This window comes from Microchirus variegatus, assembly GCF_963457635.1.
Source record: "Microchirus variegatus genome assembly, chromosome: 1".
NCBI classification, from domain to species: domain Eukaryota; kingdom Metazoa; phylum Chordata; class Actinopteri; order Pleuronectiformes; family Soleidae; genus Microchirus; species Microchirus variegatus.
The window spans coordinates 6,317,339-6,461,517 of NC_139802.1; the positions used below are offsets into that span (position 1 = coordinate 6,317,339).

Consider the following 144,179-nt stretch of genomic DNA (forward strand, 5'->3'; position numbering starts at 1 on the left):
TAACTATTAATTCATTCACCTTCTGCCACTTTTATCCTCCACTTGAGGGTCACAGAGGGCACTTTTGCTAATCCCAGCTGCCATAGGGAGCGAGAGGCAGTGTGCACCAGTATAATACTGTTATTTATTAAGCACCTGTCACACATAAAATGCAGCTCAAAGAGCTTAACAAAACATTAAAATGAGTGGTTTTAATAACATGCAGAAGTAAATAAAAATATCCAATAAAAAGCTCTATGTAGAAATGAAGTACAATGGGCATTGCATTGCATACCAGAAAGCGTGTCGCCGTCAACAACAGCTTCAAATTGATGAGATTCCCAAACTAGCAGCTGTTCTTTTTCTTTATGCAGTAAAAGGGTCAACTTTAAAGTGTGAAAACACATGCACACGCTGCCTGTCGTGTCCACTCCAGCTGCGAACGCGGCAGCTTCCGTAAAAACGAGGCCCTTGCTTTACCTTAAACGCATCGATAAAGGCGTATAGCGAGACTTTAAAACCTAACCATTTTCATTTCAAAACGTATATTTTCTCCCAATAAACCCCACAGAATCACCGGTGACGTGTAGGTTACCAGGGTTTCTAAAAATACAGGAATAAATAGACCCTGCTCTTGTACCCAGCGTGTTACACTGTGTTCGTGCACGTAACTGTGTCACTGTCTGTTTTATTTTTATAAACGGTGAACATTAATATTAGCGTCGTCGCAGCAACAGGAGGAGGATTTAAAGTGTTTGCTTTAGAAATTCAAAATGACGTCACTATTGCCATTCGTGTGTGTGTGGGGTTTGTCATTATATGCATATGCATATATACAATTCAGCTGTGGATAATTGTAGATATATGCAACTGAATTGTAGACACTAGTCATAATTCAAGTTCAAGATATCTTTAATTATCCTCAATTGTAAATATCTACATTGTCCTTTTTTAACACCATACACATGAATGGCAAATGTGATGCGTTTTGACTTTGTAACGCTAATTCGAGTCAAGCTTTCCATACGTGATGAGAAGAGATGACAGGGTGACAATAACGGGCTGTCACAACATGACCTCTGATACACATCCACTGGCGAAATGTAGGCGAGAGAACATAACATCATCTTGGCATCTTAACATCATCCACACCGGCCGGTGCGTCCGTCGTCAACTTCCTCTCAGCTTTCAGCCGTTTATATTTAACGACCTCTCTCCACTTTCTTCTGCTCTGGTTTTTGAGAGGGGTCGTGGTGCTTTTCAGGTTTCATGCGAAGCGTCTCGCTCTGCTGGCATCACGTGTGTTGCTGCTGTTGGGTGTTGGCGACGGGTGGCAGTGGATGGAGCAACAGCAGTGGCATGCGAAAACAAAAACACTATAAAACTAAAGTGACCTCTTGGGGCGGCCTCTAAAACAAGGGGGTGCTGGTGCCGGTGCCAATCTCAGCAGACATAGGGGCGATAGGCCACACCTACGGTCAATTCAGAGTGACCAATTCACCTAATATCGCCAGTCCATAGTTTATATAATTTTTAAAAAGCTATTTACAGTGTTTTATTTATTTATATTGTTTTATAATGTGGGTTCTTTACAGTGTAACGTGATTTTTTTACTCAGTTGATATAGTTTTTAAAAGCTATTTACAGTATTTTATTGTTCTTTACATTTATATGTTCACATACTTTTAAATTACAAGGTTTTTCCATGTTATTTCATTCATTTAAAGGGGAAGTAAGTAAGGCTGAAATTTACATCAAAGACCTGCTCCTCTGCTCACCCCCTCCCTTCCCTGAGCGCTACGGTATCCTCAGCCGGTCAAATGTCGTCCTCGTCGTCTTTCTCCGTGTCAGCAGATGAGGTTCGTGAGGCGAGGGAGAGGGCGAGCTACCGCGGCTGTAGCAGACGAAGCGGAGAGAGAGGAGGCGGGACTTCCGCTACAAGTAAAGAGACGCTTGATTTGTTCTCTCGTGTTTGTCCTTACAGGCTCCGGTAGAAACATGGCGTCTCGCTGCTAACAGTGGCTATGCGACCGCGACCATGTTATTTTACATGACTTTTTGAAACACTACGAAAATGAAACAAAAACCATTATACAGCGACTAGACAATGCAGGAGCACATAATATGTATAAAAAAGTGGATTTTGGGTTATATAAACCCATAAATACTACATATTGTACCTTTAAAAAAAAATATATATATATATATATTTTTAACTCATACATTTTTCATTGATGTCAGATTATTTGTAACATAATGGTGACGAACACTGGTTGGAAGGAAGGTGCCCCCTGTGAATTTTTAACTTAGGGCCCCTACAGACTCTAGAATCGCCTCTGTTCACACACTCTCAGTCCGTGTCGCGTGTGCTCAAACTTGGCTTTTACCCACGTACGTGTCTTGCTTGAACGTTGACGGATGAGAAGAATGAAGAAGAAGAATGAAGAAGAAGAAGAAGAAGAATAAAACAGAGGCTTGATTTGCTTCTGTTTTGGCAGCTGTGGAGCTCTGGGTGGAGTCAAGTATCAGAGTCACATTCTGACAACTGGGAAACCTCCCGCGACAGACGAACAGGTGTCCCCCCCCTCCTCTTCCTCCTCCTCCTCCTCCTCCTCTTTCTCCTCACTCGCAATACCGGTGGACTTCACACTCTCTCCACACTTCTTCTTCTTCTTCTCTCTGAACCGCACACGTCTCATTAGATTCCCTTCCCCTGCAAAACTCGCAGGAAAAAAAAAACAAAAAACCCAAGACTCAAGACGCACAAATGATGCACTCGGCGCAGAAAGACACCACCTACACCAAGATCTTCGTAGGAGGTCTTCCTTACCACACCACCGACTCCAGCCTCAGGAAGTACTTCGAAGTGTTTGGAGACATCGAGGAGGCTGTGGTCATCACTGACCGGCAGACGGGCAAATCCAGGGGCTATGGATTCGTACGTATCAAACACTTTGTTGTAAAAAGTTTTTGCACACGTGCACAGACACAGGGTTTTCAAATGGAACAGCTGAAGTAGTAGTTTTTTTATTGTGTATTGTGAGAAACAGGTGATGGTGTGAGTGTTAAGTTAGGGGTGTTTTTCTTTCTGTTGTGATTGAGACATCATTTTGTGCCAAAGTGTGGAGAAGATTTCATTGTTGTTTTGTCACAGGTGACCATGGGAGACCGGGCCTCAGCTGACCGAGCCTGTAAGGATCCCAACCCCATTATCGATGGGAGGAAAGCCAATGTGAACCTGGCCTACCTGGGGGCCAAGCCGAGGGTCATCCAGCCAGGTGAGCTGACCTCCATGATCATGTCACACAGGGTTGTTGTAAAAGAGTGTGCTCCTCCGAAAAGTCTAATAACCTGCTTGCATGTTCACCCATTCTTCATTTCAGCCTTAAACATCAGCTTCTTCAGACATATCCTCACTTTTATAGCTTTCTTTGCAAATGTAAGTCACTCCACTTTCTTAAACGACAACAATGTGGTTTCCATTCCAGGATTTGCATTCGGCATGCCTCAGATTCACCCAGCATTCATCCAGAGACCTTATGGGTAAGTTGAGAGCTGCAGAATCCCCTTCCCCAAAATGTCAAAACTTACATTGTGTGACATGATCTCTCCATAATCTGTCTCTTTTAATTGTCGTAAACATGTGTTCACATGTGTTGCCTCCACCTGTTTTTAGTCAGTGAATGAATGTGTGTGTCGGTATGCGTGCTCCTCTGCTTGGTCGTTGACTGAAGGAAGTGAACGTGTGTGTGTCCTCCTCAGCCCACTGCAGGACTTGACTCCATGTTGTGTGTGTGTGTGTGTGTCTCTCTCTGATCCGACAGGCTCGGTAACGGTTAAAATAGCAGATGAGGGGGAACATGATGATTTGAGGAATAGCTGAGAGTCTGCGTTGGGCAGAGCGCTAAAGTGTTACCTGTATACATACGCAAACGAACAGACAATGGTGACTAGATGCATGGAAGTCTTCTGTGGTTTTTTTTTTGTTTCAGTTTTCCTTAGTACATAGACTGGTGTGTGCCTTGTTTTTCAGTATGATGTGGTGTTCAGCTTAACTGTGTGCTTATTTTCTACTTGCGGTGGGGGAGTTGTGGTGGTGGGGGGTGGTGGGGGTTTGCAGGAGGTTTTTTTGTGCAGACTTTTGTGAGTTTTGATAGGATTTGGAGTTGTATTCTTTGTACCTTTTTTTAATGATTTGACTTGTGCTTTAGCTTTTCTCTCAAGCCCCCCCACCCCCCCCCCCCCCCCCCCTCGCCCCTGAGTTCTTATTTAACATTAAAGTTGATCATGTTTTGTTGTCAAACGGGGGCTGATGATCACTCACAGTGTGTTCATTTCAAAAATCGATCCCCTGCAACAAAACAAACACTGGCTTGCATGTGGGAGTTCGTTTTTTTCTGTTTTCTTACCCATGATGCTGTGTTTTCTTTTATTAACCCATTGCTTTCACGTGTTGCTTACATTGACAGGTTACATGATACTGGGCACAGTACACATTTTTTTTGGCCTTTTTTCCCCCCCATTAACCTAGCGGCTCATAATTCGGCAAATGATAAAATGGTAAATACCAATCCGTATTAAAGCTGGATCATTTTAAACAATTGTTAGTAACTAATGGTGAAAAAAAAAAAGAAGAAAAAAAAGGTCTGTCTTCTTTTATATTTATATATATATATAGACAAAGGTTGACTGCTCTGTATGTTGCAGACAGAGATCTAAGCTGCCCGGACTCTTGGGCAGCAGCTGTCAGCCACAGTGATCTCCATGGCCTCTCAAATTCACATGGAAAATAGGAGTCACTCAGCAGAGCTGTTAATAATGTATGGCACACAGACGGGGCCCGCGCGCTCGGCTGTGGACAACAGGTGGACTGAGCCATGTTTGCCCCCGTGAAGCCCTTTGGTTATATGCTGGGGGATTTACCCATGTGGTGCCGGCGAATTTTGCGAAAGCACCTTTATTTAGCCTCTGCCGCACTTTGTTTGTTGCCATCTCTTTCAGTGATGAGACGTGGCTCCAGTCAGATAAAATAATACATTAATGAAAGTACTACTACCTGGACTCCCCCCCCCTCCCCCCTCCAAAAAACCCCCCAAAAAACAGAGAGCGGCGTCAGGCAGTTGACGAGTTCCCTGCCATGTGTTGCTGAAGGAGAAGATCGGCTTGTCCTTTGGAGATGACAAGGGGAGCAAAAATAGCATGCTCTCCAGCCTCCCCTGTCAATCAAGCTGTTTGTGTGTGTGTGTGTGTGTGGTGGGGGGGGGGGGGTATATATATAACAGAGTCACACCTGCTCCTCAATATATTCACTGAGAGTTTTAGGTGGGGCTACAGTTACCCAGATACCAAAGCTCGTATTTATACCCTGATCTATATACAGAGCATTTGCTCATCCAGTTGAAGTATTGTAATGTAAACAAAGTACAAATACTTTGTTGCTCAACTCAACACAAATGTGTTGACCAAAGTGCTGTAGAGAATAATGTCAAATAAAAAACAGTCAAAGTAGACGGCATAAAAACATAAACATAAAACATTTTAAAATGACCGTACTTCAGTACAACTAGTAACTTTTACTCCACTACATTTCCTCTAACTATCTTTGTTACTTGTTACTACCAAATAAAATCAGAAGAAGAAGAAGCGTTGGTAATGGTCTGTGTTTGGATAGAGCTTTCCTAGTCTCGATTTAGCTTTTTTTTACAACTACAGTTTTGTTATTCACACGCTTCAACATGGGGTAACGTGTCTTGCTCAAGGACGCATACAGCTGAGCAGAGCCAGGAATTTATCCCACAACCTTCCAGTTGAAAGACAATTCGTTCTACCACTTCTCCTTTAAAAAAAAAAAAATACTTATCAGAAAATTACTTTTGATACTTAAGTACAGTACATGTCACATACTTTATAAAAAGTGACTTCAACTTCTATCGCACTCATTTCTTGGTAAGATACTTGTACTTTTACTCGAGTATCTCTTTTATACAGTACTTCTTTTTCTGGCAAAACTTTGAATGGATTTCTTTTTGAAACAGACTAAGTCTACTTCCAGTTGTCGAGCAACTGTAAGGTTAACTCAGCAACTCCGTCAACAGCCCTGCACTTAATGCTTCATTTGCTCCCCACACACACACAATAAGCCTATTTTAATTTTCCTTTGTTGCCATATTTGTGTGTGTAAGGACTAACATGTGTGGGCATGCCCGTATGTGTGTTGTTGGTGTTTATGGACAGAATAATGTCCACTTCTTATGTTGATATGTTGTTGTTGTGGTGGTGGTGTGCGATGAGCTCGCATTTTGTCGGTGAGACACTGGGTGCAGAGCTGGGCTGTGTCCTCTTTTAATGCCTTACTTCTATTTTCAGATTTCAGATTTTTTTTTTACTTATTTAATTTAAAGCTGTGCTTGAATTTCCTTGTTTTTTTTTGTGTTTTTTTTTGCTGCTTCCTTAACTTTTCATTTGTAGGTAGGGTTTTTCAGTTGTTAATGAATGCATTTGCTGTGTTCTGAGGACTGGATTGACGTATTTGTGGCGCCTGCTTTTTCAGTTTTTTCCAGAATTTAGTATCAGCGTCGGATGGATTACGGTCAGTGGCTTTGCTTTGACTCTGCCTGTCTTTGTGTCCTATACAGGATCCCTGCCCACCTTGTCTACCCTCAGGCCTTTATGCAGCCCAGTATGGTGATCCCTCACGTTCAACCCTCTGCTGCTTCGGCAACAGCTGCTGCTGCTGCTGCCGCCGCCACTTCCCCATACCTTGACTATACAGGAGCGACATATGCTCAGTACTCCGCGGCTGCCGCCACTGCAGCTGCCGCCGCAGCTGCTTACGAACAGTACCCGTACGCCGCCTCACCTGCACCGACGAGCTACATGACGACAGCGGGGTATGGATACGCTGTCCAACAGCCGCTGGCCGCTGCTGCCACCCCAGGAGCTGCTGCTGCTGCTGCAGCCTTCAGCCAGTACCAGCCTCAGCAGCTCCAGACAGACCGCATGCAGTGAAAAGCTACAACAACTACCTTTTTTTTTTTTTAAAGGAGGAAAGCAGGGGCAGTGACCTCCTCCCATGAGGCGGTCGTAAGTTGTGAGGATGCTGAATGATGGTTGTCACTCGCAGGTTTTATCTCAGCAGTCTTTCTACCAAAGAGCCTGAAAGAAAATCACCAGCAATTTAGAGGAAAAAAAAAAATGCTGTATATTTGTATTCGGGGGCAATACCAGTATTTTGTCAATATATATGAATATTTAATATTTATTCAGTGGAGTAATACGTCAGCAAAGTAATATTTAATGTTAACTGACGTTGGCTCACTGGACCACATGTTGACAAATGTCTTGTAAATATATATATTTCAGTGGAATTTGTATAAAATTCACAATAGCATTAATGTCTTATAATCAGATTTCTTCCCCACTATTTTGAAAACGAAACACTTGCATAGGAAAATGAGAGCGGTGCGTTACGCCGTCATGCTGTTTCCATTCTTTCATAGTCTTGGACCAGTACTGTTTGGTAAAAGCTATGCACACATTTAGAGAGACCTTTTGCTAGGGTTGTTTCTCTCTTTTTTTTTTTAAATAATCGTGTGGAGTGAGGTAGATTAGACGTCCTCGACTAGTTTCTTCTCAGATGGTACATACTGTAGGATGTAATGCTGAAGCGCTCAATTTTCTTCCCTTTAAATTGCACCTCAAGTAAACTCAGCAGAAGGGACAGAAACATCGTCTAATGTGAATCTTTCATTTTGAAGAAGAAAAAAAAAAAATCATAATGTGCCTTTTAAATTATGCTATTTATGTATTTATTATGGAGCCTTACAGTAAAAAAAAAAAAAAAAAAAAAAGAAACCCTTTATTTGTGTCCATGTGCTAGTATGTAGAAGCCCACTGTAGAACATTTGCTGCTGCATTTCTCATGATCAAGAGCACGTGTCGTTCAAGGGTGTTTAAAGTGGGCTCAGCAGTGTGCTGGACTGTGTATAAAGAACAAAATATGAGTGGAAAGGTAGCAACAAAACTCAGATGCTTTTTGTGGTTTTTTTGTAGCGTTAATGTCTAAAATAAATCCTTCCTTCTTTAATGTCACTTTTTATACTTGACCAGCCTGATAAAGGACAATGTTACAACTGTTTTAACTTTTTAGACTCTCTTCTTTTTCCTTTTCTTTCTACTTTTGATGTCAAGTGACATTGAATGTCTTCTAATGCAAGGGCATCACCCAATTCTCCTTTCAATTTATAATGCATGACTCCAAATAATGCAAACATTTAATTTGTGAAATAAAAGGATAATAAATCGCAACTTCTTTTTATTTTATTGTGTTTTCTATGCGATGGGTGAAATGTGACACATAATGATCACCGTGGGTAAGATAATGGAACATAACTGTTATCGATAATGAAATGATGCATAACCGCTTGAGATGTGCGATTAGGTTTGTTTTGACTGAAAGAAAAAGTGCTATAGAAATGAAGTTTATTGATATAAACCGCTTTCATGAAGAAGTAAGAGATGTTATTGAAGTGTTGGTTTACAATGCGGAACCAAATCAGTTGTTCGGGTAGTTCCACTGCAATTTAAACTTTCACTGCATGATTGTCACATAACCAGATTTTCCTGTCTCACGTTGCAAAACAAAAATAGACACTCAGCAGGCAAAGACGTGTGTCCTGAAAGAGAAAAGAGTCACCATGACTAACTAGTGACCTCTGCAACTCAGTGCTCTGGACTTTGATGCTTCTGCTTACATTAAAAGTCAATGCTGATGTTTGTATGAATCTTACCGTCTCTGTAGTTCCAGACTATGGAGTAAAGAATGTCCCTTTTCCTCCTGTTATATAATAATCCATGTCGATCCTTGTCAAATACATCTTGATAAATAAGAACATTCATTCAAAACTGGCAAAATTAAATTTGTGGCTGAGTAGATCTAAGCAGTTGAATTACCCACTCATTTCCAGGGACCACTGAAGACTCTGATGTCCAACTTCCTGTGTTCATCATCATCAGATGTTATGATCCACCTAATTTGATCATTTGACCGGAGCCAGGCAAAGGAAAAGATAAATACAATTGTATGCACCCCTGTAAATGTTCATGATTTCCCTTTATAAATCATTGGTTGTTTGGATAAGACATTTCAGTTATATAATATATCATATAGGAGACAAACGCAGTGATATTTGAGAAGTGAAGTAAAGTTTATATGATTTACAGGCAACAAAATTAGGCATGTGCATACATTTAGGCATTGACTCATTGTCATTGATTGATTTGAATAACTTTGGCACTAATTATTGGACCTCAAAATTGGTTTGGTAACTTCAGTGACCCTTGACCTCCATACACAGGTGAATCCAATCACGAGAAAGTGTATTTAAGGAGGCCAATTGTACGTGTTTCTCATCTTTCATCATCTTGCTGCAGTCACTGTGCATTGTTCAACTACTCGGCGCACTTTACACAAGGAGATGCTGTATGGAAGAGTAATGCAGAAAAAGCCTTTTCTCTGCACCCGCCACAAACAGAGTCGCTTGAAGCATGCACATTTAGACAAGCCAGCTTCATTTTGGAATTTTTGATTAAACTAAAATAGAGTTATTTGGGCAAAACAAGGGGTGAAAAAAGAACACAGCATTCCAAGAAAAACACTTGCTACCTACAGTAAAATTTGGTAGCGGTTCCATCATGCTGTGGGGCTGTGTGGCCAATGCAGGGACTGGGAATCTTGTTAAAGTTGAGGGTCGCATGGATTCCACTCAATATCAGCAGATTCTGGAAAACAATTTCCAGGAATCTGTGACAAAGTTGAAGTTGTGCCGGGGCTGGATCTTTCAACAAGACAACGACCCTAAACACTGCTCAGAATCTACTAAGGCATTCATGCAGAGGAACAAATACAATGTTCTGGAATGACCGTCTCAGTCCCCAGACCTGAATATTATTGAAAAATTGTGGTGTGATTTAAAGCGGACTGTCCATGCTCAGAAACCATCAAACCTGACTGAACTGGAGATGTTTTGTGAAGAAGAATGGTCCAAAATACCTTCTAACAGAATCCGGACTCTAATTGGAAGCTATAGGAAGTGTTTAGAGACTGTTATTTCTGCAAAAGGAGGATGAACAAAATGTTTATTTTATGCACATGCCTAATTAGGTTCAAATAATCCTTGCACACTTTCTGTAAATCATATAAACTTTATTTCACTTCTCAAATATCACTGTGTTTGTCTCCTATATGATATATTAGACTGAATTTCCTTATTCAAACAACCAATGATTTACGAAGGAATATCATGAAAATTTACAGGGGTGCCCAAACGTTTGCATACCACTGTATATACAATGAGTACATAATACAAAACTGTGTCACTTGTGAAGTGGCCTTGAGTACAACAAACAGGCAGTTACAGGACATGTTCTGCTTTATGTGTATACATAATATGCATTAAATGTTATTTATCAAACATACAGTATATCTCCTACATATGTCTGGTTTTCCTCTTCAAAAAAGTATTATGTGTCACAGAAATGGTAGTAAAATGGTCAGAAATGTTCTTCATACCGTGATTTATGTATGTTAATGGTTCGCAACCGTGTGTTCATTTGTACAAACTGGGTCCTCATTTACAAAGTTTGGTTGAACACTGGCTTATATTGTAACCACGATGGCTTGGTCTAGGTAAACAGCGGTGTCCCCCTGACACCTGCTGGCTCCTGAGGGTCACTCATTCATGCTAAAGACACTTTGTGCTTAGAGGAAGCCATTTTAAACATTTAATGACTGAACTGTAACAACGTTATTTCAAGACACATTTCTTTAATCAAAATGAATATGCAAATACCAATTATTTGACGATACACTATATGGACAAATGTATTTGGACACTTGACCATGGCACCAACAGCTTCCACACTTAATTTTTGAAGTGTTTTTATGGGTATTTGTGCACATTAAAGGTGTCATATGTAAGAATGTGGCCAAAAACAAATCAAATTCAAAATACAGAGATCTTTTAGGTCTGGTTCTCTGACTTAACTGGCAACCTGTGGTTGCTCGGCAGCTGAGACTCTACTGACTGCAATGGTTGGTAGATGGCGGTAGGTGGCGCCACATGCCAAAACATGATTTCAAAACATAAACATGATTTGCAGTCTGCAAATTTTGTTTTTTTTATTGCAAATATATTGTCTGTACTGTTGTTGTTGGTGAGTTCAGTTTGTTATATGAACATTATTCCTGAGTCTCTGTGACATATTAGGAGGATTTTATGGCCAGTTGCTTTAGATTTATTACATAATGCACCTTTAATTCTGTAGAGAATTTATGAGGTCAGACACTGATGCTGGATAAGAATCTCTGTTCCAGTTCATCCCAGGTGCTTGATTAGGGCTCAATCGATTACTTCACACGTGTGGCCAAATACTTTTGTCCATATTACTCCAGTTGGAAATAATGGTGTTTTGACAAGTTAAAACTTTTAGCCTAAAATCCCCCCCGTCAGCTTGTGAACAGGCAAGGCAGGCAACTGCTTGGGGCCCCGAGTTGATAGGGGGCCCCCGACACTCGGAGCCTGAGGGCTGTTTTTACTGAAATGTGCAGTGACCAGCCACATCCCCGTCCCCCTTAAACAACAAGGGGCAATTTGCAATGACATCTCAGTAGGAAACCTCCATAAAGGGGCCCCACCTCACTTTAACCTGTGTGAAGTTATCGTTCTGCAAGTTGGAAAATGAAGAGGATTATTTACAGTCTAATGCATATCTTTTTTACTCAGTTTATATATGTTTTTTTCAGTTATTTACAGTATTTTATTGTTGTATATATTTATATTTTTTTTATAATGTGAGTTCTTTACAGTGTAATGTATTTTTTTTACTAAGTTTATATAGTTTTTTAAAAGCTATTTACAGTATTTTATTGTTCTTTACATTTATATTTTCACATACTTTTTAATTACAAGGTTTTTCCATGTTATTTCATTCATTTCGAAAAAAAATATATATTTTGAACTCATACATTTTTCGTTGGTGTCAGATTATTTATAACATAATGGTGATGAACACTGGTTGGAAGGGCCCCCTGGGAATTTTTGCTTAGGGCCCCTACAGACTCTAGAATCGCCTCTGGTTTTCGTCAGTCGTTAACTTTCAATGATTTATTTATCTCGAGCCAACAATGGGTGCAATGAGTGGCAGTGATGCGTTCACGTACTACACATTGTTGTTGTAACTACAGCTTCCCTACGCCACTTCCCCCCACAAAAAAATATGTACTCGTTATATTATGCTTGTCGTAAAAACGTCTGCGAATGATGGACTCGTTGAAAACTTTAATACTGTCTACATTTATACTGACATCATTTAAGTGCCAATAACAAGCACCTTACACGGCGAGAGTGCGTCGTTCAGCGACATTTATTAATCACATTTGGTGGGTAAAGTGTTGCTATTGTTGATGTCGACTTGCTTCATCTCAGACGACACTAATGTATCGTCATAAAACGGCAAGTAGTGAGTAAATACACGTTAGTTCAGCGTGTGCAGCGTGACTAGGCCCGCGACCCTGAACGCAGCACCGCATTCCGCAGCCTGAGAGCGGACACAGCGGTGGAGGAGGAGAGAAGGAGGAAGAGGAGGAGGAAGAGGAGGTGAAGAGCAGTTTCCTGGCATTCGAACACACAAAAGACATTACCCGAGTGTGTGCGACAACCTGCCGAAACAGAAACACACACATTAAGAGGAATATCGCTGGTGGATTATAAACAACGTGAGTAACATTTAAAGACTTTAATTTATCCCAACGCTGCCGGCGTTTGTCACATTTGTATTGGGCTATTGTTATTGTTTAGCTAACGAACACAGGTGTCCTTACGATATGTAAAGAAGGTTTTGTACATGTGTTTTTACATATTTGTGAGTAGTAATTTGTGATTTAACACCAAATCCAATTGAAAATGTTAGTCTTTCGGCCTTAAATGGCTGTTTTCCTGGCTGAAAGTGACATTCGTGGCCTAAATGTATTGGCTGAATCTCGCGAGTTTAAGGGGACCTCTGGGATTTAAATCAATAACCAGTTTATGTTGACATTCGGGGGGTTGAGTGAAACAGCGACATTTTATTTAAATTGTTGTAATGTACTGTAAGGTCTGTTTGTGGAGGATAACACAGGACTAGTGAGAGTGTTCATGTTGTGGTGGAGATAAGAAAAGGGAACCAATGACGAAGAATTTCACTTCCTCTCAAACACACTCTTTCCAGTAGAAGACATTTTGACACGACATGATGCAACTGTTTACCGTAAACACTGCGGCCTGTGGTTCTGTTGATGTTGGGATTTATAAATTCTTTTAAAAAAAGCGATTTCCCCCCAATGTAACCTCACTGTTATTACTAGCCAAGGCTGGAATCAGAGTTTTATTTCTCTTAATGAAATCCATTCGATCGCCAATTTAAATACATTGATTTGAATTTAGTTGATTTTTGTTTTGGCTGTTGTTGCTTGTCTTAAACTATTAATGTTTAGGTATTGTATTATCCTACATACATACATATTAATTGAAATAAAGCTGTTGAAAGTCATTAATGTCATCGGGAAACCTGGAGGAGAAAAATGAAACGCATGAACATTTTTTTTTTTTTTACCAGTAGGGCTGAAGAATAATTTGCTTTCAAATCAAAATTGCATTTTGAAACAACATAGGTAATTCCTGCAATGTAAATGTAATTCTTCTATTTTTGATTGTTCCATCTTCTGTGAAAACGCATACTCGTCCTTGCAATAGGATACAGTAGTAAATCATTTGCTGATGTCATATGGTAATGAATGCTACATCACACTTTAAATCTGCTATAAAGTGAATATTGAACTGAATCATACAATTAATTATATTGCAAATGAATTCACCGTTGCAAAACCCCACATTTTCCCAAAATTGTTCAGAACTAATCAGATGGCAGCAGCGTCATGTGACCTCTTGGGGTGCATTCAATTAAATTTTATTTGTATCGCACCAAATCTCAACATACATCATCTCAAGTAGTACATAAACAATATCATGCATTGCAATTTGCAACTAAAATACGTTATTCAAAAGGTTTGGTTCGTTTCACGAAAGTGCGATAGTGTGAAAGCAATCTTGGAGCAGCTGAATGTTGCAACCCCCAATTGAACAAATTCCCCAGTCTTACCAAATCTAGTGGACTATGAGGTGTGTAAACGACCTTAGAGTATTTCACCATGGACATTGTGGAGGTCTTGCAGCCATCATCCTCTAATCACTATTGACTGATGACTTTTTATATTACTTTTTTCAGAACTGTTCCCATCATACTCTGATCTCTGTCAACTATCCAAGCCAGAGATGACCACAGAGAAGCCTGGATGGACCCCATTCCAAGGGGAACCTGCTCCTCCCTATCCCACAGGGCAGCCAGTGTTTCCTCCTGCGTATGACATGAACATGGCCGACTCTAACATGTTTGGAAGCCCTGCTGCTGGAGGCCTCCCTTTCCCTCCACCAACTGCATTTGGACCTGCTGTTGCTGGTGGATTTGGGATGGCCCCAAATTCTCAAGGTGGCATAGGCATAGGTGACATGAACATGGCCGACTCTAACATGTTTGGAAGCCCTGCTGCTGGAGGCCTCCCTTTCCCTCCACCAACTGCATTTGGACCTGCTGTTGCTGGTGGATTTGGGATGGCCCCAAATTCTCAAGGTGGCATAGGATATGGTGTCAATCCATCTCCTTTACCGTATTTACCTCCAGCTCATGGCTTGGGTGACAACTTAAATGGTCAGTATATCTAACATTGAGGCATTTTTTAAATGTGAAGATAGATTTGCTGAATAATTGAATCCCTTTTTTTGTTTATGGTTTGTATCATTTCAGATGATGTCTGCAGCCAGGAGGACCCACCCCCCTTCGACGAGAACCAAGACTTTGATTTTGGATTAGACAACAAGACCATAAGACGAGCGTTTATTCGTAAGGTGAGGTGACAGAGGTTTGAGGGGGAAGAGGTAGAATCATATATCCAGTATATATATATAACATTGCAGCAAGAAGACCCGGATTTGCGACTCAGTCGAACAAGGGTCTTTCTGCACGGATTTTGCATGTTCTCCCCATGTGTGCACGGGTTTTCTCTGGTTTCCTCAGTCCACAGTCCAAAAACATGCAGATTTTGGGATTAGGCAAATAACACACAGTGTGAGAGTGGATGGTTGTCAGCAGAAGATTGGCACCAGCGCCCCCCGCGACCCTCATGTAGAGGATACAGCGGTAGAAGATGAATGGATGGATAGATGGATATATAAAACATCACAGGGTTCTATCTATGGTCTTTTCAGACCTATTATTAACATCCACTCTGACTGAGGTACAAGTGTGACGGCACCAAATGTGTCCTAAATACATCCTCCTGAGATCTGATCTCAAAAACCTAATTCAGAAGCGGTTTGAGGACATGTGGCCCCGTTCCTGAGCATTCATAAATGCAATTCATCCTCTGGAGGATGGATGAGAGACTACCTTCTCAGCTGATGTCCTCAGTCTGACCTGCAGCATTTTCATAGTAAACTGATGCCCATAACGTCATTTATCTGTAGCCATCACTACAGTATTAAAAGTGATCGCCGCACGATTTCTTTTATGTAATGTAAAAATGTTGTTAACATTATCGTGAATGGTAATCCACTGTCACTCATACACGCAGAGCCATCTAACATAAGTCTTGATTAAAAACACAAAATAAATTCAACCCAGATGAAGCCAGATCTGTGGTCACAGGAAACATCCATAAATGCCAGATGTGAACAGTTGTATTCATGGCACTGTACACTTGATCTCTTAATAACAGGTCTGAATGGAGCCGTCTCTGACATAAAGATCAACTTATTCCATGTTTTAGTTTGCATCTAGATATAGATTCCCATCTCAAATGTATTTATTGAAATGAGCTCCAACTTTTATTGTAATAAAAAAATAATAATAATCATAATTCACCCTTTATTCCAGGTCTTCTTGTTGCTAACTGCTCAGCTGGCGGTGACGTTCGCTTTTGTGGCCGTTTTCACCTTTGTGGAAGAAGTCAAGAAGTTTGTCATGGTGAACATCTGGACCTACTTTGTGTCCTACGGTGTGTTCTTTGTGTCCGTCATTGCGATCAGTTGCTGTGGAAGCTTGAGCCGTAGACATCCTTGGAACCTGATTGCATTGGTAAGATTGCTCACACTTTGTTTTTCCAAAATGGAGAAAGGAGGATTGAAAGTTAAGGAACTGCAGTGCTATCTGACCTGGACTGTTTTTGTCATAGATACAATGCAAAGAGCCTCAAACGTCATTTATTATTCATGTCTTAAAATAACACTCACTCAAATGTGCTGATATATTTGTTTCTTCTATTCAGTCCATCCTGACTCTCAGTCTGTCCTACATGGTGGGAATGATTGCCAGCTTCCATGATACTGACTCCGTCATAATGGCAGTGGGCATCACGGCAGTCGTGTGCTTTACAGTGGTCATTTTCTCAATGCAGGTTTGTGTCTGTCAGTCCGTGCTTCTCATATTGATGTCATGCACATTACATGAACCACATTTTGATATTGAGGCACTCGTCTGTCTCTCTTTGCTTCCTCCCACAGACCAAGTACGACTTCACTTCCTGTTACGGCGTGCTGTTTGTCTGTTTGACTGTAATGTTCTTCTTCGGCATCCTCTGCATTTTCCTGCAGGACAGAATACTACACATCGTGTATGCTGGACTGGGAGCGTTGCTCTTCACCTGTGTAAGTTAAAAGTTCTCCCCACTGCTGAAACTGGTAATTAGCAGTGAGTGATTGATCGCAATGAGTTTGTGATTGTGACTGGTGATGTCACCGCTGCTGCATCTGTGGTTTTCATTTCTGTCTAAAAGACTATAATGTCTACTGTCACAAGAACAGTAAACATTATATTAATTGAAATGCATAGACAACAAGAAGAGATTTTTGTTTGCAAACAAAGCTGAGAAACCAGGATAGGACATAGCGGCTAAAGCTCACATTTTTCAAATGTCATGTGGCATCATGTAGCAAAAAATATAAATATTCCAGACAACAATTTTTATTTTTTTTTATCACAAAATATGCTTTTATTTTGTCACATGAAAACGATATTTGCAGGAAATGCCATTGGAATCAGACCTTTAGCAACAAAATATTGAAATGCTCAGGCGTTCTGTGTCCTAGTGCCCATAAATCCAAGAATCCATTAAAAAAAAGTTGAATAGTTTTAATTTCAGCTACTTTCTTCCCCAGAAATAACTCTGAGATTCACTTTTGCACCATTTAGAGAATAGCATTTACCAAAATACAAATTCTTGCCATACTTTTTACTATACCTGTTTTAATGCTTGAAATTGAGATTCTTTAAAACAGACCAAGTCAGACATCATTATTGTTTTCTCCATTTGTTGCGTGTAAACATGTTTGAGCCATTGTGAATTTCCTCTGTGTTTCAGTTCCTGGCCGTCGACACGCAGATGCTGCTTGGCAACAAGGAGTTGTCCCTGAGTCCAGAAGAATATGTCTTTGCTGCCCTTAGCCTGTACACAGATATTGTCTACATCTTCCTCTATATCCTTTCCATCATTGGAAAAGTAAGGGGCTGAGCATGAGAAGTATAAAAGTGTATTATTGTACGCTGGGTTTCTTTTTTTTCTTGTAGTGTTGATCACATAGATTTATTTGCTTCACTCTGTGGAAATGTTCATTTTTCTGATAGTATGGAGTTTTTATGTTGTAGGTTGAGGTTGTTTTTGTACCTGTGGTACAAGCATTTATCTTGGTTTGGAAAATTGTTTCTAATACCATTTGAAAATTGACCAAAATAGTCACTATTCACTCTCCACCTGAGCATTTATCTTTATCACAGTTTGTTAAGTTATGATGAGAATTTATCTTTCTGCTTGTAAGCAGTTATGTTTTCACTCATTCCAATTTAAAGGTCCCATATTATGCAAAATCACCTTTTTAATCATTTTAATACTAATAATAAGACTCTGGAGGCCCTACCAGTCTCCAAAGTGTGAAAAAAGATGAATAACTTATGTTTTTGTGGTCCTCCTCAGTCTAAGTACAGGAGATAAAACACACAATGTTGACTTCTGCGCTCATTGGGACGTCACAATGCGCTAAATTCCTGGAATTGTCTCGCAGAGCTGTGCTCTGTCCGGAAAACACGCGAGAGTCCTGGTGAGGGCAACGGTCTCCGAAAGTCCGCGAAAAGTCCTATTCTTGGCTCCACAGAGCAGCACAGAGTCCTACACAAACTTCCAGCCTCAGAGGATTTATCTGTCCAGTGGATCCATGTTATATGTAATAAGCAATGTGCCTGCTAGAGCCTGCAAATGATCCCTTTTCCAAATGCTAGCTGCTGTTAGCTCCCAGTAGCCTCTGTGGTGATGTCGTTTCCTGTCCCTTAAGTTTTGTTTTCCTTTTTTGTTTTTTGTTTTAAAGAGATACTACTAAACAGAGCGTTCTGAACAGGGCTGTTTTGGCAGGGTGATTGAACTGCTGTGGTGCTTCATCCTTATGGTATTTTGACCAAAGCATGTCACAGACATGTTCATTAGGACACCATGGAACTAGGTTCACTTGGGGAAATAGGGTATAATATGGGACCTTTATGAGACTTCTTCAGTGGATGAAGACCCAGGAATGTAGTTTAAATGTGAGAAAAAAAGGTAGTTAGTGACCCTTGAGTCTGGATTGTTTTTATCTCTTTTTTATATTCAGGGTCAAGAAATGTGCAGATTGTTGTCAAACAACTTTGTTCATTGTAAAGAATAAATTTTTATAACTACGGTTACTTGCAAAAGCCTGGTCTCTTTTGTATGAATTGAAATAACCTTGTTAGAATCACATCCTTCGAGAGAATTTTATTCTGATTTATGTTGCTAAAGAGGTCAGTTCTTGACAAATATGAGCCTCTCAATCATGAAAATGGGCAGAGGGTTGTTCTTTGCCAGTAGATGGCAGTAAGGATGCATTTCAGAGCTTTAAGAGTAGTGATAAAGAAACCAGAATAATTCTCTGACAAAGGTAAAGTTAAAGAAACATTTTAATAACTGAGCCTTATTTTGTTGGCCAGAGCCAAATGACCATTATTGTAAACACTGGGACAAGCAAATACACAATCTCAATTGTGGCAGCCGTTCTCTTCTGTGACTTAAATGATTAAAGCTTTCGAGCTTAAATTATTAAACTCATCTACTGCGTGCAACAGCCTTAAATTACAACCCTGATTAACACACTGTAGGATCAGGTGCAGAACCAAGCTCTTCATAAGTAGACCATAATAATCCATCCACATAACCCTTAAACATAACAATTGGCAAAAACATTTTTAAAAAATCTATTGAGTTTATTACAGTAACCAGAAGCTTAATTATGAAAAAAATAAAATAATTAATTGCTTAATTTTTTAATTCTGTTAGTTCACAGCACACCTGCAATACCTTTCTGTCCCACCAGGAGGCCACAACTCACTGAATGACAGGTTTGTCCCCCCCGCCCCAGCAATATAGTGGTAGAAGATGGGTAGAAGATCACTAATCTTTTTATCGCTGTAAATATGATAACATTTTAAGCTCATATCACCCCACCCCTACTGAACAGTTGTTTTTTCACAAAATGTTGGACTTTTTTTTCCACTTTAATGGCCCCCTCCTGACCAGACGTAACACTCATTGGCCCCCCAGGTCATTTGAGTTTGTGGTGTAGTATCCACTCTGTGAGAATGGCAAGATATGTGTGTATTTCTTAGACTAACACCCCCCCCCCCCCACTACTAAGGAGAACAGCATCAAAACTGTGCCAGATCACCTGCGATGAGAAACTGGTAACAAAACAGATTCCAACGTCCAAATTCAGGTCTCTCATTTCATTTTACTCTCATTCCATGTAGACACAACTGAGACAGCCAGACTGTCAAGCTGATTATACTCCTAAATTCAAAGGTAAGTGATATGCTGCACTGATGGTTGTTCCCAGAAGTTGATCAATTTTGATCATTTCTTTGCCGTTGTTGAGAGACGGCAAACAACTGGATATCATTTTCATACGGTCCAAGACGGCAAACAAGATCATAGAGGTCAGAGATATTCCATTGATTTGGGAATTTTAGTCAACCCTACGCCATCCTTAAAAGTAAACATGGATGAATGTCGTGATGTATTTTGTGATGACACACTTTGTGTGCAGAGAAACCACACATAAAGTCACATATTTGCTTATTGACGTCGTAAGTATGCCCGCTGAAACTGAACAGTCAACTTTCCTGTGTTTCTCACACTCTTTCACTGTATCATTTATAAATAAAACCGTACAAACTACATTTTTACCAACCAATATCTTAGGTGAAAATGTCGTTTAGAGAATCGAGTGTGCTGTGGATCATGACATGCGGCACCATAAAAGAGTTTCTCAAAGACATATCCTGTAATTAGAATAAACTGACCTTTAGTTTCAGTTAAGGCTTAACAAGATGTGGGTGTCACTTCAGACGTGCCTGGAACCAGCCTATTAATGGCCTTTAGTTAGGATCAATTCTGTCAAAGTTTCATTCAATAAGGGAACATTGGTAAATAACATTAGTTTAGCCTAGAGGTTTTCATTTTCTTCTCAGCAGAGGAGATCCTAAATCATTATTAAAAAAGAGGATTGCAAAATTAATTAACTATTTGTTATTTTGTCAAATATAGGTTTGCTTTTATGACAAACAATTGTGTTAATATGTCATAATCTAATCTTTAATGCTTGACTACACTAGTATTGATAGGTTGACTAGGTTACAAGGTATTAAGGAATAAATGGAGATTGATGTATTTCCACATGATGAGCCTCAGTGTTTACATGAATTGCTTGTATGATAATTTGATAGAAATAACAGAGCTATGTTTTGGGCTATGTTTTTAATTCTCAGTGCTAACAATATTGTCTTTGTTTCTAGAGTCTCCACAGGTCTCTGCTCATATAACATTCTGGCCATTCTGAGGCATTTCTATAAAGTGTTATGAAGTCCTCAGGAAATTAAACCACACGTGGGTGTGGTGACGCACAAGGAGCGCTTCATACTTTAAAGTCTGTCTCAAAACAAAGGACTTACCGACACAAACACATACTGCACCTCATTACCTTTCATCAGTGGTTCATAACGTCAGGAAGTTGTTACTGTGCTCACAACTCCCTGCTCTTTACTGTCAACTTGTTTGCACATTTAAACCACTGTTTTACTTGAATTTATTGTTTGTAATCAGTTTCTCGTATGTGTGATATTTATTAAGACGTGTGCTCCTGACCTCTTGGCCAGGTATATGAACTAAGTTTATATAGTTTTTTTGAAAGCTATTTACAGTATATTGTTTATTGTTCTTTACATTTATATTTACACATACTTTTTAATTACATGGTTTTTCCATGTTATTTCATTCATTTCGGGGGAAAACAATTATATTTTGAACTACATTTTTCGTTGGTGTCAGATTATTTATAACATAATGGTGATGAACGCTGGTTGGAAGGGCCCCTTGGGAATTTTAGGGCTTAGGGCCCCTACAGACTCTAGAATCGCCTCTGTGTACACTGGATACAATCTTTAGATTTATGTGTAATGCAACTGGGAATTAATAAGAAAGTAGTTTAACAATTCAGTGTGTTCAAAAACTAATGTCTGAGATAAATCAACAAGATATATAGTATGATTTCCAGTATGGTCAGATAAGATCTCATCTGGTGTCACAAGTGGCCCCCAGGTGAGGTCACGTGATAGGCGGAACTGAAACCATGACAACGCCATTTGGGCGTGGCTTAATAATTCCACTGTGATGAGCGGCAGACTAGAGCTAGGCGGACCCGCGTAATTGACCCTCTTTAATATTAACATTTTCAAGCCATGACTGTGTGTTTGGCGTTTAACGTGTGACAAATGTAATAAAACAAGGACATTAGCAGACATTAGTCCGCCGCATGTGCTCTTCAGACGGAATGTGCCGGCGGTTTCATCCAGAGGTAAGACCATTAAAGGCTGAGTGTTTTTTTAGCTAGCTAACAGAACTCGGCAGGTGACGGCTCTCATCTGTGAGAACACACGCGTACCGTTCGCAGACTCGTCAGTAACCCTGTGATGCTGTAAAGTGTCACTGTCACACACACACACCGTCGTTTCCAGTGCGGTTGAAAAGTGTCTAAGTGTTTGTTTATATGAAAGTGTTAGCGTTAGCTTACCTGCTCACGGGCGCTCAGAAAGCGACTCCTCCGCTAACATCTACCTGTATGAGTTTAGTGACCGCTGGACAAACACAGGGACACAGATGCTGCGTTTTCCTTTATCACTGTAAGACTGTGTAATAGTACAGGTTATAGAAGCCTGACGTGAATGGGGTCTTTGTGATGATTATGATAATACGTTTTTTGGTGGGCTTCCTGTTTGTGTTCAGTGACTCAGATTGATAATCAGGTTTATTGCCAGGCAAAGTTTACACATTACTACTACATTACTTGTATTTGCGCTGGTCAGTGGTGCGCATGTATAGAGAGACAGATAAATAATATGAAGAAAATAAACTAGCAAAGAGAAATAGATAATTTAAAACAAACGAGAAGTAGTTCAAAACTGTCAGAAAGAAGATGACAAACGTAGTGCTATATGAAATTTACAATCTGTCAAGCAGAGAGTAACAACTGCCAATCTCAGAAATTAGGACGCAGTTCAGTTTATGAGGTCAGAGGTGACAGAAAGAGGAGAGTTATGGCCAGAGCTGGAAAGTAATGGAGTACATTTACTTGAATACAGTACTTAAGTACAATTTTGAGGGATCTATACTTTACTCGAGTATCATTTTTGGGGAGTACTCATGACTTTTCTCGAGCTCATTTGAGAAGCAAATATTGTACTCTTTACTCCTCTACATTTCTATCCATGACAGTGAGTACCCGTTACTTCTTCTAAACCATAGACGAAGATGTCACGCATATATACAATTGTTAGCTGAATTTTCTTTTCTGATATTACACATTTCTGTAAGCTGAGCATTAGTGTAAATGTTCTTGAGTATATGCTGTGTGTTTAACACAGTCAGGTTCAAATGTGGATGGAAAAAATCCTATGAAAACTCTAACAGAGGTTTGTCAGAGCGTTGTCATTGTGCTATTGTCTTGTGGGCAAGTGAGAAATGTAAAAAATAAAACAACACAAAAGGTAAAAAGATGAAAATGACTTGATTTTACTTTTACATTCTTTCATAACTCCATGTAGTACGTTTCTATGCGTAAATGTAAGCACTGTGGCAGTAGTAATGCAATATTTAGAAAAGGTACTCTTGATACTCAAGTTCTTTTAAAAACAAGTACTTCAGTACTTTTACTTAAGTAGACATCTGACTGTAGTACTTTTACTTGTACTTGAGTCAAATTTAGCAAGGGGTATCTGTACTTTTACTCAAGTAATGAAGCTGTGTACTCTGTCCGCCTCTGGTTATGGCACATGATTGCAGCCAATCACCTTCTCTTCTTGTTGAAGATATCAGCTACAGAGGGGAAAAAACAGTTTTTGTGTCAGGGGGAGCAACACAAACAGATTGTGTCCGGGGTGAGAGGGGTCAGCTGCAATCTTACCTGCACATATCAGCATGTATGTAGGTCCTGGAGGAGTGGCAGACTGCAACAATCTCCCTCTCTGCAAAGCGAATAATGCGCAGCAGCCTGATCTTGGCCTTAGCTTTCTATGTCAGAGCTCAGTGTCTACAGTGGGACTGAAAAGTTGAGTATGACACTGATGTTATAAACTTGGGGACCAACTTTTTATCAATTGTTGTCACATAAAGGAGTCCTATACAGTATAGTACCATTAAGAAGAATCTTTGTTAATGATGCAATTGGCAACAGCAAAAGAAAATGAATTCAATATATTGCCTTGCAAAGTAAACAACAACATCAAACCGTAGGGATTGGGAGTACCACAGTATTTTTTTCCAAAATATTTGGCCCCTTTGGTCCAGAAACACGTGTAGGTTTGCGCTAAATGCTTAGCAGTGGTATTCAGACACCTTCAGAAAAATTCACTTCATTGTATTACAAATTTGCGAATGTATTCACTGAAATATTATCATTACAATATTAGATAAATATTTGTATGTATTTGTTTACCGTTGACACACCCAAGGGCATGACACAGTCAACATCTAAAACACACAGGTGTGGTGTTTGGGCATTTTCTTGTAGTCTTATCTGCCAGTGGTTTCCAACACTGTGCGGATGGTGACGGCTGGATCATGTGCCATTTTACACAATGTGTTTCAATTTGCCTCCTTTAAGACATTATGATGTATTGCTCAAGGTTGTAGTAAGCCAGATGGATCTTCTCACCACCTCTGACCATATTATATACATCATGTCAGCACAGTTTTCAGTTGCTTAATTTTTTTCCCACAACAGCAGGTTAAGGCACGAGTTCAGAGTCGCGTACGAATCAGGTTTTCCTCAGACTCTTTCCTATGAATGTGTATGTGGGGAGAACAGAGGCATGTAATGACATGTTTTCTTTTTCTATCTTTCATATTCCAGGAGTGAAGCCCATAACAACAAGTTGTTCCACAGGGATGAGGCAAGAGCAGGAATTCCCAATGTTGTTCATTGTGACTGCTGTATAGAGAAGGGGCAGAGGCATGGCCCTGCAGGTCTCTCCCTTTAGTAACTGCTTTGTTGCGGGTCTCCATGCTGTGGGATGGGCATTCATCGTGCCTTGTTTCTGGTTCCTTGATCGCCTCCTTGCTGTGTGCAAGACCACCACCCTTGAGAAAACACAGAGACAGGAGCAGGAATGCTATCTCCACCCCCTCAAGGTCTTTTTTGGATCTATTACCTTCTTAATTCTTTTTCTCCTAACGGCCCCCTTGGCCTTCCTGGGCCTTCTGTTATGGGCTCCTCTGCAGGCCTGCCGCAGGCCCTTTTACTACCACAAAGAGGCACCATCTTCACCAGAGCAGGAAACGCATAAGGGCTTTGAGCTGGAAGGAAAGGCATCATTTGGCTTTGCCACAGCCAATCTGTGTCTTTTGCCCGACAGCCTGGCTCGCTTCAACAACCTCGGGCACACCCAGCATAGGGCAACTGCCATTGCTCAGCGCATTGCGCAGGGCGTGCGTCGACCTCATATCCGTATCTTTGTTGATTCCCCAAGCAGCTGCGGTACACACAGCCCCTCCAGCACCACACTCCCTATAACTAACTCCCCTACATATGGGGCTACAGATAGACAAGCCCCAGCTCCTAATAATCCACATTTAGAGGAAGGACATACATCTGTCCCAAAGTCAAATAATCATGTAGTCTGTGTGCCCTGTGTTGATACGGAAAATCCCTTAACTGAATCACCGTCACCACTCCTCAATTCAAACCAGAATTCTAACCAACAGGATCAAGAGGGTCATCGTAGTGCTCCCCGAGCTTTGCTTTCACAGGGTCTGCGCCAGCAGGAAGATGTTCCCTGGGAGGTGTCGTCAATGTTTCCAGCCAATGTGGATATACTGTGCTTGGAGGAAGTGTTTGATAAGAGGGCAGCACAGAAACTCACCGAAGTCCTAAGACCCATGTTTGGACACATACTGTATGACATTGGTGTGTATGCCTGCCAGCCGCCATGCAGGTGTACTGCTTTTAAGTTCTTCAACAGTGGACTGTTCCTGGCCAGTCGATTTCCAGTGCTCGATGCTCACTACCACTGGTTTCCAAACAGTCGTGGGGAAGACGCACTGGCTGCCAAGGGCCTTCTTTCTGCAAAGGTATTTTTTTTTTCATGTTATGTAATGAGCCACTATCAAGGACTGACTTTGTCTTCTTAAGTTTTGGAGCATTTGGGTAACTTAGCCTGGCTGTTAAAATGAATGATGAATGAAGTGAATGATGTTTTTGATATTTTAAGGTGCTAATTGGTCAGAATAAGAAACAGAAGAAAGTGGTTGGATATTTTAACTGCACACACCTTCATGCACCTGAAGGCAAGTCACAACTTCTGAATCCTCCTACACAAGTTAATGGAATATTTCAGTAACATTTTAAGACAACTCATTTATGATATCTTTCTTATCAGGTGAGGGGGAAGTTCGCTGTGAGCAGCTGAACATGGTAACCAAGTGGATTGGTGATTTTCAAGCTGCCACTAGAGAGCCTGACGAGGAGGTGGTTTTCGATGTGCTTTGTGGCGATTTTAACTTTGACAACTGCTCACCTGGTGTGTTTGTGTCTCTGACAAGTTAAGACATTGTAAATATTTCCCTGGAAGCATCGTCACCACAAATATATGTTTGTTTGTTTGTTTAGATGACAGCCTGGAACAGAATCATTGTCTCTTTGAGGAGTACAGAGATCCTTGCAGGGCAGGGCCAGGAAAAGAGAAGCCCTGGGTCATTGGTTTGTTGCTTTTTAACCCATTTATCTACAGTAAATGTCGCATAGTGATATTATCTATTTTCATTCCAAGTTGTAGTGGCCAAAGTACACTTAATTCTGAGGCCACTGAAAGTCTTCAGTTAATAGTAAGGTTCTAATGGACACTGTTTTAATTCATCAATCACGAAGGCAAGAGAAAGTCATATGAAGGGTTTGCACATTTATTTCCACTTGCCGTACATCCAAGTTATATTCCTGTTGACATGTATCACAGCCTGTCCAGGATCACCAATGCATAGAAATATTCCTTTGACGCTCCAGGGTTGTGAATGACGACCAATATGTTCAAACAGTAAGACGACGTAATCCAATATCACGTAGTGACCTGACGTTCAAAAAACCTTATTACACCTAACTTAGTAAGCTAAAACGGACACATGAAACCCTGGCTTGCTAGACATTCTTAGTGCATACATCTCAATGCCTCTTTATATCACAGCCAACAAAGACATCAAAGTGGCATGGTGCCCTTTAGCCAAAGGGCAAATTAGCAACGAAGCTACACATATTCAACAAAGGCTTAAGGCAAACAGTTGACTTTAACTATTTACAAATCACAATGTCACAAGTAATCCTGTACCAACCACCCAAACCAAACTAAACCCCACATTGGCTCTTACAGAAGTGTTACAATTCTTTTCTTTCAAAGGTACTCTACTGGAGCAGCCTACATTATATGAAGATGATGTAAATACTCCAGAGAATCTGCAAAGGTACACTTGGTTTCATTGTCTTCTGCACTGATGTGATGTAAACCGTATTTCTCATTCATGAAATCCTGGTCTATCTTCTCTCTGTCTTTGTAGAACTTTGGAAAGTGAAGAGCTGAGAAAGCAGTACATCTCCCCACCTGTTCCTTTAGAGGGCTCTCCATTGGTTTACCCTGAGACTGGCCAGCCTTGGGTTGGACGTCGAATCGACTATATGCTGTACCGTGAAAGCTCCATTTCAGAACACTGCCGAACAGTACGTGTCCCTGTGTGCTTTTTTTTTTTACACCCTCTACTACTGTCCTCCTCTTTTTATTTATTTTTGCTTTTGATAAGATAATTGTCTTTATTTATTAGTCCCACAATCAGTCAGTTCTTGGACACAAAGATCACCCATTAAATAATAAGGCATCATGGAACTCTCTTTGTCTCCATCTAGGAAATTGAGGAAGTGACCTTTATAACCCAGCTGGCTGGCCTCACAGACCACATCCCTGTGGGCTTGAGACTGAATGTAATAATGGACCCCGACTGTGATGATTAACGAGGACTGATGTGAACGCAGCTTCACATTCAAACAAAGGGAACAACATTGCTCTGTTCAATTCAATTGTTTACACACTAGTCATTTTACCGACAATATACTGACATTATGCCTTAGGTGATATCAATATGGGTTTGATTGGAATTTTGTAAAGTATACAATTTTATGTATTAGATTTTCTTATTCCGGAGGTATTGCTTTTGTAAAACAGTACATTTTTTAAATCAATTTATTGTCCTATATAAATAAAAAATACATTTTACACTGCCTTAATTTTGTCATTGATCATGAGGTGAATAATTTGACTGTCAGTCAGTTTATTAGAACACAGCAGAATAGGCCTTTGAAACAACACAGTGAATTCAGCCATTATATTTGTGATTGTTCTGTTTTAATTAAAAATAAAAATAAAAAAACTAACAATTTTATGTTGGAAACAACTCTTATCTTTAATATATCTTAAGATCACATCCTTGCATTACAGTATAAAGTTAATATTTTTGATCGTATGTCATGTGATAATGCTCCATCTTGTTTTAATGTATAAGATGATGTAAATACATTATATATTATATATATATATATGTTATAATTTTAATGGTAGGATGCATAAGCAATAATATATTCTCCCCACACTTTCTATGATTCCTGAGGTCATTAGCGTTTGTGACCGGTAGGCTGTGCTCTTCACTTATGCCTTACTGGACCAAACCCCAACGAAGAAGCCGTATGGGCCAATCAAAAGCCAAGGACGAGAGTCACTTCCTGTTTTTAGCTTAGCATTACCCTCAGGAGACGCCGAGCTGCGTTTTCATTGACGAGTTTAAATCATGAGTGTATTGAACAGCTGTAACAAACTGGTCTCGTCGCTGTTTAAAGGAAGCGTTTCACTGAGACACACCGGTGTTTTTAGAGACGTTTGTTCGATTAACCGACACCAATGTCACAGTCTGCGTTTGCCTCGACATTTGACACTGACTTCAGCCTCATGTCTGCAGCGGCCTCACGTTCTCACCTGTCATGTAGACACAAGAAGATGTTATTCAGAAGTTTTCGGTGAAAGTCGAGAGGAATCACCTGAGACGAACAGCTCCATCACATCGCAGAGTCAAAGTAAACTATGTAGTTTTCGGGAGTCGTGAGTCGATCGATGAATGAGTTAATTACATTGTATGTATTTGGATTAAGTGTGTTTTACGTGGAGGCTAGAGTGTTCTTAATTAATCATAAAGAAGAGGATATACCAAAATTCTATAAAAAAGGGGTGTGTCCTGTTTCAGTTGTTTCCACAAGACAAATGGTTGAATGAAAGGGTTCTACAAATATATATTGTGTGTATATATATCATATATTGTGAGTATTTTCCAAATTGATCAGTACTTTTTGTTGAAAATAAGTGAACAATTAATTCATGAAATACTATGACAATTTAGATTGTCCAATTTGCCTAATCCCCAAATCTGCATGTTTTTGGACTGTGGGAGGAAACCCAGAGAAAACCCACACACAGGGAGAACATGCAAACTCCATGCAGAAAGGCCCTTGATCTGAGCGGGTTGCAAACCCTTGCTTAAATATTGTCGGACCAAATGTTTTCCTTTTTGTTTCCTTTAGAACCCTCACACTCTTTCACTCTGGATGTGCTGGTGTCTCTGCTGCATCAGGAAAATGCCGTGGACATGTGCGTGATCAAAGTTCCGGACCAGATGAAATATGTCGAGTACTTCATTGTCGTTGGTGGTGTTTCGCCGAGACACCTCCGTGCAATGGCACTTTACTCCGTCAAAGTGGTAAACTAATAATAATCTCACTAGATTAGCATGTGTGTAACCTGTTTTGTAAATTCACATGTTATTCACAAGTTACTATTTTCCTGCAGTACAAGTTTCTGAAGAAAGGTGGAGATCCAGATGTGAGGATAGAAGGGAAGGATACAGATGACTGGATGTGTATTGACTTTGGTATATAAAAGCCAGATATGCTATCTATATGTATTTGTTTATGTGAACAGGTGTTGGTTTGTTAATATAATGACTGTTTGTCTTTACCTCAGGTAAAATAGTTGTTCACTTCATGCTGCCAGAGACCAGAGACGTGTATGAACTGGAGAAACTCTGGACTCTCCGCAATTATGATGAGCAGCTGAGGAGCATCCCCGCTGAAAAGCTTCCAGAAGACTTCATCTATGACGTTGACGTCGCCAAGTGACAACACAACTCAAATCACCCAGGTTTTTCATGGACTTTGCCAATTAATTTAACTGTTGGAATAATTATTTTCCTATTTTGTATGTATTCCACATAATTTGACCTTCAGAGGTTATCATATCTAAGTTAAGTTGCATGTTTATAAGCCTGCTGCTAAAAAGTGGTTAAACATTTTGATGTTCAAAAATAAATTGTTTTATACTGTTATAGATCCTTTTGAAATTCTCAATATTTTGGGTTTTACTAAGCCTTCTTTACTGGAAAGTATTTTATTGCATTTTTGTTATGCGAATTTGTGACTAATTATTATCCAATTGAATGTTGTTTCTCCATATGAAGGTTATATAATGAGACAGGTTGACATTTTATACACTGACATGACAGAGATATGACATGATAGATATTAAAAAAAATGTACACATTAAAATACTTGCCTCTATTTCGTGTAAAAATACAAATACAAAATAGTCTTAGAAATCCAATCTATCTACATTTATAATTTTACTAAACCACAATGAAATTCTGATTACAAAGGAGACCAGCATTTTTTTGCAGAATCGGAGCTGTAAGGAAACAGAAAAGGCATCAAAATGAGCTTTGTGATGTGTTCGTACACACAGGATCCTTAAAAATACCGCACAAGTGACCATTCTGTGTCACGGAATGGCTGTTAGTCATGCTGGATGAGAACATTAAAACTCTAAAAAAGACGCAGATGCCTGCACAGAGCCTGACGTCCTGATCATGAATCTCAGCAGCTTCACATCATGGAGTTTACAGCAATAAAATGTTTGAATGGATATTTTGAATTGTGCATTATCTATTGATCCCTTCGACTGTTTTCTGGTGAATTTAGTCATTTTTGCACAGTGGGAAAACTGAAATGAGTGAAATAAAGACTCAAGCTGTTTCCATGGCTAATGTTGTGATGCACAGACTGTTGAGTAGCCGCTTATTTTAAAAAAAATTATATAATGTTTTTCATATAGTATGAATCACAATGCTTTAATTCTGTGCAATCAATCATGATTTATGTTGCACTGAGAATGGACGTGCTGTTCAATGAGTGTACAGCTGCCAGGGAATAAAGCATTTATCTCTCATACCCCCAGAATATAGAATATAAGAATATCCAGTGTGAGTACTTGAAATGACAAACTCCAGTTCACGAGAGCTGCTGAAAGAAATGCAGAGCCCACACAGCATGTTGTGCTTGGAGGAGTGAGAAACCACTTTAATGTAATCACTTCTGCAAAAACATACCTGCAGTCCACTAAATGAATGCTCAATGCTGCTGCCACCCTGTGGTACTGACTAGATGCAGCTTACAATGGAATGTCGTTGGAGTAGAAATATTTATTTTAATTGGTGCAATGATGGATTAACGTGTTTCAGATTAGTTTCTTTTTAATCACGTTAACTGACTGACTTCAGTCCTCTGCACTCTGCACTGACGGTGTTCCAAGTTTTTTTATTTGCATAAAAATGAGTAATTATATCAGCCTGTGTCCTGCAGGTGGGCTGATGGGTTTTGTGTTGGTGGTGGTGGGCATTTACAGAGAGTAGAATCAGACGTGACACCTTAAGGACACCCCGTGAGATTTCACCACCTGGCCCTCACTGTTTTGGAAAGGCGCCATGTGCTTCGATGCAGAGTATTCAAATGAGATACTTCATAATCATTCTCCGAATTACACATTCATTATTTAAAAGTAAAAGTGATGAATGATTCTTAATTAAGCAAAACTCCATAGAGTGACTCAAAACCATATGACCAGCATAATAATAGTAGTGCAGTGCAATGAAATGCAGTCCCTCATTTAAAAAAAGAAAGACATTTCTAGGTTTATGTTTCTGGATATTGTTTCCAGTAATTTTGCACCGACAGTATGGCATGGAAGTGACTGTATGATGAGCATCAATCAATATGATTTTATTTAAAATAACACCTGAAATAAACCCCCATTTCCAGTGTACAACGTGAGACAGAAAGTTGTTGTTTTTTTGGTGTATTCCCACTGCAAAGTCTGTGCAGGAAACAACACAACCAATTTACTGTCAAATGTCTGCCGAGTGCTCTTCAAAGAAAGTAGTTGTCATTAAAGTCATCTTGCCATTGAGTGGGTGAAAGCTTTTTGTGCCCTCCATCAGGTGGAATCAAACATTTTAGGGGTTTGCGCCAATTTACTGTTCTTTTTCTATGGTTGTTGTTTTGGGGCTTGGTGCTCGCTGCTCTTGTCTCGTTGTTGGTTGCTGGTCACCCGAGGGAGTTTCAAGTACAGTTGTCAGGCTGACATTGCATTTATGTAGATTTGATTCATCGTATTTACATTGACAAAAGTTCTTTCTTTGATTTCTAACGGCTGGGTTATACATTTCAAGTCACCGATGCATAATTAAAGGTGCCATATGTAAGAATGTGCCCAAAAACGGTTACTGCATTCAAATTCAAAATACAGAGGTCTTTTAAGTTTCGTTTTCTGACGTAAATGGCAACCTGTGGTTGCTCGGCAGCTGAGACTCTACTGACTGCAATGATTGGTAGGTGGCGCCACATGCCAAAACGTGATTTCAAAACATAAACATGATTTGCAGTCTGCAAAATATTTTTTTCAAACAACTGTTGTTGTTGGTGAGTTCAGTATGTTATATAAACATTATTCCTGCTTTAGATTTATTACATAATGCACCTTTAAATGAATGAAAATCCCTTTTTCTTCATGAAGATGCCCCCTCTGTACATCTATTTAAACTGAACGATCATCTGGGGCATGCTCGTTCATATTTGAACTTAATGTGAAAACAGCAGACTGCCTGCATCATCAGTTTTAATGACTCCCGTCATGCTGGTTGTGACTCTTAAAAGTGGACTGGAAATTAAGTTTGAGACTTGCTTGACGAGAGATGCTTTTCTCTCTCTACTCTACAAACCTGTTACCATGTTAAATGGTGAAGAAAGAAGCAGGGGTGTGGGTTTATGTGTAATTAACGGCATTTACTCATTGTAATGAATGTTATTTAACATGTATAATATCTGTGGTGGTGTAAATGAGGAAGCACACATTAAATCTTCAATAAATGTGTAATGCAGCTGATGGTAATCCTACTAATAAATCCAGAGTACCTGCTCTGTAATCTGTTCATCCAGTTAAATTTAAACTAGGTTAAACTTTGTTGCTGGGGAAGTGCAGAGACCACACCCCAGCAAGAAATAATAATAATAATCACATTGATGATGGTTGGACATAACAGTGACATCACATAGTGTTACTTGCCAACTTTGTACCACCTTGCATGAGGCCATTTATGCACTTTCTTAGATATGATTACTTTTAATTCTGCATAAGACGCAGTTAGGATCATTCTATGACAAAAGCTTGTATCTGATGCCACATGTTTTGGTCTTCTTCAACACGTGTGTAGCCACCAAGTGCCTCCCCATCAATTTCACTGCCCTGCCATCAAAGACGGCTGAACTAATGAAGCAGAAGATGTCTCTCAAGAGCTCCCTAAAAGTGAATGAAACCACCCTCCCTCCCCATGCGACTGTATAAAACTGGGCCAGTGTTAGGAATCTGACAGAAGGTGCCTTGAACCTGTGGGGAAACCAAGTGTCACGTCGCGGTGTAAGACAAAAATTTTTTGGGACAGTTTTTCATTGATAATCCTCATTTTTTTTGATTGACAGTGAGTATTTGTGTATCTTTTACGGTTTATGAACTTTAAAAGTATCATCAGCCTTGATTTCTGATTTTGCTATTGGGATTTTGCTTTTTTTTTTTTTTTAAATGTACAATTTGATTATTCATGTTCCCAGTGATCCAGGAATCGCTCAGAACAGGGATGTTGCTGGGTACACTGGCTCTCTGCCTGATGGCTTGTATCCACTCTGGCACAAACGCATATCCAGTCAAGCCTGCCAGTCCCCGGGAAGGGGCACCACCTGAGGACCTCGCCAAGTACTATTCTGCACTAAGGCACTACATCAACCTCATTACAAGACAGAGGTTAGTGCCTGACTTTCAAATGTAAAAATGTTATTTATGGTAATTACACGTGAAGATGTAGTGACATGCTTTTATTTGTGTGTAGGTATGGGAAAAGAGACACTCCAGACACGGTCTTTTCAGATGTGATAGTGAGGGAAAGCACAGAGAATATTCCAGGATTTAACTATGTCAGGTAAATTCATCAACATCATCATCATCATCATATTTATTATTATTGTTATTTATAATGTTGTTATTGTATGTAAGTTGTCGTAGCACGACCCTGGCTTTCTTAAACATGGAGTAGAACCCTAATTAATGTTGTTGTTGTTGTTTTTTTAACCTAACTGGATGTGAGAAAAAGACATACTTGAGCATTACAAACATGTATGTAAGTATGTATGGGCAAGATACATCTTGCATAGGTTTTAATGTTAACCCGCAACTCACGTTGTTTGACTTCTTTTAGTTACAGATATAATGAGCTGCCATTGTGGTGATCCCGCTGGAGCTGTCATACTGAGGCCAACTGCGACAAAGATCCTGCCTGTCTCTTTACGGACATGAAATTAACTTGTGCTGCATGGAAGAAACCTTGTATAATTGTATTAGCGTGGTGTGTCATGTTGCCAGTGCTACAATTGAACTCATTTGGGTCTTGCAGGACAAACTAAATTAGATAAGTGTAGTTTCTTTAGTGTTGCTCTGTTGAACAAGGTCTTGTGTCAGTCAATTGATGACTAACAGTGCTCTCTACTGGTATCACTGGCAGCTTCACCCACAATGTCTCGCGTCTGCTGATATTTCATTGCGGTGGGGTAAAATGTTATGGCTCAATTTACCATAACTAGTGAGGAAGATTCATTTCAGCTGAACCACCAGATTAGGTGAACAGAGTATAACTTTAAAGCTTCAATTTGTCCCACTAATGAATGTGTTGTATAACATGTGGTGGGTGTAACCCAAAATGACTTAGAGGCAGAAACATCCGGTTGTAGATGTTTTGCCTAAATGCACTTTTATTGTACCAGGACACTCTTGTAAAAGAGATTTTTTAGTTTCAATGACTTTTATTCCTGGTTATATAAAGGTTATAAACAGTTTGTCATGAGCAGAAGAGTATTTTGTTAAAACATACAGAGTAGATATCTTCACTGGTTCAATGATTCAAAGTAATATTTGAAGTTATAGACTTTATAACTTCAAATATTACTTTGAATCATTGAACCAATTCATTACAGGGGTGTCGAAATCATTTTCACCGAGGGCCACATCAGCATAATGGGTACCCTCAAGGGGCCAGATGTAACCATCATACAGAATAAATATAACTAAATGTAACCAAATATAATGTAAAATAAAGGTAACTACTCCGTGACATATTGCTAAATAACTTTATGTATTTATTACTTATTCAATTTCACTCGTCGCATGATGCATATACAATGATACACTGCGATCTAGTGGCGGTGCCGTGTCACTTTGCAGGTAACACAATCGCCATGCATTGTGGGAAATGTAGTTTATGGTCAACACACGCCTTAAAGCAGCATAGAACTATTTTTACACAGATTTTTTTAAGACCAATTAATCACTCGCGGGCCACATAAAATGACGTAGTGGGCCACACCTGGCCCCCGGGCCTTGAGTTTGACACATGTGTTATAGAGATTGCAGCACAAGAAGTAAGTTGTATCTTATTTAGTGTAGCGTTCCCTCATATTATACAGTATGTACAGATGGTCTTGTATGTTGTTTTGTGTTTGGCTGATTCCAGCAGACAAACAACAAATGAAACTTAGGTCATATATTGTGTATCATTGCCACCTACAATTACTATTCACAGCAAAAAAGAAATAAAAACACAGCATTTTCATCCCCAGGAATCTCAAATGTTACTGTTTTTTTTGTCAATGAAATTGGATTTACCACTTTTGCTGTTTGGTGTAATAAAATTAAAACGTTTCATTCAATCAGGTCGAAATGAATTGTCATTTGTCTCCATGTGAGAAGTTTGTGAAACACTGCAGTAAAATGTCCAAACTAAGCAGAGACGGTCACTGAGGTTTAAACCTGTGGTGTGTGTCGTTGTGTGTCGACAGATAAACACAGTTTAATAAAACAAACAAATGTAGTTTGTTTATTTTCTAATGTATACATTTTCTTGTGCCTTTGGGCTTTTCAATAACATGTGTAGGTGGACTGAATGGAATTCTAAGAGCTAGAAACCTGAACGAGAGAGAGCGTGTGTGTGTGTGTGGACGGGGCGCAGTCACACGGACTAACTCCCTCTGACAAACTGGACAACTTTAAAATGAAGAAAACCATGAAATCGTGACTGGATGCTTCTGTGTAACTTAGGTAAAGTATCATTACTGACTTTCTCTGGACAGTTGAGCAACAACAACACGGGGACCGGGTAGTCTCTCGGCTCAGCTAACCCAAGCTAGCTTAGTTTGAGCCACATTTACAGTTAGCTCGTCACTGGCTAAACAACTGGTCTCGTGGCCACCTGTAACTAGTAACGTGTGTTTTGTAGGAAAACAAGCTATTTTCGTAAAGCTAAATGTTTCTGTGCCGTTTGTCACACTTGAAAGACGCCCCGCACGTGTTAGCGCGTACTAGTGTGTTAACTATTATTAGCAATGCTAACTTGTCCTCAATGCGCTACAGACTAGCAACACATTATAGCTGTAACTTGGCTCAGGGCAGAAACCAGGTGGATTTAATGGTTATACGGTAATCGACAGTACACAACTATAGTACACAAGACGACAGTTAGTATTCTTTAAGTAGTATTTTCTTTGGGTAAGTGTGCGCCACTGGCCAGTTGTCATGTTTGGAAGTGGCTACACGTGCGCGTACAAGCGTAATGACAGACTTTATTAACCTCATATGAGGTTGATATTTTTATGAGGTATTTTTAAAACTAGTTTTCACTAACAATTCACCACCACGTGCACATGGAGCTCACCACCCACCAGACCACTCCTCAATTCAGACCTTATGCCTCCACCCGCCCGAGTGCTGTTTTTCTTTCTTTCTTTCTTTTTCATTTTTATTTAAAAAGGGTCTATGCACATTCATCACATATACAATACACTTATAAAAGTGCCGAGGTTAGAAAGCTGGTTTATATTCGTAGTCCCTTTGGCTGGTGCTGAAAGATAAACAAAAACAACAAAAGAAAAGAAAAACAACAACATCAGAAGAGCTCCATTCATTGAGACCCGGCTTATAATTTGCCAACTAATGATGAATCTTGTTGCTCATTAACCCTTTAAGGTACTACTCAACCATTTGGTCGACCACACCTTAAATCACTATATCTCATTGAAAAATGCATCAAGCTGAACTCACTAACACTTTGTGTGACTTGCTCTGAATGTTGTACTTTATTAATTATGCAAACCAGGTTTATTATGAACAGACGTCTCAACCGTTTGGTATAGGCCTGTATCTGAAATACTGTATATTTACTGTAAAAATAAATAAATAAATATATATAATAACAATAATTTATCCTTTGCTATTTTTGTGGTGCATACCTTAAAGGGTTAAGTATTAACTGACAGTAAATACCTTGTATGGCTGTGTAATATTAAGAAAACATGCAATATGGGATAACATTGTTGATATTTTATGTGATGATAGTATTACTTGCAGTAAATGTGTGTGAGTGTTTCTGTTTTTGGTTTGCTGCATGTATAATACAGTCTAAATATACATGACAAACAAAGCATGAATAGCCTTTGTTGAAGTGTCGGTTTTTTAATAATTTCAGTCTTGTCCCCCATGAATTGATTTTGTAGTTGCAGCCTAGAATGGTGATCCTTTAAATCCACACAAAACACTCTACATTCACTCCTTTCTGGGGCCTGATCAGACTTGAGGTAGTAAAGAGTCTTTTTAAACAGAGATTGGTCATGTGACTGACTTGGACAATGAGAATGGCTGCATTACAACACCGCTGAATGAACAGGAAGTTCCTGGGCAATGAAGGCACTCTTGGGGTGGAGAGGAGCTCAACAGCATGGGCTGCTTTTATCTGTTCTGTACCCAGGAGGGAATTTAGCCTGTCAGGGACAATTATATCAAATAATGTGTTGATGTTTTTTGACCCACCTTTTATCTTTGTGGTTTTAAAGGTTTCACATGAGTGTTTTGTAGAAAACATGGGGCTCCGTGTCGGAGTGCTGCACTGATTTGAATGCAGTTTGTAGGTGAGTTCTTTTTATGTTTCCCCTTTGATTCTGTGTGTTTATCAGGAGTTTGTTGTTTTACTGCTTAGATTGTACAGTTAAACAAGGTGGATCTATGCTCAAAACGTCCATGCTAATATTTGTACACCCATCCACGAGGGGATTTGCCGAACTGTTTCTGTCTCTGTTGGGACAGCATGTTTGTATAGCGAGTTCTCCGGGGCAACGCTGTGTGTAGAAGGCACAACCTTTAGCCAGAGGGAGGAAAAAATCATTTTTAATCATTTGATAGTCTCTCCGTCAGTCCCTTAATTCACACGTTTTACATTAACAAGCGTAAATACAATTATTTTGTCCCATTTTGTATCACCATACTTTTATATCTACATGAGTTATGTTGCAATACATGTTGGCACATCTCTCTCTGTAGGTTTCCTACCTCCTGCAAAGCCTTTTGCTGTCTTGAGCTGAGGAACAAAACATGCCTGTGGCCAATGCAAAGTCTGGCTCAGGTAAGTTGTCACCGACCAAAACCCTCACTAGTATTTTTGCCCAGTTGACTGTTGCAATTTTGTTTTTAAATTTTGACATTTGATTACCATTTGAACAGAGCTGTGTTGACTGCCCAGAAATAGTTGTGTGGGTGTGTTCCCCATTTGCCAAAGAACATTCATATTTGTCCCTCTGTGAAATACAGTAACAATTCATTGCTGAAATAAAAACTTTTTTTCTTTGTTCAACAATCAAATGTTTCTTCTATAGTAATAATAACATTTGTTTCTGGGAACATTTCTGTCCTATATTAAAACAGATAAAGGCCAAATATTAAAGCGTATTCTCTCTGAAAGAAAACACACCACACATCCTATTTTAATGGGATATTTTGAAAAATAATACATACAAAAATATTATTTTGTGAAATGTATGTTTAGACCAGTGGATAATAATACCACGAAAGATATGTCATGCTTTTTAGGCTGACCCAGTTGAGATGATGTCAGTGTCTTGCTGTGTGTGCTCAGCCTCCACAAGGCAGTTCTGTTAGCTGAACAATTCCTTTGTGACTCTCTGTACTTGTTGCTGCCTGCATTCGAAATGAGGGATTCTCCATGAATTAGCCCATTGATTGGCTCTCCACTTTGTTGTTCTTTCCTTGTAAGCTTTGCGTTTCAGTTTTTCTATTTGCTTAGAATATTAGTTATTTGCATTTTTAGCAGCATTTGTTTGTCACTATTATCACATTTCTGCCTGCATTGAAAGAGGTGAAGTTGGGAATTCTGACACCAGTCTCTGTTTTTCAGCAATGCAACAGGTATTGGACAACCTTAAAGACCTGCCATCGGGCACGGAAGCCAAAGATATCGACCTCATCTTCCTCAGAGGCATCATGGAGAGTCCCATCGTCCGCTCCCTTGCGAAGGTAACGCAAATGCAAACTCCTGCTATTCCTGTGCTCTCACTTTACACACACTGGACTTTAGGACATGAAGGTTAATACGTTGTCAGAAACAACACATTGTTAATGTAGTCTAGTTTAACCCGGCAGTCAATGCTGAATCATGCATGGGCAGCTAGCGTGTGGTGGGAAATGGAGGGAGAATATAAAAGAAACATGAAGCAAAATGACAATAAAAACGTGTTGTGTGATGAACAAAGGGTTTACATAACAGAAAGTGCAAATTGAGGCCATCAGGTTCAATTACTACATGTATAAATAGAATGATTTCTATGGAGAACAAGTCTCAAAGACTTGTCTTTTCCTCATTTCCCACAGAAGAGCACTGCTTTCCCCACGATGTTTGATTATTTTCTGGTGTGCATAAGCACATACTGTGTATAGTTTGCGGTGTATACTCGGGTGAAATAGAGCCTTTTCAATGAGAGCATAAATATTGTATAAATATGTAAATTTACATGTCTGATGTGTATTACAGTAATAATATGATCAATTATTATGACGATAATGGTGTCCTTTTATAGTGAATTATATCATGCGTATTTAGTCATTCGTCTCACCTTAAAGTGCCAGATTTAGTCTAATTAATTGTTATTGTCATGCATAATGAAATTTAAATGTATGTGATAAGCTTTTTAGTTCCTTTTGTTATGTGGCTGTTGTGCTTTATTCTGGATTATTGTAAACCATTAGATCGAGTCGTAGATTTGCGTTGTCTTAGTTAGGGTATTTGTAGCTTAATTTTTTCAACCCTATTTTGTTCGGCAAAAAAATCTTCCATCATCGTCTCCTTTGTGTGTGCGTAGGCTCACGAGTGTCTCGAGGACGTTAAATTACAAGCCGTGCGGGACGAAAATGTTAAGCTGGTCACAGAAATCCTGGAGTTCCTCAACAACCTGCCCGAAAAAGATGCTGCCGCTGCAGAGCTTGCCAAAATCCTTCAGGAGCCTCACTTCAAGGTATTGCGTGGACTCAATCCTCTTGAACACAATTGTTACTGGGTTTGTATGAGGACACAGAGACCACATATATGTAGACTGAAACATCTATGTTGTGTTCTCCTCGTGTGAGAATGGATGTCAGGTTTTTTTTTTCTCTAATCATTGCCCAGTTTTCTCTGACGTGCCTGTTATGGAGCTTTGCTTTATTTTGTCACCCATTTATATTCTCAACCACTTGCAAACTGCAGCATGGGAGGGTGGGGGTGTATTTCCTTGGGCCAATAGCAGGCTGAGTTATGTGGGTAAAGTGAGGGGGAGAAGACTGTGTCATCTACTATTTCAGTAAATCTTTACATTTGTAAAAAGTTTGTAGTCTCTGACCAGTGCAACCTACTTTGTGGCTGCTCGGGTAAGAACAAGACTGTTTTTTATCTTCTCTATTTAACAAGTTAGTCCACTGACGGTGAAGACATGAACATGCTTTTTTAGAAAGGAATATTTGCAGTGAAGTGATTGATATTCTTTCCTTTGTTGATGAATGTTTAAAATGCATGCTACTTCCAGTGCCAGTCATTTCTAGTCTTGTGTATTTTGCTGATTGTCTTTATCACGAAGATGTTAAAGTTATTTTTATATTTTTTCCCCTTTCTCTCTCGCTCTCCTTCTCCCAATCTGTCTCAGTCTCTGATAGAGGCTCACGACACAGTGGCTGCTAAGTGCTATGAAATGCCCCAAGATGAGGTGAACAGCAATACCTTGTTGACTGGTTCACTAATGCCAGCTGATGCTGTCAGGATGATTGGCATCCAGAAGAAAGCTGGAGAGCCGCTGGTGAGTTTGCCAAGCATTTATATCAACAACAGCTCTACAGAGGATACATGTTATTGCTCTTGTTTGGCCTTTATTGTTGAGTGACTCAGTCTTATGAAGCACAAGTGAGTTATTTTTTCCTGCAGCTACCACACAGAGAGAAAGCCTTTGAATAAGCCTCACCTATGATGTAAGGTAGTCCTGACACTGACAGTATTAATCTCTTTCAGGGAGTGACTTTCCGCGTGGAAGGGGGAGACATGGTGATCGCACGGATCCTGCACGGCAGTTCGATTGACAGGCAGGGCATGCTGCACGCTGGTGACATAATCCGCGAGGTGAACGGTCGCGAGGTCGGCAGCGACCCCCATGAACTCCAGGAGCTGCTGATGGACTGCAGCGGGAGCATCACACTCAAGGTCCTGCCCAGCTACAGAGACACACCGGCACCACCACAGGTGAGGTAGAGGGATGCCGCATATCCAGCATTTTAATCTGTGGGGAGTCAATAATTCTACAGCACTGGAGACTGTTCACGACCCGTTACCTGTCTTAGAAAGTACGGCTCATGAAAATCGAGTTCTCGCGGGGGTCTATTAATAACACCCCACACACCATCTGGGTATACACAGCTCTATTCACTGCAACAACCACCACGCCCTCCCCCTTCTTACTGTAACAGGCACACACAGCAGCTGACACCGAGGAGCAGTATTTAGGGTTATGCCAGACACTGACCTTTGTGCAGGGGAGGATCATATTATCTCATTCTTCTGTTCGCTTAACGCATTTGTTGGGTTTCTAGTCGTAATAAGAAATATAACTTGTGAGTTAGGCCTACAATGTTGAAAAAAACAAAAAACTATGTGATTATTCTGCCAGAAAACCTTATTTAGAACATGCAGTTTTTTTGTTCTTTGTAAAATAACTCTTCCTCACTGCTCATATTGATTTCGTGGGTGAACCTTTCTTGGTTGCTTCTGCTCTTTGCTCGTCCACCTCTTTCCGCCTACTGCCTTAATTTACCAATTGGGCTGTGTATTGGAATTTTGGCAATTGGCTGAATACTGTATATTATACTATCTCCTGATATTTTCTCGATCCAGTGAGAGGAGTGGAAGGAATTGCTCAAATATAACGTGAAACACTCTTTAGAATATTTTAATTTATATTGATAAGGCACTTTGTAGATTTGATACAGTATCATGCTATGAAACATCATGACATCTTAGGGCATCGACATATTCTCACACCCTTAATGGTTTGTTCTGCAGCCACATTATTGATTATGATAAAGTTTAACATGTTAGTGATGGCTGAGTCATCCTCGATTGTCAAAATGATATAACCTGTACCGGTTGTATGATATGCTGCATAAAAAATGTCAATCACAAAAAGTAAAGTGGACATTATTGTGTTCTTTAATTTGGATCTATCTAATCTATCATGTGGTGTGTGTGCTCAGTGTATTTTAACGTTATCATTCATCTGTTACTGTAGGTTTATGTGAAGTCACATTTCAACTACAACCCGACCACAGACAACCTGATCCCCTGCAAAGAGGCAGGTCTGGCCTTCTCCAAGGGAGACATTCTTCATGTAGTAAACAAGGAGGACCCCAACTGGTGGCAGGTGAGTTTGCACACTTCGCCCTGTGATTGTGAACCAAGCTGGAACTTGTTACTGGAACTATTTGGCTAACGGGTGACATGCATGTGTAAATATTTGCCTGTTGAAAATCACAAGCGACCGTTAGATGTTAGTGAATGATTACTTATTAAGGTGTTGTGAAATGTTCAAACCGCTGACCTCTCAACTCCCGCAGGCGTGCAAAGTGCTCGGTGGAGCCACTGGTCTCATCCCCAGTCAGTTTTTGGAGGAGAAGAGGAAAGCTTTTGTGAGGAGAGACTGGGACATTTCTGGTTCTGGTCAGTTCTCTGTCACATACTCCCAGTTATGTGTCATCTTGTGGCTTTAGCACCACCATGTGGTGACCTGGCTGACGTTTTGTGTATGTGGCTCAGGAATGCTCTGTGGAACTGGAACTGCAAGGAGAAAGAAGAAAAAAATGATGTACCTGACTTCCAAGAACGCAGGTGTGTATTACCACTGATTCCAGTTGTCTTACGTAAGAAATGCTTTTGACCGCGTTGAATAAATTTGTTTAATAATTACTTTGAACAGAGTTTGACCGTTATGAGCTGCAGATCTATGAGGAAGTAGCCAAGATGCCACCGTTTCAGAGGAAAACTCTCATTCTGATTGGAGCCCAGGGAGTGGGGAGGCGGAGCCTAAAGAACAGACTTACTGTCCTGAATCCTCTGAGATATGGCACCACGATACCTTGTGAGTGTTCAAGGCAGCTGAGGTGATTTAATTGTCTTTATTTAAAGGTCCATTGTGTAAAAGTTCAGGCTGATGTAGAAACTTGGTAGCATAAGATGGCGAGGCCCCATATAAAAGGTTTATTTTAAGACTACAAAGGCCAGTTTTGATTTTTTACAGTGATTATACACTTATAAAAACATACTTATGGGTGATATATTCAATTTTTTCCAATAAACTCTCCTAAACTTTACACACTGGACCTTTAAAAACGTCCCTTGCCAGGTTACATGTCCCACTTTTCCTTCTTCTCTAACTTTCAGTCACATCACGACGTCCCAGAGAAGAGGAGAAAGATGGCCAGAACTACAGATTTGTTACACGGGAAGAGATGGAGAAGGATATCAAGGAGAGCCGCTACCTGGAGCACGGGGAGTATGACGGCAACCTTTATGGCACCAAGATCGACTCGATCCACGAAGTGGTGGGTTTGGGTCGGACCTGCATCCTTGACGTCAATCCTCAGGTGAAATGAAGACGCACACAAACTCGTATACTCGGTGTATAGATGTCCTTTTCCGAAAGATTTGATTTTGACATTTTTATCGTTCTTTTGTTCAGGCCTTGAAATTGTTAAAGACGTCCGAGTTTATGCCATACGTGGTGTTTATTGCTGCTCCTGAACTGGACACACTACGGGCTATGCACAAAGCTGTAATAGATGCTGGACTTACTACCAAACTACTAACGGTAAGTTTTGAGTGGATTACTGATGGGGTTATGGTTAACTGTTGTTGCCTCCATCATCATAACAGTTCAATCTGTTTCTGTACCAGGAGAACGATTTGAAGAAGACTGTGGATGAGAGTGCCAGGATCCGCCGTGCATATAGTCACTACTTTGACCTGACTATTGTTAATGACAATCTGGACAAAGCCTTTGACAAGCTTCAGGACGAAGTAGAGAGATTATTCCTAGAGCCACAGTGGGTTCCGGTCAGCTGGGTGTACTGAAGTACTGCCCTCTGCTGGACAACCAAGGTTGTTGGAGCTTGCTAGGTCTGGGCTAAAACAGGACACATCACCCTGTACTGCACACAGAGATTTAAGAGTTGGACATCAGCCCTGTGTGAATGTGGGTCGTGCAACGAAGCTGCGTCAGAGTCACCTTGATCTGAAATGCCAGATTCCTTTACAGCACACTATGCAAATGACACCACAGGAAGTGTACTTAATGGTAAAATGATTTAGCTTTCTCTTCAAATGGATTGGGAGACAAATACTGGCCACAGTGTCGGGGTGTTTTTTTTATTTCTTTTTTTTTTTTTTATAATGCAAAAGTAGTTTTTGCCATGCTATTGTTTTCAATTTACATCTGTATGTAAGATAGGTAAAGTGTATTTATTATGTTTAAAAGCAGGAGGGTTCGCTCATTATAAAGGATGATACCTCAGTGTTACAGTTTACAGTGCTTATGCGGCCAGTGTGTCATCTCGTGTGTCACTACAAACTTATCATTCACGTAAGAAACGGTGTCATCTACAGTACTGTGCAAAAGTCTTGGGGAACAACCAGCTGTGTGGCTTTTCTGTCTGTCAAATTCTGTGCTCATTGGTGTTTGGATTTGAATGAGGATGACTGAAAGCTGGTCTCGTATATAAGCAAATGACTTTTAACTCATACAAAATGTGTACGTAATGCTCAAGCATGTCTTGAATAAACCTGATGTAATAGACCTTTTTCATAGTAGATATTTGTTGACGAGGTAATAGAATCGATTGGGGTTTCACTCCAGGTTTAACGAAGTCAGGGTCGTGCTGTTGTCATACTAAATACTTGACACTTTAACCTATAGCTGTTTTTTCCCTCTGAAAAATGTATTTTAGTGCCCTGTATTTCCTGGATGTGCTCCAATAAAATGATTGAGAAATAATTCTACTGTATGGTCATTATAGCATCGCTGAAAGTACAAATCTAATGGCCTTTTGAGACTTTTGCACAGTATCATCTATCAAAGACTCTTGTGAAGGCAACATCTGTACATGGTAAATAATAAATGGGAAATGCCGTGCCAGTGATGTACATCAAGTATTACAGAGTTTTACACATCTGGGTAATAATGCATGTATTTGACTGATAGACCTGATAATAATAATACGGTACTGTGTTTGTGTTTGCAAGAAAAACTTTCCACAGGACTCTTGAGCAGGGTACTGCACCTCAGTGAACATCCCTTTTGATGTGACGTTACTAAAAATCTGTTAAATAATATTCATATGAACTTATTATAAAAGTTATATTTTACAAGATTTCAGAAAAGATGTATTTTCAGATGTGAAATAAAATGACTCGTGTTTTCTAAACATCTGCTTTTGTTTTTGTTTTTTGGGCAGAATTGCAAGACAAATGTGTTGAGTGCGTGTCACCAAGCCGCTTCACCACACCACGCGTTGAGGTCATGTTTTTATTTTTGCATCAGAGAAAAGTACACATTTTTAGAATGAGGTTTATCGTTGGCATATAAAAACAGGGCTAATGAGTCATGAATATCTGACCTAACAACACTCAACAGAGGAGAATAATCATTAGAAACAATTGGCAGCCACTACAATGACGTGTAAGACATTTGAAGGGCTGAGTTATTACCTTACATCCTACATCATAATATAGCCACAGATTATTCTTGGTTCTAAAAGTTCTGAAGGTGAAGCTTTAGGAAGGCACCGCTGGTATGGCCTTATGTTATTTAATAAACATTTCAATGCATTTTTTTCTGTAAAAACTGTCAGAATTTCACCTCTTATCAACATTTTTACTTACTTCACTGATTGTCTGAGACCAAGGCATTAACTGACTAATTATTCGCCTTTACCTCACCAGCCTGGAATCTGATTATCTGATGTTGCTGTGGTTATAAAGGCATCTTCGGCTCAAACACAGAGGGCCAGTGAGGCGAGACCTCGGACGGCGATACACAGGACCAGAGGAAGGTGTCCCGGTTCTGGGTTTATTCCTGTCTTCACTGTGTCCCCGTCTCTCTCTAGGGTCACATTGGATGAGGCAAACAGATGTGCAGCCTGTTCATAGACGTCCTCCTTCAGCAGGTCTGCGCTGCCCAGCGGTAACTCTCCTTTTCCTGATACACACTGTACCTGGAACAGACAAAGGTAAGAGGCGGTTATATCATTGTGATAAGGACAACAAAACAAAACAAAACTGAGTTTACTAACCAATAGCTCCATTGTCTGTAACGTTGAGTGGCTGCAGCACATTCCCAAGACGGCAAGGCAATCATTTGTCAACTCTGGAAAAAGAGGGATTTTGAAATTATTCTTTTAAAAAATTTCATCCAACATTGAATTGAATTTTATATAAAGAAATGAGCAAAAGTCACAAAGGATGTGCCAGAGCACAACTTTTCTCACCATCCAAAGCGCTGCTAATGAGGTGTAGGGCTTTGAGGACCGACTCCACTTGTTCACACTGTTTCACAAGGTCCAGAATCGCTTGGATGTTCTGTTTTTGAGGTTCTGTTGCCTTAACGTCATCCAGCACAGGACTGGTGTTGTCTAAACACATCTGGTCCAACTAAGACAAAGAGAGACAGCCACATTTAAAGGCCAATCAAACAGAGTTGCATAGACCCAGCACCATAATACACTGCCAACACCTCTCTGCCAACACTTACCACGTACTGAAGGGCACTGACCGCAGCTGGGTCCTGCATGATGTTTGTAAGTTGCTGGAGCAGAGAGGATCTTGTGGCGACAGGGAGAGAAGAAAGCAGCTGGAAATGATCGTGAAGTTGCTCCAGGTCTGTGTGAGGACAGAGAAAAACATTACCATACACTCCAAAGACAGTCTACCCAGAATTGATGAGACACTAAAAAAACAAACAAATAAATACTGATATATGATAGAGTGAGTCATTCATATGTAGTTTTTATTGTGCCTTGATAGTTGTTTTAATAATAGTCAGCATCACCCTGAACAAGGATCCATTGAAAATATTAACAAACCTCTTATATAATAATTTTAATGAATTTTTGAAATTCAGGAAATGATCCATTTGCCCTGATGCACTTTGACACTGAGCTGACTTTAGTCACAAAAACAAAAAGTATCTCGGAATGACTTGAAATTTACCATCATAATAGTCAGCATCACCCTGAACAAGGATCCATTGAAAATATTTGCAAACCTCTTAATGGATAATTTTAATGAATTTTTGAAATTGAGGAAATTATCCATTTGCCCTGATGCACTTTGGCGGGAGGGGATTTTGAGGTGACTTTATTAAAAAAAAACATGCAGTAAATTGAATTGATATTTTCTATAATAATAGCCAGGATCCCTCAATTGAAAATATGAACAAACCTCTTAAGGAATAGTTTTTCTTTACTAATATAAACACATTTATTTTGTAGAATAAACAATGATCACTATGACGTTAACAAAGCAGGAAACATGGGTATTTATGTTTGCATTTTACATAAAGGTTTTTATTGTGGTTATTGACTTAACATTTTGACATATCTGGTTGTATTTGTGTTGTCTTGTTATTCATGTATATCACATAGATTTTACAGAATGAGGTCAACGCATGCGTTTACAAACAGTTATTGCATCATTCTGATAAAGACTGAGGCGTTCTTTGTGAGCAAACACATATTTCTGACCATGTCATCGTCTGCAGACAACCACCTATATTCACACAGAGAGAACAGTCATTTACCTTGTTGAAGGTGATCATTTTCGGCAGTGTGTGTCGGAGCTCCTGACACTCCCAACAGTGTTTTCTTGGCAGGACCGTCGACTTCAAAACCTCCAGTTATATTTGACATCAGACACAACTCTGAGGAACATACAGTAACACATTTCATACAGTAACAGTCACATTTCACACACACACACACACACACACACACACACACACACACACACACACACACACACACACACACACACACACACACACACACATAGTAAACCATCTCATCAATCAAATGATTTCTCACCATAGCTTCCATCATGTTTGATCTCCAGCTCTATGAGGGCATAGGCAATGGTAGTGTTGGTGGGAATCTCCATGGTAACATTCGTGTCTGTACTCAGGGTCTCGTTCTCTTTTAGTGAAATCTGCTGGAACAACAACAACAACAACCCAGGAGACATTAGACAGCAACAACAACAACAACAACAACAACAACAACAACAACAACAACAACAACAACAACAACAACAAAAGTAAGTCTGTCTTAAAGAAATCTCACCTTTAAAATAGTTAATGCTAAATAGATGTTGCTGTTAATGCACTATACATCTACTGAATTGCACTCACAAAAATGTCAATACAACAATATGTTTAATTTGATGCTTCCCGTGTGGCTAAAATGTGACATTTTACAGCTATTCAGCATTTGCCATAGTTGAAAAACTAGTACAGATTTCAATTCAACTTGTATAATTTGTACAGCAAATATCTACCTACTTATAGAGTATGGCTGGGAATCTGTCATAGTGAGGGCTGTGGCCCCTTGGTGGTTCATAAAGGTACTGCAGTGGGCCATTGGATGAAATTAAAAACGTAATCATCAACTTAAATAAATGATAAGACAAACTATAATATTTAAATTAGGTGTCATATAAAGGTGTTTAAATGCATGTATGTATATATACAGTCTTTAGTGGAACAACTATATATAAGTAGTACTAAATATTTATTTCCTCACTCTGATGTTTCATCATGGGTTTCCCCAAGAACTTACAGCTGTCACATGCCGTAGTATACGACTGTATGAGCAGCAGTAGCAAACATCAAATCCGGCTATTATGCGCTAGTTAACGTGTTTAGTCTTTTTGTTTTTAGAAATTTGAATGCAGAAATGTTACATTTTATATCTTTCAATAACAAACGTGTAAATGATGACAAGACATGAGTGTTTCAGTGCTATGACGCTACCTTAGTGGTCTTGGGCCAGTACAAAGTCCATCCTGCTCCACACTGGCCACCTTGCTGCACCTCCTCTATGACAGAACAGGGTGTTGTGGTCACGATTCGCTCCTTCACAATCCCTAACACCTGTCGGGGCTTCTCCTTTGTCTGCTGGATCAGGGAGTGGGACATGTCCAGGACTCTAAAAATATTGGATTTACAAGAACACCATGGTCTCAATTTATTTGATCTCTTTGATTAAAAAAATACTGGAGTCCTAAACTTAATACGGTTATGGCAATTTTTGTGAGCGTTCATTTTCAACTGAGACTTGTGCTTTGTTTGCAACTTTACAAGTGGTCAAAGATCACTCCTGCTGTTCACATGTCTTTAACAGAGTGAGATTGCATTTCTAGGCTCCTTCTTGTATTTTAACCCTCTTTGAACTTACTCTTCTCAACAGGACAGTGATTTCAGTTTGGAACGTACCTGCCTTTGGAGTCTTGCAGCAACCTCTGCACGTTCACCTCCTCTTTTTTCAAACCCCCAAAGGACGACTGCAGTTTAAAAGAGTCTTTACCCTGCAGGCTCACACCGGAGCTGACTAAATTTACGTCCATACCTCCCTGAATGTTGTCACCATAGGTCCCAACATATTTGATGAAGTCTGTCTCTGATGTAACTGGGGACAAGGAAACAATATTTCTGTGCTATAGTAGTAGTAACCAATCAGTCACAACACTACAGATATAAGCATATACATACAGTATACAGGCAAGGAGGGTGATGTTTACCTGGCTTGATAGGTGTCTCTCCTGTGAGTATATCATTGAAATTAAAATCAGTGGGAAGATATTTTGGCTTCTGCCAGAACCAGAAACGTTTGCGCTTCACCACCACAGACAGAACATAGATGGAGTCATTCAGGCTGGACACTGGGATCAGCAAACCTTTATGATCCACCTCCTCCACAAAGTTTCTGGTAGCTGTGGAAAACATCTCCTCCCTATAAAAAAACCCCCCAGCAAGGATGACAGTGAAGAGAGAGAGGGTCATTGTAAGAACACTGAACAAAGACTGTTTACTTTAGAGTGCCTTCATTTATTAATAAAAAAAATAAAATAAAAAAAATGGAATGGATCATTTCCTCAATTTCAAAAATGTATTAAAATTATTCCTTAAGAGGTTTGTGAAATCCTCAATGGATTACAATTTCATAGTTTAGTATATCTAAACTCTAAAAATCCAAAACTTTGTAATCTAAAATCTAAAAGTTTTTTTCCCCTGTCCTGACCAACAGTAAGAAAATGGACCATATCACACCTGTCCTTAAATCACTGCACTGGCTCCCTGTGAGTCAAAGGATCAGTTTAAAATCCTGCTACTAGTCTACAAGTCGCTGAATGGTCTTGGGCCTAAATACATGTCAGAGCTGCTCATTGATTATGAAGCGTCCAGACCCCTCAGGTCACCAGGGACAGGTTTACTCAGCGTCCCCAGGGTCAGAACCAAGCAGGTTGAAGCTGCATTTAGCTTCTATGGTCTTCACCTGTGGAACAAGCTCCCTGAACACCTGAGGCGTGCACAAACTGTCAGCTTGTTTAAATCAGGGTTAAAAACATTATTGTTTACTGCAGCTTTCTAATTTTACCAATTTTAACCACTTTAACTTTCCTTTGTAATGATTTTAATAATTTTAAAATAATGATTTTAAATTGCATTTTTTTGCATGATATTAAGTTGTTAAATGTTTTAAATTGTTGATCTTAAATTGTTTAATGTTTAAAATTGTTTTAATTTCATAATTGATTTTTGAATTTATTGTGCTTACATTTCAAATGATTTTATATTACACTCATTTCTGCTTGATTTAAAATTGCCTGATGTTTTAAATGGTTTTAATTTCTTTACTTGATTTTTTAATTGATTGTGTTTTAATTTCAAATGTATTTCCTGCCTGTAAAGCACTATGAATTGCCTTGTGTAAGAATGGTGCTATACAAATAAACTCGCCTTGTCTTGCCTTACTATACTATCCTGTCCAAAATTTTACACAAACGTCATACTATACTATGTCGTCCAAAATGTGACCATTTTTTGAAAAAAAAGAATTGGTCCAAAATTTGACAAAAACGACATACTATACTATGTTGTCCAAAATCTGACAATTTTTTTGAAAAACTGTTTTTTGGTCGAAAACTTGAGAGAAACGTCATACCATACTATGTAGTACTTCATACTATACTATGTCGTCCAAAATGTGACAATTTTTCAAAAAAAAAATTGGTCCAAAATTTGACAAAAACGACAAACTATACTATGTCGTCCAAAATCTGACAATTTCTTTGAAAAACTGTTTTTTGGTCCAAAACTTGAGAGAAACGTCAAACTATACTATGTAGTACTTCATACTATACTATGTCGTCCAAAATCTGACAATTTTTTTGAAAACAGTTTTTTGGTCCAAAACTTGACAAAAACGTCATACTATACTATGTAGTACATCATACTATACTATGTCGTCCAAAATGTGACCATTTTTTGAAAAAAAAAATTGGTCCAAAATTTGACAAAAACAACATACTATACTATGTCGTCCAAAATCTGAATTTTTTTTGAAAAACAGTTTTTTGGTCCAAAACTTGACAAAAACGTCATACTATACTATGTAGTACTTCATACTATACTATGTCGTCCAAAATGTGACCATTTTTCTAAAAAATAAATTGGTCCAAAATTTGACAAAAACGACATACTATACTATGTCGTCCAAAATCTGACAATTTTTTTGAAAAACTGTTTTTTGGTCCAAAACTTGAGAGAAACGTCATACTATACTATGTAGTACGTCATACTATACTATGTCGTCCAAAATGTGACCATTTTTAGAAAAAAAACAATTGGTCCAAAATTTGACAAAAACAACATACTATACTATGTCGTCCAAAATCTGACAATTTTTTTGAAAAACTGTTTATTGGTCCAAAACTTGAGAGAAACGTCAAACTATACTATGTAGTACGTCATACTATACTATGTCGTCCAAAATGTGACCATTTTTTGAAAAAAAAAATTGGTCCAAAATTTGACAAAAACGACATACTATATACTATGTCGTCCAAAATCTGACAATTTTTTTGAAAACAGTTTTTTGGTCCAAAACTTGACAAAAACGTCATACGGTTTTGTCGTCCAAAATGTGACCAATTTTTGAAAAAAAACATTGGTCCAAAATTTGACAAAAACGACATACTATACTATGTCGTCCAAAATCTGAAATTTTTTTGAAAAACAGTTTTTTGGTCCAAAACTTGACAAAAACTTCATACTATACTATGTAGTACTTCATACTATACTATGTCGTCCAAAATGTGACCATTTTTCTAAAAAAAAATTGGTCCAAAATTTGACAAAAACGACATACTATACTATGTCGTCCAAAATCTGACAATTTTTTTGAAAAACTGTTTTTTGGTCCAAAACTTGAGAGAAACGTCATACTATACTATGTAGTACTTCATACTATACTATGTCGTCCAAAATGTGACCATTTTTCTAAAAAAAAATTGGTCCAAAATTTGACAAAAACGACATACTATACTATGTCGTCCAAAATCTGACCATTTTTTTGAAAAACTGTTTTTTGGTCCAAAACTTGAGAGAAACGTCAAACTATACTATGTAGTACGTCATACTATACTATGTGGTCCAAAATGTGACAATTTTTAGAAAAAAAACAATTGGTCCAAAATTTGACAAAAACAACATACTATACTATGTCGTCCAAAATCTGACAATTTTTTTGAAAAACTGTTTTTTGGTCCAAAACTTGAGAGAAACGTCATACTATACTATGTAGTACGTCATACTACACTATGTCGTCCAAAATCTGAAATTTTTTTGAAAAACAGTTTTTTGGTCCAAAACTTGACAAAAACTTCATACTATACTATGTAGTACTTCATACTATACTATGTCGTCCAAAATGTGACCATTTTTCTAAAAAAAAATTGGTCCAAAATTTGACAAAAACGACATACTATACTATGTCGTCCAAAATCTGACAATTTTTTTGAAAAACTGTTTTTTGGTCCAAAACTTGAGAGAAACGTCATACTATACTATGTAGTACTTCATACTATACTATGTCGTCCAAAATGTGACCATTTTTCTAAAAAAAAATTGGTCCAAAATTTGACAAAAAGGACATACTATACTATGTCGTCCAAAATCTGACCATTTTTTTGAAAAACTGTTTTTTGGTCCAAAACTTGAGAGAAACGTCAAACTATACTATGTAGTACGTCATACTATACTATGTGGTCCAAAATGTGACAATTTTTAGAAAAAAAACAATTGGTCCAAAATTTGACAAAAACAACATACTATACTATGTCGTCCAAAATCTGACAATTTTTTTGAAAAACTGTTTTTTGGTCCAAAACTTGAGAGAAACGTCAAACTATACTATGTAGTACGTCATACTATACTATGTCGTCCAAAATGTGACCATTTTTTGAAAAAAAAAATTGGTCCAAAATTTGACAAAAACGACATACTATATACTATGTCGTCCAAAATCTGACAATTTTTTTGAAAACAGTTTTTTGGTCCAAAACTTGACAAAAACGTCATACGGTTTTGTCGTCCAAAATGTGACAAATTTTTGAAAAAAAAAATTGGTCCAAAATTTGACAAAAACGACATACTATACTATGTCGTCCAAAATCTGAAATTTTTTTGAAAAACAGTTTTTTGGTCCAAAACTTGACAAAAACTTCATACTATACTATGTAGTACTTCATACTATACTATGTCGTCCAAAATGTGACCATTTTTCTAAAAAAAAATTGGTCCAAAATTTGACAAAAACGACATACTATACTATGTCGTCCAAAATCTGACAATTTTTTTGAAAAACTGTTTTTTGGTCCAAAACTTGAGAGAAACGTCATACTATACTATGTAGTACTTCATACTATACTATGTCGTCCAAAATGTGACCATTTTTCTAAAAAAAAATTGGTCCAAAATTTGACAAAAACGACATACTATACTATGTCGTCCAAAATCTGACCATTTTTTTGAAAAACTGTTTTTTGGTCCAAAACTTGAGAGAAACGTCAAACTATACTATGTAGTACGTCATACTATACTATGTCGTCCAAAATGTGACCATTTTTTGAAAAAAACAATTGGTCCAAAATTTGACAAAAACAACATACTATACTATGTCGTCCAAAATCTGACAATTTTTTTGAAAAACTGTTTTTTGGTCCAAAACTTGAGAGAAACGTCAAACTATACTATGTAGTACGTCATACTATACTATGTCGTCCAAAATGTGACCATTTTTTGAAAAAAAAAATTGGTCCAAAATTTGACAAAAACGACATACTATACTATGTCGTCCAAAATCTGACAATTTTTTTGAAAAACAGTTTTTTGGTCCAAAACTTGACAAAAACGTCATACTATACTATGTAGTACTTCATACTATACTATGTCGTCCAAAATGTGACCATTTTTTGAAAAAACAATTGGTCCAAAATTTGACAAAAACGGCATATATACTATGTCGTCCAAAATCTGACAATTTTTATTGAAATCAGTTTTTTGGTCCAAAACTGTTCAAAAACGTCATACTATACTATGTCGTCCAAAATGTGACCATTTTTTGAAAAAAAAAATTGGTCCAAAATTTGACAAAAACGAATTACTATACTATGTCGTCCAAAATCTGACAATTTTTTTGAAAAACTGTTTTATGGTCCAAAACTTGAGAGAAACGTCATACTATACTATGTAGTACGTCATACTATACTATGTCGTCCAAAATGTGACCATTTTTTGAAAAAAAAAATTGGTCCAAATTTTGACAAAAACGACATACTATACTATGTCGTCCAAAATCTGACAATTTTTTTGAAAAACAGTTTTTTGGTCCAAAACTTGAGAGAAACGTCATACTATACTATGTAGTACGTCATACTATACCAGGGGTCACCAACGTGGTGCCCGCGGGCACCTGGTAGCCCGCGGGCAGCCAATACGGTGCCCGCGGGCTCACTTCACTTCACCTCACTTGCATGTATCCATATGATGGCTCAGTAAAATATCTTTGATATTGTTTATAAAAACTGGTAATCGTTAGGAGTAAGCACTGGAATTTATGTGTATGCAATTGAATGCATAATATTAATCATTTAAATGGTAAACAAAAAAAAAATGTTAATGTGGTAGCCCTCCATATTATTTTTTATCCTTAAGGTAGCTCTCTGTCTCAAAAAGGTTGGTGACCCCTGTACTATACTATGTCGTCCAAAATGTGAAAAAAAATTAAAAACTGTTTTTTGGTCCAAAACTTGACAAAAACGTCATACTATACTATGTAGTACGTCATACTACACTGTCGTCCAAAATCTGACAATTTTTTTGAAAAACTGTTTTATGGTCCAAAACTTGAGAGAAACATCATACTATACTATGTAGTACATCATACTAAAAAAAAAATTGGTCCAAAATTTGACAAAAACGACATACTATACTATGTCATCCAAAATCTGACAATTTTTTTGAAAAACTGTTTTTTGGTCCAAAACTTGAGAGAAACGTCATACTATACTATGTAGTACGTCATACTATACTATGTCGTCCAAAATGTGACCATTTTTGGAAAAAAAAAAATTGGTCCAAAATTTGACAAAAACGACATACTATACTATGTCATCCAAAATCTGACAATTTTTTTGAAAAACTGTTTTTTGGTCCAAAACTTGAGAGAAACGTCATACTATACTATGTAGTACGTCATACTATACTATGTCGTCCAAAATGTGACCATTTTTGGAAAAAAAACAATTGGTCCAAAATTTGACAAAAACGACATACTATATACTATGTCGTCCAAAATCTGACAATTTTTTTGAAAACAGTTTTTTGGTCCAAAACTTGACAAAAACGTCATACGGTTTTGTCGTCCAAAATGTGACCAATTTTTGAAAAAAAACATTGGTCCAAAATTTGACAAAAACGACATACTATACTGTCGTCCAAAATCTGAAATTTTTTTGAAAAACAGTTTTTTGGTCCAAAACTTGACAAAAACTTCATACTATACTATGTAGTACTTCATACTATACTATGTCGTCCAAAATGTGACCATTTTTCTAAAAAAAAATTGGTCCAAAATTTGACAAAAACGACATACTATACTATGTCGTCCAAAATCTGACAATTTTTTTGGAAAACTGTTTTTTGGTCCAAAACTTGAGAGAAACGTCAAACTATACTATGTAGTACGTCATACTATACTATGTGGTCCAAAATGTGACAATTTTTAGAAAAAAAACAATTGGTCCAAAATTTGACAAAAACAACATACTATACTATGTCGTCCAAAATCTGACAATTTTTTTGAAAAACTGTTTTTTGGTCCAAAACTTGAGAGAAACGTCATACTATACTATGTAGTACGTCATACTATACTATGTCGTCCAAAATCTGAAATTTTTTTGAAAAACAGTTTTTTGGTCCAAAACTTGACAAAAACTTCATACTATACTATGTAGTACTTCATACTATACTATGTCGTCCAAAATGTGACCATTTTTCTAAAAAAAAATTGGTCAAAAATTTGACAAAAACGACATACTATACTATGTCGTCCAAAATCTGACAATTTTTTTGAAAAACTGTTTTTTGGTCCAAAACTTGAGAGAAACGTCATACTATACTATGCAGTACTTCATACTATACTATGTCGTCCAAAATGTGACCATTTTTCTGAAAAAAAAATTGGTCCAAAATTTGACAAAAACGACATACTATACAATGTCGTCCAAAATCTGACAATTTTTTTGAAAAACTGTTTTTTGGTCCAAAACTTGAGAGAAACGTCATACTATACTATGTAGTACTTCAAACTATACTATGTCGTCCAAAATGTGACAATTTTTCTAAAAAAAAATTGGTCCAAAATTTGACAAAAACGACATACTATACTATGTCGTCCAAAATCTGACCATTTTTTTGAAAAACTGTTTTTTGGTCCAAAACTTGAGAGAAACGTCAAACTATACTATGTAGTACGTCATACTATACTATGTCGTCCAAAATGTGACCATTTTTTGAAAAAAATAATTGGTCCAAAATTTGACAAAAACGACATACTATATACTATGTCGTCCAAAATCTGACAATTTTTTTGAAAACAGTTTTTTGGTCCAAAACTTGACAAAAACGTCATACTATACTATGTAGTACATCATACTATACTATGTCGTCCAAAATGTGACCATTTTTTGAAAAAAAAAATTGGTCCAAAATTTGACAAAAACGACATACTATACTATGTCGTCCAAAATCTGACAATTTTTTTGAAAAACAGTTTTTTGGTCCAAAACTTGACAAAAACGTCATACTATACTATGTAGTACTTCATACTATACTATGTCGTCCAAAATGTGACCATTTTTTGAAAAAACAATTGGTCCAAAATTTGACAAAAACGGCATATATACTATGTCGTCCAAAATCTGACAATTTTTATTGAAATCAGTTTTTTGGTCCAAAACTGTTCAAAAACGTCATACTATACTATGTCGTCCAAAATGTGACCATTTTTTGAAAAAAAAAATTGGTCCAAAATTTGACAAAAACGAATTACTATATTATGTCGTCCAAAATCTGACAATTTTTTTGAAAAACTGTTTTATGGTCCAAAACTTGAGAGAAACGTCATACTATACTATGTAGTACGTCATACTATACTATGTTGTCCAAAATGTGAAATTTTTTTGAAAAACTGTCTTTTGGTCCAAAACTTGAGAGAAACGTCATACTATACTATGTAGTACGTCATACTATACTATGTCGTCCAAAATGTGACCATTTTTTGAAAAAAAAAATTGGTCCAAATTTTGACAAAAACGACATACTATACTATGTCGTCCAAAATCTGACAATTTTTTTGAAAAACAGTTTTTTGGTCCAAAACTTGAGAGAAACGTCATACTATACTATGTAGTACGTCATACTATACTATGCCGTCCAAAATGTGAAAAAAATTTAAAAACTGTTTTTTGGTCCAAAACTTGACAAAAACGTCATACTATACTATGTAGTACGTCATACTACACTGTCGTCCAAAATCTGACAATTTTTTTGAAAAACTGTTTTATGGTCCAAAACTTGAGAGAAACATCATACTATACTATGTAGTACATCATACTAAAAAAAAAATTGGTCCAAAATTTGACAAAAACTACATACTATACTATGTCGTCCAAAATCTGAACATTTTTTGAAAAACAGTTTCTTGGTCCAAAACTTGACAAAAACGTCATACTATACTATGTAGTACTTCATACTATACTATGTCGTCCAAAATGTGACCATTTTTCTAAAAAATAAATTGGTCCAAAATTTGACAAAAACAACATACTATACTATGTCGTCTAAAATCTGACAATTTTTTGAAAAACAGTTTTTTGGTCCAAAACTTGACAAAAAGGTGGGGAATGACACGCAAAAAGACCGCTTGATGCAGGATTCGAACCAGAGTCACCTGCAGCAAGATACTCCCTCAGCATATGGGGCAGGTGCTCTACCAACTTAGCCACCACTTCACCCCACGTGGAACCATTTTTTGTAAATAAACGTGGTCCAAAATTTGACAAAAACGACATACTATACTATGCCGCCCAGAATCTGACAATTTTTTTTAAATCAGTTTTTTGGTCCAAAACTTGACAAAAACGTCATACTATACTATGTAGTACATCATACTATACTATGTCGTCCAAAATGTGACAATTTTTTTGAAATCAGTTTTTTGGTCCAAAACTTGACAAAAACGTCATACTATACTATGTAGTACGTCATACTATACTATGTCGTCCAAAATGTGACCAGTTTTAGAAAAAAAACAAATTGGTCCAAAATTTGACAAAAATGACATACTATACTATGTCGTCCAAAATCTGAAAATTTTTCTTGAAATCAGTTTTTTGGTCCAAAACTTGACAAAAACGTCATACTATACTATGTAGTACGTCATACTATACTATGTCGTCCAAAATCTGACAATTTAAAAAAAAAAAAACTGTTTTATGGTCCAAAACTTGAGAGAAACGTCATACTATACTATGTAGTACGTCATACTATACTATGTCGTCCAAAATGTGACCATTTTTTGAAAAAAAAAATTGGTCCAAAATTTGACAAAAACGACATACTATACTATGTCGTCCAGAATCTGACATTTTTTTTGAAAAACTGTTTTTTGGTCCAAAACTTGAGAGAAACGTCATACTATACTATGTAGTACGTCATACTACACTATGTCGTCCAAAATGTGACCATTTTTTGAAAAAAAAAATTGGTCCAAAATTTGACAAAAACGACATACTATACTATGTCGTCCAAAATCTGACAATTTTTTTGAAAACAGTTTTTTGGTCTCAAACTTGACAAAAACGTCATATTATACTATGTAGTACATCATACTATAGTATGTCGTCCAAAATGTGACAATTTTTCTAAAAAAGAAAATTGGTCCAAAATTTGACAAAAACAACATACTATACTATGTCGTCCAAAATGTGACCATTTTTTGAAAAAAAATAATTGGTCCAAAATTTGACAAAAACGACATACTATACTATGTCGACCAAAATCTGAACATTTTTTGAAAAACAGTTTTTTGGTCCAAAACTTGAGAGAAACGTCATACTATACTATGTAGTACGACATACTATACTATGTCGTCCAAAATCTGACAATTTTTTTGAAAAACTGTTTTATGGTCCAAAACTTGAGAGAAACGTCATACTATACTATGTAGTACGTCATACTATACTATGTCGTCCAAAATGTGACCATTTTTTGAAAAAGACAATTGGTCCAAAATTTGACAAAAACGACATACTATACTATGTCGTCCAAAATCTGAACATTTTTTGAAAAACAGTTTTTTGGTCCAAAACTTGAGAGAAACGTCATACTATACTATGTAGTACGTCATACTATACTATTTCGTCCAAAATGTGACAATTTTTTGAAAAAAAACATATTGGTCCAAAATTTGACAAAAACGACATACTATAGTATGTCGTCCAAAATCTGACAATTTTTTTGAAAAACAGTTTTTTGGTCCAAAACTTGACAAAAGCGTCATACTATACTATGCAGTACGTCATACTATACTATGTCGTCCAAAATGTGACCATCTTTTGAAAAAAAAGAATTGGTCCAAAATTTGACAAAAACGACATACTATACTATGTCGTCCAAAATGTGACCATTTTTTGAAAAACAGTTTTTTGGTCCAAAACTTGACAAAAACGTCATACTATACTATGTAGTACTTCATACTATACTATGTCGTCCAAAATGTGACCATTTTTCTAAAAAAACAATTGGTCCAAAATTTGACAAAAACGACATACATACTATGTCGTCCAAAATCTGACAATTTCTTTGAAAAACTGTTTTTTGGTCCAAAACTTGAGAGAAACGTCATACTATACTATGTAGTACGTCATACTATACTATGTCGTCCAAAATGTGACCATTTTTCTAAAAAAAGAATTGGTCCAAAATTTGACAAAAACGACATACTATACTATGTCGTCCAAAATCTGACCATTTTTTTGAAATCAGTTTTTTGGTCCAAAACTTGACAAAAACGTCATACTATACTATGTAGTACGTCATACTATACTATGTCGTCCAAAATGTGACCATTTTTAGAAAAAAAAAATTGGTCCAAAATTTGACAAAAATGACATAATATACTATGTCGTCCAAAATCTGACAATTTTTTTGAAATCAGTTTTTTGGTCCAAAACTTGACAAAAACGTCATACTATACTATGTAGTACGTCATACTATACTATGTCGTCCAAAATGTGACCAGTTTTAGAAAAAAAACAAATTGGTCCAAAATTTGACAAAAATGACATACTATACTATGTCGTCCAAAATCTGAAAAATTTTTGGAAATCAGTTTTTTGGTCCAAAACTTGACAAAAACGTCATACTATACTATGTAGTACGTCATACTATACTATGTCGTCCAAAATCTGACAATTTAAAAAAAAAAACTGTTTTATGGTCCAAAACTTGAGAGAAACGTCATACTATACTATGTAGTACGTCATACTATACTATGTCGTCCAAAATGTGACAATTTTTTGAAAAAAAACATTGGTCCAAAATTTGACAAAAACGACATACTATACTATGTCGTCCAAAATCTGACAATTTTTTTGAAAACAGTTTTTTGGTCCCAAACTTGACAAAAACGTCATATTATACTATGTAGTACATCATACTATAATATGTCGTCCAAAATGTGACAATTTTTCTAAAAAAGAAAATTGGTCCAAAATTTGACAAAAACGACATACTATACTATGTCGTCCAAAATGTGACCATTTTTTGAAAAAAAATAATTGGTCCAAAATTTGACAAAAACGACATACTATACTATGTAGTACGACATACTATACTACGTCGTCCAAAATCTGACAATTTTTTTGAAAAACTGTTTTATGGTCCAAAACTTGAGAGAAACGTCATACTATACTATGTAGTACGTCATACTATACTATGTCGTCCAAAATGTGACCATTTTTTGAAAAAGACAATTGGTCCAAAATTTGACAAAAACGACATACTATACTATGTCGTCCAAAATCTGAACATTTTTTGAAAAACAGTTTTTTGGTCCAAAACTTGAGAGAAACGTCATACTATACTATGTAGTACGTCATACTATACTATTTCGTCCAAAATGTGACAATTTTTTGAAAAAAAACAAATTGGTCCAAAATTTGACAAAAACGACATACTATAGTATGTCGTCCAAAATTTGACAATTTTTTTGAAAAACAGTTTTTTGGTCCAAAACTTGACAAAAGCGTCATACTATACTATGCAGTACATCATACTATACTATGTCGTCCAAAATGTGACCATCTTTTGAAAAAAAAGAATTGGTCCAAAATTTGACAAAAACGGCATACTATACTATGTCGTCCAAAATGTGACCATTTTTTGAAAAACAGTTTTTTGGTCCAAAACTTGACAAAAACGTCATACTATACTATGTAGTACTTCATACTATACTATGTCGTCCAAAATGTGACCATTTTTCTAAAAAAACAATTGGTCCAAAATTTGACAAAAACGACATACATACTATGTCGTCCAAAATCTGACAATTTCTTTGAAAAACTGTTTTTTGGTCCAAAACTTGAGAGAAACGTCATACTATACTATGTAGTACGTCATACTATACTATGTCGTCCAAAATGTGACCATTTTTCTAAAAAAAGAATTGGTCCAAAATTTGACAAAAACGACATACTATACTATGTCGTCCAAAATCTGACAATTTAAAAAAAAAAACTGTTTTATGGTCCAAAACTTGAGAGAAACGTCATACTATACTATGTAGTACTTCATACTATACTATGTCGTCCAAAATGTGACCATTTTTTGAAAAACAGTTTTTTGGTCCAAAACTTGACAAAAACGTCATACTCTACTATGTAGTACTTCATACTATACTATGTCGTCCAAAATGTGACCATTTTTCTAAAAAAAAATTGGTCCAAAATTTGACAAAAACAACATACTATACTATGTCGTCCAAAATCTGAACATTTTTTGATAAAAAGTTTTTTGGTCCAAAACTTGACAACAACGTCATACTATACTATGTAGTACTTCATACTATACTATGTCGTCCAAAATGTGACAATTTTTCTAAAAAAAAATTGGTCCAAAATTTGACAAAAACGACATACTATACTATGTCGTCCAAAATCTGACAATTTTTCTAAAAAAAATTGGTCCAAAATTTGACAAAAACGACATACATACTATGTCGTCCAAAATCTGACAATTTTTTTGAAAAACTGTTTTTTGGTCCAAAACTTGAGAGAAACGTCATACTATACTATGTAGTACTTCATACTATACTATGTTGTCCAAAATGTGACAATTTTTCTAAAGAAAAAATTGGTCCAAAATTTGACAAAAATGACATACTATACTATGTCGTCCAAAATGTGACCATTTTTCTAAAAAAAAATTGGTCCAAAATTTGACAAAAACGGCATACTATACTATGTCGTCCAAAATGTGACCATTTTTTGAAAAACAGTTTTTTGGTCCAAAACTTGACAAAAACGTCATACTATACTATGTAGTACTTCATACTATACTATGTCGTCCAAAATGTGACAATTTTTCTAAAAAAAAATTGGTCCAAAATTTGACAAAAACGACATACTATACTATGTCGTCCAAAATCTGAACATTTTTTGAAAAAAAGTTTTTTGGTCCAAAACTTGACAAAAACGTCATACTATACTATGTAGTACTTCATACTATACTATGTCGTCCAAAATGTGACAATTTTTCTAAAAAAAAATTGGTCCAAAATTTGACAAAAACGGCATACTATACTATGTCGTCCAAAATCTGACAATTTTAAAAAAAAACTGTTTTATGGTCCAAAACTTGAAAGAAACGTCATACTATACTATGTAGTACGTCATACTATACTATGTCGTCCAAAATGTGACCATTTTTTGAAAAAAAAAAATTGGTCCAAAATTTGACAAAAACGGCATACTATACTATGTCGTCCAAAATGTGACCATTTTTTGAAAAACAGTTTTTTGGTCCAAAACTTGACAAAAACGTCATACTATACTATGTAGTACTTCATACTATACTATGTCGTCCAAAATGTGACCATTTTTCTAAAAAAAAATTGGTCCAAAATTTGACAAAAACGACATACTATACTATGTCGTCCAAAATCTGAAAATTTTTTGAAAAACAGTTTTTTGGTCCAAAACTTGACTAAAACGTCATACTATACTATGTAGTACTTCATACTATACTATGTCGTCCAAAATGTGACAATTTTTCTAAAAAAAAATTGGTCCAAAATTTGACAAAAACCACATACTATACTATGTCGTCCAAAATCTGACAATTTTTTTGAAAAACTGTTTTTTGGTCCAAAACTTGAGAGAAACGTCATACTATACTATGTAGTACTTCATACTATACTATGTCGTCCAAAATGTGACAATTTTTTTGAAAAACTGTTTTTTGGTCCAAAACTTGAGAGAAACGTCATACTATACTATGTAGTACTTCATACTATACTATGTCGTCCAAAATGTGACCATTTTTCTAAAAAAAAATTGGTCCAAAATTTGACAAAAAACTACATACTATACTATGTCGTCCAAAATCTGACAATTTTTTTGAAAAACTGTTTTTTGGTCCAAAACTTGACAAAAACGTCATACTATACTATGTAGTACGTCATACTATACTAGGTCGTCCAAAATGTGACAATTTTTGAAAAAAAAATTGGTCCAAAATTTGACAAAAACAACATACTATACTAGGTCGTCCAAAATCTGACAATTTTTTTGAAAACAGTTTTTTTGTCTAAAACTTGACAAAAACGTCATACTATACTATGTAGTACATCATACTATACTATGTCGTCCAAAATTTGAGAATTTTTCTGAAAAAAAACTTATTGGTCCAAAACTGGAAAAAAAACATCAAACTATACTAAGTCGCCCAAAATTTGACAAAAACTTTCTAACGACAACATACTAAATGTTGACATATAAACATTTTTTTGGACAACAAACAGAAAGTTGACATTTTTCTTTTACTTTTCCTAAACTTTGCTCTTTTTAAAAAAGTATTTTCTATAATAATAGTCAGGATCACTCTGAACAAGGCTCAATTGAAAACATCAACAAACCTTAAGGAATCATTTGAATAAAGTTTTGAAATTGAGGAAATGATCCATTTGCCAGTCTGCAGTTTGACAGTGGGAGGGATTTTGAGGTGACTTTATTCTGAAATTTTAGCAAAATGACTTGCTATTTTCAATAATAATAGTCACGATAATTTACAACAAGAATACATAAACAATATTAGTAAACCTATAATTTTCAGCATTTTTGAACCGTGTATAAAATTGCTTTCCCATCCATTTTGGTCACTTCGGGCACCCGTACCGTAAGTGCAAGAATAGATGCGCTACAGATTCAAAGGCTTGACGGGGGTTTTCGACGGCTGGCGTGACCGCAGTAGAATGTTGGGGACAACTGAAACCATTCTGTTGCCATTTTATTAAAATGTAGCAGTAAAATGTGTTGGCAACAACGTTATTTTTCGTCACAGCCAAGAAAGTCGCTTAAAACTTAAAAAGACACACAGTCGAAGGACTGTGAGAAAAGTAATGCTCCTCCTCAGTAATCTATGCATCATTTCCTTTCTTTTAAGTCCACAGTAACACACTTCTTCCATTTTCCTGTACATTTTGCAATAGCATATCAAGCAATTAAAGGGAAATATGTCATTGCATTCATTTATACACACTGGAACAGCAGCTAATAGTAGCCAACCCATCATCCTTTAACGTAGTCGAATTCTAAAGCTAACGACAAAGACAATGAAACGTTACCGCTTCCACGAAGACCTTTCTTTCTCTGAAATGTCTCTGTCCAGAGACTTTAAGGTCAAACAAAGTCTCCTTCTTCGCCTTCTTCTGCCACTGAAGCTCCGTCTGTTTTGGACAAAAAGACACTGCGTGAAGATAGTTCCAGGTTAGTTGTTATTGTCTCTCACGCACAGGATTTAGGGACCGTCAACAAATTGTCTTGCGCAGCAGTTTTATTTATTCATATTGAAGCGCCTCGTCTGGTGCCTTGGAGACATGACATGATATCATGTCAAAATATGGACCAAAATCTTTGTGGTGTAGATTCCACAAGGTGCTGAAGACCTTGTCAAATCAATTTAATAAAATATGTACAGCAGCCATTTTTGAAAAATGGAGAAATGCTGCATTCCATTAACATCAGAAGTCGGAACAGGGAGCGTCGTCATAGCTTCTTCCAGTTGAGAAGTTGGAAACACACATGGAAACAAACATAACTCTTTCAAAGACTCAAGGTGCTAAAACTAATGTTTTAATCTGCAGTAACACTGACAGCCTTTGTTCTGTGTATTGGTTCAACCTTTGATGGATATTTGCTGCTCTCTAGTGGCTGATTAAAGGTTCTGCCTTAAGACTTCTTCATGTTTATAGCTTCTGCTAGAATTTCTGACGTATTGCGCCGACTCTTTGGTTCTTATTACAGCTTGTGAGAAAAAGAAACATCTGATGTATTCTTATGAGTAAAATGATCCAAAATTGTTAATCGTTCACCGCTTGAGGGACTGTATTTCACATGAAATACTATTTTCATATATTCTTTTTTAATAAAAAAAAATCTATTATTGACACTGATTGAACCATTATCTAAACGGGTGCCAAACACTGGTTCAAACCTTGAACATTACTTATTTAAACATCATATCTGAAATTTATACTCCATATATTTGACATTGTACACTTTACACTCTTAAATGTTTAACATGATTTCTGTATGTTACTTCTCAGTAGAATTTATTTTTTTTTACCACTTTTTAAGTGCAGTGGTTGATAAACATATGTGGATACATTCCATGAAGTGTTGTTGAATCCCATTATAACTGTAGAATTGTGCCACATAAGGCAAATATGATGCAAGTGTTTTAAACAAATGCTTTTTGTGGCCTCCAACAACACTAGAATAAAGATAATTTGTATTCCTGTTGCACCCATTAAAATGACAGAAGAAACTATTAGTTCTCACGTCACAATGGACACGTTTTTCTGTTTCCGTTTAACCAGCTGTTGTACTAAATGGAAAATATGGTAACGTGTGCATGTCACTAGTGTTTTGAACAAACAGCCAAAAATGTCCCCGCAGAGCGAAAGCATCACAGATTTTATTTAATGCATCGTCGAGCACAGTTTCCAACCTGTTTGGCCACAAAATCCCCCCCAGTACAGTCCATTTGGATAATGGTGCAATGCATAATAGCTGGATTTGATGTTTGCTACTGCTGCTCATACTGTAGCTGCACAATCATCTACATCACAGTCAAACACAGCAAAAAAAAGCAGTGATTATGTTCATGAGACAGAGAGAAAGAGTAAGGATGACCGATCATGTGAACAACTGTTTACAACTCCTTACGAAACATACATTTTTTTTTAACAAACAAAAAAAAGAAGCAACAAAACAGATTAAGTACAACAATATGAGTACACAACCAGTAAGGCATCAGGCAACTGCAGAATAAATATATGATGTGTATACAAACGTAATTACTGGCATATCAAAGCTAGTTAATCTAAGAGGTAGAGAATGTCCATGAGGGGACACAAAACAAAATTGACCAGTCGTTCAGCAACATTTTAAGCTCATGTAGGCCAGTTATGAAATCTATTTATCATTGTTTATAACAAATTAACTTTCTCAGTTTGAGCTATCCAGGATAAAACCAAGTTTAAAATGATAAACCTTCTCATAATATACTTGCATAAACAATTTGCACTTCTAAGCACTTGGATTAAGGCAATGACTTTCATGAACTGCAATAAAGAAGACGGCACTGGATGCGGACGGCAAGACTGGCATCATCAGCACCAGCCTGGGTCACAGTAGAGGCTGAGCAGGTTGAAATGTATGTCAACTACATTTCCGTGGTCACCACAGTTTAGGAAAATCTACGTGGGTGAAGCCAAGGTCTTTCCTCAATTCCCAGTATGTGTTGTTGCTCACCCAGGTGTCATCCTTTGACCATCTGAGGAGCCGGGAAGAAAGAAGTTCAGGACAGTAATCAGTACTTTGTTAAGGTAAGAAATGCTCACATTTCTGTGAACGGCTTTCGGTGAGAAAGTCTACCTGAAGAAACGAGGCTCATGTGTCGAGTTGTTCTCCTCAAGGACTCGTCGTCTTTCTCTCTGCAGCTGTTCGATCCTCTGTTTCTGCTCCTCTGCAGCCTCCAAGTTCCCTTCCTCCAGCAGTCTGCCAGCGAGACACAGACCCATTCAGTGTCATATATAATGTATTCAAACACCGATTAATTAAAACTGCACTTAGTCAGTCAGAGAAAATCTCTGCAATATATAAACAATAAGTTATTTGTGTGCTGCGTCCTTCATCTGAAATGGGCTTTGTCAAGCAAAACTATCAGACCCGACTGTGGGAGTGTTTTTATGTGTTTCTAGCAGCATCAGGTACACAAGGACTGCTTATCCTGTCAAACTTGGAAGACTCCGACCTGTTTGCAGCTGTCTGATTTTACCTCCGTCTGTCTTCTTGACATAAAGCGAGTCACTTCCTGTGTGCAGCACGGGAATATCACCGAGTGACATGAGATCTAAACACTGCTTTATACACACAGCTGTGAGAAACACAGAGTTGTGTGGCACTGATAGACCGATAGGATCTGTCAAGCGAGATTAAGTCATTGTTTTGTTGTTTATGCTCGTTTTACTTTGATTACTCTGTTTTCATGCGTCCTCGAGCCAGAGCGTCTTCTCTCCAGTGTGTTTTGCAGCAATCTCTTCTGTGTTTTTTGATCCTTGGCTCTTTTTGACCTGTAAATTCTGCTTGTGTTTTTGATACCTCTGCCTTACTCAGATAAATCTCCCATGTACCGTTGAGTGTCATTACACTACTTAAATCTAAAAGAACGACAGATTTAATTTGGGATAAATAATAATAATAATAAAAAGTGAAATCCACTTTGCCTCTGTGATGTTTTGTGACAGCAGGGTTTAATTTACACATGTTTAAACCTCACACAAATCTACAACTATTTCATCAGATCCAAATCAGCTTCTGGAGTCACTTGCTATTTTTAACCAAGTATTGATTGAAGTACCTATTTTTGTGCTATTGTGTGTAAGGCGATCCCTGTTGTGTGTGTGAGTGTGTGTGAGAGAGTGAGATAAGACATGTTGATAATACTATGGAAGAGATTTTTACTGCTGTGTTTTTCTCCCCCAGCTTATCTTTCCGGATATTTCAGGATCTCTTACCTTTGGTCTACACGTAGCCTGGTGTCTGTGGGTGGTAGCAGCAGTTTCAGAGATGCATCGCACTCATTCAGCTCCATCGCAAACTTAGTAAAACCATAATATTGTTCATGGTCAACTGGCATCGAGTCTGCATTACAAACAAATAACGGAATGAATAGCAATACAAGTCAAACAATTACACACAGCATCATATCAATATCACTATCCCCAAAAATATGTACACATGCATATATTTAAATTAACTTATATTCCTCAAAAAGAAGTGAGGTACACGCTCTTACATTCTATTTGCATTATTCCATAATGTAACTCCAACAATACAAATATTTGTACATTAAACTTTCATGAATCTCTAAAACTCTGACTCAACTCTTTGTAAACTACCTGGACATGACGTATTATTAGCTTTAAACTTTTTTCATGAATTGATGACAAACCAAATAATGACATTTCAAAATACTGAAATGTATCAGCAATGGATTAGTACTGTCCGATTTAATCCAACTTTATTTATCGACAATAAATCAATAAAATACCTCTAGAAAATATAAAAACATCATGGGTACCATAAAAACAATAAAACTCATAATGTCTCATAGTGGGTTGAAAGCTAAAGAATAAAAATGGGTTTTAAAGGTGCCATATGTAAGAATGTGGCCAAAATCGGTTACTACATTCAAATTCAAAATACCGAGGTCTTTTAGGTGTCGTTTTCAGACGTAACTGGCAACCCGTGGTTGCTCGGCAGCTGAGACTCTACTGACTGCAATGATTGGTAGATGGCGGTAGGTGGCGCCACATGCCAAAACATGATTTCAAAACATAAACATGATTTGCAGTCTGCAAAAGAGTTTTTTTAATGCAAATATTTTGGCTGTACTGTTGTTGTTGGTGAGTTCAGTTTGTTATATGAACATTATTCCTGAGTCTCTGTGACATATTTGAAGGATGTTATGCGGCCGGTTGCTTTAGATTTATTACATAATGCACCTTTAAGATATGTTTTAAAAATGGACAGTGTCTGGCGTGCACTGTACGACAGAAAAAGCTCTGTCCTCTCTGAGCTCACGTTTAGATTTTGGTTACTCTACGAACAGCTGATCAGCTGACCTAAGAGGGAGGAGCGTAGAGGAGCGTAAAGGAGTGTAAAGGTGAAGCAGCTCAGAGAGGTAAGGTGGGGCAAGACAATTTAAGGATTTAAAAACAAGTACAGTCATTTTAAAATTAACTCTATAGTGCACGGGCAGCCAGTGGAGTGAGTCCAAAAAATGGCGTGACGTGTTCCAGTTAAAAGACGCACAGCACCATTTTGAACAAACAGGAGACGTGAGTGGGAAGACTGGCTGACTACAAAATAAAGTGCAATGCAGTAATCCAGCTGAGATGTAATAAAGGCATGGATTGCCGTCTGAAAGTGCCTGCATTGAAAAGATAGATTTTTACCTTTGCTGACTGTCTTAAATGAAAAAAGCCCGACTTCAATTTGATGGTCCAATTTAAAATCACTGTCCATCTTAAAAAGCCAGGTTAGTGATGCAGTACCAAGGTCAACACGAGGGGACTCACAGGACCCATTTGGTCCAGACACCATCACTTCTGTCTTCCCTTCATTAAAATTTAAAAAGTTCATAATAACAACGGCTTACTCACCGTCTGGCCAAACAGGATAAAACAAGTGGACTCAATAAAATCAGGCAGTTAGGATACAAAGACTATAAAAGATCTACCTCGCACTACAAATAAGTAAAAACAAATCTTGCAATAAGACAATAAGCTAGGTTTCATAATTGAAAATAAAGATGGCACTGTTTCTACAAGCCTTAATGGCATCAGTTAATAGAGGACATACATTATACTGGTGCACTGAAAACTGTCATACTTGCTCTCCAGACACATGTGGCTGAAGGTGGATCCCCACAGAAAACGGCCTCATTCCACTTTCCAAAGAGTCTGTTGACGACCTTCCCTTTCTGGTCTGTGATGGTTCCCTCCACCTCGTTCACACTGGAATTCCAGTATTTTGCCTGTGTACAGAATAGACAGCAGTCCAACACTGTGTTTCCCGAATACAGGTGAGGAACAAAGGGACAAACATGGAGACTGACATTGCAGTTGTTGGGGGGACGCAGTCAGCAGATGTTGCCAGCGAGGTGCACCACCCTGAGCCCTCGGTGAGTGTGGTAGAGCCGTTGTGTGTTTAATGAGAGATGAGGAGGCATAATGAGTGCTGACAAGTTTTGGCTTGTGATGCTGCACAGCTTCAGGTCTTTTAAACGGGCACATACTAAAGCAATTAACCTTCTCCTGTCAGTAAGGGGCTTCCTTACATCTGACACACACAAACACACACACACATACGAAGCACCATCTGTGTACAGGGTTTAACGACTAATGAATGAGCTGCGGATTTTACTAGGGAGGCTCACGAAGGGATGTATAGTCAAAAAAATATTGCAAAGCGATATGGCAAAAGGAGGGATAATGTAGTACTTTGTGTATACATATACTGTATATATGTATGTATGTATATATGTATGTATATGCATTAACCCCTTTATTAGGTACACCTGTTCAACTGCCTGTTAACCCAAATATCTATTTAGGCAGTCACATGACAGTAACTCCATGGAGACATGGTCAATATGACCATTCTAAGTGAGAATAAGAATGGGGGGGGGAAAAAAGGTGATTTCAGTGACTCTGATCTACTGGGATTTTACATAGCTTACATAGAATGGTCCAAAATACAGAAAATATCCATTTTCTCTGAGTAAAAAAAATGCTTTGTTTGTTGATGCCAGAGGTCAGACGAATGGCCCGACAAGTTCAAAAATAAAAGAAAAACAACAGCTGTTGCTTAAGAATAGATTTTTCTTTCCATTTCACGAATGAGTCTCACATTTTAATCCATTGATGTGTCGAGGTTACTTTTACTGCGAGGCTTCTCTTCTCCCCGACTGTTGCTCACGGGTCCAAAGTGAATGTAAACATAATTAGTGTGGGATTAAAATGAACACGCAACACTGCTGCAGGGAATGTGGACTGATTGTGTTGATATAATTTGTCAGAGGAGGTGAGGGTCTTAATGTCAGGTGTTGCACAGCATGAAGGAGACAAATTAACATGAAACAGCAACATGGTTTGAATGCGTTTACTTCACCTTCACAAAAGTAATCTTGCACTGGCAGACATCGCTGCTGGAGTTTCGGATGGTGATTTCCCCATAGTGCTCGATCCAGCGCTGCCCACTGAGAATGTTGTGGATACAGGACGTCACCTTGTTCCACTCATAGTGGTCTCCAAATCTAGAGGAAGAGGATTTAAATACAGTATATATTCACTACACTTTACCCTAAAGCAGGGGTCTCAAACTCAAATGACCTGGGGGCCAATTCCCATCTGGGGCCGGTCTCGAGAACAAAAATGTGGGGGAACAAAACAACTGTTGACAATATTGCATCATGATATCACTTTATCACATATTCTTAATAATACTATTTATGATGCAAAGTTAATGTATAAATATCAAAAACAGGCATTTATTTTAAATTACATAAATAATAGTGTGTACCAGGAGCCGTTTCGGCCACTGCCATTCGTGGCTCGGGCCCTAACGAGCGTATTTATATATGTAATTGAATGTTGTATATGATACATTTAATAATGTGATAATTATGTCTTATTATTAGTGTTATAAAAAAACATTGCTAGCAAACATATATTATATTCTATCACCTCGCTGGCAGCTGAGCCTCAGCTACACACTGTGTTTAAAAGACGGTGAGGTCGGGGGCCAAGTTTTCATTATAACATGGTATTAAGTGGGGGGGCCACATGTAATCGATTGGGGGGCCGCCAGTTTGAGACCCCTGCCCTAAACACTTTTAATTATGTTAAATGATGAGCACAGAGTGAACGAGGCAGGAGAGACTTACTCAGGCAGAGTTACATGAGTCGTGCCCACAGGAACAATCTCCATCGACTTGCCCCAGAACTTGTTCTTACACCTCACATCTGCACGATCAAACATGCAACAAAACAACTGTAAACATCAACATTCATCCTGCACGATGTATTTATAATAGACATATTCCATTACCTTGCCAGAAGACGAAATTTTTGGACTCTGCATGGCAAGCTGAGATTGGCGGGTGATGGCTGACCTGGCGGTGCAAAGAGGAAACAAACGGCAGCATCAGCACACACAGAGTCAAAATGCTTTTGGTGTTTGTTGAATTGCTATAGCAGGGAAATACATGCATACTTGCTCTGCAACAAATCGAAAGCCTTTATCGGGCCGGTCGCATTCATAAGTCTCTCCCAGGATGGGGTTAAATGGCTTTCCACCAGTTCTGTAGTGGGTGGATGCATATCCTGATACAACAAATGTAGCTATATACACCTGCATAAGGACAGAAACAATGCAGTAAGTGGCTTTATTTGCAATTTCTACAACTGAATAATTAGTCTCCTAAAGCTGAAATAACTAAAACTTAAAACCACGTAATTTACAGTAACAGACTATATCCTCCATTGGTTCATAATGAATGTTCTGTTGATTCTCATCAGTTCTAATTTCCTCTCCACAATGCACATCTGTTTGAATGCTCTTCACACACTGGAGTTGCACTGGGCCAAGAGAGCACTACATCCACTCCACATCATAATGGCAGTCCACAGATGGGAGATGACACCGACTTCAACTGTTTGTTTTTCCATGTCACATTTACTGTATATTACACATTTGTCCTTTATAACAATGGGACTCCACAGGCTGTATCTCAACACCTCCCACACAGGGAAAAAAAGAACAAAAGTTAACTCAATCAATTTAATGTCAGACAGAAGAGTAGGATAATCTGCAAACAGGAAACGGTTTTTCTCACACAAAACAAATGTCCAGAGTTTTAAAACTGAGTTTGTGTGGGTATTAAGTGAGTCAACATTTGAACCAGTTAGCTGCACAGGCGCTGGGAGCAGAAAGCGAGCTAAAAAGCCCCTGCCCACACATAAAACAGCAGTATTTGCCTTCTCACCATACGCTCAAAAGGGTCTTGTGTGTTGGCAGCTCTGTCTAACAGCTCGCTGTACTCCAGCTCCTCACACAGTCTCTGCAGAGTGTTGAGAGGCTCATTAAGTTGCACAGGCATGGCCACTTTGGACAGGTCTTTGCCAATGTTGTTCCTGAGGATGTTCCACAGGCTGATGCTGCTGCTGTTGGGACTGGGGGAGGGTAAACGGGTTCTACGCTGACAGCGGACGCCGCCTTCTTCTACGGAACCTGGGAACAGATGGTGCTCGAGGTCAGGGACGACACCAACATCTGTTTGTGTTGTGAAAGCAAACAAGCGAGAGTGTTTTGTGACTAAATCCTTGAAATTGCCAGTATGGCCTAAGTTTACCTGAGTGTGATCTCTCAATTTCTGTCCCATTGCTGAAGTTGTCCATGGAAATGTTGTCACTAATGTCACTTAAGTTTGAGTCGTCCTCGGACACCTAAAAAAAAAAAAAAATCCAAACTTTATTTATTAAATAAAATACATATTTTTAATATGCCCTGCAGTTTGGGATTAGCAGGTTTCTTTCAGTGTCCTGTCACAGATGAATCTGCATCACAGCTCGCAGTATTTTTAGATGAAAGCAATTAATTTTCATTTTCACATCGCTTCCGCTCCAGCTGTGAACTGATCAGGCATGCTGATCGAAAAACCAAACGTTTTTACAGGGCACGTTATTCTGCAATGGAACAGGTTGAAGATTTCAAAAATGGAAATGAAGAAAGGCAGAAAATGGTGGTGGCCATTTGATTTTAGACACAGTTGTCAGGATTGTTTTTCACATTCACACAGCCCCTCTCACGGACGCCGATAACCGCAAAAAATCGACTTTGTGTTTATGTTTGGGATCAGAGAATGAAAGGTTTGTCAACAACAGTCGTGATGATTATGTTGCAAATCCATAAACATCAGAGCTGGACATTTAGAGACATATCAGAACAGTGGTTGATGGTAACAGTTTAACATCTACACTTACCTCATTTTCAGAGGAACTGGCCGACAACAGGACTTCCTGTGCATCGAAAAACTCTGACAAAGACTCTGCAATTGAAGCCCTGCTCTCATTGGACACCTGGTGCACGAGGGGAGGGGATTCGTCCACAGAGTCCTGTTTCTAGGAGACATAACGTCCAGGGCTATAATTAAGGGCAACTTCATCATAGCCACAAAGGGTGGCAATTAACAAGTAATTTCATTATACAATATAATCATGATGACAGGATCACACACACAAGACATATACATATATATATATATGTATCCTAAGACACCTTATATTATAATCACAGCATAACGATTACTGAAAAGAAAATCATAATCCTGAACATCTTTAAATAAGTGCAATCAGTTCTACAGTGATGTGGATTTAGTCACTGAAATATAACACGTTTGCCTGGTGCTTTAAAGATATTTTCATGCAGGCTGTCATTTTCTGTCTGCTTAATGGCAACATGTCCAAGGATCCAGCTATAGATATGTGGAAAAAAAAAACAAGTATATAATGTGTAATATTGATGGAACTAAACTTAAACTACCACACACAAAAAACTTTGCTAAGTTGATGTAAGATGCACCGCATTCACTTGAAACGTCAATAACAATAAGTGAAAACATGCACATGTATAAAAGGAAAATATATATAAAAACAAAACAACATTTAAGACAGAACCTCACTTGGCAAATTAGTGTTGCACTGTGTGTTCAAGAAATATCCAGAGACATGCAATTATGCAACTTATGCTATTCATTTGTGGAGCTCTAACACAAAATCTCACGTCTTTGGTTTCATTTAAAGCCAGTATCGAGTAATATCCCTCATGTGAGTACTAATCATGGCAGAAAATACTACACTCCTGTATAAATGGCAGAGGTGGAAAAAGTACTAAAATATTGTACTCAAGTAAAAGTACCAATACTTTGATGAATAAGTAGAAGTAAAAGTAGTCATCTGAAAATGTACTCAAGTAGAAGTAAAAAGTAGTTCATTTGAAATGTACTTTAAGTAAAAGTTACTTAGTTACTTTGCGTGTGGTGTGAGGGTAGTAGAAATATGACAAGGGGTCAGAAATCCCAAACTATTTTGGAGCTCACGCCCGGCGCGACACAGGATATTACGTCACTTTTGGCGCTCGCCCTCTATGTTCATGCGCCAGTGCTGGTGCTAATCACATCATCATTCGTCTGGTTCTGGTGTATATTTTCCCCCTGTAGGTCTTCATTGTGCTGCAATTTTTATTTTTACTCAGTAACAGATAGGATTTATAAAGTAACTAAGTACAATACTTGAGTCAATACGTACTCAAGTAAAATACAAAATCCTGATTTTAAATTGTACTTAAAAATGACAAAATACACAAAAAAAGTATTCAATACAGTAACTTGAGTAAATGTATTTTGTTCCTTTCCACCTCTGATAAATGGAAAGAACTCCAAGCTTGTCCTTAAATTTGAGTGGTATATCCTCATCAGAGATTTATAATGTTAAATATCTGAGATGTTTTATGTTTCTTGTAACAGTTTTCCCTCACGTTTGAATTGTGTCTTTGTTTGTCATTTGTGTTGCCTCGTGTCTCTCAATGAAACAGCCCCGACTAAATAAAGATTGAATAATTAAAAAGTGCAAACGGAACAAGACAAAGGGAGTCGAACGAGGGGGTGGGAGGAGTGCAACATTTGTGGAAGGTTGATGAGGAGAGGAGGGAAAAGGACAGCTCATTCATTCTGTGGTAAACAACTCTCTGTGGGATGAAAAACAACAACGAAAAAAAAAAGGATAGAGATAATAATAATCATCACGGTGGTGGGGAAAGGGAATAGAGTCACCGTAGTCCTGCACCCACCTGCGCAGGGACAGTGAGATTTATTATTGTGGGCTCTACGATGTGGGACTCAGCATGAATCTTGCACAGGCGCTCTCTCAGCTCAGAGTTCTGGGCTAAAGCCTGGAAAAATAACCAGCGCAAACATGGTTTTACAGAAGACACGCACTTTTTTTTTTTTTTTTGACAGAGACATTTGTAAATATATTTCAATGTGGTCTCAGACAGGAAGCGATGGGAGCCCACGTTACATTGCTCACCCCCATACTAACCCAGTGTGAGGTAGTAGAGTGGGTAGAAAATGAGTAATCAGGCAGAGACATTCAGAGAACTACGTTGGCATATACACAACAAAAGTCAGCATGACAATTATAGTTTGTTACCAAAGGCAGAAAATAGAACAAGACCCTGTGTGGCAGGCAGCAGCCGCCGCCGCACACATGACTGTTACACACACACACACACACATGAGTGGGAAGACGTCACTCCAGCAGCAAGCAATTCCTCTAAAAGGCTCATCAAAGTGTCACGGCTGACAAATCATGTGGGAGGAGTGTGTAGTGTAAGAGACTGGAATTCCTTACGTACTTCTTCTACCGACTACGTTTGCTCTGTCTGAGCATGAGTGTGTGTGTGTGTCATTTCACATACTGTTGCCAGCGCGTTCCTCAAACCGACAACCTGCGGCGAGGTGGGGGGACACGTCTCATGGTCCACACACTGCTTTAACCGCTCTCTCTCGGTTGTTAGCGCGCCGAGGGCTGACTTCATGGTCGCGTGTACTGTGGCAAACAAGAGGAAACAGTGAGGAGCTATAACAGCAAACCAATTATATTCATTTTAAGGTGCACTATGTAATACATTTAAAGCAACTGGCCATAAAATCCTCCTAATATGTCACAGAGACTCGGGAATAATATTCATATAAAAAACAGAACTCACCAACAACAACAGTACAGACAAAATATTTGCATTTAAAAAAAATCTTTTGCAAACTGCAAATCATGTTTATGTTTTGAAATCAAGTTTTGGCATGTGGCGCCACCTACGGCCATCTACCAAGCATTGCAGTCAGTAGAGTCTCAGCTGCCGAGCAACCACGGGTTGCCAGTTACGTCAGAAAACGAAACCTAAAAGACCTCGGTATTTTGAATTTGAATGTAGTAACCGTGTTCGGCCACATTCTTACATATGGCACCTTTAACAACAATGCAGACACAGTCATGGCAGATCACGTCTAACGTACCATACTCCTAATATAATTAAAGTGAAATGTTGATCGTCTCCTATCACTCATCAACAACTTTGTTTGACAAGACTGACTTGTTTCATAATTGATGATGGGGAGTTCCTCATTAAAAACAAAAGCCAGCAAAACTTAACGCCTCACTGTGATAGATGAACCTCATCATTGCTTAATCGTTTTTGAATGTGAAAAATCTGGCAGTGGGAATGTGTTGGCAGCGTTTCCCCGGAGTAACTTCAGAACTGTGTGAGCTTTATGTAAAACACAAATCATCCTCAAGTTTCTATGTCAAGCATCAGGTATCTGAATATACAATTCCACAAGGAGTGGCAGAAAACTAAATTGGGCCACCCATGGGACAATCATCTATTTATTTTTTTTATTTTTTTTAAATATACTTTTTGGTTTGTAAATGTTAACTCAGAATCTGGTGAATGACTGAGACTCAGTAATTAACAGCTGCATGATTTCCCCATTGTCACTAATTCTAAAAACAACACCGTGCCAGTGCTCAGTGTATCTATTTGCAAACAGGATGGTAGGCAGATTCATTGGACATAATTGGGGCATCTGAAGAACGATGCATTTGTGGAGTTTCCCCCAGTTGGTAAAACTATCTTTAAAGTGCATGCGATGCAAATGCAGAGGTTCCGCCTCTTCACATGTTATACAAATAAGAGCCTAAGAGCTAAAGTTATAACTCCCCCTTCAAAGCTGTGGTTAATCAGCAGTTCACCCGTTCACCTGTGACTAACTGCGCCTGCTCCCACACTAACGCCCCAAAAATGTCTAAAGATGAGAAAAAGGAAGTAGAGAAGAAAAACAGACTCCTGCTGAGAGGCTGCTGGAGAAAGAGGGCGAGAGAGGCCGGACTGTAGCTAAACCAGCGATGTTTTTGTGTTCAGTCTTTAAACTGTGACCAAAATGGTTTGATACAGCAGTGTTTAAAGGTGCCATATGTAAGAATGTGGCCAAAAACAGTTACTACATTCAAATTCAAAATACTGAGGTCTTTTAGGTTTCATTTTCTGACGTAACTGGCAACCCGTGGTTGCTCGGTAGCGGAGACTCTACTGACTGCAATGATTGGTATAGGTAGCGCCACATGCCAAAACATGATTTCAAAACATAAACATGATTTGCAGTCTGCAAGATATATTTTTTAATGCAAATATTTTGTCTGTACTGTTGTTGTTGGTGAGTTCAGTTTGTTATATGAACATTATTCCTGAGTCTCTGTGACATATTAATGACACATAATGCACCTTTAAATTAATATTCTGAACAAACCAGTGTTTCAGAGCACAGAATTTTGAATGAACCTAATTTCTAAGCATTTATCATTTTATCAGGCAAGATGGTTTGTAACACACTTTTTCTGTGGGGTGGCATCAAAAGTCAAAAAAGTTTTATTTTTTTATTGCTTTACACGCACTTTAAAATCCTAAATGTGTCCTATTCATCAAAATCAATCTATCCTTTAAAAATGATTCCCTCACAGTTGTTGGCAATTCGACAGAAGTCCTCCTGCAGTTTGGCCACATCGAAAGCAGACTCCAGCGATTCATGGTCGGTCTTGTCATTACCGAGTGCAGCGGTGGAGAGGTTTGGGTTAGAGGCGTGGAGGCGAATAGATCCAGAGGAGATGCAGCTGGGTACCTACAGTGATGCAGAAGAGATGGAACATTAAAAAAAAAAAACAGACTTCAAAATATATTACATTCTGCTTTGTCACGTTGTCTACCTGCAGTGTTGTTTTGGCATCTTTGTTGTAGTTTTTAGTGCGCCACTTCCGAGGAAGTCTCTTTTCCTTCTTGGGGCTGTCAAATGTAGAAGTCTAATGAACAACAACAAGACATTTGTGTGAGTTTGAGTATTTTCTCAGGAAGCACTTCACAGGAAATTAAGTTCCTGAGTGATGTGAGATGCAACAAGCTCTTTAGCATTTTAGCAGCAAATTACCCAAGGGAAACAAAAAATATTGATGAACATAAATTATAGAAAAAAATCAGAGTCATCTAATATTTTGGATGTTACTCATTTACAGCAATGTTGGTATTAAATTGCAAAAAATGATGATGATCACAAGGAATAATAAAAAAGAGATTGTAAGAGAAGGACCTGCAGGGCTTGGATAGACGGAGCCGAGTATGTACGATGGAGGACTTCCATACTTTGAAGCAAATGGTTGAGCTCCAGCAAGAAGGCGTCACAGATGGACAGGTCTGTTGACACAAGCAAAAAGAAAAGATGGTAAAGAAACGAGAAGACAGGCAAACATATCTAAAGAACTAGTAAATAAAAAGACCTTAGATCGAGATAATATTGTATGTACAATTGTAGGATTTGTACAAATTGATGTTGACTTTATGTCACCAGTGTCCGTATAAATGAGAACTGGCACCCACAGTGTATTGATAGTAAACAGACTCCTTCTACTGTATGTAATAAACATCCTGCTATCTGATCTAACCTTTAAAGAAAGGAGCAGACAGAAAGATTAAATACAAGAATAGCATCTGACAAATATAACCAACAAGACAACCAAGGACCAAGTGAGGTTAGATCTGGTGCCGCTTCCACCTATAGTTTTTTATTTTTAACGGATTGTTTGATTCTTTACTTTACCTGTATGCATGTGTAACTTGCATTGAATATGAGACTGAATCAAAAACAAGGATCACTTCCAAATCAGGTTCAACAGATAGGGTTTTAAAGGTCCAGTGTGTAACATTTAGGAGAGTTTGTTGGCAGAAATTGAATATACTACACATAAGTACATTTGCACATGTGTGTGGCTGCTTTAAATGAAAGCTTTGCTCTATAAAGCAAAGCTTTATAGAGGGTGCCATCTTGAGCCGGCCTGAATAGACAAATTAGTAAGAGCTAGAATTTCATATTTTGAAGCAGAAGCATAGTATGCAGAACCAACATGAACGACATTCTTTCTGGTATGTGAAGGAAAAGGGAGGCGTGAATTTGTCGCACACTGTGTAATTTCACCCTGAAATTACACACTGAACCTTTACTTGTGGAGCTCCTGAAATCCCCCTTTGCCATCACTGTTGTCTCACCTTTGGAGCATTTGTCCATGTCGTCAGATGACTGGAGCCAGGCTGTAACTTTGGCCTGACTGTTGCAGCTGAGAGGGAAGACTCCTACCGAATGTGCCGCGGACTGTCTTCGTATAGACACGCACTGGAGGAGTATATGTTAATTATAAAACAGTCATAAAAAACTGAAATAAACCACATAATTTTTGTGTTTTTTCGTCATGGAGGAGTATACCTTCCTGATAGAGGCATTTTTAGCCATGCTGGGCGAGCTGGGTGAGTTGGGGGAGGGGTAGTGGGGATAGTAGAAGGACTTCTCATTAGGGTACATGGCAATTTCATTCTGCCGGTAGAGCCGATGGTGACGCAGCTTGGAAACCCATTCATCAAAAAGCTCCTGTGACTTAATCTGCAGGGCACATACCATAATCAGAAAGTAACACAAGGACAAGTAAGGTGGAGGAGGCGTGTCGGAGAAAAAAGGGAACAGGTACAAAATTCCCTCTCACCCACTATTGTAACACACAAGGTCATTTGAAGGCAGCTGTTCCAAGAACAGAGAAGGAAGAATCTAAAGAATCCATGTTTTACCTCTTTTCCTCTAAGTCTTATATTCATTAGCCGTTGCAGTTTACCTTCAGGTGATAGATGTTTTCCTCGGCATCGAGATCGATGCACTTGGCTTTCTTCTTAATGGCCATGACAGAGAGACCCACGTCAATGCAGCCATGTAGTTTCCCCTTCTCAATCTGCATTTCAAAGTCAACATGTGACATTTTGAATTTATTAGACGAAATCCTCACACACAGATGTCACAGAGAGGTGTTCACAGACATTGACATTGTGTTCAAAGGAACAATAACTTATTTGCTCAGCCCTGACCAAGCAGAGTTTCCAAATGGCTCCACAATGAATATACAATCGGCAGTTCAGGGACAGCAGTGAGGGAATATTTACATTTATTTAAAAGACACAAAACATGCCTAATGTTCCTCTGGAACTGTATAGTAGCCAGCAGGCTTTTGTACTCACGTCGGCGCTGCACTTGCCGTACTTCAAGATGCCCTTGTCCAGAAAAAAGTATCTCTGTAGGGAGAAAAAGGCAAACAGTGATGAAACTTCTGAAGTCACTCTTATGACTGATTATGACATAGACAGCCTGCAGTGTTGCGTCTGCACAGCAGTGTTGAAGGATAATGTCCACAGTCAGACTGTTTCATCACCACCCTGTGACGTTATGATCTAATGTCTATACGCATGTTGTTTCCTTAGAACCTCAGGGAACCAAAGTGCAGAAAATGAGGCCAAACCTGATTTCTAAGGCCCTGGTTTAAAGTGTTTAAGTCTGACCAGACATTGATCGGTGATGGTTTAAGTTAGGGATACGCTTTCGGATAGGCGTGTGTGTGTGTGTGTGTATTAAAAAGAAGCTTCTGGAAGTAAAAACATACATCAGGACTAACTTTTGCTAAAGAGGAGGCAGTGACATCAGACTTTCATCACTCCTGACGACTGCAGAGCTTTCAGTAAGGATGACTCCAGGTCCATATTCAAACTCTTCGCAGCAGTCTCACCGTCTCGCCTCGCTAGTGTTTCTATAATGCTTCTGCCTTCCCTCCAATGAGCCGTGACGTAAAAAGGCATCACTCTGATTCCAGCGTGGGCAATGTTGTCACAGACACACAAAAACAAACTACTGCTCAACACAGAGAGAGTAGTGTGGAGGTGACGGGCTTCACCAGCATTGTGTGTTACGGACATCTGTTCATGCGCTACAACTTTAAGACTACTGCGAATACGTGAGATATTTAAATTGTCACAGCAGCAAAGATAGTAAAGATAAAGATAATAAATAATTAAAGCTGCGAGCAGCGTTGTGCAGGACCTCCCATCCGCCGGCGCCACCGCCAGGCCAGACTTTTCAGCACGGATCCCTGGTCTCACATACAGTTTCAGGTCTCTATGTTAAAGTGTGACAACACTGTGAGCTTCTAAACTGGTCTGGGTTCTGATCTGTTTCCCATGTATGTGTATGTGGAAATGATTGCGCAGTTTTTGGGGATTTTTGTCGCCATGGTTTCTCAAAACACTTAGAAAAGTCATAGCCGGCTACTCCCAATCAAAGAGCACGCTTCAATATAGGATGTGTGGGGGTTTTCTCAAAACTGTGGGAGGAGATACAAGTCAACGTTTTGTTTTGAAGAATAACAACTCAATACAGAGAGAGATTCCGATGAGAGATGGGTCTAGTACAATTTGGCGTGTTTTTCATCTTCCTAGGATAAACGCCCTCAGACTAGCAAGCTCAGTTACGAAACTTGCGATATGCCAAGAAATACGCCAAATCCAAGATGGCCGACTTCCTGTTGAGTTGAGGTCATGGGGTCAAGAGGATTTTTTGTTCGTCTAGGGCCGGACAAACGTACCCACCGAATTTCAAGAAATTTGGTGCAACCAAATGATTTACCTGTGGGGGCGCTACTGAGCCATTTTGCATTGGTTTTTTCACAACAGTTTTCACGCACATTTAGGGGGTCAAATTCAAGAGCAAATCGGCAAAAGAAAAATAATAATCTGAACAATTTCATTAGATTCCTCGCCACCTTAGTGTGCAAGGTCCCTAATAAACATGCATTTACACAATATACAGAGATATTAACAATACGACTATAAAACATTAAAAAAAGATAATAATAATATAATGTAAAATAGAATGTACATTATAGACAGTTACCAGAATATATACAGTATGGGCTTGATATTTAAAGTATAATTAAGGATTCAACATAAGATATTATATATGTATACTGCACGTGGGATGAGTAGCCTGATTATGTGTGGTCTACTTAGAGCAGTGCTTGTTGTACAGTCTAACAGCTGCAGCTGAGGAAGGACCTGCGATACTGCAGACATTTAGTATGTTCCATTTGTGATGGTGGACTCCTGCAGGGGGTGGGAGACATTGTCCTTCACAGATGATAGCTTAGCAGTCATTCTCCTCTCTGGGTCAAGGGGACATCCAAGGACAGAGCTAGCCCAGCCTCTTCCTGCTACTAAGGTGAATAATAGTGACCTCATTTTCACACCCGGCAAGGATTTACACAATCTCAATAAGATTACCAGTGAATATCTTCTTGACAATCACTGCGATCACTGAGATCATTGTCCATAACTGCAGTGAGGCATTTATTTTGTCCATCCCTTTGTTAATCTTTCTCTGACTCTGCGGACAAATGACATCTCTGCTCCTCCATCCTCGACGTGCAATCTCCGGTGCTCTCGTGTACATCATCAGACTGTTGAAAGCACATTTTGAGGTGCTCCGACTGTAAATCAATACTAAATGTATTCAACTATATTAACCAACAGACCATCAGCTAATGCATCTGAGAGGAACACCACGCTTCCCAGACAAGTATCATCCCAGTGAAAGCTTTTAAGTGTGTGAAGGACCTCTGACATCGGCCACACGTGACTCATCGCGAGGGGGAAATCCTCTCGTGCGCAAACTCATTCAATTAGTTTAAGACAACAAAAGTGAGTCATGTCAGCAGATATTTACGCGAAAGCGTCGGGTAAAACCGGGAAATGGGTAGAACAGTACGTCATGTAGAGTGTCACTCAGAGAAATTAGTAAGAGTAATGTGCTAAAGTGTCGTTTGTGAGTGTTGGATTATACCTTATGCCAGCCCTTCATGGGCCACTTTCTCCTTTTGAGCAGAAATCCCTCCTGTTTCTGAGGCTCGAGGATGTTGCCGAAGCCTCCACGCAGGCCCTCCACTATTTCCCAGCTGTCCTGTGGGAACAGATGGTTTATTGAGCTGTGTGCACCAACACATGCAGATTAAAGTTGCCAGGTGGTCTGGTAATATATATAAACTGAATTAATCCACCACATATATAGAGTGAAGGCCTGAGAGTGAAGCATATTGTCATTTTTGGTTGTTGATGGTGTTCAGTTACGCTGCCCTTCATTTTTTTTTTTACAATGAATGGGATCATGTAAGGTTAGGCGTCAGCAGCAGCAGAGATCTACAGACTACGTATGTTTTGGCAAAAATCTGGCAATATGATACATATCCCTACACAGAGGTGAGCGGTAATACAATCTATTGGGACATATTGAGACACCCCACTTCAAAACATAGTCTTTTTTAAAGAAAAATCTTAGTAAAAATACCTTTTGTATGCATAAATAATAACATAACAGTCAGTTTGTCTAGTGAGAGGAGTGGAAAGAGGGGGAAGGGGTCAAAAGGCCACGAGCCTGCTGTTAACTTGTGGTTGTATACAACACAAAACCACAGACAGAAAACCTTTGTCAACAACATTTCCACGTCGATACATTGCCTCAAAGAATCAATACAGTATCACAATCAATACAAGCATGAAATATGTAGCAGTTTTAGCTACTCCAGACTACTTTACAGTATAAAACATTAGCTCAAATGTCTCAAATCTATCTGAAAACAAAAGGATTAGGATGATAGTTTCATCAGTGACTGATCAAAATAGAGGTGTCACGTACTTCAGCGTAAGCAGTACAAACAGAGGGGTAGACGCACTGCATATTTAATTTATATATGGGCTGAAAGGATTTGTCAGTTTGTCAAACAAAAGAAAATCAATCAATTTTTTTTATTCACGCTTGTGAATCATCACTCTGACAAAGGTCAGTTTACTCATCATACACTGCACTATAGCCTTGTGCAGAATATCCCTTTGGCTTTGAGATATAGACAAAACACAGTCTTTAATAAACACACCGAAGATGTGGTGTGAAAAAGACACAAGTAAATAAATGGGCAAAGACAGGTGCCCCGTGGCTGGATATTGTTTTATTGAGTGATGTGCATGCACACGGGCAAAAAAAAGAGGATCATAATCTTATTTAATTCTGTCAATGTGAGCAGGAAACCAACAGAAAGACAAAGGAAGTCTTCAAAGTGCATGCACTTGGCCAGAAAGGACTGTGGAAAATTAATGATCCAGTGTTTGACCCATTTTGGTATGCAGGCAGGTTGACAGTGTGGCAATAGACAGCAAAGTCAACAAAGGTGCCCAGCTTCAATCAGTGATACAGTTTGCATCTTAACTATGAACTTGTTTGCACCCCTTTAAAACTCCCTATGAGCGTCTCCCTAATTCAAATAATTCCATTAAAAATTACTGCTAGGGTCATTTATGATTTAAGGCTCTACTATGTTTTACATTATTATGCAAACTGAATGAATCTACTGGTTGATTGGATAGTTTTTGCTGCACAATTTATAAGTAATTCATGAGAGTACGTATCATAGAGCCCTTCAATTGTATAGGCACATAATGGTGATACCGTATTTAAAATTACCACTTCATTAAGTTGCCCAAGAGGGACAAAAACTCAAGCACTAATGATCACGTCAGAGTGATCCAGAGGGACGTCAGGTTCTTGGCAGGGGTTTGAGGTGATACTGTGAACACGTGTGTCCCTCACATTTTACTATATGAAGCAGTTCTGTTTACACAAACAGTGTGAGTTAGAGAGACGGTAAGACCATCTTAAATAAACCCCCATATCTGACGGAGGAGGGGGACGGGGAGGGGGAGGGGGCGCGGCTGTGGTTTTCACTGCCGGCTGCCTCTGTCACACAGCGAGTCACCGTCACATACTGCCTGTGCGCTTTTTGTCAAGGTCAACGGACATTCTCACAGAGGGGATGTGACTCACGAGAGCATGCGGTGCTTAAAAAGATACAGCAATTACCTCTGTAAGGAAACATAAATCGAGAAGGTTTCAAGGAAGTCAATGATCGGTCAGCTCAAAAAAGACTTAAAGGAGGCGTCTAGCTCACTAGCATACACTATTAGAAATAAAAGTGCTAGGTAGAACCATAAAAGGTTCTTCGGCTTGTCCTCATAGGAGAACCCTTTTTGGTTCGAACCTGGAACCGTTTTGGAGGGTTCCACCAAGAACCCCTTTAAAAGCCTTTATTCAGGAAAGGGGTTTAAAAGGGTTCTCTGGATCAAAATGGTTCTTACTGGAGCCATTAGTGTTACCAAGAACCCTTCAAAAAGCCCTTTCTTCAGTAAAGGGTTTTTCAGAAGCAAATGGTTCCAGGTAGAACAGGTGGTTCTGACGTAACTGGCAACCCGTGGTTGCTCGGCAGCTGAGACTCTACTGACTGCAATGATTGGTAGACGGCGGTAGGTGGCGCCACATGCCAAAACGTGATTTCAAAACATAAACATGATTTGCAGTCTGCTAAATGTTTATTACATAATGCACCTTTAAGTAGCGTTTATTTATGTAGCACAGATTTTAAAAAAAAAAATCACTTTGAGTGCTTTACAATACAATAAATACAATAACTAATAAAAGAGACATAAAATCACCTTACCAATTGCCATAAAAACCCTTTTCCAACTAAATGTCTGCTTGAATAAAAGAGTCGTTAGCTGTTCTTAAACAGAATTTAAGCCACATAAAGACAGAGGCAGCATATTATTCCATACTTTGGGAGCCACTGTCTGAAAAAGCCCTCTGGTCCTAAATCTTGTGTGGGGAACAACTAACAGCCTCTGACCTGAAGACCTCAGGGCCGGTGTGTGAGGTAGGATCAGGTCAGAAAAAGAGGGAGCTTGTCCATGAAAAGCAGTGAAAGTAAGGACCAGGATTTAAAAATATACAGGTAACCAGTGAAGTGATATATAATGAGATGTGATCTCTCTTGCGTGTGTGTTGGTTAAAAGCCGGGCAGCAGCTGAACTCAGAACTGCCTGGAGACGGTCAAGCTCCCTCTTATTAAAACAAGTAAAAAGGCCGTTGCAGTCGTCCAAACGAGGAGAAATAAAAGCGTGCGGAAATCGTTTCAAGTTCGACCTTCTGACACCAGAGATCTTAATTTGACAACGTTCCTCAGATGGAAGAAGCACTTTCTCACTCGTTAACGGGGGTGATTTTCAAAAGACATTGCAGGGTCAAAAATAACACCTAAGTTCCTGAGGTTCAGCCAATACAGTACAATAATATAGTGTGCTATGGCTTCCAGATACAGTTATTTTGTTCAGTGACAACTATTACTTACTTTAGTTTAAACAAACTATACACAGTATACTGAATTAATAAAAGAATGGCTGGTCAGGTAGTGCTGTATTCCGTATTCAAATGATAGATTTACTGGTCTGTTTGTTCTAATCTGTCAACAACTGTAAGTGGTTGGAGAGTTTCCAGAGTTAATTTCATGCAGACAAAAGCGCTCACACATCAATATGCCTCCAAGAGTAAATCCTATATTTCTGGCAGCAAGAGGGGGAAAAAAACTACCTGTGAGTTTCAGTGCATTCAAATTAAACTAAACATTTCAATTGTGTTTAATTAAGTTTCACATTTGCTTATGGTTTGAGCCTGAAGACGTTTGAACGAGACTTCGAGAGAATCGTTATTATACCGTATTAGTTGTTGCTTTAAAGTGACGGACTGGTGGCTGTGTGATCCCCATGGGCAGGACAGGTTAGAAACTTTATTACTCTCATTTCCAAACGGAGAAGCAGTCACAGCCCAGGTAATGAAAAACGAATGGGAGCTGCTCCCTATAGATTAGAGCTCAGGGCAAGTGCAGCAACAGTTTGATCATGGTGCCGATATCTCCACTCAATGCGATGTGAGCGAGCTCCTTTGAGAAAACTGTTGCTAAATTGCATTTAAGTGATTCAGAATTTTCTAAATGGGCTGAAATGCTCTGGTCTGAGCTAATGAAAAGTGTCTCATAGAAAAAGTCCTTGATATTTGTGATATACAATGCAAATGGGACTCGGACGTAGACTTCGAGCCAAATAAAATCTCAAGAATGTCTGAGAAAACCACAGCATCTATTTGGAAATGGAGTTTAGTGCCAGGTCGTTCTTTTCCCACGACACTAGAGGAAACCCCTGTCGATGCCATGCTTGCAATTTGCACACTGCTGAGTGACACGAAACAAACATTCCTCTAACACAGGGCTCTTCAGCCACTCTGCAGTGGCTCCTTGTAGCTTTCGAGATCAAGGTGACAAATAAAAGTGTTTTAATATCTTGTGCAACGTCCAATGTCGACGTAAATTGCAATATTCAGTACATGTTTGGATGTGTCCTGTCCATCTTTGGATCCACATACTGTTTTTCTTGAGCACGAACAACATACAATCCAAATATTTGCTTCATTTATTTCAAAGTGGGTTCATTTTAATTTCTTTAATTTGCCACAAACAATGAAACAATGGAAGGGGGTCGTACCTATGTTCCCCGGGGTCCTATGTTCCTTGTTTTCCCAAAAAAAGGTCCTATGTTCCCCACTTTTTTTGAAAAAGGGTAGGGTTAGGGTTAGGGTTAGAGAAAGGGTCCTATGTTCCCCAGTCACATACAAAGCGGGGGACATAGGACCCGGGGAACATAGATACGGTCCCAATGGAAGAACCAGGTCTACGGGGTCTAGAGGTTGGGTATAAACTGAACATGTTGTAGTTCTTAAATGTCATAAATGAAAGAGACTATTACTATTGTATATAGTTTGTCTGTATAAAAATCTTTATATGTGTTATTATCTTCATCTTGTGGGTTTTTTTTGCGGCTCCAAATGAATTTTTGGGTGGAGAGACGACAAAAATGGCTCTTTTCATCCTAAAGGTTGCAGACCCCTGCTCTAACACCAGCGAATGAAACAGTTTGTTTGTGTGTGTTTTTTTTAAACCAGTGAAAATTGGATAACGTGTGACTGATTCTCCAGTGTCGTCGTTGTGGTGCGAGTTACCTGTCGACTGTCAAGTTTGGAGGAGGAGCTGCTGTTGCTGCGGGACAGAGAGGAAATCTTCTGCGACATGGTCGAACTCCGCTCCTCTGAGCCCATCTCGCTGCAGACCGGCTACGGCTGGTGAACTCGAAACATTCCTCTTCTGAGCAGAGAGGCAGGAGAAGATCGAGTCGTGAGGACATAAAGGGGAGGAAGAGAAATATGACTTTAACAAGCAAGTCCTCGAAAAAAAGCCTTAAGCGCTGTCTCACTGAAAATTGCATTAGATTATGTAAAGTGTTTTTCCTTCTTCATGGAGCAGGGATGAGGAACGTTATGACAAAAGCTGCACAACATCGTCAAATGAAACCGAGACACGACTGACAAACACGCAGTCAATTGGTCTGCAAGTGAAGAAGCCTCAGTTTTAAATCATTAAAATACAGAGAGTGAGGGATTGTCTCTTTAGAAGAATATACACTCAGCACTAGTCTGAGACATTTAGACACTTGAAATAACAAAATTCACAATCTCAGTGCAGAGATATTATCATCATAAAAATACTGATAGTTTCATATTGCCGTGGGTTGATGTGGGTAAATTGTTGACAGAAATAGTCAACAGTATAAAAATGTTAGATAAGATATAATATTCCACAGCACCTTAATAATGACAATAACAGGAAATAGTAAAGACAAGCTCCTAAATCATACCGAATAAGTATTTAAAGGGGTCATATTATACCCTAATTCTCCAAGTTAACCTAGTTCCCTGGTGTCCTAATGAACATGTCTGTGACATGCTTTGGTCAAAATAAGGATAAGGATGAAGCACCACAGCAGTTCAATCACCCTGCAAAACAGCCCTGTTCAGAAAGCTCTGTTTAGGAGTATCTCTTTAGGTCCACCTTAAAAAAAAACCAGGAAGCAACAGGAAATGACATCAGCCACAGAGGCTACTGGGAGCTAACAGCAGTTAGCATTTGGAAAAGTGATCATTTTCAGGCTCTATCAGGCTCATTGCCGTCATATATAACATGTATCCACACACTTTGTGGACTTCCGGTTTTCGCATGCTGTTGCCCTCGCCAGCACTCTCGCGTGTTTTACGGACAAAGCGGAGCTCTGTGAGACAACAATTCCAGGAATTTAGCGCATTGTGACGTCCCAGTGAGTGCGGAAGTCAACATGGCATGTTTCATCTCCTGTACTTAGACTGAGGAGGACCACAAAAACATGAGTGAGTCATCTTTTTTCACACTTCGCCGACTGATAGGACCTCCAGAGTCCCAAATATAAGGTGGAGGCTGAGGTGCTGGTTGGTCAGTGGCAGCAGTGTGAGGCAGCACTGGTGCAGCCAAAAATGAAGAAATCTGATTTAAATGGACCGCCTTCGTGTGGGAGTGTCTGTGAGTGGAGCGTGACTGACAGATTGAGGTCAGCTGATTACAGCTGGGGCGTATGACTGGATCCAGCAGGTTCTCTGTCTGAACCGACATTTTCAACATGTCATTAATCTTGGCTGCCGAAGTAGTAAATTGTGATTTGTTGTTGTATTTATTTATTTATTTTTAGCGTGTGTGTTTTTTGTTTTTTTTTCTTTACTGCTGGCTGTGAATCAAATTGCCCCCAGTGATGATAAAGATACATTTCACCTTGAACCCAAGTTGGAGTTTTATGTTTTCTAAGAAAACGACTTTGACATCTGACTAGAGCATCTCTGACAAGTAACATCGTCACTTCGACTGGGTGTGGAAATGATTGGGCCTTTTATAAAAATGATAACGTTCAACTTTCAACAACGGCCCCACCTCACACAGTCTAATTATCATTATGTGCCTGGTCTACCACATCAGCACCTACAAACACATTGTGCTTATGCAATGTGAGAAGCAATTTGTGATATGGAAAGCTGACAAACAGCCAGGCACAAGTCACAAGCGTCTGTGTAAATCATCAGGTCGGACCACATGGGAACAAGCTGCAGGTCATTAGTTTGAGTCCACCGAGGACACACAGCAGTACAGAGTTATTGGACAATTAGGTCCGAGTACGTTGTTGTGTTAGGTCAACATCTGTGAGGTTCTGCCTAAGGGACAATTATAATCTTTTGGTTTTCTTCTAATTTTCTAATTTCTTTAAATAAAGAAAGCTGCACTGTGTAACTTTTAATAATTGTTGCTATTGGTTTTTGTCAACAGAAAAAAAACCTCAATATTATTTGTTTGCTGTGTCCGTCATCTTGTAAACGGGCTCAGTCACTCAATACTACCAGACATGACTGAGGGAGCCTGTGTGTGTATATACAGCTGCAGCACAGCTGTGGACGTGGGAAAAAAACATTTATCTCATCAAAATGCTGCACACTTTGAGGAGTAGCATTTGTAACCTTGTTTATGGTATATATCGTTTTGTATTTATATTAATTTATGTTGCCCTTCTTCAGTTGCACATAATTACAAATTAAGTTTGTTATATATTCTTATAGGCTATTAAATATAATAGTTATGTTCTATTATACAGAACATATTAACTATCTAATACCATGACCGATATCTATATGTGTATATAAATGATATGGATGATTATTTTAATGTGAATTTTCGCTTTATTTACATCGTTTTTTGGTTCCTACCTGCCTGTGATGTCAGTTTGTAAACTGTACCATAGCCCAGACCAACACTACCAACACTGGGCCAACACTACCCATCAAGATTTAGGGTTAGAAATTCACTTCTGAACACTGCTCTAATCAGAAACACAGCGTTGGTTTGAATCAGTGAAACAGTTTATATGGAAAAGTTAGGCACATTACTTCTTCATCTAAAAATAACAATGTTATCAAGCTGCCAGCTCAATCTTTGGCTAGAGTGAGACGCCACCTGGCATTTTTCTGTTCAATATGACAATGTGAACACATTACTCTATGAAAACTGTGCAAACTACACCAATAGATGAAGACTGTGTCAATGAAAGTAGACCTGACAATGGATCACTTTCATTCTGCCAGTGAGAACCACACTGGATGACCACGCAAACACCGTCTCGTCCCGGATTGGACCGTATCAGACGGGCCACGCGTTGACTGCCGCTTTGAAGAAGCGCCAAGGTTAATCATATTACCTGCTCTGTATCCACATCCACTTTGTGCTGCATAATATCCTCAACCTCTTGTGTCGAACAGACAAAAGCACGGTCATCCGAGACCTCCGTCATTCAGCCAAGCCTACACCGCCTCTCTCTGTCTGGGGAACCACAGGAGCGCAATCATTTCTGCATGTGATTAACGGAAAAAAAAGGGAGAAAAACAGACGCTACGCTACAGACGACCATGATAAAAGACGAATTAAATGCAATCTACGGCACGTATCTACGACCGTGGCTCCCCACGCTTATGATTTATTCATCCACTTTCCACCGATTACACCAGCTATATACATCTCGACACCCTTTTATCTGATACAACAACACCACTTCTCAGGCTTTCATCATGGTGACAGCAGTATTAGACATTAGAGCTCCATTAATTACCCTTTCTCACAGAGGAGCAAATGCTGAGTGATGGCAGTAAAGAATGCAGTAAGTGAGTGTTATTTAAAAGTCGTATATGTAATTACATATGAGCTGTGTTTTGGGCATTAAGGTTACTGCCTGTATGGATTTTTACAAACACTTGTCAAGGCTGTGAAACACAGAAAGTCTGAAAATACAGTGTATACAGTAAAGCCTTAGCCCACAGACTGTGATGCGGACAGGAAGTTAATACTGAGTGTGACTAAAGTTTAGAGCACCAAGGTGCTCTATACAATTAGAAAGTCCTTAAAGCTCACATAGAGTGGTCCTGTTGCACATATATGTTAGTTATGGAGGTCTACTTACATACATTAACTTGTTTTTATGGTCAAAAACCTCCTAGTTGCTGTAAACGAGCCAATAGAAATCCTCTTTTCTGACGCTGTTCCCCAGCCGAGATATTTCAGACTCAACTCTCACACCCAGAAGACGGACTGTGTTGTGATTGGCCAGCCAGCGCAGAGGCTTCCCAACTGTCTTGTGATTGGCCAATACCCGGAAGTGACATATTCACCACACCCGCTCTCAGAAGCGCAGCTCCCCCCTCTGGAACGGTGGATGCACTGCTACTCATTATCAAAACATTGTTTTAACAATGTTTAAAAATAGCTTCGTCACGACTCCCCGCCGCAGTCCCTTTTATGACTTTGAACCGGAGTCAGAAGATGCTGTCGCTCGTGAAACACCTCCACAACGGACGTTATTCTTCTTCTGCGGTTCAATGTACGCAACCGGATGTGCTCGGACTAGTGCCCAGAGCAGGACGATCTGCTGTTCCGGAGAACCGGTGTTTACGTAATCGGACCGGGTTTTTTCAAAGATCTCGCTGAGCCCGAGATTACAATAAAACACAGCGTTCTCAGCAGTGGCTGAACTGTTTGTTTTGAACCTTCAGGGCTTCTTAAACAAGGTAATGAACGTGTGTGTGGGTTTTCTCCAAATTCTCTGGTTTCCTCCACAGTCGAAAAACATGCAGATTTGAGGATTAGGCAAATTGGACACTTTAGATTGAGTGTAGGTGTGAGTGTGGGAGTGGATGGTTGGAGATTGGCAACAGCTTCCCCGCGACCCTCATGTGGAGATAAAGCAGTAGAAGATGGATGGATGAATGAATATTACTAATCAATAAAAAACATGGGTACTGAGTGTGTTTATCTAGTATTTTCAGGACAAAAAAACAGAAAGTACTGTGCTACAGTTGAGAGATAATCTGGAAACAAAATACATTAAGACCGTAGCTGTACTGCAGATGAATTTGCATGCTTTTCATGCATGACTGCATTAAAAAAAAATATCTAAAAACAAATGCAAGGTTTTGTGACTATTGTTTGGGAGATGCAATCTCCAAAAAAAACCCAACAACAGCCAAAGAGATCTGATGATAGCAATAAAAAAAAAGTCAAATAGCCTGGAAGCAGAGAAACTGCTGACTGCTGTCTTTTAGAAAAGTGTCTTTGCAGTAAAAATGGAACTGCCATTTTACAGGGAATGACTCATGTGCCTGACCAAATCCATCACGTGAGACACACTGTAAATTTGTAACATCTCGTATCATTTACTACTACAAAATACAATGAGTAAAAAACTAGAGAGGTCAGAATTAAAGGTTTACTACCTGTATAAGACAATAATTGAATAGTTTTCCAATAATATGGTGTTTTTTACAATATTTAATATAATATAATATTATAATATTTAAGACTGGATGCTGGGACAAGTTTTTGAACGATTACTAACTACTTCTTATATTGATATGTCTGACTAACAGTGTTGTCTTAAATGTTACGCGTGTGAACAAATCCAGTGGGTCTCATTACAGCTGACTCATCCCAATCCTAAATGACAATATAATTAATGTTAACATGCATTTTAATGAGCACAAGCATAGATGGAAAAAACAACAACAACAACAAAAACTGTCTCCAGCTGCTGAGATTTCAGCTTTTTTTTTTAAAACAAAACAGTCAGCTAATTCTAATTCTTAGTCACTTAAAGAGCTTCTCCGAAGTTGTTGAAGGCTTAATGTCTGTTACAGCTGCAATAACTAGATTGGCAGAAGCTGAAAGCCCTCTATTACATTCTGCAGTTCATGTTGCAGATGTTCCTCCATCCATTCCCTGGCCACAGAGTCTGCCAAAGGGACTGACAAGCTTCAAGGCATCATTAAGATCTGAGTCAGTGGAATAAATATCTCATGGTCAACCCCCTACAGGGCAGCTTTCGTGGAAAATAGTCACGTTTGCAGAAATAATGGCACTTAAGCTTCCATCGGTTGTTGATGCACTACAGTAAATCAAAGACATTGGATAGGAAGTGGGAACAGACATTAAAACACCCCCCCCATGCTAAAAAATATGAAGTTAATTCATTTTAGGAGAGACAGTGCTGATAATATGAGAATAATGTGCCTAAAGCTATACTCTAACAGTGCCCCAGGTGAAAAAAGTATCATCTTAAAATTCAGAAGCTGATACTATGATATTTCGATAAACTTTATATTCCCCCCCCCCCCCCCCCCACTGCATATTCTCTTAAATGACATTTTATATGCAAAACCTGGGAGAGATGCTCCACATTTTCATGAGATGCTTACGAACTTTATGATAAGTTTATGAAATGGCCGTGTTTTGTGTGTGTAAATGATGTAAATAAAGCTGCAAGAAAGACTGAATAAGAGTCATTTAAACTTCAATAGAATCTTTTGCGCATTCTATCTGACGCACGACGAGCTGATGAAACAGAGGAAAGTGTAAACTGAAGAAAAAAGGCCCCCAAAGGCAAAGGATGCTTTAAGACGGAGAGTCTAAGCTTCGACAATCGACCTGAACAAATGGCCCCTGCATTCACCACACACTCAACATGGTGTTGTGGTCATCACCTTATCTCTGCGGTCCACCAGCCAGTCTATGATTGCATTCATTTCAATGCAGCTCTCTTAGCAACAAAGCAAACTTTAGGAACTCAGGTGAAGACTTTTCCACTATCCTGTTCCAGCACGCCTCGACACGACTCAGCTTTTCCATTAGAAATAGCACATTGGACCTGGTACCTGGTTTTTTTAGTACCTGCTCTGACGAAGTTCCAAGCGTGCTGAGACGATACTATGATGTAGAGTCAGAGTGTCGTTACTGGAAGAGTCATGAGCGTCTTTGATTCTTTGACAAGAATCAAAATGAACAATGCAAATCTGCAACATCTATCCATTATCTACCGCTTTATCCTCCACTGGAGGGTCGGGAGGGGTGCAGTGTCTATTTCAGTTGACATAGGACAATAGGCGAAACAACCATTCACTCACGTTCTCACACCTACGTTCAATTTAGAGTGACCAATTCACCTAATCCAAAAATCTGCACGTTTTTGGACTGTGGGAGGAAGCCGGGGGACCTGTAGAAAACCCACGCACACACAGGGAGAACCTGCAAACTCAGAAAGGCCGTTGTTCCAACCGGGGCTCAAACCCAAGTCTTGTTGCTGCAAAGTCAAGAGCGCTAACCACTACGCCAACCGTGTGGCTCCAAATCTGCAACCAAGGAAATGTCTAAAATATCAACGTTTAACATTGGAGTCTGGTGTATTTAGCGACAGCACTGCCATGTTTGCGACCCCTTCCGCCGTATTTCCGTTCGGTGGCTTCGGTGTCAGACGGAGTCCTGAACGATTCTGTGAACAAATCCTTTTAATTAACTGAGTAATGATTTAGTTACAGAGAAAACAACTGCTTTACAAGTCACTCATCACTAGTTTGAGTGTGTCGCATGAAAAACGAAGTGACGGCAGTTCCATGCAGCTGTGTTACGATGACTCCGCCCATGTTGAAGAGGTGCTATAGTAATGGAAAACCATACCAAACTGTGCAGAGTTGAGCTGTGCTGTGCCAAGCCGAGGGGAGCCATGCTGGAACCGTATAGTGGAAAAGCGCCAAAAGAGTCATTACTTTCCCTCTAATGCTGTACATCCATCTGAACCCCGCTCAAAAAAAATCAGGCATCAGGCCTCTTCTAATGTTTAATTGTTCCATCATCAGAGTCAAGTTTGTGATGAGCACACACATTATTCTTCCTCTTTGTTTGCTGAGGAAACAGCATTATGGAAACATCCTCTAACCACTGCTACCCACTAAAGGAGGCACATTAGCTGCATCTGAAAGTCACCAGTTTAATATCCTAAAATCATATTACATCTGCATTATCCTGATAGGAAGATACCACTTTGTCTTTGTTATCCTATGCATGAAAGGCAGAACAAACGAGAACGGGTTGGGGGGGAAGGGCTGGTCATTGACTAACATAGAGAATATAATGGTTTCCCTCCTTCCTGCTTGCAGTGAAATAATTTTTAACACAGACCATTGTAATTTACTACAGCAATATGTATCACAATATGCCACAGTAAAGAAAAAAATAATTGCTTTACTCTGACAGCATTTGCAACAAGCTGATGTCATTGCTATGCAAGGGTAGAATTCAACCTCATAGAAAAATGTTTAATATATATATAAATGTATACTAAAATAACCTTTCCGAGCCTGGAAGGTGGATTTTGTTGTTGACAATCTTCCAGTATTTACTTGCCGTTTCCAATAATTATGCTGGTCGAGCTGGTAGGTTAAAATATTACATAGAAAGTTGAGAGAAAAAACAACTTCATGCACTCTCTGCCGGTAAATCCATTTCCACAAAACATTGAACCGCGAGGCGTGAAAGTGTTTCAAACTTTCAGGTTTTCTTGCAACTGCCCATTTTTTTTTGTTGCAGAAACTCAAAGCCCATTCAAAGTCAAACAAACATTTCGCTTAGTGAACACGATACTCCGGCTAACACAGATGGATGAGGACTCTCCTCAGTCACTCTTCAGCGGTGTCCCAATCTTTTTTTTAAGACGCAAACTTCACTAAATGGCCTCTGATGGGGGGGGGGCTGAATAAAAGAGGGAGACGAGCAATTCGAATCTGAGTGCCGCTTCGCCCTGATTGTGTTGTTCAATGCGGATGTGTTTTGATTTTCAAATAAGGTTCACACACACAGGATGGCAATCAGTCAAAAAGGTAAAGCTGCTGTCTCAGTCTGGCAACGCAGACAAGTGCACAGTAAAGTCTTCAACGCGTCTCTCTAATCCCTTGTGAACGACTGTATGAAATTCCCTTTTCTAGCCATTACATCTGCCCTGTACTGAGGAGTCTAACCAAGACAAAAAAAAAAACTCCCCTTACATCCATATATCTGCTAAATGTGTTGAAGGCTTATAATATGTTCTCGTCAACAATATCACAGGTCAGCACGGAGCAAACCATTAGTCCCGAGGACTGGCTTCATCCCAACATGAGATCTATTATTCATTACTACATCTCTTGATCGAGCAGGGTTTCTGTTTGCCAGGCCCGTATTTGTGAGCGTTTTCATGTGACCACACCTTCACTGAACCAAACACACAGATGGTCACAGCAGCACCTGATCTGCTTTTAGGGTGGCATTTTGTGGAAGGTTGCCAAGGCCGAAGGGACCCACTCCAAAAAAACAGGCTCACCTTGCACTTGCTATTTGTATTCTTAGGTTAGCAGCAGTATTAAGTGGAGTTTGGATTCCTCTCACTGCTCATCGTAGTCCCATTCAAGAGCGAAGGCTTGCAGTGGTGACTGTAATAATGATAATAATAATAACAATAATAATAATAAGCAAGAGACACCTGAACTCCCCTCTCAGTAACGTTCTGCCACATAGGACGTATTTGAATTCATGTGTGAGGTATAACAGGTTTCCCATCACAGACTTTCACCAACACTGCAAAACATCCTGTTAATCAACCACACCCACCCACTCTCTCTCTATCTCTGTCTCTTGTCTGCTCTTAGTCTAGCTCAGGTCATTTTGTTTGCTTGTGTGTGTGTGTGTGTGTAGGGTTGTTCAGTTCAGCCTCATAACTCAACACCAGCTCATTTGGACGCAGGCATCCATTGACTAAAGAGTACGCAAGAGGAAAATATGGATGTCTGATGTGGCGGTTTGTGTGACAGTAGACCAAAATTTCAGACTGCAGTAGTCAGATTATAGGATGCAACTAGGACAAGCCACGATTTACGACAATCGATTAATCTGTCGATTATTTTTGACTATTAATCGATTAATCGTTTGGTTCATAAAATGCTAAAAAACATTGATCAATGTTGTCAAACCTGGAAATGACCATGTTCTCGAATGTCTTGTTTTGTCCACAAACCAAAAAGATTCACTTTTAATGATTTCTTTGTTATGTGGAGCAAATAAATTAAGAAATCGTTCACATTTAAGAAGCTGAAACACTCAAATCTTGTTTTAATCATGAAAAAAAAGCTTCAAACCGATTATCGATGATCAAAATAGTTGACGATTTGTGGATAATTTCAAAGGTTTCAGAAACACATATCAACATTTTCAAAAACCAATTTTAAAGACCAAACAACTCTTGGTTAACAGAAAAAATAATCAACAGATTAATCGATAATAAGAATAGCCCTATATAAAAAAAAAATACGAGAAGCCATGACAAAGCTCAACTGGATTTCCATCTCTGACAGGTTTCTGTTTGTTAGGCTACGATGCTATAAATACATACATTTTTTGAATCTTATCTAATTAGGAAAGCGGATTAACAGTTAATTGGCTTAGTGAAATCATTGGGAGAGCAGAATCAGCAGGGATGTAGATATAAAACAAACAAAAAAACAGACAAGTTGGGTGTGATCCTATTCTTCCTTTTTAAATAATCGATTAAGTTGCCCTCAGAAAATCTGTTATTGTTTTATCATATAAACTGTGGACAATAGTAGTATTATTAAGTCTTAAAAGAGTGTAACAGTGACTAATGTCTGAGTTATTACAAAAATCCCATCTGTGCCTCTACATCTACGAGCTCTTGCCTTTATCCCGACTCAACTGCTGCTTTCCATGAGATCTTGTTGGTGTTTTCACTCAAACTCCAAACTGTTGCAACCATCTTTCCTGAAGTAGTGCTGCTGCCGAGCTTCCTCTTTGCCTCCCTGTATTGTGACATAAAACAAATCACTTCCTGCGTGCAGCGCAGGGATGTTGCTGGGGCGATACAAGACGTAAACATGTATGAACTCATTCGGTGAATGTGTCACAACGTTCGTTAAAATTTAAAAGCCACCCACTGCAGCTTTAAATTTCACTAGATGATCATCTGGCTTATACTGTATATAAATATAATTGTAATGTTTGAAATCAAGACAAATGCTATTGAAAGGAAAGTACAGTAGTTGTAATAAAACCATTTTGTAATGATTTGATTAGATGCTTGTTGAGCAGATAACAATTTAAATATAAAAATGTAAATTACAAGCACATAAAAAAAAAACCCACAAATACATCAAAGTAAATTTCAGGACATAAATTCTACATTATTTAATCACATCAGCGCTTCCATCCTTTAAGATACTGAGCTTATTGAATAATTTAGCCCCATAAACCGTGACCATGCAGTTCAGCAGAACCCTGCTGCTTTGCTCCTGGAGTATACTATTGTTTTTTTAGTTAAAGTGATGTGCTGGTGCCTTTGTCGTTAAAATTTCATGCTGATATCTGGCTGGCTCGTAATGGAGCTCAGAAATCAGCCGCGCAGCTTCCTTCAGCCTCTCTGGTGCCTGCAATCGGCTGAGAGTCAACAAGAGCAGCCATTAAAAAAACCCCAACCGTATCACTAATGAGATAATTCATGTCATTTGACTGGATAAACAGAACTAACAAAATATGTCATACAAGGTAAGATACTGATAATCTGATATTGCATCTTTGCTGCTACAAAAACACCTCTTTGTAGATATACATTTACCACTAGGTATTTCATTCTTATTCTGCCTGAGGGTGACACCAGCCCGGGGTCATGCTGGGTTATTTGCGGTCACCTCATTTCACTCGGGTGTTGCCGATTGAAAGGGGCAAACAGTTTTCTACTATGCTCAGTTTTCTGTTTCGTTTTGATTCGTTCAACCAAAGTGTGCGTTGCATTGCGTGTACCCTATAGTAGTATTTGACTTCGCCATCGGGTGGCGGTACAAGTTGTGCACTGTGCACAGAAGTAAGGCGTTAAAGGAAGAATCTGGCCGTGATTTACACCCGAGTGCACGGAAAAACGATACTTACCAGCAATCACTCAGGACTTAATTCCTTCACAGGGTGTACAACCTTTAACTGTTAAAGGTGCACTATGTAATAAATCTAAAGCAACTGACCATAAAATCCTCTTAATATGTCACAGAGACTCAGGAATAATGTTCATATAACAAACTGAACTCACCAACAACAGTACAGCCAAAATATTTGCATAAAATTTTTTTTTTTTTTGCAGACTGCAAATCACATTTATGTTTTGAAATCATGTTTTGGCATGTGGCGCCACCTACCGCCATCTACCAATCATTGCAGTCAGTAGAGTCTCAGCTGCCGAGCAACCACGGGTTGCCGGTGACGTCTGAAAACGAAACCTAAAAGACCTCGGTATTTTGAATTTGAATGTAGTAACCGTTTTTGGCCACATTCTTACATATGGCGCCTTTAAATATAAACAAACGATGAAACCCTTCAGTTCCACACACAGCTCTCTCTGTGTTTCTCAACATACCAGTGTTTGGTTTTTGTGTCTGTGGAGACACCGAGTGGTGCTCTTCACATCACGACTGATGGAGGGAAGACAGAAGCATAACAGCAGCAAACGTTAGGTTAATGATTTAGCCCTGGTTCTCTGAAACACATGTGAGGTAGTGAGATACCTAAACCTCAGATGTACTTTCAGGAAGCTCTGCAGGATCACCTGAGGCATGGGATTAGTCTGCAGGGGGAGTGGAAACACGAGCAGTGTTTTGGCTTTAAACGTCTGCAATTGTGCACCTCAAAACACATCTACATATCGACATAGACAGTATATGACCACATGAATATTTTATGGAAGCTAACACCACCTCAAACAAACGCAAGACGCTCTACTGGTCCAACTAATCCACTTCCTGTATCAGTCACCTGGTGGTTGGTGGATATTCAAAGTGTTTTTTTGTAGACTGCAAATGAATTCAACCTCTACATTTCCTTCTCTAATGTAGCCGCTCAAAAATGACATGAAGAAATTGTTTATATAGCACTTTTCTAGTCTTGATGACCACGCCCAAAACCCAAAACCTTTGAGTTGAAAGACGACCCACTGAGCTACCGTTGCCCCGTAGAAAATATAGGGTTATTAGCGCTCATTTACAATAAGATTTAACTTTAAAATAACCATGCAAGTTAGGACATTATGTAAGATGTAATGCTATGTCCCACTGTTAACTGCATGTACTACACAGAAAACTAGGGGTGGGGATTCACATATGAATCGCGATTCTAATCAGCCACAATTCTGAATCGATTCATAAACTTAAAAAATCGATTTCTGAAAAAAAAGTTAAAAAAAAGTATTTATTTATTTTTAAGTTTCTATTTTAAAAAAAACCCACCAGTTTGTTTTATTTGTGTACAGTTTATTTTTGTAAGGCAGCTAGTCTAAGCTTTTATTTATGCAAGTTATTTTTTTGTGCAGTAAGTAAGTTTTTTGTTTGTTTTGAAATAATAAATGTTAACTTTTGTCTTAAAGGTACACTATGTAGTATTTATGGGTTTATATAACCCAAAATCCACTTTTTTCATACATATGATGTGCTCCTGCATTGTCTAGTCACTGTATAATAGTTTTTGTTTCATTTTCGTAGTGTTTCAAAAAGTCATGTAAAATAACATGGTCGCGGGCCATGTTTTTGAATCGAGAATCGGTTGAATCGAATCGGTTGAATCGAATCGGTTGAATCGAGAATAGATTTTGAATCGAATCGTGACCCTAAGAATCGGAATCGAATCGTTAGCCACCCAAAGATTCACATCCCTACAGAGAACTGTGTTTTTCTTTCCTGCTTCTACATTGCACAGACTGCATGGATTCATGTCCCTCACAGTCTCCCTGTGTCTCACTGCAGTTTCTGATTTGGGTGCGACAGGAATGGGAAAAAACCAAGATTGACTAATTGGTCACCAAACAAACCTCAGTCTCCATCGCACACGGATGTGACTGTAGGAAAATGACAGATGCGTGCTCGAAAAACACTTTTCACAAGAGTTTCGAAGGGATTTCAGTCTGCAGGAGGACGTGCATACCATTCCACCTTCTTCAGGCCAAGAAGTCATGACATTTTTTTCAAGAAATTCTCAATGACCCCTATTTATCCCTGCATATTTGGACACACAACCCTGGCTGCACCTGAAAAGCTCCCTCTGTTTCACTGTTGCTCCCAAAAGCCTGAGAGTATGAAGAGTACGTGAGTCATGTTAGTCATGATTTACCAAACAAACAGCTTTTTTTGATTCCATCAGAAACTCTTGTTTCACCATGTGACTTGAAAGCTTTGGCCTGAGCCCCACATTCAGTGGCTCGCCCCCATGATGCCAGATCGACACAGATTTGAATTTCAGCGAGCGGCGTGCTGCTAATAACTCGCAGTCGTGCGGTTTCTCTGACATCTGCAGATCGTCCTGTCTTTGCTTCAGCGTTTTCCAAAAGTGAGCGGTGAAGCTTTAGCCTCACACCTTGAAACACGGATGCGATCCGTGCTCACTCTCTCTCTCACACACACCTACATCCACTCAGCATGAAAGACGCAGCCACTCATAGAGACACATTATTCTCAGTGCTGGCTTCTTACTCACACTTTGGAGAGAGCTACAGGTTTATATAGAAACAGGAGACCAACCCCCGAAACACTTACTTGGATATGTGACTGATACCAGAATCAATGAAATACAGTTGTTCAACATTGCTGTAAATAACACATTTTGATGCATTTATTACCTATAACTCCAACTCTAACTGCGGAACAAATCATCTGCTCCTATAAGAGAAGAAATGATCAGTCTACAACATGACTCAGCTCAGCTGCTGCTGCTGTTCCCTTCTTCTTATTTTGCTTTTTTGTCTTTTATCTTAAGTTCACACCCCCGACATGACCAGTGCACCCGTTCTGGTCCCATGATGTAAATGGTGCATGTGTCTCTTTGTGCCCATCACGAAGCATTTATGTAATATTTAGGATTTTTTTTTTTGGATTGTACTGGACTTTAGATTCAGTATCAGCAGCACAATACTGCTAGTGAGTATCATTACAGTTCAGCCCTAGTCTGAAGAGGAATACAGCAAGAGGCCTCACAGAGTTACCATGGAGACTGACAGGATCTCTTGGTGTTTGTTGTCAGACTCATGATCATCATACCTAAACAAGAATGTTGTAAAACTCACAAAAAAACTTACAGGTGTTTACCTAAAGGCTTAAAGTGGGCTGCCTGCAGTTTAAACACACTTTTCTGTTACTGGCTGCTTTTATTTATTAAGAGAACAGTGAGGACATGTTTTTACAGGAGTCAGTGAAACTGTTGTGCATGAGTCTGTTACATTTAAAATAAATAAATAAATAAATGCACTGCACCTTTACACTCTCAATGTGAAGTTATTCTTATTAAAACAAGATAAACTATGTGTTAGAATAGAATTAATGCTCTTTCTTACCTTGACACAGTGACAGATGAGATGTCCAGGTGATGAAGGAGAAAAAGCTCTGGGGGAAAAAACAGTGGAACAGTCAGGAAACAAAAAACACAGTCGTGAAAAAATAACTGTGAGATTATAGAGTGAGGCAGCAGCAGCTCCTCTGTGACATGCTCACACACGCAGACGCGCTCACAGTCTCACCGCTCTGGAGCATCAGTCTCTCTCCACACAGTCCACACACAGCACAGCACAGCTGCGGGCCGAGAGGCGGGGCTTACAGCATCTTCTCTGTGACGTGTCAGGGAGGAGGACACACCCCCCCTCCGCACACACACACACACAAAGCAAGGACAATCAGATTTATCAAAGTTGTCAAATTGGCCCTTCAATCGTGGAAGCCTGAAACACATGCAAACGCATTTCACAACTTTCTTTGCATGCATTTTAATGCAATATATTTCTTTAATATTTTAATAAAATAAAATGGAGTGGTATTTCTTTGTTGCCTATTTGTTTTACTGTGTTGGATGGTAACAGTAATGTAAAAAAAAAAAGAATATCAAGAAACTACAAATGGACTTTGAAAGTTAAATCACAGATATTGACGATTAAATGATGATGTACTGCCACCTGCTGGACAAATGGCGGAATCATATTTTTTCATTTGTGCTCAAGAAAAAAAGTCATATATATTTTTTTTTTTAAACATTTAATTTAGCATTGTGAGTGACTAAGCAGAATGGAATTATATAAAATGCTATGTTGCGTTTATGCATGTTTGTGGATTGTAGATTTTTCTTTTACAAAAGTACATGTTTACTCACAACACCACAACAAACAAAAAACAACAACATGATGATCTTGGACAAAATAAACATTAGAAATAATCTCAATCGTTTGAAATGGTTCACAGTTCTTAGTAAGGAAGTCAACGTGGTTGAATTCTGCAGTGTTGGATATTATTATTTAACATTTCTCTCTCTCTGAACCTGTGAATGTGAGACTGTTTTATCACTCAAGGTCGCTGCAGGCTCGCTGCTCAAGGACTCTCCATCGCAAACAAAAGCTCTCAGTGAGAGTCAGTCTGACGGCAGCAGATTCCATGTGAAAAGACATTTTTTCTCTTTCCTCCTTTTGTAACGCCACAAAGCTAAGATGGTTTCTGCACCACTTTACAATGCAGAGCGGTGGATTCTGGAACACGAGCAGCACAAATGCTCTCTGGTGAACTCTGTCTGTATTTTGGGTCAGGGAGAGAAAGAAAAAAAAAAATCTGCATACGAATGCTCTTCCCTGTAAAAATTAGAGGTCGCAGAGGTTAAAGATTTGAGCTTTCATCTGCTGCAGTGTTATAAATGTGCTGCAGCAGAACATTCTTTATGTGTGTGAAGTATGCAGGCTTTGAAGGTTGTACATTTACAATGAGCCACGGGTTATTGGCGTCTCTTATAAGACTGTTATTCTACATGTTGCCACGAGTTCTACATGAAATGCAGGAAACAAAAGAGGAAAAATTAACAACTAAATGATGTGTGCAGACACTGAGGCTCAGTTCTCCTTTTCTTGTTGCTACTACTGCTTATGCTATGTTGTTTTTAAATAGAATTCTATCCTTTTATATAGAGCATATTTATATTGAGCATTTTATATACATTTATCATGAAATTCAACCCTGACTGTAGTGGTAATGTATATATCAGCTCTGTTGTTTTTCCTGTCTGTCAAATTCTGTGATCATTGGAATTTGGAATTAAATAATGTGACTGAAAGCTGCTCTTTTATTTTTATCTTGAATAACCTGGCATAATGCGCTTTAAAAAAAAAAAAACCATTCATCTGAATGCACAATGATTTATGTTTTAACTGCAAAATTCCCTAATGGTTTTTCTTGTTTACCAATGCAGAAAGAATATTTACTGTCAAAAAAGGGTGTTCAATCATTGTCTACCAGTTTATTCTCAGGCCGACAGGTCAAAAGGCGAAGTGCATCATAGAGAGTTCATGTTTTTGGACTGTGAGAGGAAATGGGAGAATCCTGAGAAAACCCACGTACACATGAATAGAACATACAAACTCCACATAGACAGACCCTCAGTCAGACCGGGTTCCAAAGCCAGGTCTTTTTGCTGTAAGGACCAGCCAAATGTTTAAATTTAAGATCCTCATTTGTTGGAAATCTCTGACATAAAGTAATTTGCTTTTTGTGTGAATAATCCAAATTTTCAAACATTATTTTCCTATTAAAATCTGATACAATTCTCTATTCTATTATGTAAATATTTTAAAAATAATAATAACAAAAATCTTCTTTCCAAGTGTGTCTTTCATAGAGATTATCCATGAAGGTAGTAAGAGTTGATCCCATAAAAGCTGTGTTTTCTCCCTGTGACCACGTTGTCCCTCAGGTTGACATCAGCATATGTGATGGAGTCGTTAAATCTGCGACGGGCTGACGACTTACTGAAGGAATTCTGAAGCTCCAGAAGACTTTGAGCTGCGTTTATTCCACCCACGGTCCCAGTTCTGTCCTCTGGGCGAATGCCACGCAGGCCTGCAGGCCATGGCAGCTTGCAGGTGTTACTATGGAACAGCTCTTTGACTGCAGCTGACTGACTGTGGCTTGACAAACTTCTTTCAAATTCAAATTCTGGCTTTTTGACGCACGCTTCATCACAGAGTTCAGTCAGATTCTTCCCTCTGCTCAAATCTCTGTGGGAAAGTGGGCGGTTGTAGAAATCCAGGTGTCTCTCAGTGTCTGCCATCCGGGCACCGTTTCCCTCTTGGTTGTTCCGTGGCGTCAATACTTGACTTTTATCAAACCAGACGGTGGAGTTTTTGAGTTGGCGCTCGGCTTGCAGTTTATGCGAGTCCTGGCGAGACAGCTCAGCCGTCTGTGCTTCTGTGGAGCCGATGCTGTTCCCCGACCGACTGTGGCCCTTTGGATTTAAATCCGGCGCCTCATTATGCCGAGCTGTGATCTCTTGTGGCCTCTGTTGCTTTCCAGTTGCTGTTGCTGCGTCTTTCTTCAGCGCTAAAGATGGATTTAAGAATCCAGCAGCCAAGGTTGCAATGTTTGAATTCACCCCAGAGGATCCATTCATTTTTTCCTTGACGTCATCCATTAGCAGAGGATTTGCTCGTCCACATTCTGTAAAAAATATTGTATTTAAACAGATTATTATTTCGATTTTTAGTTTCATGTTAATATGTAGTGTTTAGACTTTATTACCTGTGAAGTGTGTTTGGTAAGAAGTGACCCAATGTGTCCTCCCCATATTTTTTTGACACGTGGGTACTTGAGAAAAATCCCATTTCCGAGGTTTAGATTTGGGCAGCGCTGTGTTTGGAGGAGTGGGGAAGAACACTTCTTTTTCTCTCTTCAGTGGCTTAGTTTGAAAGAGGAGGTTGTCACAAGTTATTGTGTGTGTTGTTTAACTTCATTTACAACATGAAACATTACATTTTTAGTACTCACATCCAGGAAGCCATGTTTTCCAGTCAACATAACAGCCTTCTTTCTGCTTTTTAATGGTGACTCCAAGAGTTCATGTCTATATGGACCTCCTTTGAATGGAAATAAAAACATCTATATTACTCACCTATATTACTTACTTACTTTCTTACTTCAAATGACCCTCATTGGCCCAAATATATTGCCCTTTTACCAAACGTTTTGCTCTTTATCGTGATGTCTGGTGCACAATTTGGGGTGAGACGGTTGGTCTCTGTGCCATATGGAGGGTGGAAGGACGGGAACATTGCAAACCGGGAGATGTGGGACGCATACGGATGTTCCTTTGTACTTTTTATAATTTTCTCCCTGAGAAAAACACAAACATGAACGGTATCTAAAGTTTGACAAGAAAATATAAAGCCCTTAAGTTCATCACTCCGTTTGTTCATGGAAGTACTCACGCCATATTTATATCAGTTGGTTTTGGTATACTGAAAAAAAAAAAGAAGCACACCATGAATTAAATGTAAAATATACTATAATATTACTATATTATGACAAATTATCAGCTACTCACAGCTGGTCGTTGAGGCGATGTTTATTTTTCTTTCTACCATTATTGATGTAACGTGCTTGAGGCCTGTGAAGGTAAATAAATATTATATCAGAGTAACAGGCTACATTTGATTCATTACATTTAAAGGTGCATTATGTAATAAATCCAAAACAACTGGCCATCAAATCCTCTTAATATGTCACAGAGACTCAGGAATAATGTTCATATAACAAACTGAACTCACCAACAACAACAGTACAGACAAAATATTTGCATTAAATAATATTTGCACAAAATATATATTTTGCAGACTGCAAATCATGTTTATGTTTTGGCATGTGGCGCCACCTACCAATCATTGCAGTCAGTAGAGTCTCAGCTGCCGAGCAACCACGGGTTGCCAGTTACGTCAGAAAAAACGAAACCTAAAAGACCTCGGTATTTTGAATTTGAATGTAGTAACCGTTTTTGGCCACATTCTTACATATGGCACCTTTAAATGCAAGATGTTAAACTCACTCAGGTATGACGTTGCCTTCGTAGTCACAGTGAAAATGGTCATTTACACCAGGTATGATGCTTTGGTTTAGTGAAGACACAGGCTCCATCTGGCTCATGCTGGAAAATCTGGTGCAGAGAGGATGAAACATTGAGGAGGGAACAATATATGAGAAATTCAAAGACATTAAACCAGATCTGTGGTTCAACTTGGTGTCAAATGATAGACATTAAATCTGACAGAGCAAAGATGGAAAAGACATATCAACAAGTGGTCCCACACTCTTACACAACCAATATTCTTCACATGAGAAATACTAAGTTCAAAGCATGAGTATACAGCATTACATCTCAAGTTATAGAAATTATAGAATGGTGATAAAGAAGAATGTTTACCGTCTTTTGTGAATGGTGAGAAACTATCCAGAGAAGGTTTCTTTTTTTTATCCTCTTCATGCAAATAATGTCAGCAGTCTCCTTGGTCCAGATGGAGAAAGGTGGAAACACTAAGGGTTTTCATCGGCAGGACTGGTCTCCTTCGTCGTTGCCTGTGGTCTGCGAGGTAAGGTCGGAATTCCCGCGACAGCCAGAGTGACAGGGTTACAATGAACAATGGCATCCGTGTGAGTGAGTGACACACAATCCAACCCACAGTGAGCAGATGTGTGGCTTAAAAAAAAAAAAGCTTTTGAACATCCCCAAAAAATAAATAATAAAGCGATATCACATAATAGTTTCCCGAGTACCAAGTCATTTTAATCCTGCGGTGCAGTTTTGGAAACTTTAGACATCATCATACTGTGCTGCCATGTGATTATCAGAGTATTTTCATATCCAGTGGGCAATCACTGCACGCTGCTGCTGCCCATCACCCAGTGATCAAGTGTGGATCTGATAATATTACACGGTCACACTTTGGTGAACTCGTACAACTAAGTCTGGGGTGAAATGAAAATCCAGCTGGCTCTGACCGGCACATACTGACACCAGATACAAGCTGTGTGTATGCAGGCGGTGTTGAGTTACTGTAAAAGAGTCACGTTTCATTGTCTCCATGTCTATGCAACAGGATAGGAAGAGCGACACATCATCCGGCCTTATAGTCGTCAGTGCCACAAAACCTGTGAAATGAACATTTCAGGGACAATTAGGATACAATTTCCACTTGCAAGGAATCACGATTTAGACATTTTGTGCTCATTTTGTGGAACACGTTCTTTAACGATGCAGTGGCTGGCTAAATGTGCGCTCTCCATGATGCTGGGATGACCTTCTTCCTTGTCTTTGTTGGAAATATACACGTCAAACTCTAAACTAGACACTGATTAAAGTTAAAAATGACAAAAAAGACCAATATAAAAAAAAACTACTTTCCAAAGAAAAAGAAGAGCATGTGTCAGAAAAGTTCATAAAACTTTTCAAAAGGATGCTGACTCGCACTCAATTTGATGAGGAAAAATAAATCAAGGGACCTCAGTGTCAGACTAAACTGAACTTTAATACAGAGAATTTCATCTTTTTCCATTACTGTGTTTAAACATAAAGTATATACAGAGGCCAAAAGATTGTGCAATATAGAGTGTCTTATATACTTTTTTTCAGCACAGGCTTTTTTAAATGATTTTGACCAACTATATAAACACACCTGAGCAAAAAGTACTCAAAATGTTCAAAATCTGATTGAATTTGAGAAATTTGGAATATTATGTCACAGTTCTATTTTCAATTGGCTCGTTTTTATGAAGAAAAATTAAAAAAAAAAAGAAAATCTAATTTTGTAACTTCTGCACAATTTGTGCTACTTTATATCACTACTAAAAATCTGATATAAAATGAACCATAACTACTGCCGAACTGTCCATGGTGTACCCCCGCCTATCGCCCAATGTCTGCTGAGATAGGCACAGCACCCCCCGGTGGAGGATAAAAGCGGTAGATAATGGATGGATGGATGGATGAACCATAACTTTGACTCAACAACACAGAAGAACACGAACAAACCCAACACATTTTGTAAAGCCTGAATGTGTGACCTATAAACATATACAGGAGTTGTGTATTATTACCATGGCAAATGACCAAGGGTGCACCTGCGGCACAGATCTGCGCCACGTGAGCACCAAGGGTTGAATAAATCAAGAAAATACTGGAACCCTTTACTTTGACAAGTCCCAGAAAACTTTGTATCTCATTAACTTTACTATAATCACAAACATTGTCGTGAAATTAGATGCAGTCGAACAAAATCAAGACAAGAAGACATAAGATAGCACACCTGATCTGCTCCCCATCAGAAACTTGAAAACTGCACCATAAACGAGTTGTCAATCAACACACAGCCAAGACTGATAATCAATGCAGCTGCCTGTCCACGCTCAGGACAGGGTCTGCTTTCCAAGCAGCAAACCTCGCCTTGTTTGTTGACCCTCACAAGAACCACGTTTTGCATTCTGCTTTTTTTTTTTTAATTGGGATTCCCACGAGACCGTGTCCAAAGTCTCTGCAAAACACCAAAGTGTTATCAAGGAGCCCGGGATAAGTCCAGTAACCAATTACCCGCTCTGCCCCAGAGGAACTGCCGTGCTCTGGATTACTTTTCCATGCTGCTGCATTATAAATGTGCAGCAGCCAGCAGTGATTTCCTTAACATTAACTTATTGTGCAGATTCGGTTCAATGTTTAATGACAACAGAGTTTTACACACCAATTGGATGTCAATACTTACTTATCTCATCAATAACATCAGAAATACTGTGACTAATTCATTTATCTATCACTCTGGGCAAACATGTGTGATATTGGTCATTTTCTCTTTTCATGCTGCAAATTACATGTTAACCTCATGGGTTACAAATCCTGTCAGAGGCCCCAAAATATGCTTTGGGAACCACAGATCGGCTGAATCCAATTAGTATTCCAAATACTGTGCATTTGTTTGTTTTGGAGAATTATATTTGTTACACTTTTTTGAAGGAAAGTTCAAGATGTAAACACAGTATAAACTAATAGAACAGTAAGACGCAGCAAACTGAATCTAAACAAAAGAATATTTGATTTTGTCACGAGGCCTTTGCGGAGTGTTGTCACACTGATTTCCTACCGACAAACTAAAGGTTGGTTAAGTTTGCGTGACTTCAGCTAAGAGTCAGGAAAAAGGTTGTGGTTGTAACATGAACTGCAGTTCAGTTGATCTGTGACAGACCCAAACGTCCTCCACTGTGTTGATGCAGTTTTCTGCTGAGCTCAGCACATAATCTGTCCTTTCCACACATACATTCATGCTCTTTCTTTCATGTGAGCTGAGAATTAGATAATTGATATATAGTAATTACACAATGGCAAAAGTTTGGCCGTTTGTGTGTGTGTATACTTGCATTTATTACCTCCTTTGGACCGGGCATAAACCCTGACCTTGTCAGGACCAGTAGTCCTCATGGAGACCAAAACCTGGTCTTATTGAAGTAGAACATAATTTCTGAGGAACTGGTTAAGTTTACGACTAAAATTTGAATTGCGGGTAGGTTAAAGGTGCATTATGTAATAAATCTAAAGCAACTGGCCATATAATCCTCCTAATATGTCACAGAGACTCAGGAATAATGTTCATATAACAAACTGAACTCACCAGCTGCCGTCTCAGCTGCCGAGCAACCACGGGTTGCCAGTTATGTCTGAGCTACCATGGCGGAGGAAACGAAACCTAAAAGACCTCTTGATTTTGAATTTGAGTGTGGTAACTCTTTTTGGCCACATTCTTACATATGGCGCCTTTAAGGTTAGAGTTGAGGTATAGGCTTTGTTTAGTCTGTCCAAACGAATGGAAGTCAATACTGTGTCCAATGAAGAACAGTGCGTGTGTGAAAAAGGCACACTAATCACAAGGCCACTTTATCTCTCAAATGGATAATATTTAAATGCAAATCCATGTATAGCAACTTCTTTTGACAACAATGTTTTTATGGGTTATGGGTTCAACTGCTCAATCTCACTTATTTTTATAATTATTCCATTGTTACTTGTCTGTTAACTAGTTCCACATAGAAAACATGCAGCTCACTTAGGACACTAACTATTTTTCTGATTGGAATATTTCACAGTTTCCAAATTACTGAAATAATGATTTATTTTTATTTTTTGTTGCACATTTTTCGCTCTTGCAATGACTTGTCAACTTCCTCAGTGAAAGTCTCATTCATACACAGCCCTGTATTCAGATTTTGGATATATTTTCTACTTCCAATCCCTTATTTTGCACAAATTTTAGACTTCTTTTGTAAACATTCATCATTTCAGCCTCTCGTTCACCAGGCAGGCTCCAAGCTTGAGCAGAATGCAGCAATAATACACTGCAGTTTCTGCAGAAACTGCCTTCTTTAGTCGAGTATATTCTCACTTTTCATTTCTTAGGGAAACGATGCATGGATCATGTTCACAAATGCACCGGTTCAGATGAACGACTTTGCACAATTTGGTGCAGATTCTCAGATTTGTTTCCCTTCTTCCCCCCTGCCCCCTCCCCTCCCCTCTATTCCTCGGCCAAAGAACGACGCAGGTATGAGCAGGACTGTTTAACCTTGACTCAGGTATGGACTCTACTGAGTACAATTATCGTCTTTCACTGTTCACATTCTCTCTCCGTCAATTCAATCCCATCATGTGTCCCTGAGTTATTCAGAGTTATTCAAAAGGCAAGACAGCCAGAGCTTTCAAACCTTCACAGTCTGTCTATCTATCTATCTATCTATCTATCTATCTATCTATCTATCTATCTATCTATCTATCTATCTATCTATCTATCTATCTATCTATCTATCTGTCATGCATGTTGTGAGTGTATATTATCTACTTCTTCATTGTTTATTCATATTACATTAAATATAGACTACATAGTTGGCATATGTCAATGGAGACATCCATACATTATAAAGTATGTGCTTTGCATGTATGTTTTTTTTAAAGAAACATCAAATTCGTCCAGGGTTTTGATTGGAACCCCACAGAGTCGCTTGTGTGTATGGAATAAAAAGAGCTTGTGAAGCATGCCCTGCAGTTTCTCTCTCTCTCTCCCTCTCTTTTTTTTTTCTTCTAGAGAGAATATATAGGCGCAGTGTTTTTCTACACCAGAGACACTTCAGCTCAATCTCTGTTGACTGACAGGTGTAGCTCCTTCAGCAGGCGTCATCAATCCGCTCTCTGATAAACTGAATATATTAGACCACTTCTGCTCATATAGGGTTTGAAGGAAGAGCATGGATGGATGCATGGACTGGTGTTTTTTTTTTATATGGGGTGAATGAATACGTGTTGTTGAGGACATCACTTCTTTGACAAGCTCGTCTGCAGCCGCCACAACCCCACCTCCTTCTCCTCCTCCACCACCACCACCACCAAAGTCTTCTTCTCCAACACTTGAGAGACTCATTCGTCTCTCACAACAGCAGCCTCCACTATGACAACATTTGACTTCTCGGACGTAGAGGCGTTTTTGGACTGCCACCCGGATCTCTTCGAGGAGTACCTCGTTCGAAAGGCGAAATGTGATCAGGTTAGCAGGTGGTTGCGGGAGCATCAGCCGTCGAAGGGGGCCACGGCCGAGGTGAAACGCGGCGCTGCCAGAGACCCCCTCTGGCCCAGCAACCCGGACGGGCTCCGGCGCAGGTCGTCCCACATGGAGCTGCGACGGAACTTCGCCAGGTCCAAAGCCACCACTGCGCACCGGACCTACGACGAGCACGTCAGCCTGATCGAACACGAGTCCCAGTCCAGCATGAGGCGCCGCGCGCTCCTGCGTAAAGCCAGCTCGCTGCCTCCGACCACCGCGCACATCCTGAGCGCGCTGCTGGAGTCCAGGGTGAGTGTGCCACAGTACGCGTCCAGCGCCATCGACTACAAATACAGACTCAAAGAAACCAACGAGAGGGAGTTTTTCCTGGAGTTAGTGAAGGACATCTCCAACGACTTGGACCTGACGAACCTGAGTTATAAGATCTTGATCAACGTGTGCATCCTGGTGGACGCAGACAGGTGTTCGCTTTTCCTGGTCGAGGGACCCGCGCACAAGAGGACACTGGTGTCCAAATTCTTTGACGTGCACTCTGGCACCACAGTCAGACCGTCCTCCAGCACACTCAACTCCAACGAAGTGCAGGTGCCGTGGGGGAAAGGGATCATCGGGTATGTGGCAGAGCATGGAGAGACTGTAAACATTCCAAATGCATACGAGGTAAATATATAACCTGGTAGCTGTTCTATGATATTCACACCTTATTTTATTTTAAGAAAAGTTGGGCCAATGCAATATTTGCAAAGGGTAAAGCCATTAAACTGTGAACAGTGTTCACAGGAGAAAGCATTAATATAATTGACGTGAACAATGCGTTGGTATCCACTGCTGCTATAAAGAATATAGCACATTATAACAAATGGGCACAAACGGAGACATTCTGTGCCAACACTCTGACCTTTAACTTTTGCGCACACTGATTCAAGCTCAAACAAAACGGAGACTCTGAATAATGACCCCAATTATACCAACAACAAAAACGTCACACTCAATGTCGTCAAAGACAAACACGCAGAGAAGCAAGCGTTCTAATTCTTGCAGCTTCCAACAAGTCACATGCGCACTACATCATTATATCATGGCCCTGGGCTGCATGGGAGGCTAAGGCAACATGGTGATGTAGATCCCCCTGAGGTTTAAGGTCTATTAGGGTAGAAATGTGTCATGGAGGGGTGTTACAGTTCTCTCTCGAAACAAGTGGATTTTAATTCAAACTAAATATGGCCATACCATCGGGTCATGCAGGGCAATAAGGTGACATCTTCTGTGTATTATGTGTTCATGCGGGGCTGCAAATGTGTCATAACTGTGTGTTTGTGTGTGTGTGTGACCACTTCACCAGGACCACCGCTTCAGTGATGAAATAGACAAGTTAACAGGCTACAAGACCCAGTCCATCCTCTGTATGGCCATCTGTAACAGCGATGGAGAAGTCATCGGTGTCGTGCAAGCAATCAACAAAAACCCCATGGGCACCCCCTTCACTGAAGATGATGAGAAGGTGAGGTGACGGCTAATGTTGCTCAGTTATTGCCAAGGTGTTGCCTCGTCGCGTTCACACGTGTTATATTGGTATATATGGTCATTTTTCAGTTTTATCGTCGTTGTTTTGACCATTAAGGTCCTTTCAGAGATTCAGATAAAATTGCTTTCTTGTGGAGCAGTGTGCCATCATCACCACACACACACAGACAGCCACGCAGCTGAAAACACAGTTTGTTCTTTGAATCTTTTTAATGGCTGCAAAGTGGGGGCACTATGTTCCTCTGGAAGCAAATTATTATAAAGAAAAGAAGAGATGAGGTCAACCCCTCGCTTGAGTGTGGAACATTAAATATATGTGCGGCAGTGCAATATATACCCACTCTCAGGATACAGCGTCAGTTGCTCCCCTGAGCAATTCACTTTAAATGGAGTTACAGGAATCTACATGTATTACAGCTTTATTTACAGTTGCATAGCTTAGAAATTCAGCTTCATCCCTCACCGTTTGTTGATGAGAAAATAACCCGTCGTGAGGTGAAAAGTGCTGGCTTCTTGCTCGAGTGTGAAGCAAAGCAATAAAAAGTATACGGCACTGACTTGATTTACTCCAGGTAAACAAATAAAATACTACAAAAAGCTCTGCCAAGGAAGCTCAGTTTCCCGCAGTGTCAATACACTCCGTATCTGGATCACGACCAAAATTTTATTATTACTTTCTTGGATCGTAACCTACATCCACAAACTATTTTTTCTCAAAATACATCCTTTACAAACAGACACAACATACAGAGTTTACAGAGAAACATCAGTTTACTCACCTCTGCAATGGTGCAGCTGCACAGAGAAGCAACGGTTTATCCACCAGGTGGCAGAGTTAAGTTGTGTAACGCACTCTAAATTCACAGTATGTTCTCTGAATTGTGCTCAGAAGAAATGAGGTTTGCAGCCCGTTTATGATCGTGTGCACATCAATCTAACTCCACGAGCAACAAAGGCAGCTTCGTCTTCCAGCTCATCCAAACATTTGAAGGCCTTTGATGTTTTAAATACAGTCTCTCTCTAAATCAATACTTCATTAACGCAGAGACTCAGTCATCACCACTTTTCTTTTCTCTAACCTTTGTTTTATGTCTTTTTTTGGTTTTGCATTTAAATAGCCAACATTTGTAGATTATGCACAACTCTGACCACTTTCTTCTTTTACCTTAGGTGCTGCAGATGTATCTACCATTCTGTGGGATATCGATTTCCAATGCCAAGTTGTTTTCGGAGTCTCGCAAAGAGTATGAAAGGAGTAGGGTGAGATGTTATAAACTGTGCATTATTTATGAGCTGTTTACTTGTTTTATACGCACGCACGCATGCACGCACACGCACACGCACACACTGGTTAACAGCAACATCAACTTAATCATATTGCATCTTTATGCACACACACACACACACACACACACACACACACACACACACACACACACACACACACACACACACACACACACACACCACTACTGACACACAATTTACACCGAACTAGATAAGTTAAAGCTCACAGAGTGGTCCTGTTGCACATAATATGTTAATTATCTACTTACACACATTAACTTGTTTTTATGGTCATAAACCTCAGAGTTGCTGTAAACGAGCCGATAGAAATCTTTTCGTCTTTTCTGACGCTGTTCCTCAGCTGCGATATTTCAGACATAAATCTCACCCGCAGAAGAGGGAGCGTGTTGTGATTGGCCAGACAGCGCAGAGCCTTTGCAACTGTCTTGTGATTGGCCAATACCCGGAAGTGACATGTTCAGCACACCAGCTCTCAGAAGCGCAGCTCCCCCCTCTGGAACGGTGGATGCACTGCTACTCATTATCAAACAAAACATTGTTTTAACAATGTTTAAAAATAGTTTTGTCACAACTCCCCACCGCAGTCACTTTTATGACTTTGACCAGGAGTCAGACCCAGAGTCAGAAGACACCGTTGCTCGCGAAACAACTCCACAACGGACGTTATTCTTTTTCTGCGGTTCAATGTACTCAACCGGATGTGCCCGGAGCAGGACGATCTGCTGTTCAGGAGAACCGGTGTTAATGTAACCGGACCGGGTTTTTTCAGAGATCTCGCTGAGCCCGAGATTACAATACAACACATTGTTCTCAGCAGTGGCTGAACTGTTTGTTTTGAACCTTCAGGGCTTCTTAAACAAGGTAATGACGCAAATACACAGCGTTAATTGGAACTTCCGGTCTAGGTCCGCTTTAAGGATAACTACAATCAGGTTTTTTCACTTTGAATGTGGCTGGCGGTGGATCCTTTTGGATCAGCTGCCCACTGGGACTGGGTGGAGCCTGCTATGATGCCCTGATGGTTACCTTTGAGTGTGCTGGTGCTCCTGCTGTCCCTGGACTTTGGGCCTGGTCTTGGCTGCCTCTGGGATATGGGGTGGTGCTGGGGTCTGGAGAATGGCTCCGTGGTGCTGTGAAGACCAAGTTCCTGGCACAAGTTCTACCTGCATATGGGAGGCCATGCTCCTTGGGACCTGCCTCTCTGTGGAGTGGGGTGGGACAGTCCCGTCCTGTCGCTACGGTGGAGCAAATCTGTCTGACAGCACAAGACATTGAGTCAATCACACTGCACATCCAAAAGAAACCTACAGATGCAGTCTTTCAAAGGGCAGGCACTTCTATTAGACTACACTTGTCATAAATGACATATATATCTCTAACGTATCCCTCAACAGCCTCACATAATATCGTAGTAATATGGCCATTTTAAAAAATGAACACCAGTGATTTTTGTGCTGCATCTGTTGCCTCAGGCTCTGCTGGAGGTGGTCAACGACCTGTTTGAGGAGCAGACCGACTTGGAGAAGATTGTCAGGAAGATCATGCAGCGAGCCCTGACCCTCTTGCAGTGCGAACGCTGCTCTGTGCTTCTCTTAGAGGACATCGACTCGCCCGTGAGACATCTATGCTCTTTAATCAGAATTTTTCTACTCTCATCTTTGTCGCTAAAATGTAATGTAATAGCTGTGAACATGCCGGTCTTTCCTGAAAGGTTGTAAAGTTCTCCAAGACATTTGAGCTCATGTCGCCGCTGTGCAACCTGGAATGTGACATCAGGTAAAAGACTTTAGGAAGTTTATAAAGACAACAGCCATGACACACAATGCAAAAACAGATACACATAAGCAGCAGTAATACAAATCTATATGCAACTTTGATGAAATATGACACTCAAGATGAACTATTGAGTATGATTTTAACTGCCTGGACCTGACTGCTACTTCCTGTTTATGTTATTGACCACGTCAGCATGGAGAAGCTGTCGTGTTCTGATTGGCTGATCAATAACAGTATTGCTGAGCTGGTGGCTTCCACAGGACTTCCTGTAAACATCAGCGACGTGTGTCAGGACCCACGCTTTGATACCGAGGTATAAACCTGTTTACTCTCCCTGTTAAAGCTCACACATTATTGGTAGACGAAGACCCCAAATGTTATTATTGCTACTACTAGTTTTTAAACTGCTGAAATTATGCTTTAATCTGCAAGGATTCAGTATTATCCTGTGCATTTTTTAAATGATGTTCATCTTGAACAAATGTTGACACTGAAACTCTGATCTAAGGTGTAGAGTGTAGCGTGTTCGGTCTTCAAACGATATTTATAGTCGTCTAACTAACACAACTCTTCCCTCAGTGTTTCTCCATGGTCACTGACCCCTCTCTTCACAGGCAGATCAGGCCTCAGGGTTTCACATCAGATCAGTGTTATGTGTCCCTATCTGGAACCGGACTCATCAGATAATTGGTAGGTTGACCAGAAACAATCATTTGTTCTGACTGTAGAGACCACATTAATGATTTGTTTTGGTGTGTGTGTGTGTGTGTGTGTTTCCAGGCGTAGCACAGATTCTGAATCGCCTGGACAGGAAGACCTTCAACGACGCAGATCAGCGACTATTTGAGGTTAATTGCATGAAACTTTATTCACATATAAACCAACCAAACATTAGTTTTGGTACAGATTTCACCAAATGTTTATGTTCCATTAAATCTGGAGTCATTTGTTTTTTGACACGCATAAAAAAAATGTTATTCCTTCAAATTCTCCTCACATCCAAATAGCCATCAATAAATAACACAATCTGAGGGGAAGAAACCCCAAAAACTATACAATACTAAAAGCCTGCAGTAGCAGGCTACACTGCAACTGATACGTCCCTCTCGTCCTGTCTGTTCTCTCATCAGAGCCACAGGCAAAAACACAAAGAACACACACTGCCTGATGAATGCTTGAAGCAGAATGGAGGAGAGAGCAATGTGTAGATATAACAATATCATTAGTACATGTTATGCATAATCAACTTTTTAATAATTTAAATCTTTATATTTGGGACTCTGGAGGTCCTATCAGTGGGCAGTGTGAAAAAAAAGATGACTCGCTCATGTGTTTGTGGTCCTCCTCAGTCTAAGTACAGGAGATAAAGCAAACGATGTTGACTTCCTCACTCACTGGGACGTCACAATGCGCTAAATTCCTGGAATTGTTGTCTCACGGAGCTCCGCTTTGTCCGTAAAACACGCGAGAGTGCTGCCGAGGGCAACAGTATCCGAAAAAACTGGGAGTCCGTGAAAAGCTCGATTCTTGGCTCCACAGTGCAGCACAGAGTTCTACACAAACTTCCAGCCTCAGAGGATTTATCTGTCCAGTGGATACATGTTATATATGACGGCAATATGCCTGCTAGAGCCTGCAAATGATCACTTTTCCAAATGCTAACTGCTGTTAGCTCCCAGTAGCCTCTGTGACTGATGTCATTTCCTGTCCCTTAAGATTCGTTTTACTTTTCTTTTTTTTTTAAGGTGGACCTAAAGAGATACTACTAAACAGAGCGTTCTGAACAGGGCTGTTTTGGCAGGGTGATTGAACTGCTGTGGTGCTTCATCCTTATGGTGTTTTGACCAAAGCATGTCACAGACATGTTCATTAGGACACCAGGGAACTAGTTTAACTTGGAGAAATAAGGTATAATATGACCCCTTTAAGATGTTTTGACTTTGTCTTATGTTTGCAGGCATTCGTTATATTTTGCGGACTTGGAATCAACAACACGATGATGTACAATCAAGTTAAGAAGACCTGGGCCAAGCAGTCTGTCGCACTGGATGTAAGCACAGCAGCGCGTTTGAAACTAACATTTCTCACATTTTCTTCACTTTTTTTAAATCAATATATACAATATTCCACAATAATAATACATATGCAGTACATGAACAGATAACGGATACATTCTTCTTCATGATGAAGGATGTTACATGAATTAAATTTCTTTAATTTAGTGGGTTAGCTAACCCTAACACTTAAAAATAGGTCCAATAAAAAACACATCAAAGCTCCAGTGCGGAACTTCAACTGCCCCCTTGTGGACGTTTTCACCCATAGTCCAACAATGGTTTGAACATAACAGACATTTGTTTGTTTACGCACTGCAGCTTTAAGAAGTTCTTAATGATGTTGAAAACTCTTTAGGTAGGAGAACTGTTTTGGACTCACATTAGGCTAGTACGAGATTATCTCTGGATGGGAAACACTGACACAAACACCCTGATGAAGGGTTAAACAAACATGAACGTGAACACAACACAGTGGGACTACGTTAAAAGGGATTTTAATAAGAGTTTGTTTTTCTTAATGATATCATTGTAGTCCACACACCAGTTGTGCTTAGAAACGATCTAAACATGATAAATGAGTTTCTAAGAAAGTGAGCGCAGTGTCGCCGAGTAACGAGGCTCCTCACGTTCATTAGTGTCTCGGCCTGTTTTCTGCCCGGTATCGAACCAAAGCAGTTACATTATCCTCAGCAAACATGGCTCTCCTTCTCTAACATGAATATTTCAGTGGCTCTTAATAATTCATACATACATGTGCCAATGTGTTCACCTGTCATCAAAGTCAACACACTCCTGTATTCCTGTCACACGGCGTTCTGTAAACATCGGATGAAATCGGAGTTCAGTCGGACACGTACTGATCTCTGATCCTGTTTATGTAACATAATCTGGAAACACAGATTATCTCAACATTCTTGGAAAGCATTTTTACAAATTTCCTTATTCTGCTTTCTCTTATAGATGTTGTCCTACCATGCCACCTGCTCAAAGGTAGAAGTCGATAGACTCAAGGTAATTCTCAGAGACAAAGGTTAAGCATTGCAATGTTCACATTTTGACATACTTTCCTATATATGCATATATATATATATGTATATATATATATATGTATATGTATATATATATATATATATGTATATGTATATGTATATGTATATGTATATATATATATATATGTATATATATATACATATATACATATACATATATATATATATATGTATATATGCATATATATATATATATATATGCATATATATATATATATATATATATGTATATATATGCATATATATATATATATATATATGCATATATATATACATATATATATATATATGCATATATATATATATATATATATATATGTATATATATGCATATATATATATATATATATATGCATATATATATACATATATATATATATATATATATGCATATATATATATATATATATATATATATATATGCATATATATATATATATATATATATGTATATATATGCATATATATATACATATATATATATATATATATATGCATATATATATACATATATATATATATATATATGCATATATATATATATATATGCATATATATATATATATATATATATGCATATATATATATGCAATCTAATCTCAGTGGCTGAACATAAAATTAGAGTTACTTTTCTCCATTTACGCTGTTGCTGGAGTGACTGACAGCTGTGTCCTCTTCCCCCACAGGCAGCCAAGATCCCTCTGAGCAACGAGTTAGGCATCGATGAGTTTCATTTTAATGACTTCTCTTTGGACAACGACGCCATGATTACTGCGTCACTGCGAATGTTTCTGGATCTCGGAGTTGTGCAAAAGTTTAAAATAGACTACGAAGTGAGTCGCCTGAAATATTGACTGATATTACGTGTCAAATCACCTGTACTGTAATATATGCGTGTGTGTGCGTTCATGTCACCCGTCTTCTTTCAGGTGTTGTGTCGCTGGCTTCTGACTGTGAGGAAGAACTACCGAACTGTGGTCTACCATAACTGGAGGCATGCTTTTAATGTGTCGCAGTGCATGTTTCTTATGATCACGGTAAGTTTCAAGATACGTCAAGTCACCCGAGACTGATACGTATTGCAGCACGTTCAGTCGCAACTTTAATCCAAATACTATTGAGCAAGTTTTAACACAGTCAGGTTGGATTTTAGTGAAATGTGTTGAAAAATGATGCAGCGAGAAATTTTTCCTCCCTCTAGATAAATAAACCCTGGGTAGGTTTGGATATTATTCAGCACAAACATCACAGCAAGAGAAAGATGAAGCGCTGGATCAAGCAGCCACAGAATAAACCCTGCATTTATGATAATAAATGAAGGAAAGAACAGAACTTGACATTAATGGGTTAAAGAAATCAAAAGTCAAAAGTTTGAAAAGCCCAAAATAGGCAGATTAAAATTAAACCCAGCTTTCTTAGACGATGAGTTTTCAAGCTTGCTCTCGGTCTCTACTGTCAAACTTTTTAACACGTCAAAGGAATAATTCCACCCGATTACGCTAAAACCTACATCCTCAAAGAGGATAGCACGCGTGACAGAGTTATTTTTAAAGCATGTCATGACAAAAGTCTCTGTGGACTGAGCATTGTACAAATCAGTCACTACACAGAGCAGCATCAGGAGGAAACATCACAGGAGAGGAGGGAATTCAAACGAGGGCTAATCTGGGTAAAGGCTCGACAGACAAATGATCGTATTTATAGTATCAGAGTGCTCACCAATGCCGGCAAATTTCACTCTGTATCAAACAGTTCCTCTGCTATTCTATTCTATTCAATCCTCTCCTCCTCTGTTATGTAAATGGAAAAAGGTTATGGATTGACACTGTGGTCACCTTTGATATACACTACCGTTCAAAACGATTTTTTTGTGTTTTCCATTAAAAGTCACACTTTTATTCACCAAAATGAGTTGCAAAATGAATAGAACATATCGTCAAGGCATTGACAAGATCAGATATAAGGATTTTTATTCAAAATTAAAACTTTGCTTTCGTCAAAGAACCAGCAAAACTGTTTTCAGCTGCGCTAACATCATTGCGCAAGGGTTTTTCAATGGTTTTCTAATCATCCAATAGCTATCCAATTTAATGTTATATTCATTGAAAAAAAAAGCACTTTTCCTTCAAAAATAAGGACATTTCTAAGTGACCCCAAACTTTTGAACGGTAGTCTATATATATATGGATGAAATATTTATCCGTTTTTATTTTCAACAGACAGCCAATTTCCAGGATGTCTTGTCCGACGCAGAGATCCTGGCCCTGATGGTCGGCTGCCTGTGCCATGACTTGGACCACCGAGGCACCAACAATGCATTTCAAGCCAAGTGAGTGGTTCAGGCCTGAGCCGTGATATATATATATATATATATATATATACCTGTATAAAGTCGTCTTGTTGGTGACTGAATCGTCACAAGTGCAGTTTCTCTCTGCAGGACAGGTTCTGCTCTGGCTTTGCTCTATGGAACGTCAGCCACGCTGGAGCATCATCACTTCAACCATGCAGTCATGATCCTACAAAGTGAGGTCAGGAGTTACAGGTCCTGCTTGCTTGTGATGTTTCATGGCATGATACGGTATATATATATATATTTTTTTTTTTGAAGCCCTGTATGCTCATGTTCTCCTCTGGTTTCCTCTCACAGTCCTAACCCTAAAAATGCAGATTTGGGGATTAGGAAAATGAGGCAAAAACACTCTAAACTGACTGTGAGAGTGGATGAATGTTTGTCTCTAAGTGTCCCTGTGATGGACTGATGACCTGTGCAGGGTGTACGCCACCTTTCATCCTATGTCATTTGGGATTGACACCAGCGCCACCCACAACCCTTGGATGGATGTATCAATATATTAGTAATATTATAACTGATATTTTCTGACAGTGACTTTTTGTGTGTTATATTTAAGCCTCTGACCACTAGTTGGCAGCAGGGTGTTAGCATTTGTCCCTCTCCTCTTCCTTCCACTCTTCTCACAAGACAAAGAAAACTATTAAATGTCCGTGCAGATTACATTGTTATTTTTAATTTGAGGGGGGGGGGGGGGAATCACATCACCTTGCTTATAGTATCCCAGTATATTGCAAAATATCATAATGGTCATCCTTGGATGGGGATATATATCATCTTGCCAGATTCTTACAAACACAAAGTCCTAATTGCTAGGAGAGATTCAATAAAACAAAGTTAGTCAAACATTGCGCGCACATCTAATTACTTCATATTCATTCATGCCAGTGTTAAAAGCATAATGAATGATTCCCAAGCATGAATGCGTTTCAACATGCTGCGTGTGTGATCGACCAGATTAAGAAATGGTTCGGATCACAACCGCTCGCATTAGTCCTCTAATGATTTCTTTTAACAGAGGGGAAAGTCGACACATGTTCCTCATTAACAACATCGCTAATAGGAGCTTCTTTGACAGTGATCGATGACCAATGCACTGGCTCAGTGGAGACGCTGCCTCTCCTCCGCGGTTGCTTTTCTGTGCCGACTGTAAGCTATTGCATTTTTTACAGGGTCACAACATCTTTGCAAACCTCTGCTCTAAAGAGTACAGCAACATGATGCAACTATTGAAGCAGGCTATACTATCCACAGACCTTACTTTGCACTTTGAGTGAGTAGTCATTACACGCACTATTAAATACATTCTTACACATAATTTGAAGAGTTATATCCATTTATCTACATTACCAAGTGCTTATGTTAGTAGCAACTGTCTTAAATGTATTATTATTTATTTATTGTTTGACTGTCTCTTTGAATTGTAAGGCGCAGAACAAAATTCTTCAAGTCTGCTCTGTCTGGAGGCTTCAGCTGGACAGATGACGGGCACAGAGAAGTTCTCAGGTTTCTAAACCTTTTCTATGCAGTAAAATTGTTCTGTGCCAAAAACATGATATACATGCGAGGAGCGAAAACCAGCAGCTAAAATTGAGTTTTGATGCCGTCAACAGGTCGATGCTGATGACAGCTTGTGATCTGGGTGCCGTCACGCGTCCTTGGAAAATTTCCAAACAGGTTCGAGTTCTAGTTGCAACGTTCCTGAACGTATGAATGTACTGAATGTATTGGTAGAACTTTCAATTACATTGTTATGGTTACCTTAAATCTTAAAACCTTTTTAAATATCAAACATGAAAGCAAATCCACAAAAGTACAGAAATCAGAAAAAGTATATTCAGAACAAAACGCATTTACCGTCTAGTTCAATGTTCTATGTGAGTCTATGTTATAATATAAAGCATGTTTTATCATAACTGAGTAAAACAAAGGTGATAATAATGATTTTCCATGGTTGTCCCAAGGTTGCAGAGCTGGTGACGAGTGAATTCTTTGAACAAGGTGACAGGGAGAGGTCAGAGCTCAAGTTGACCCCAGCAGTAAGTGAGCAAACTTGAAATTTCTTTTCAAGTTTCTTTGGGATTTTATTCTGGCACACAGATTTTGATTTCATACCAATTTACCAGCAACGTGCACTCACTGTGACCTCTTTGTGAATGACCGTATCTTATCTTACGTCTCTGTAGGCCATATTTGACCGTAATCGCAAAGATGAGCTACCGGCCTTACAGATGGATTGGATAGATGGGATCTGTAAACCACTTTTCCAGGTGGGTAACTCTAAAAAATATGAAATAAATGTCTCTTACATTCAAATCATTGCCATGAGTTCTCATGAAGCCTATCAGCTCCACGTGACTCTCTTGTGTCACCCAGTAGCATTAGCACACTGCACACAGGAAGTGATTAATGTCAAAAGGAATGAACTGTGTGACCAAAAACACAAAGAAGCATCCAAAATATTTCAGAAGTAAATTCTACGGCTCACAAAACCATGTCAGGCACTAGTTTGATGAAATAAACGCCTCTCGTCTCTGTGCTGCTTGTGTATACACAAACATCAGGTCTGATAGTTTTGCTCGACAGAGCCAATTTTCACAAAGAGAAGCAGAATAATAACAGCAACAACAAAAATCACAAAAAGGTTAGTTAAACCTTTAACACCTAAGACTCAAAATGTCCTGCTTATTTTCACCATAAAAGTGCCAGAAAAATGTCCTCTGAGTAAGTGATTTTGACCATTTTTAGAATAACTTTGAATATCTGGCAGTCATTTACAAGTTACTGCATATTAAAATCGTGTATTAACAACTTGAAATGAAGAGGAAAAAAAAAAAGTTGTTGTTTTTCTGTTGTTAGTTGTACACTAACAACAGATTTTGCGTGTCAAATTTAGATTTTGAACAGTACAAAACAGATTTTGTCTCAATGTGCATTAACAGGACAAAAACTGCTGACTTTGCACAGGCATTTTCAGAGAAAACATTTGGAATTTTTCCCCATAGCACAAACCGCCGCATCACTATGGTAATTCAAAGTGCGCTTGTGCAAACGTGTGGTCAGCGACACGCTCCGTGTTAAAGGGTTAAACTTCTCCTGTAGGGTTGATTTTATATAAATGTAAATAAAGACAGCCCTGCGATGGACCGGCCTTTCGCCTCATCTCAACTGGGATTGGCTCCAGCCATGGTCCCTCATGTGGAGGATAAAGTGGTAGAAGATGAGTGAGTGAGTGATTGAGTAGCAAACATGGTCTCCTGCATGTCTCACCAGGCACTGCTGAAGCTGAACAGGAAGTTGCAGCCGATGGTCGATGGGATTGATGCCAATCGGAAAAAGTGGCAAGGACTCTGCTCCACCTATCAGCAGACACGCAGGGAATCCGTGTCCAATCAGAGCTCAGAGTCAGATCAGAGCCCCGAGTCCCATGAGCAGTCAGAGAGCAGTCAACAGCAGGAGTCCAAAGAGACTGCCAAACCAATCGAAAATGCCAAGTTTGGATTAAAGTCCAAGTGCTGTCACGATCTGAAATGCAGAGTTGTCAAAGATTCCTGTGATGATCAGCCAGCATCAGCTGGTAACACAACATGTGCAGCAAAGAAATAATGCACACACACACACACACACACACACACACACACACACACACACACACACACACACACACACTGTGTTCAGTATCCCATTATCTATGAAATGACTCACATGGGATTGTTCCTGTGTGCTCTGTGATTTTCTAATGTTCTACATGCACTACACCCTGAAATGATGGTGATGATAATTATTGTTATTATTTAATCTGGTTAAATTGAATTTAGTTTTTTTTTTTTTCTTCTTCTTCTTCTTCTCCCAAGTGTCACTGTGTTTAACTCAGGAGCCTGAACAATTCCTGTTTATCAGACTCTGTTTAAAGGGCAGTATCCCATATCTTTCTTTCTTTCTATCTATCTATCTATCTATCTATCTATCTATCTATCTATCTATCTATCTATCTATCTATCTATCTATCTATCTATCTATCTATCTATCTATCTATCTATCTATCTATCTATCTATCTATCGTTTTTGGAGATGTATTAGAATGAGAGACTCCTGATAAAAACCAAAGATGGCCACTCATTGCAGTAATTGTGGGAACTGCCTGAAAACACAAGCCTATTGTATTGGAATGCCTTTACAAAACAAAAAGGAATCACTGTGATTTCTCTCTGTTTCACAGATTAACATTATGAATGTAGACCAGAGCCTTGATCTTGCTCCTGAATTTTTCTTTCGTACCTCAGTTGCAAATACTCGGCTGCATGGCTTTGCGTTTTCTGTGTTTTTCCGTATTTTCTGTATTCGTAGGTTAACTTTTGTGAATTGCATGTTTGTATCCTGCGCCGATGTATTCTCCTTCTGAATGTTTGAACGATGACATGGAGGAGTATATTAGTAACTTATTGTAAATACTTCGCTGTACCTTTTTGTTTTTCCATTATAATTATTCTTTATCGAAGAAAAATGATTAGTACATACTCGTCTGTCTTTTTCTTTAAATAAATAACATGCCTGATCGCGCGTTTCTCCTTAAATGTGCCAATTACTGCATAAAAATGCATCAGCCGAGCAAAGTTTGGTCAATTTCATTGTTTAACAGCATGGAGAACCTCCATGAGCTTTGCCTGCAGACGACTTCACCTCTTATTGCAGAACGTGTAAATAGCTAATGGTTTCTTTTTGTTGAATTGTGTGCGTTTTGTAATTTGGACTGAGCAGCATGCTGATTATGTTGGAACTGCATGCATCGTGTTGGATGTTGACTCTGGACCTGATCTTGATGCCTTTGACTGTCCAATGAGATTTGCTTTGCACGGCATTGCAGTGCTGTAACGTGAGAATATTGTTGCCGAGAACAGATTTCTATTTTCGATCACACACTGTACCAAAAGGATACATTTATTATTTTCATACACCGGACTATATTTATGCAAAATTGGCATTTTTCTCTCCCTGCTATTTATACACAAATCGACTAAAAATATCTTATTAGAGAAGACACTTGATGTCTTACATTGCACAGAAAGTTAACTCCAGATGTTTTTGTGAATAAAATGCTGTGGCATGGAAACTGAACGTTTTGTGCTTTATGTATTTATATGTTGTATAATATCATGAATCAATACTTAATAATAGAATGAAGGTTACAGTAATTTACTGACTATGAAACTCATAATTATTACACAAGGGACATAAAGACGATATGATTCAATCTCACACATCCATCCATCCATTATTTACCGATTTATGCTCCACCGGAGATTCGCGGGGGGTGTTCTGCCTATCTCAGCTGACATAGGGCGATAGGCGGGGTCACAGGGACACACATATAGAGACAAACAACCATTCACTCACACTCTCACATCTACGGTCAATTCACCTAATCCCCATATTGTATGTTTTTGAACTGTGGGAGGAAGCAAAGAAAACCCAGAGAAAACCTACGCACACACGGGGAGAACATGCAAACTCCTTGCAGAAAGGCCCTTGTTCCAATCGGTGCTCGAACCCGGGAACCTGGGTCTTCTTGCTGCAAAGGCAGGAGCGCTAACCACTAATCAATCTCACACAATTTATAGTAAATCTTGTCTAAATAAATGAATATCCAGTTTAAAACTACAGTACAGTTGTCCCTGCTCTAAAGACAAAGACACAGTTTAGAGGAAGTCTTTTCTCTGTGATTCATCGGCAATACGGTAACAACTGTATGATGATATGTTCACAAGAGATGATTCAAGGTGCTCTTTAGTGAGGCAGGTAAAATTACACACAAACATAACATTGTTTTTTTTTTTATCTTAAGCATAATAGACCAATGCGTATCAACTCTTAAGCCCATCACCCACCACCATACTCCTCAAATATGCAGGTGATAAAGCCATTCTTTGCCTCCTCACAGACACAAACTCAATCACAAACACAGTTTCTCATTTTACCCAATGGTGCGAGCAAAACAACAGAAATGGTCTTTGGCAACTCACATCCCCATCATCATCATCATCATCAGGAATGAAACAGTAGAGACAGTAGGCCATTTCAGTTACCTTGGATTCACAATTGATACAAAATTCGCCAAAGACTTTCAGCAACATGCAAACTTAAAGGTCCGTAAGTCCTTAAAAACACGCGAGAGTGCTGGCGAGGGCAACGGTATCCGAAAACTGGAAGACCACGAAAAGTTATATTCTTGGCTCCACAGTGCAGCACAGAGTTCTACACCAACTTCCTGCCTCAGAGGATTTATCTGTCCAGTGGATACATGTTATATATGACGACAATGTGCCTACTAGAGCCTGCAAATGATCACTTTTTCCAAATGCTAACTTCTGTTAGCTCCCAGTAGCCTCTGTGGCTGATGTCATTTTCTGTCCCTTAGGTTTCGTTTGACTTTGTTTTTCTTAAAGAGATACTACCAAACCGAGCATTCTGAACAGCTGCTGTGAAAAAAGGTCTAATATGCAAGGTTTGTTCAAATCAGAGAGCATTATATACACATGTGGTACCCATTTAACTCAGTAGAAACTTGCATATATCACAATCACATTGTTCAGCATCATAAAATTGGACAGACATAAAATCTTATTGTGCATCAGCCAATAGGCCAACAACAAAGCTAGTGATTTCTGCACAGTATTGTATCTATAATATAGTGTTTTACGTGGGTAAAATTGTTTGTTTCTTCATGCCCCACAGTGCAGTGATTCCGCTCAGCTTAGCTCTGAGAGTGAGAAGCAGAGCACGATATATTTTTAGCCCTTCTATAAGTAAAATAATCATGAAATCTTTTGAAATGTTCTGGTCAGAGGGGCTAAAAGAACAAAGTGCATCTCTGAATAATCAGAAAAAAAACACGACAAAAACACTTGTGACCTGAAAAGCGATGTTAAAGGTTAAAACACATACATGAAGCAAAGAGAGCAACAAAACCCAGCCCGTGCCTCACAGAGAGCATAGTGTAAAGCGATTCTTTATATTCATAAAGTCTCTTTTATATTCTGTTATTCATCTGTGGAGAGTGTTTGAAGTTGATTTTAATAAGCCTGTGAGATGAGGCAACAGCTATAGCAGCAGCAGCAGAAATGTGTAAAAGTCAGTGCAGCTCGACGTGCATGCAGCCGCCAGCTGCCAAGCCATAGTCAGAGCCGGGCCTTAATCTATAATTTAGCATGGATTGAATTTATTCTCCTCAGGGTCGATGATCAGGGGAAAGTTGGATGGAGAGAGGAGGGAGAGCTTTCCAAGCTCATTTCTGATACAGGGCCTGACTCTGCCATGGTCTTTGATCCGTCTCCCTTCCTCTCTTTGTCTTCTCTGCTGTTTTTCTGCTTTATTTTACACACACACACACACACACACACACACACAAACAAAGTGACGTTCACTCCGATTCAGTCTCCCATACTGTACTATATGTGGGCACAGTAATTAACAGAGGCAGAGAACAAAAACAAATACTTTGTGTAGAGCGTCCAGTCATAGCCTCTTAGATATTCATACACCTAATTTGTATCCAGAGTCATTTCTTATGAGGCGGAGACCAGAATAGAAACCAAACAATCTGTGATAACCTACGAAAGTGAGTTAGAATGAAGCTATTGATCAGTGAGTATGTAAACATAATTACAGTAATGAGATCTTGCTTTACTGCTGCTTAGAGGAAATGTCTTGTATCCACTTTTAGAAACTAGACTGTGACAAACAAAGCAAATGCAACGGCGTAGAGTAGACTATAAATATTAATAAGCATTCTCAATACTAATGGTAACATTCCAGGGGAAGCTTTGTTTGCCTCGTGATTATTCATTTTTACAGTTTTTCCTCAGTCGCTTTGGTGCTTTTCTCACACCACTATTAACATTTGCACAGCAGTTAATGCATTTCTCAAAACAATTCGTGCAAGCGGCAAAACCTAGTGGATAACCTGCAAAAGCAGTTGCTCAAAAGCAAGTATTTATGAATGAATCTGCCAGTGTCATCAAAATGAGAAGTCTCGACACCATTGTTTATGATCAAGATAGTCAAATGGCTTTGTCGTGTTTTCATTATGACAGTTTATTCTCTCAGTGTTTTCCAATGCAAAAAAAAAGGTCAGAACTCAGTGACACTACCTGAAAATGCTCAAGAGAGCACTATACGATTCACTAACACTGAAAACAACTGCATTATAAGTCACTAGTCACTTAAAAACAAAACAAAACAAAAAAAGTAAATGCAAATAAAAAAAAAAAAAGTAATGCAATAGTTACTTTCCCTGGTAACTAATTACATACAGGTGCATATATATATATTTTATGATACAACACTGAAACTTGGTTATGAGTTGGAAAAACAATAGCACTGACACGGCCCTACTCTTATATTAATCATACAAGCGAAGTGGAAAACGAAGGAGTATAAAATATAAGCTAAATTTAGCCTGGTTAATTTAGCAGAACCAAAGGTGAGACAAAACATAATCTGTATTTCTTTTTTTACCCTCAGCTATATAACAATGTGGACTTGTCTGCACTGGCTTCATATATTTAGCTCCAAGGTTATTTTTTATTTATTTTATTTTTACCTTCTTACCTCAGCATGCGTTCATCTGAATATGAGGATTATCTGAATGGAAAGTGAACAAATGATGCTACGTTTAATGTGGACGTGTAAAAGCACCGTCAAGTGTCGCATAAATGCAATAAAAATATCCCTGATACGCGTTTTGAATGCAATGAAGCAAAAGGAACTTTTATACATTGTATGTGGGAGGTGATGGACAATAACATATGACAATTCTGTCCATAAACATTCCACTGAACCCTCATATGATTTTGCTGCACTTGTATCCAACAAACCTTAACCAGAAAGCTATAATACCAATTTATTAACTATATTAGAGTCAATCTGTGCTTGATAGCCCTTAAATGTAAGAAAAATGTGCCTTCTATAGGAGCTTGGATGAAATATATGGCACACTGCATATCAATAGAAAATCAATGACAAAATAAATATTCATTATTTGTAAATCTCAATTGTTTGTAATATTATTGTGCTTTTCCACCTATGGTCCCAGCTCGCCTCGACTCGCCACGGCACGGTTTAGGTTTGTTTTCCACTACAAAAATAGTACCTACTCAACGTGGGCGGAGTCATCACTGCACGGCTGCATGAAACTGCCATGACTTTGTTTTACATGCGACACACACACACAAACAAGTGACAAGTGACTTGTAATGCAGTTGTTTTCAGTGTAAGTGAATCATCAAGTGAGTCACTTGAGATGTTAGACATTTCCCTGGTAGTTGTTGAAGATTAGGATTGTTAAGTCTTTTTAACTGATCTACAGTTCGGCATTGTTGGGCTTGATTCTTGTATTGGACATCTATTCCTGTGACAGCACTCTGACCAATCAGTGGCCGGCAGTAGCATCAGCTCGCTAGGAACCTTGCCAGAACATGTACTAAAAAAGTACCAGGTACTATGCTACTGGAAAAGCAACTTAAAGGTGCATTATGTAATAAATCAAAAGCAACTGGTCATAAAATCCTCCTAATATGTCACAGAGACTCAGGAATAATGTTCGTATAACAAACTGAACTCACCAACAACAACAGTACAGCCAAAATATTTGCATTAAAAAAAATATTTTACAGACTGCAAATCATGTTTATGTTTTGAAATCATGTTTTGGCATGTGGCGCCACCTACCGCCGTCTACCAATCATTGCAGTGAGTAGAGTCTCAGCTGCCAAGCAACCACAGGTTGCCAGTTACATTACAAAAACGTAACCTTTATTTTGAATTTGAATGTAGTAACCGTTTTTGGCCACATTCTTACATATGGCACCTTTAATCGTGCTGTGGTGAGGTGAGTAGAGCTGGTGGAAACACGCCATTAGACACCAGTTTCTCTATGAAATGTCAATTACTACAGATGCACCACTGAGCAATAAGAGAGCTGGTTAATCTGATGACTGGCTTAAGTAAATAAGTGAACAATTATAATTCATGCACAGAAAAAAAGAGTTAGGTCTGTTCAACAGAAAGCTTGATGCCAGTGTTGATGTAGGAAACATGAATCATTTGCATGAACGTGTCAAAATGTGAGCAATTTGTTCGAAAAACTGAGATATTGTGTTTATTATGTGCAACAAGTGACAACATGATGTTGGAGAATGAAGAGTGGGGTTGTGAGAATTTAAATGTGAGAAATGTAAAATAGCGAGTGAGGACAAATTGTAATAGACTTTAAGGTGTGCAGCGTGTGCCGGATGAAACAAGCCAGAACCAGCAGAGGGTTTTACAGTAATCACAGACTCCTGTGGGGGAATCAACCAGTGTAACTGGGACCCACATGATGTTTTGCAGAGACTTGGAAACGAAGAAAAGAGGCTAAGGACACACTGTGACTGTGACGTACGGTGACTTTTTTTAACGTTGTGATTTACTGTGGACATGAGAGGACCTGTTCCCCATCATCGTGTGCAGAGAGAAACCATTTTAAATGCAGCCTTTGAACATTTATAGCTCATCACAATTTCACTCTTCTCTGCCTTGGCGTCATCAGATGAGTCGTCCAGAACAGTCCTTCTTGATTATCCTGACGGATAAATCAAGATGTACTGAACTGTTTAAACTCTGGTGCCACTGTAGTCAGCGAACGGCACCTGACTAGATGATGTAGAGGACGGAAACATCACTGAAACACGTGTAACAAAGAAAAAAAAACACACATCCATCCTCCTTTGGCCACCCTCAAATGACCACAAACAGTCACTTGTGCGAAATATGCTTTGAATTCTTTGCCCTAATACTTCTGAAGCCTAATTAATGCAGCCTTTTGAGTACAACAGAGGAACTCGGTTCTTTTGAAGGTGCTCTCTCTCGCGGGCATGTCACATGACTGCTGCGTGTTCTCTCTTTGCCATTTAGTGCACTGCCTTGTCTGGCTGTCTGTCATAATCAAAGCATCCTCAGCGTTATGACATGGAGCTGAATAATTGATTCAAGCAGGCGGCTCACTGGTTATGTAATAGTAATCCCACTGAAGTATCAGACAGGGCTCTGGTCTGATTCAGCACTGCAAACTGAGGCAGGAATGTTTTTTTTGACCGATTTTATAACATTTATTTACGTAGTAACATTTACAATTATAATGTGAATTTCTTCAATATTCTCCGATGTAGCACTTTATACTCAATATATGTACAGTGACATTCATTAGACCATTTGTGGAGAAAATCTTTCACATTCAACCACTAAAAACTAATTTCTCTGTTCAGGAATTCAAGTAGATAATAGAATATAAGAGGATAGAATAGAACATGACATCTTAATCAAGACATAATAATGTGCTTTTTATCAGTACATTTGAAAATTAATGGAAAAAAAAACAATTATTATATTTAAGCAATTAAAAATATAATTTATGTTAAAGATCTTCGGCATACTGGTGAATTAACCATTACAGAAACATAAACAAATATTATGATTATTACCAATGCTGTTAATTTAGGGCAGCTGTGGCTTTGGGTGGTGGTCTAATAATGTTGTTAAACACTGTATGTAGCTTTATTGTTGAATAAAGCTAAGTTAGAAAAGAGAAATACAAAGATTTAAAATAAATAAATAAATAAATGAATAACATACCTTCACATGTCGGTGATGTTTAAATGTTATTTGTTTCAGTACAGACATACAGTATAAACACACGGTTTCTGACACTGCTGCTACATAACATTTTGTTTAGTGTTGCCTCCCTCAAGTGGTCAAGAAGAGAACTGACATGCAGTTGGACTTCAATTTCGGAGCAGTCGAAGATAGATTTTCTGTCAAAATTACACGTGTAAATCAAGACGAAAAGAAAAAGACACAGCCTTAAACAACACTGAATTACAAAGCTGACAACAAATTAATTAATTCAATGATACATACAGAGAGAGAGAGAGAGAGAGAGAGAGAGAGAGAGAGAGAGAGAGAGAGAGAGAGAGAGAGAGAGAGAGGGTGGAGCATGTGCTCTTGACCATTGCCATGGATTTGATCAGAGATTTTGAAAAAAAGAAAAAAAGAAAGCACTGGGGAGGAACCCACAGTCTCCACTGGTCCTGCTGACAGCTGGACCCGCCCCTCCCTCATGACAGGCCAGAGCTGGATTCCTTCAATGAAAAGCCCTTTGATTGTTGGCAGGAACTCCTCTGGTTTGGCTGAATGGTTGTCAGCTCTGTCAGGGTGATGGACGGGCGGGTGTTTCACCCCCTCCGCTCCAGCCAGACTCTAACTCTCAGAGAGCAGGACCTCTGCCAGTCAACTCCTAACCTCCTCTCAAACAGATGGAAACAACCACGAATGAGACGGAGGAGAGTAAAAGTGTTGCAAAGCCAGGCAGTAATTACGCGTCACAAAGGCAATGATTGGACACAACGTAGTCAGGAATTAAACAAATGAGATGCTGCGACCTTGTCCTGGACATTTTTGTATATTAAAAATCTGTTTTCATTGCAATGTCAACAATTTTTGGATGCTGATTCCTTTTTATTTTCTATACCTTATATCTTGCAGTCACATGGAACAACTTTCTGCTGTCATATTTAACCCTAGAACACCATAAATAAATGTATGTGATTTTCATTAAAACCAAGTTTTCATCTTCATTATTTTTTTTTAGATACGTTTTGTTCCCAAATTCCTAATTTTCCAGTAATTTTGGAGCATTTTTATATGGTCCCCTCATGATGCTTTTCTTTCATTTTGTTAGACATGACACAGTTTAATAAATATATAATCAAATATTTATATAATATATATATATATATAATATATTTAAATATATATATATAATAAATAAAAGAACACTACTCAAATTTATCATGTATTGTCATGTTTTGATATATTTTGATGACAAGTACTTTTTATTGGGTGTATTTATTATCTCGGTAAAAATCACCCGGCGTTAGTGATGGTGCATTGAATTTGAGCGATAGTGTTCCAGGGTTAATCTGATCACTTTAGATCTTATCGACATACGTTCATTCGATAAACAAGCACCAGCCTCTCAGAACACAACACACACACGTGTGAAGCCCCTCCATCATAACTTCATAACTTCCTGTGCCCTCGATACAGCCATGTATCTTATTGGCTCCCTGATGATAGTCCAAAATTAACCATTAAGTCAGGTATTTATTATTTTTCTTCCTAATATGGCAGTATATAACACACTTCCCTGCACACTGCAACACCCTCATATTCCAACTACTTGGCGGGCAGAGGAATGAGAAGAGACGTGGTGAGACAGCAGTACTGACAGACACTGCATTGGATTTAAGTGACGTTTGCATTCATTTCAAAACATTAACTTGTTTTCAAAAAGATCAGTGTTAGGATACTTTTTTTTTTTTCTCCAATAAACCCACTTTGTTGTTGAATTGAATTAATTTTACAATCAATTTCATGTAATGTTGAAATATGTTAGCAGTGAACCCAAAGCAGTATTTATTTATTTATCACATTAAACAATGTTATCACATATCGCATGAGCTCCTCCTCTCATTCAGACCTACTTCTTAGTGTTTAAAATTTCACATTAATCGATATGAGGTTTTATGTCTGTAGCATGTGGACATCATACTATAAAATGAAGTTATTTAAATGTATATGCTTTCTAAATGTATTTATTAAAATATTATTAAAAGGTTGTAGGAGGAACATGAGTGTCAGACCACGGGTTTATGTATTATCTCTATTAATTACTTTTTATATTATCATGTTAAAAAAATAATAACATACATAAATAACCCCGCCTATCGCCCTATGTCAGCTATAGGCACAGCACCCCCGCGACCCTCTGGTGGAGGATAAAGCGGTACATAATGGATGGATGGATGTAAAAATAAATAGGTAAAGATTGAGAAACTGTAGTTTAAAGGAGGGATAAAAAAAGAGGTTTCACTCTGACTCAGTTGTCATTCATCACTTGTAGAGTCCCACTGCAACTGCAGTGTTTAGCTTGAACTGCAGCCCTCTGTAACGCACCATTATCAACACGCGTTCCATGACTAGACACACAACAAGTGCCAAAGCAAAGCCGCTCAGGTGTTTCTCGGCTCTCGTGTGTCACCGTTTTGCCTGAAAGACGTGACTCGCGGCAAACCGAGCTCAGATTCCGGTTCAGTCAGCCAACACTATTACTCTTTTCTATTCTTCATACCTCTTCAAATCACGCACAGAACACATCAATTCAACTCTAATTGTTTACACTGACTCAGACTTATCCCCGAGTGCCGCGCCATGAATCACCGCTCACCACCATTGGAGCAGGCCCTCGCACCGAGGTGGTCCTTTTTTTCCATGAGCACGGCTGCTCTGGGTTTGTGTGGGCATGCGGCCAACTCAGACCGTCCAACATGTGAAGTCAAACAGGAAATCTCTGTCCACACGAGGCTCAGTCACCTGTCATCCTCCCTTTCTCTTTCACCAAAATCTTACTCCTGAATAGTCTGGCTTATATTCATGTGTACTCCACAATATCAGTACATCATTAATTTGCATTAACAACTATGTCACTGGTTGTTATCAAGTACATAAACTATTAGTAAAAAATGTAATAGACCCTTATGTTCCGACACTGATGTCCCTGTGACCTCTGCTCCCACAACACTGACACCTTTGGCACTTCGTTAAAATTACATTTCGACTGTCTAACAGTGCAGAGACAGATTAAATGACTGAAAACGATAAATGATCTAGAAAATATGATTATTTTCATAGTCCATTATTTTCTCGGGTTAATTGAGCACTTGTTTAAGACATAAAATGTCAGAAAATGTTGAAAAAATTGATGTTTGGTGTTTACTAACCCTGGAAATGATGATGTTCCCTAATCTCGTTTTGTCCCCAAACCAAACTTCATCAGTTTAACTAAAGAAAATATTCACATTTAAGAAGCTGAAAAATCAGAAAGCTTGATTAAATAATTAAAAAGAAAAAATAATAATAATATGATGATTAGTATAGTAATCAGTTAATGATCATTGAATTATTGTAGCCCTAAACCAGCACATCCATATCTCACGTTAGCTGTGATCCAACATATTCCCGCTCATAGGCGGAGCGGAGACACACTAATGATGTGTCAGACACTCGCTGCATTTTCACTTCTGATCAGATAATAATCCATCCTCAATGCATCTCGGGGGTATTTACACCTGTACCTAAGTGGTCAGGTGCTATTAGATTGCAATCCGATCCCAGAAAACACATTTTAATGCCAGGTGTAAAGAGAGCCCTAAGAGCAACGGAAACAATAAAAAAATGTGTGAAAAGACACGTAGATAGTCTGATTCTAACAAATAAATTGAGCAGAACATTCATCCTCAGGTAATTGTATCGCATGTCATATTTTTTTTTAAACTGTTTTTAATTTGTAAAAAAATACCCCATGTATCTTTCTGGAGTCAGTAATGGGAGGAGAGGAACTCACATTATACATACAGACAATATCTAAAGTCTATACCAGATGTGTTTTGAAATACAGCCGAACATTTCATCAGTAAAACATAAGTCATAGAGGTCTTTTCCCCTCGCCGGCACATAAATCTGTTTAGGCTCGTCCACATCATGAACACTGACTGAGCTCCCCCTTCAGGAGATGGGGGAGGTGGGAGTGGGGAATTCTGGAGGTCTGAGAAACTCAAGACCTCATGGCAACACACCACTCAGCCATCACAAGCACTTAAGGTCTTTCTAAAAGTGCTGCAGCCATGTTAACTCTTGGCCGTCGTGCGCAAACAAAAGCTGGAGCCCCGGTGTCTCAGCACTAACAAGGTCTTTCTGAGAGCAGGGCAGGAAATACAAGCCGGCCTGTGCTTGCCACTTCATTTCCTGGCTGGTAAGAGCCTGTTTCCTGTGCATCAACCTAAACATGGCATTTCACCGGAGGGACTTTGCCACTTGCCCCACCCTCCCCCCTCCCCCTTCCCCTCCTCCGTTTTAAAATCTCATCTGCAAACAATTTATTTCCAGGACTCCATGAGTAACAGTTTCTAGATTATGTCCTGATGAGATGTAAATTGAAAATGACATTTTGGAGGATGGACGGTGTAAATCAGTTTCATGTTTTGTCAGGTCCAGGCAAAGGTTCAAACCAAAGGGAGTGGTTGTGGTTTTTTTAGCGCTCGATTACCAGTGTGCGGAAAGTAAGTAATGGAAACTAATTTTCACACCCAGCAACTATTTCTTGGCAAATAAACTGTCTAGTTGAGGAAGAGCTGACTTGCATACAGACAGTGGAGGCTTTGATTTAATGCCCTCAGACTTGTGTGTTGCAAATGCTTTTTTTAACACTATGAAAGCAAAGTAATTAAAAGGAATATTTTTGACATTTTGGAATTCGGCTCATTCTCTTTCTTGCCAAAAGTAAAAGGAGTAGATTTCTTTCACATGAAGCCACGTCCAGCGGGCAGTTAACGTTGAGGAACGTGGCCGAAAATAACAAACCAACCTGAACAATGTGTCGTCCAACCACGCTGGAAGGTAACAGTGTTTTTAGCTGCTGAATGCACTCAACGGCGAGGTGAAGAACGCGTCATGAAGAGGAATAAAACCTAACAAATCTTATAAACGTTCATACACTGGATGTAAGGATAATATTTTGGGTCATAAGAAGCATTTGTAGTGTGTGTGTAGTGGAGTGAGAGGTAAAACCAAAAAAAAAAAAAAAGTACTACTTAAGTACAAGTAAAAGTAATGTACTCAAGTTAAAGTAAAAAAGTACCTTGTATAAAATGTACTACTTTTTAATTAAAGGCAAATCTTAATCTTCAATTAAAGTGCTGGTAAAATAAATGTAAACACATGATGTATCAGTCAAAATAGGTCAAAGGTCACAAATGCTTTATCTTTCTCACTCACGCAGGGACCTTAGGGCGTCAATTCATCTGTCCTCATCGTTTACCTGTCCATCATTCACCTGTCCTCATCGTTCACCTGTCCTCATGATTCACCTGTCCATCGTTTACCTGTCCATCATTCACCTGTCATCATCGTTTACCTGTCCATCATTCACCTGTCATCATCGTTTACGTGTCCATAATTCACCTGTCCGCATCATTCACCGGTCCATCATTCACTTGTCCTCATCATTTACCTGTCCTCATTATTTACTTGTCCATCAGTCACCTGTCCGCATCATTCACCTGTCCATCATTCACCTGTCTGCATCATTCACCTGTCCTCATCGTTTTCCTGTCCATCATTCACCTGTCCTCATCTTTCACCTGTCCATCATTCACCTGTCCTCATCGTTTACCTGTCCATCATTCACCTGTCATCATCGTTTACGTGTCCATCATTCACTTGTCCTCATCATTTACCTGTCCTCATGATTCATCTGTCCATCATTCACCTGTCCTCATCGTTTACCTGTCCATCATTCACCTGTCATCATCATTTACGTGTCCATAATTCACCTTTCCGCATCATTCACCTGTCCATCATTCATTTGTCCTCATCATTTACCGGTCCTCATTATTTACTTGTCCATCAGTCACCTGTCCGCATCATTCACCTGTCCGCATCATTCACCTGTCCATCATTCACCTGTCTGCATCATTCACCTGTCCTCCATTCACCTGTCCATACTTCACCTGTCCATCATTCACCTGTCCGCATCATTCACCTGTCTGCATCATTCACCTGTCCTCATCGTTTTCCTGTCCATCATTCACCTGTCCATCATTCACCTGTCCATCATTCACCTGTCCTCATCCACCTGTCCTCATCGTGCCCTCATCGTTCACCTGTCCTAATCATTCACTTCCATTGTTTTACTCAGTAACTGGTGTGATTTAAAACAAAGCAAAGTGCAGTACTTCCAAAAATCATACTGAAGTATTACAAAAATCACTTTAAAGAGTACACAAGTACACAAAAAAACCTACTCAGTTACAGTAACATGAGCAAACCTAATTCATTACTTTACACCTCTGAGTTAAACGCTCACCACTTCCAACGAACGAGACACGATATTTGTATTGTCAGTTCTGAAATCATTAGAGATAATCAGACACAGCTCCCTCAAGCCATAGTTGTAAAGCTGTGGAGGCCAAAAGTTGTTCCAGGTTTTTTGTTGGCACATTCTGATGCTTGTATAGCTTCAGGGTGTAAATAAGGGGAAATCATTTAAAATTCACTGTCCAGATATTTTTCTTGTCAAACCTTTGCCAAAAACAGATAAATGAACAAGATTAATTCATCAAACAACACATGCTAACTCTTACTCATATCAAATATCATTAGTTCAGATAAAGGGACCCGTGTCAAACACACAAACGACACAATCGCAGTCACTGACCTTCAGAACTTTCTAAGCTGCAACATTTTAACAATTTAATTTTCAACTGCACCTC

The 144,179-nt window shown here is 38.9% G+C and overlaps 8 protein-coding genes across 10 annotated transcripts; 6 read left to right on the forward strand and 2 right to left on the reverse strand.

Moving 5' to 3' along the window:
- Positions 1–2,620: 2,620 nt before the first annotated feature.
- Positions 2,621–8,278, forward strand: rbm24b (RNA binding motif protein 24b). Its single transcript, XM_083891006.1, has 4 exons — positions 2,621–2,917; positions 3,134–3,257; positions 3,468–3,522; positions 6,615–8,278. Exons 1-4 carry the CDS (start codon positions 2,747–2,749, stop codon positions 6,985–6,987), a joined length of 723 nt encoding a protein of 240 aa, XP_083747132.1. The 5' UTR covers positions 2,621–2,746; the 3' UTR covers positions 6,988–8,278.
- A 4,344-nt stretch (positions 8,279–12,622) lies between these two features.
- On the forward strand, positions 12,623–18,639 carry grinab (glutamate receptor, ionotropic, N-methyl D-aspartate-associated protein 1b (glutamate binding)). Its single transcript, XM_083900393.1, has 7 exons — positions 12,623–12,754; positions 14,302–14,781; positions 14,878–14,978; positions 16,006–16,206; positions 16,397–16,525; positions 16,632–16,775; positions 17,489–18,639. The coding sequence occupies exons 2-7, from the start codon at positions 14,349–14,351 to the stop codon at positions 17,636–17,638; spliced, it is 1,158 nt and encodes a 385-aa protein (XP_083756519.1). The 5' UTR covers positions 12,623–12,754; positions 14,302–14,348; the 3' UTR covers positions 17,639–18,639.
- A 6,052-nt stretch (positions 18,640–24,691) lies between these two features.
- On the forward strand, positions 24,692–27,835 carry smpd5 (sphingomyelin phosphodiesterase 5; the record flags this gene model as incomplete). The annotated part of the gene is made up of 7 exons (XM_083895986.1): positions 24,692–25,807; positions 25,948–26,023; positions 26,116–26,256; positions 26,346–26,435; positions 27,124–27,187; positions 27,281–27,440; positions 27,624–27,835. The coding sequence occupies 7 exons, from the start codon at positions 24,692–24,694 to the stop codon at positions 27,726–27,728; spliced, it is 1,752 nt and encodes a 583-aa protein (XP_083752112.1). The 3' UTR covers positions 27,729–27,835.
- A 696-nt stretch (positions 27,836–28,531) lies between these two features.
- On the forward strand, positions 28,532–30,305 carry malsu1 (mitochondrial assembly of ribosomal large subunit 1). Its single transcript, XM_083886253.1, has 4 exons — positions 28,532–28,841; positions 29,343–29,518; positions 29,608–29,689; positions 29,782–30,305. Exons 1-4 carry the CDS (start codon positions 28,559–28,561, stop codon positions 29,934–29,936), a joined length of 696 nt encoding a protein of 231 aa, XP_083742379.1. The 5' UTR covers positions 28,532–28,558; the 3' UTR covers positions 29,937–30,305.
- Positions 30,306–36,158: 5,853 nt separating this feature from the next.
- On the forward strand, positions 36,159–45,650 carry pals2a (protein associated with LIN7 2, MAGUK p55 family member a). The gene is made up of 14 exons (XM_083895442.1): positions 36,159–36,285; positions 38,073–38,147; positions 38,557–38,638; positions 39,428–39,546; positions 40,389–40,541; positions 41,205–41,354; positions 41,564–41,791; positions 42,834–42,965; positions 43,159–43,261; positions 43,358–43,429; positions 43,518–43,679; positions 43,982–44,184; positions 44,280–44,408; positions 44,495–45,650. Exons 3-14 carry the CDS (start codon positions 38,608–38,610, stop codon positions 44,669–44,671), a joined length of 1,659 nt encoding a protein of 552 aa, XP_083751568.1. The 5' UTR covers positions 36,159–36,285; positions 38,073–38,147; positions 38,557–38,607; the 3' UTR covers positions 44,672–45,650.
- Positions 45,651–46,341: 691 nt separating this feature from the next.
- Positions 46,342–66,244, reverse strand: gsdmeb (gasdermin Eb). 3 transcript variants are annotated; one of them, XM_083886943.1, is made up of 10 exons: positions 66,115–66,244; positions 50,387–50,598; positions 50,082–50,274; positions 49,620–49,794; positions 48,676–48,796; positions 48,393–48,512; positions 47,346–47,473; positions 47,083–47,245; positions 46,888–46,961; positions 46,342–46,809 (listed from the first exon to the last, which is right to left on the reverse strand). In XM_083886943.1, exons 2-10 carry the CDS (start codon positions 50,589–50,591, stop codon positions 46,588–46,590), a joined length of 1,401 nt encoding a protein of 466 aa, XP_083743069.1. In that variant the 5' UTR covers positions 50,592–50,598; positions 66,115–66,244; the 3' UTR covers positions 46,342–46,587. The 3 variants fall into 3 exon arrangements, with proteins under 3 accessions (XP_083743069.1, XP_083743070.1, XP_083743068.1); XM_083886944.1 differs by having other exon boundaries at positions 46,342–46,803; positions 48,676–48,799; XM_083886942.1 differs by having other exon boundaries at positions 48,676–48,799.
- A 1,986-nt stretch (positions 66,245–68,230) lies between these two features.
- Positions 68,231–90,608, reverse strand: osbpl3b (oxysterol binding protein-like 3b; the record flags this gene model as incomplete). The annotated part of the gene is made up of 22 exons (XM_083891591.1): positions 68,231–68,327; positions 68,429–68,551; positions 69,571–69,697; positions 71,450–71,594; positions 72,731–72,875; positions 73,506–73,584; positions 73,670–73,733; positions 73,835–73,972; positions 74,607–74,851; positions 74,973–75,066; positions 75,604–75,741; positions 77,468–77,569; positions 78,098–78,228; positions 80,192–80,351; positions 80,437–80,529; positions 80,814–80,917; positions 81,767–81,890; positions 81,981–82,154; positions 82,381–82,494; positions 82,778–82,831; positions 85,425–85,541; positions 90,513–90,608. The coding sequence occupies 22 exons, from the start codon at positions 90,606–90,608 to the stop codon at positions 68,231–68,233; spliced, it is 2,664 nt and encodes an 887-aa protein (XP_083747717.1).
- A 24,968-nt stretch (positions 90,609–115,576) lies between these two features.
- pde11al (phosphodiesterase 11a, like) lies at positions 115,577–129,363 on the forward strand (the record flags this gene model as incomplete). Its single annotated transcript, XM_083896686.1, has 20 exons — positions 115,577–116,350; positions 117,033–117,191; positions 118,385–118,474; positions 119,995–120,135; positions 120,234–120,298; positions 120,491–120,611; positions 120,913–120,988; positions 121,079–121,146; positions 122,256–122,348; positions 123,316–123,366; positions 124,091–124,237; positions 124,334–124,441; positions 125,624–125,733; positions 125,845–125,935; positions 126,930–127,030; positions 127,186–127,263; positions 127,371–127,434; positions 127,722–127,796; positions 127,944–128,027; positions 129,031–129,363. 20 exons carry the CDS (start codon positions 115,577–115,579, stop codon positions 129,361–129,363), a joined length of 2,829 nt encoding a protein of 942 aa, XP_083752812.1.
- Positions 129,364–144,179: the final 14,816 nt, after the last annotated feature.

What these genes read in the sequence shown, in the direction of transcription:
- grinab (XM_083900393.1), top strand. Translation starts at nt 14,349, where the DNA reads ATGACCACAGAGAAGCCTGGATGGACCCCATTCCAAGGGGAACCTGCT. An exon ending in CTTGGGTGACAACTTAAATG is followed by an intron (nt 14,782 to 14,877) that starts GTCAGTATATCT and finishes GTATCATTTCAG; the next exon opens with ATGATGTCTGCAGCCAGGAG. An exon ending in TGGTCATTTTCTCAATGCAG is followed by an intron (nt 16,526 to 16,631) that starts GTTTGTGTCTGT and finishes TTCCTCCCACAG; the next exon opens with ACCAAGTACGACTTCACTTC.
- malsu1 (XM_083886253.1), top strand. Translation starts at nt 28,559, where the DNA reads ATGAGTGTATTGAACAGCTGTAACAAACTGGTCTCGTCGCTGTTTAAA. An exon ending in CATCACATCGCAGAGTCAAA is followed by an intron (nt 28,842 to 29,342) that starts GTAAACTATGTA and finishes TGTTTCCTTTAG; the next exon opens with AACCCTCACACTCTTTCACT. An exon ending in CACTTTACTCCGTCAAAGTG is followed by an intron (nt 29,519 to 29,607) that starts GTAAACTAATAA and finishes ATTTTCCTGCAG; the next exon opens with TACAAGTTTCTGAAGAAAGG.
- gsdmeb (XM_083886942.1), bottom strand. Translation starts at nt 50,591, where the DNA reads ATGTTTTCCACAGCTACCAGAAACTTTGTGGAGGAGGTGGATCATAAA. An exon ending in CTGCAAGACTCCAAAGGCAG is followed by an intron (nt 49,795 to 50,081) that starts GTACGTTCCAAA and finishes CAATATTTTTAG; the next exon opens with AGTCCTGGACATGTCCCACT. An exon ending in TCAGTGCCCTTCAGTACGTG is followed by an intron (nt 47,246 to 47,345) that starts GTAAGTGTTGGC and finishes TCTTTGTCTTAG; the next exon opens with TTGGACCAGATGTGTTTAGA.
- pals2a (XM_083895442.1), top strand. Translation starts at nt 38,608, where the DNA reads ATGCCTGTGGCCAATGCAAAGTCTGGCTCAG. An exon ending in CTGGGACATTTCTGGTTCTG is followed by an intron (nt 43,262 to 43,357) that starts GTCAGTTCTCTG and finishes TATGTGGCTCAG; the next exon opens with GAATGCTCTGTGGAACTGGA. An exon ending in CCTGACTTCCAAGAACGCAG is followed by an intron (nt 43,430 to 43,517) that starts GTGTGTATTACC and finishes TACTTTGAACAG; the next exon opens with AGTTTGACCGTTATGAGCTG.
- rbm24b (XM_083891006.1), top strand. Translation starts at nt 2,747, where the DNA reads ATGATGCACTCGGCGCAGAAAGACACCACCTACACCAAGATCTTCGTA. An exon ending in AATCCAGGGGCTATGGATTC is followed by an intron (nt 2,918 to 3,133) that starts GTACGTATCAAA and finishes GTTTTGTCACAG; the next exon opens with GTGACCATGGGAGACCGGGC. An exon ending in TTCATCCAGAGACCTTATGG is followed by an intron (nt 3,523 to 6,614) that starts GTAAGTTGAGAG and finishes TGTCCTATACAG; the next exon opens with GATCCCTGCCCACCTTGTCT.